We start from the raw sequence: 144,179 nt of genomic DNA, 5'->3' as shown, positions 1-144,179 counted from the left end.
AACAACGAGTAAATTCGGACTGAAGATTGTAATTAACGCTGGCCACTGTTGACTCGAGGCGTTGTTATCGTTCTCTGGCCATACAAATACTATCAACATCGACACCGAGTACGCACGCCAGTCAACGCGACTATTCGCCGTCCCATTCAAAAAACACCTGTTCACTTCGTATTTTTTCCGACGGCACTGCCAACTTGACGGAGTTGCACGAGAGGAATGTTATATTTTATTTACTCGTTTTGACAAATATCCTGGTTTATTAGTGAGTAAAATACTAGTTCGCACTGTCGAGTAATAGCTGAATCTAGTTCTATAGTTGAAAGGTGAATATTTTGCGAATGTTTCACAGCAACCGTCTACTTTCATTAATTTGACAAGGACTGAAGTTTGGTTTTGTTAAGTTTGTTGCCGCTAGTGACGTCCCGCGCCCCGCGTGGCAGTGGTGGTGGCAGATCGCGGACTCATAAAAAGGATGTTGGGGTTATGCATGGGGCGTGGGAAAAAGCGGTGTGGGAAAGAGTGGGTGGCCTCGGTGTTTCTGAACCATTTGATACGACAGCGCTGCGTTAACACCGCGTTGTAGAGGCGCGCAGTAGTTAGATAAATATGTACCGATGTACTCTAATATTCATAAAGCGAGACGATTCGATTTGAGTCTGACGTGTTGGGGAGATTTTCGTGGGAAAAAGAGAGCTCGGTATGCGGTAGCGCCTGGGAAGGTCGCTAACAATAATAAGAATTAATTTGATGCGATTTCAGATTTGATCGAGAGCAGATATGGGAGTCACTGGCCTGTGGCGACTCTTGGAGCCGGCGGGGAAACCTGTCCCGTTGGAGACTCTCGAGAATAAGGTCTTAGCCGTCGGTACGAATCTAATTACTGATTATATTACATTATTCTATCATATAGATAATATTTTTTATTCGAAATTGGTCACGCGTCATAATCCCAATTCTTGAACTATACTAAAGCTTTATTAGATATTTTAAGTAATAGTATGTTTGGTAGATAAGTAACGTAATAAATTATATTATGTAATATCTACACAGTTCACATTATTATTAGGTATCTACATACAGTTTCATTATTATTTACATTTACTCATTCCACCCTAATTTTTACCTCTTCATTGAGTCACTGATCTCAACTAAAAGTTTCTTTTTTGGTCAATAATTATTGTGTTGTAAGACACTCATAACAAAATATAATTTATGTACTTTATTTAAACAATATCTAACTTGAGAAAATATATTTTCATTTTATAAATTAAAAAAAGTTAAGTAACCAGGAAACAAAATAGACACATGTTATTAGATGTTTTACATTAAAAATGGAATGTCAATTACACTAAAGTGAGCATTTTTGACACCCCTTCTGTTTGCGTTCAATCGAGGGAATAAATAAAAAAAAACAGACCCAGTTAACAACCAATTGCTCTGTAGGTACCTAATAAAAAAGATTATCACAAAGGTTAAAACAAAACGTTGTTTTTACATACAAATTTGAAATGTACAGATCTTTGCATTTACGAAAACGATTTATATGAAAGTATAGGTAACTTTATTTTTAAAAATTCTTTGTTTGTCTACCAACATTTAGACACTCAAAATATTATTTCTATATGTTTACAATTAGAAATGAATAAAAACGCATTTTTTCAAACTTCTTAAAGATTTTTGTGTTATTAATAAGACCTATTTTTCATTCTTCGCTCATCTTACTTAGTTGTATTTTTTCCTTGACTGGGCGCATGAAGAATTAAAGTAGAGTTTAGACATGGTTGATATGAAATATTTATTTAAAATAGTGTTTTCACACTAGAATATTTCATAGTCCCTGGACTGGTAGCTGAAGCGTACGACTGATCATCTTACCTTCATGCAACAAAAATGATCAAGATATGCCGTGATTGGTTACCAATGCAGTGCCCTATGCACCATTAGGTGCGGAAAGGGAATGATAATGATGATGTTTTCTTATGTGCTGTAAAAATGAGATATTTAATTGTATGGCAAAGTTTCTCGGAAATGTATGAAAAAATTAATAAAAATGAACTATGTCACAAGTTCTTCCAAATAAATCAATGATAGTTTTGCGATAGATTTCCAGTTTCCGGGAAGTCAATTTACCGATCAGCAAAACTCTTTGATGAGATCTTGCGACGTCACATGTGGAGTAATTTCAAAATTACAAAACTTTTTTATCTTCATAGCGCTTATAATATGATACATAATTTATTTATTTTTTTAATTTTTGGCTTAGTTTGATAGTTTTTTGACAAATAAAAACATCCACTGAGCTTCCTCATCTTACTTTATTTCAGTTTTTACTTAATGCATGTGGATTTTATAATGTGCATTAAACCTTATTAACTAAGAATCTAAGGGCGTGAGTTGCACTTTGTTTTGTAATAAATGGGTGGCATTGTTTTCACGAGCCATTGTTTATGTCAATATTAGCCAGACGCTCAACGGAATCAGTTCCGCGGAGTGTAAACTTATTGTATTTCGGTAGTTTTAAAATGTGTTCGAATTTGTAATGTGATTAAGTTATATTTTTACTAACAAAAAATAATTTTATCAATATAAATAATTAAAAAATGTTCAGACAGTTATAAACTTCAAACCTCGGTTGAGGGCCAAAAGTATTATGGAATATTTTTTTTAATAATTATTACATTCAATGTGATCCAAAATGCAACTTTTTAGACCCCTTTCACTTTGGTGTCTAAAAAAATCAAAAACTTTACATCTCATCGGCACACTCTAATGTGGATCTCGCTTAAGAAATTTGAATGGTTGAAAATTGTTTAAATTATTCCCCTTTTTTTTACTTTTTTCCACTGGGTATGTCTTTAATGTTAATGATTGTTTTTATTATTGGTTTCAGATATTTCAATATGGCTGCATCAGATGGTGAAGGGATATCACGATCCTCGTGGTGGAGCTGTGACAAATGCACACTTGATGGGTTTATTCCAAAGATTGTGTAAATTAATGTATTATCGAATCAAACCTGTATTTGTTTTTGATGGGGGAGTTCCAACTCTAAAGAAAATGACAATCGTTAGTAGATTTATCTATTTTTACACAATATAATAATATTTGTTGAGATCTGTGCATTATGTAAGGCTGAGACAAGCATTGTCAACAAAATCAAGAAAGAAACGCTGCATTGGTCTGTACATGTAGAGCGAATGGACAGCAAAAAAACTATTAAAAGGATTTACCATGCGAATGTTGATAGACGCAGAAAATGAGGAAGACATGACATGTCAAAAGTCAGAATAATCATCGTGAAAAGGTGTATGAATGTGGAGGAAGTGAGATATGTATGCAAAGACATAGTGATGTGTTCTATTCTCTCTGCCTATCCCCACCGGGAAATGGTGTGACGGTTTGTTTGTTTATAATTGTTTATAACTATTGCCACTTAAAAAAATAATCTTGACGTTTTTACTTTTCAAGTTTTCTCTTAAATTAATGCCAGAACCTACTATTATAATATTCGGCTTACTATGTCCCCTAAATCCCATCACTATAGTTGCGAGCAGTTAGAAGGAATAAACCTTATACATAAAGGCAATAAATTAGCAACTCCCACTAGTAAAATAATAACTACCACTTCTTGGTTAATTTATTGCATGAAAAATTTACATATTTATTTTTATATTCATTTAGATAAAACGTCAAAACAAAAAGTCTCAGATGCACAACACAGTTGACCAAATGAGAAAGCAGCTACTTGGAATAGTTACAAAACAAATGGCTGTCAATAAAGTCTTGTCCGAGAAAGCTAAGTCCCCCAATAAGAAGTCTCCGGTTAAAGCGGTGATTGCTACAGGAGAAGAAGAGAATCTCTTTAAACTACCTCCAATAGCTGAAGAAATAGCTGCCGCTGATACGGAAGAAGACTCAGAGTATGTCAACCCAATTATATCTATTGTTTGGACCAACTCTCAACTAAAGCTATATATACCTACCCGTCCTTCCTATTTCCTAGCGCACTCCACGCAACAATAATTCTACGTGTGAGTGCTGGAAAAAATGTTATACTAGCAGTACTAATCGAATGTCAACCAAGTGAAGCGCTTAACAAATATTTCATCAAGCGAGCTGTGCCAGCGTCCATTTAGACCGCCAGCTCCATATGAGCTGTGCCAGTGTTTCACGACCAACAGCTTCACCAGACAGGTTCCAGCACACATCACGCCTCATCATCAGCAGGTTAATGGAGTTGCGCAACCTTCCTTCCCCTACAGTACAGCCCACTCTAAATCCTCCTCCTTGGACGAGGTATTCTTCACACCCCGTCCACTCCTCAACATCTATATCTACAGATTTCAAAACGTTTATTACACATATATCGTGTCGAGATTAGAGTCCGCCTATGAAACAAATTTCAATAAATAAAAAAATACCAAAATGTTAAAACTTAAACTTTTTATTTCTTCGAGAAAGAGGATAAGAATAAGGATTTATTTCTATATTTTAGTTCTGAAGAATCTTCTGTTGGTGATTCTCATAGTCACATTGATCTTCACTCACTCGATGTCAACTCTTCGTACTTCAAGAACCTTACTCCGAGAGAAAAGCACGATCTTCTGACTGAGCTTAAAGAGACTCGGAAGCAGAGTTCTTGGGGTCGTATCCACGAATTACCTTCTCAGAGTGACAATTTTTCCAATTATCAGGTAACTGTACTGGAATTTTTATTTAGATAATCCACAAAATCTTGGCACATTTTTATGTTGCAGTATAAATTAAAAATTATCTGAAGCATAAATTATTAAAAAAACCTTTTTTTAACTTTTGACTTTTTGGTAGTCTCACACGCTTTCCAGCGCATTTCACCAAGCTACTTTTTCAATTTATATGCAGTTAATAAGGTATTTAAAAGTATATATATGTTTAAAGAAGCAAAAAATCAAAACGGTAACGGTATTATAATTTTTTCCTTGCGATGTCAGGTAAATTTTCTAAAAAGCATAAGCAAACGGCACGTATTATGTTACCATGCAATGTTTGTTAAAAACACGCCCTGCGGGAATGACGTCTGATGTCAAAATGAAGTAACGCCAATTGCGAGCCATTTTGTATGTACTCATTTTTAAACCCTAAAATCATAAATGAAAACTGTTTTTTTTATATGTCAATAGTTACATCATTAGAATTGCAAAATTCACTCTAAATATTAAATACATTATTTCCGATTTGTGAAAATATCATATTTTTTGTACACCTACTACATTATTCTTCGTAGTATAGTACGCAGAGCAGTTTCCATGTCTTACGGGTAATAGTATTAAAATTATATCTCAAATAAGAAGTTGTTGGTAAATAAATGTCTTGTAGATTCTAATAATAATAAACTTAAATAATTTTACCATTTTAAAATGTCACTCAAATGTCATAAATATTGGGTAAATGAAATTTTACTTGGCAACCCAAAAAGAACGTTGATTAATATTACTTATGTGGTTATGTATAGAACATTTTTTTATAAACAAATTTAAAACCGAATTTCTAATTTCTAGATGCAGAGGCTTCTAAAAAGACGTCAAGTTCAAGTTTCTTTAGAAGAAACTGAAAAGGAGATGGGTGGACATTACCTTTCTCTTAATGAGTTAGAAGTTCTTTTGAATGAAGAAGGTATTGATACTAAGATTGAAAACATTCCTTCAAGACGAATAGCATCAACAGAACATTCTAATTTTGTATTAATTAAAGATGTCAAAGAAGCCTTGGATACAGCAACCAAAATACAGTTGGCATTAGAAACTGCTAAAAAAGAAAGCGAGGGTTCTACCTGCTCTGACAATTCTTTGCAAATTAAATTAGGTGAAGAATTTGATGAGGATTTAGAAGCTGCTATAAAATTATCACTACAGTGCTCAGATGATAATAAAGCATCTACCAGTACAAATGTTGAATCTAATAATGTTGTTGATTTAACATTTCTTAGTCCAGATTTTGTAGACAATGACAGCGAATGGTCAACAGATGAAGATTCTGAAAATGAATTTGTAAATGTGGGAAATAAAGATCTTGCTCTGGCCAAAGCATATATGTTGCAAAATAGTGGTCTATCTGAATATGAAATACTCAGAATTATAAATAGTAATGTGGATGGTAAATCTAAGCGTAAATTGAAAACAAAGAAATCAAAACCGTCTGTATTGAATATGGATACTAATTTTAATACACCTGTCCCGATAAAAGAAAACAGTGAAATTATTGTTATAGAAAATAAAACAGAAGTTGTAGATAACACTGAAATAGGTAATCCAGATAAACATGAAGTAAATCTCTTAAATTCCCATTGCAATATTCCAACTGAAAATTATGCTAATTTTAGTATACTAAAAAAAGATGAAGTCCAAAATTTTTCCAGCTCCGACACAGATGAAAGCTTCGAAGATGTGCCTGATATTACTCAACCTGCTATAGAATTAGAAATAAAAACGGAAAATGCTGTAATTGGAGATGACATTTTTTCAGACATCTTCGAAAAAAAAATTATTAATAAACAGAAAAAAGAAAACAGCACTGTTAATGATACTTTAAAATCCAATGAACTCGACAATAAAGTGAGTCCAGATGTCCATGATGTAGAGAACTATTTAAAAAATAGTGAAAATAGTCATAATCCATCATCAATGCATGTTAATACAGATGTTTTTACGAGGAAAATAAGTATGATAGAAAAAGATGTTTTATGTGCAGAAGATAATATTAAAAACACAATCTGCCCCGATGAGTTTTCTGCTCATACTTTACTACCTGCTGTTAATGAGCCTAACAATGAAATATTAGAAACTACAGTTTCTGAACAAATCTCTCCACTCTTAAAAACACCTTTGTCTTCTGAATCAGAAACACAACCATTCCAAAATTCACCCTTAATTTCTGAATTATCACCACAAAAAGAAATTATTGAATTTCTGACTCCCAAAACTTCACCGCAAAAAGGGATGACCTTAAATGAAATTAGGCATATAATTTCCCAAGATACCGCAAGTGAAAATCCATCTGTTGAAAACAATTTTATTGCAAAACAAATGATCTCAACTGAAGATTTATCAATACTTGCCGACGATTTGGAAGTTGAAAGAGATAAAATTGAAAAACAGCAAAATAAACTTGACAGAATGGGCCGTAACATTTCAGAGGAAATGACGAGAGATGCTCAAGACCTCCTGCAAATGTTCGGGGTACCTTACATTATTGCCCCTATGGAAGCTGAAGCCCAATGTGCATTCTTAGAGTCCATTAAGTTGACAGATGGGACCATCACAGATGATAGTGACATTTGGCTTTTTGGTGGAAAAAGTGTATACAAGAATTTTTTCAATCAACAAAAATATGTATTGCAGTTTCTCTCAGAAAATATTCAGAGTTGCTTTAGTGAGTGCCTTTTAAAATAGTATGTTCTTTAACCCTTACGCTGCTACGCAGTTTTTCAAGAATCTAATCAGAAATCTTATTATTAATACATTTTAAAAATATTTTATCGAATACGTTGTTTTCCAAACACACTACTGTTTTAAAAATTAATAGCAATTCCAAGAAAAATCTTCCATTTCATAAATATCTAATTCAAGCCCAGTGGAGTGAGCAAGATAGACAACTCGTGCCGCCCGCAACACATTCTCGTACAGCGGTTGTAAACCCTTTTTTAATCGAAAATAAAAACAAATAAAAATGATCTCGCACAGCAATCTCAAGGCGCATTGTTTTAATAGTTATTATTGAAACGACAGTATTATGATGGTTTTTTTGTTGATTGTGGGGCAAAGTGCCCTTATTATCAAACCTACCACTTCCATCAATGCATGCTTAACAAAATTTGAGTAAAATATATCTTGGATGATTCATATGAACAAGTGACGTCGTTCAAAGTAGTTCGTTTTTATTAAAATATTTTATATTTTTTTTTATTAATTTTCAAGAAACTTTGCTGTACAATTTAATGTTCTAATTTTTACCGCGCGTAAGAAAACATTTTTTGTATTAAATTTTCCGTTAGGCTGAAATAGGTACGAAACTGAATAATAACTCGTCGAATAAGTAATTTTCATGTTTAGAAAATGTTTTATACCACTGACGGTTAAGTGCAACAAGCAGTTCCCGAATTCATTTACCCTTTTGGAGATTATGACGTCAGCATCAGTCTAGTTAGAACTTTATGATAGGGATTAACAACAACGATATATCGTTGTTTAGCAGTCTAAGGGTTAAGTATATTGATAATCTACACACTTGTCTACAGAATGATAATTAATATATTTTTAAGAGACTACACCCTACTTCATTTTACGAACTCAAAATTTTAGAGTTTATTTTAAATATTGGTTTATTTCAAAGTATATTTGTAGAGCACTAAACATTTATCTTTTTCAGAACTCTCAAGAGAACAGCTCATTCTCTTAGCTATGTTAGTTGGAAGCGATTACACTACCGGCGTAAATGGAATAGGCCCAGTGACTGCATTAGAAATATTAGCAGCTTTTCCGGCATTGAATACAGATGCAGATCCTCCCTATGTAACACTTCTTCAAGGATTAAGGAAGTTTCGAACTTGGTGGAGCAACAAACGGTCATTTGGGCATACAAATCTACGCAACAAGCTAAAAAATATTTCACTCAGTCAGGAGTTTCCAAATCACAGGGTAGATATAATTTAGTAATTCTAATAGGGACTTGAATAAATTCTCGATGTTTCTCGACAGATGGTGTTACCTTTGCTTTTTTACATCTGGCAATACTGCAGCCAACTTCATCGTGAAGTTCCAGCATTACTTTATTTTTATATTTGCAGCTGAAGCACATAGAATTCTTATGGAGACTTATACCCGTATGCAGAGACAAAACTTAAGGTAAGGAAAGTACATTCTAATTTAAAATGCAAAGAATAACCCAAGGGTGAAGACAATAGAATGTACTTTCCTCACCTTAAGGTTTGTCTCTGCATACGGGTATTACAGTGATCATGCTCTTTCGGAACATCACCAAATATGTGCGAAGGTTTTCACGGTCACTGTTATCAATATTATGTATCTTTTTTGGGTGATACCGTGTATGTTGGATTTGATCCGACGTTTCGGCTACCATTGCAGATTTCCCTGAAGATGGCTCCTGCAATGGTAGCCGAAACGTCGGATCAAATCCAACATACACGGTATCGCCCAAAAAAGATACATAATATTGATCACCAAATATCATTATCATCATCTCTGCTCTGCATCAGCTGGGTATAGTGTATTATGAGCTCCTATAACCCAATGAAACCATCACGTGAGATTGCTATCGACTACAATTGATGTGTTTGAGCCAAGCATTGAAGGGAAAACGGCCACAATACGAGGAGAGATACGACAAAATAATTTTGCAGCATGACAACGCTCGGCCGCATGTTGCAAGGCCAGTCAAAACATACTTAGAAACTCTCAAATGGGATGTCTGGCTGAGCACAACTTCCGTCCTTATGAAGATGCCAAAAAATGACTCAATTTGTGGATAACCTCAAAAGATGAGTCGTTCTTCCGAGATGGTATTCGTGTGCTGCCAGAAAGTTGGGTGAAAGTAGTCGCTAGCGATGGACAATACTTTCAATGACATGTTCTTTACTAATTCAAAAAAATAAAGCATTAATTTTCATGAAAAAAACAGCGAGAACTTATTCAAGCCCCTTATAGTAAAGCACTTATTTTTGCATTGCAAACTACAATTGATTGGTCATTAAGAGTTCATTAGTGTAAATAAACTATTTATTAAAAACATTTGTCTGTGTGCTATAATTTTTAGAAAAATTTGAAATTTTTTTATTTTTTTGCAGGTAGTAGAAGCATATTTATCTCCCGAAGTAAATAAAGATAAAGAAACTTTTAGTTGGGGCAAGCCTGATACAACTGCTCTGAGAGAATTCACCAGAGTTAAATTTGGCTGGTCCCAAGCTAAAACTGATGAAATATTAAATCCCGTTTTGAAACGTCTGGATGAAAAAATTTCTCAACAATCTATAAGATCATTTTTCAGAACCGAAGTAAACAAAACCACAGCTGAAGAAAACATGAGTAAAAGGGTGAAAATGGCGGTAGGAAAAATGGGAAATGATAATGAACAAAATGAAGAAGAGCTGGGACTATCAAAGCCTAAAAAGGCAAGAAAAACAAAAGATTCTTTAAAATCGAAAATTACCAAAAAAGACACGAAAACCAAAACTGATTCTTCACTGGAAATTACTAACACAGAAAAGCCTGTTATCAGCATACCATCAACGAGTGAACCTAAAAATATAACTTCAACAAAATGTGCTGTACAAACACCATTTATTCCAGAACGTTATCAAGAAGTAATACCTCAAAGGGAATTTGAAAAATCAAATTTAATGAAAAATAAAATGAAAGCAATAGAATTGTTTAGAACATCGCAAAAAGGTCCTGGGTTTACCAAGAAACGGAAAAAGCAAATCAGAAAACCTAAAGCTGACGCTGAATTGTCTGAAAGTAGTAGTGATTAAATTTTTTAGTATCATTAAGAATTCTTATTAATAATTTATTTTTAAAACCAGAAATGCCTCAAATTTACTTTTTATATATGTAATTTTAAATTTCTTTTTTACTGTTCCATTTTTCTATGTATAAAAATAAACCTGTTTTCTAAGCATTCATTTTTTATTTTAATCTTAAAATGGTTTTTAAAAATATTTTTTCTTACAGTGAGTCGGGTTGTATCTCTATAATATGTTCCTGAAATACCTAACCGTTTCTTAAAATGTGTCTTACCTAATAAACCGTTATTGTTGATAGATGTTTCTACAAAGATAGAAAACATTTTTGGTTAGGGAATATTGTATGGAAGTTAAAACATTTTCAGGAATATTGACATGCCGCTGTCTGGTTTGTGTGATTAATTTACGCACTGTGTAACATTATCATTTAACATCTTACATAAAAGACAGGTCATTTACTGAAATATAACAACAAACCATCACACCGTTCCCCCTTAGGGGTAGGCCGAGAGGAGAAAACGCCATATCACTGTCTTTGCATTTATTTCACATAAAACATTACATTTTTTCTTTTCTATATAAACACCTCACTGGGCACGACCCGTGTCGAGTCATTCGTTTACATTGTTTTTATTTTATGTTCTAGTACAAGATAAATATAATATAATAAATAACACTGTATTGATATAAACATAAAACATAAATAGCAGACACGCTACAATAATTCCGAGTTCAAATAGACTACTGTTTTGGTGGGGTTAACATCCCAAGGCAGTTTTCAGGACCCAAATCCAGAAGCCATTTTTTAACAAATAAATTAAGTTTCTGTTTATTTTTATTCAATTTAAAATCAAGAGGTAGAGTGTTGTAAATTTTGGGAGCAAGGTACATGTGACTCCTCTGACCAAACAATGTTGTAATTTTAGATAGCATAAATAGTTTTCTCTTTTTTTATCTTGTTTCATAGATTGTATTATATTTACTGCCACCATTTTTATGTGTGTGAACGAGAAGTGCCCTCGCGTACAGTTGCCTGACGTTCAGAACACCTACTCGTTCAAACACCTCTGTTGTGGGTGTTTTGATAGAGACCCCAAGCAGAGCCTTGAGTACATACTTTTGTGCTATTTCCAAAGTATGCATAGCACTTTTGCTGGCTCCACCCCATGCAATTATTCCGTAATCTATAATGGTTTGACACATTGGGTAATATACTTGATTTAAAGTTTTTTGTCAATAATGTTTCTTACGGTATTAAATACATAAACAAATACGTACAGACCTATTTGAACTGATCTATTGGGTGTTAATATAAGTTGTACCGTTTTTTTTCAAAATGAACAAAAGGACACAATAAAAAAGATTATAAGTTGGTCAATAATGTATTATCTTTTATTATTTTACAATAATTTGGAGAATCTTCACCGCGCAGAAAACACAATGTCTCGTAAAGCCATTGATATTATATGTAAACACTAAATGCGGCAACAAGCCGACTTGTCTTCCATTCAACATAGGTTCCGGAGCTCATCTTGTATTTGGTGGGAAATAGTGTTTTACCTTGAACGCTAAGCAAATGTGAAGCAGTCTGCGAAAGGGCGCGGCAAACAGCTTTGAATTTACAGTAAGCAGCATAAACAGTTAGTCCTTTTTACTCTGCTACGCGTTTTACATGGCAACGTCGTTCGATAATTTTTAGTACATGATTTCTAATTCGCGTTATACGAAGTGTCTTCTCTTTTTCATTATAGCTCAGTGTGTAGAACAGATTTTTTCAGAAAAAAATGGACACAACTATCGTTAACACCTAATATTTTTTTTAAATATGATCGACACATTTTGACGCCTTCCTACCTAGATTTTAAAATGTATTTATACACGACACCTCGCCGTCCATACAGTTGAACTGTAGATAGGAGTGATTCTGCAGCTGCTATTTGACCGGCTATCTCGGGTGAGGTAGCTTTCTTCAGGTGGGGTCTGCGGCGATATTCTTCAAAGGGGCAGGCGGCGACATCGAAGGCGGAGAGGGCGTAGATTAAATAAAACACGCAGAGTCTTGATTAATACACACTTTTATTTACAAAAAACACAGGGGTTTTATTAACAAATTTGTACTGTGTTGCGGTTGGGCACGGTACAACCGAAGAGCATGTATGACAAGATGTATGAATGTAGATGAAGCTAGAAATGTATTTTAAGATAGGCGAGTGTGGCGTGTTATCATTTCTGACTACCCCTCAAAAGAAATGACATGATGGTAGAGTAGTAGGTGAAAAAATTATACCTAATTACCATATAATATGTAAGCCTATATCTAAGCTCATTTACGTTAAATAGTTAATTTATTGTATTTCATATTTTTATAATTAAAAATATATATGTATGCTTATTTGCAGTTTATAATAATTTAATTTTGAGGTCCTTTTTAACGAGTTGTTAATAACTCACTATTAGAAAATAGGAATCATAGCGTAGAGTGGGGTTCAAACCTTGGACCTCTGATCTCCGAGTCCACAATAAATTGTTATAAAGTAAATTTATTATAAATTAAATTTGTAAATCAAATAAAAAGCATAACAATCTACCTCGTTTTACTGTTAAGTAAGTACCTTATCTCGTTTGTACGCTAGTACTACGAATAATACGCATATTTTTGTTAATGCACTAAAAAATCTCAACTCAAGTGATGTGTTAGCTGACGTTTATGGTTGTCACTGTTTTTTCTGAAATTATTTTCGAAGGAAAATAGTGAAATGAATCAGAATTAAGGACCGTAGATAGTAATACAAATGTGCACAAATATAAGTAGAATGACATTAATACTAGGATTGTGGGGTTTCGCCCTTTTATGTGCAGTTCAGCCTGTTAATAGTTTCTATTTGCCGGGCCTTGCGCCCGTAAATTATTGCAAAAAAGGAGAGGGTCCTTCATCATGTCAGGTATTATGATACATTTTAATATAAAATGTTATTTATGCCACCATTCTGTTAATATAAACTACTTGTGCTGTTCGTATAATTTATTCCTGCGGCATTTTTATTGTTTATGTTTCAAGACAAATCATGTATCGATATTATAGGCAAATAAATCTTTATTTATAGAAATATACTTTGGTATTTGTTACTAATAGTATAAATATTTCATATATGTCACTAATATGCCCTAAACGTTATATTTTATTGATTGAGAGAAGGTTCTAGCAAGTTACCCAAGACATGTTATTTTGTTGTCAGTCAAATCCAAAAGATATCTTGACTATGGATGAATAATTTGTTTGAACCATTAGAAATAGAAAAATACCAAGGTTATAAATATTTTACATTATCAAATAAATACATACGATGTATAATTGCAATAAAAATAACATTTGTTTTAGTCCTAATTACCAATCTACAATTTATTTCAACTTTATGTATTATAACAAGATGCAGTTTAAACATTAAATAACTATCTTAAATTATTATTATTAAAACATAACTTCTGCTGCTTCAATGAATCTATCCCTAAATACAATCGATAACGAACAAATACTTACGTTTATTGTTATCTTTTAAAAAAAACACTCTTTTATTTCACAAAATTGAAAAACATTTAAGGTTCAAATCGTGGTACGTTGAATGCGGTTTTTAGCATTGTTATAACGCCAACCTGTTTTTTGATGACTGGTATTAATTCCCTAAAGTTCTCAATAACAAGGAAAATAAGGCAAATACCACTAGAATATTTTGAAGTGCATATCTCAGAACTGGCACTCAACGGGTACTGAAATTGACAGCTGAGATCTCCACTCACATTCAAGAGGTTAAAAATGTACAATGACGTCTGAGACGTTTGTCCGGCCGGACTGAAGAATTCATTACTAGAATCCTAGACAAGTGTTTTCGATTTGAAGGCTACTCTTGGGTAAAAATCCAGAGATAGGAAATTGAGTAGAAAGTAACCCGTATCATGGTTATCAATTAGTGCATTTGACTTCCGTGCCTGAGGATCCAGGTTTGCTCCCTGACAAGGTCAACATGAAATATTAACTTAATAGGTGACTTTTCTGTGCAAATTTCATAATGATTGGATTAGTGCCTGATTCGTTAGTCTGGTCATCTTGCCTTCAAAAAGTGCCCTATGCACTGTTCAGGGTGGATAAAAGGGTGATGATGAAAATAATTTGTTCCTCAAAAATATTTGTGGCTTTTTAAAAAAATTGCATCCTCGCACAATTAATTTTCCTGGGTTATTCTGCCGTGTGTTGTTCGCACTCTTTTCTGACGTGTCAGAACGCATTACACAGTCATCCGGGTTGATGTTGGTGTAGTTCGTTACGGCAGAATAACCCGGAAAAACTCATAGTGCATCTGAATCGCCGTGAAAATCTAAATTTTATCCTTATTAGTTTTGAGATTCATCCTTGTTGTATTATATTTGTTCTATAAGTAACCAGCTTTTACCAGCGGCTTCGCTCACCCGGTATTAGGGAAAAATGAATAGAAGTTTTCGGATAGAAATATTTTTTTTTTTGGGATAAAAAGTAGTCTGTATCAATTGTCAGTCCTCTGACTAACGCTTTGCGAAAAAATGTCTATCCTTATTTTAAAACATCACGTTTATCGGTTGCTCCGTTGCAATGTAAAGGAAACAAATAAACCAACACACTTCGCATTTATAATATTAATATAGATGTAATACTGAATCTGGCTGTGGTCCAGTGGCGAGTGTTGCGGCCTCATGGATCATATAGGTCCGAGGTTCAAACCCCACTACTCCAACTTGATTTCTATTTTCTGATAGTGAATATACAACTTGTTGAAAATGGGCCCAAAAATTTTAATATTGGGGTAAATCCCATGAATACAATTTTAAAATTTTTTTTTTTATTTTAAATTCTCTAAATACGGTCTGATTATGTAAAAAATTACAGTTGAAATTTAACCGGTACCTGCTAAGATTGCAACATAAAGCCCTCGTTACATGGAGTTGTATTTATTAACACATTACGACATTACATATCAACCTGTTTTTAGAATTAACAAATTGTTGTATAATAAAAGTTATGCTTTGTTATTTAAATAATACGAAATATATTATTCTTTCACCTTGGTTTCAGTACTGCAAACAAAGAACTACGCAATCAATATTTTGTATTGTAGAAATATTTTGAATATGCAAATTATTAATTACCCACCAGATGGTATTCTACTATGTTCATTAGATTTTTGTCAACTTTTTAATACTCGTAACAAAACCTGACAACTGCATTATGGTACAAATCCAAGTCCGACCCTACCATGGGGCGAACGGAGCGGCCGCTCCAGGCGCCAGGTTCCAAGTACTAGGCGGCGCCTCAGTGGTAAAGAAAAATAGGAAAAAAAATTTTTTTTTCGCTTTTTGATATTTTGATTCCAATTATTGGGGGTATTTGATCCAGTCATCATGACAGAGTATTTGCGACAGATAATGCACAAGGAAACCAATCACTACCATTTCAGTAAAAATATACAAAATTAAGTAAAACATTTATCAGGAAACGAAGTCAGAGGGCATCATCATACCCTTTCCGCACCTAATGGTGCATAGGGCACTGCATTGGTACATCAATCGCAGCATATCTTGATCATTTTTGTTACATGAAGGTAAGATGAGTCTTACGCTTCAGGTACCAGTCCAGGGACTATCAAATATTCTAGTGTAAAAACACCCTTTAAAATAAATATTGCATATCAACCATGTCGGTAATCGAACCCGAGACCTTTTGCATGCTAGGAAAACGCGCTGACACCATGAGGCCGATGTCAGAAGGCAGATTTTCAATCAGAGAAAAATTTAAAAATTTAATATTTCTTTATTATTTTAGGATAAATGTTACACTGAACAAATAAGCCTCACGATTAGGTTTTTTGATGTTGATGAATTTTGTGTGTGTGAATGCTTTTATCTTATACACCAGCGGAGACGAGCTACCAGGCATATTTTTTCACTTGCAGTGCGTAGATCCATTTAATTTAAGTGAAAACATGCCTTAAATTATACTGCATTCAATATTAAGAGATACCCCATGAATTGGTTTAAAAAATGTATTTATAATTTAATTTAGTCACATATTTTTAATTTCATGCCATTAATTAACAGTCCAAGATGCTTTTGTTTGAAAAAATAATAAATGAGTTGGGGCAGAGTATTAATCAGTTTTAGGAAGATTTTATGCTTTATTATGATATATTTATAAATGATGTATTAGATTATTTTATCATTATTATTACCACCATTAGTGTAGTAATTTAAAAACTACGAAAATGTGTTTTTTTATCTTCTGATTAAGTTGATAAAATTGTACAATGTTGACTAATTTACTTTTACTTCATTTAGAAGATACCTTATTTGATGATTATATTAGTGATGTAATAACTTACATTTATATATAGACATCAGACTGTCTGAAGATGCCCATTAGAGGGTGAAAGCGCTAATTGGTCAAAATAAATAAGTGGAAGTGTACCAAGTATTTTTTAAATTAATAACTTATATGTAAATATAAGTTATTACATCATTACAATGGAATTCCATCAAGAATTGTCAATAAATAATTTTAATAAAAAATGGATTATATTAGTATTACTTTTATTTTTAAATGCCTAAGGCACTGCTCCGGTACATTGATGTTTAATTGAGTGAGAATATTATGTTTGTTAATAAGTCAACTCAACCTTTTACACAAAATTTTCTCAATATTATAATGGGTAAGTAATGGACGAAGGTAACTTAAAAATTCCTCCAGTGCAGAAAGTTCCAGTAAATACCGTATTTTTCGGACCATAAGACACGTTTTTTTTACTCTGAAAATTCAACCAAAAATTGGGGTGGATCTTATGGTCCGATGCGTCTTATCATCCAAAACATTTTTTTTTCTAAAAATCATAGATAAATTTTGGAATATGTCTTATGGTCCGATGCGTCTTACTGTCCACAAAATATGGTACATACATATATCGCGGGGTAATTGACGAGGTAACTTGAAAATCAGCATTTGTAAATTAACCAATAAAAACTAAATTTTTTTATCCTTCTCCATGAATCCCACAAATAGATAAGTCATGCTTTCAAATCATTGTAACATGATTGTAATGAATCACTACTTACCTATTTGTAGCACTCGTAGAAGAAGATATAAATAGTATGTGTTTCAAGTGGGTAACTCAAAAATGCTGATTTTGAAACTACCTACTTGTATATTGACAATCATCATTAAATCTCCCTTTGTCTATTTGTATTTATAAAATACATTGTTAATTAGCAATTTTTTCTGTTTAATGAAAATTTTACAGATGTTAAAAATCATTAGGAAATACAAATGCATTGATCACACATCGAAGGCCAACCGATAATGGTTCTGCCATTTGTGTAATTATTAATTATTTTTTGAAATCATCAAATTCAATAAAACGAACATCAACTGTCATTAGCATCTATTAAAGTTCTGTTCAAAGATAATAACTATTGTTATTTAGATTTGAGAATGTTTTCTATGGTATCTAGAATCTTTTTGGCTTTATTAAAATTTCGTTGTATTCTGAGTTATGCTACCTTATTGTTGAAAATAGAACAGACACATATTAACATACTTATTTGTTATGCGTGTGCTAACTTAATTAAGGCAGGCCTCCCTTTTTTATGGGTCTCTCGATTTTGAATTGAAGATCTCTATGTTGTAAAGGTGAATTAAAGTCCAAAATCGAGAGAATTGTCTCTCGAACTGATGGCATTGATGAATTCAATATGAAATCATTCATAATATGTTGCCAAGTATGCTTGTTAACATTATTTTATTTAATATAATAAACAAACTTTAACAATTATTTCAGAAATTATAAAGGAATCGCAAACGATCGGGAATTTACAAAATTCAATCTAAAAATATAAAAAAATATTACTTGCAATCAATTCACTTAACAATTAACAGTTTTGCCCTTAAAACCTTCTTCTTATTCCTCTCGGTCTAGGTCGTATGAACTGTTTGTGACCGTGGGCTGTCCTGGAATGATGATATCTAGCTGTCCTTCCATTGGTGGCCTTCCTGGTAGTCTTCTGCTGCAGGGGTTTTCAGACTTCATGATTTTCGCAAGTCTCATATCTTTCATACGGTTCACAAAAAAAAAAAAAGTCTCTCCAAAAGCGCCTTCTGCTTTTTCGCCCCCTCACTATGTCTTCAACACCATAGACATACCTTATTGTTTCATTTCTCATCCAATCTCTAAGAGTTCTGCCTGCAATGGACGGGAGGGTTCTCATTTCTGCTTCTCTGAGAAGGCTATTAGTCCTGTTGGTGTCGGCTCTCACTTCCATCCCGTAGGTCATGATGGATCGGACGCATGTCTTGTATATCCTGACGTTACTTTCAGTTAGCATGTGTTTGTTTCACCATATAGTGTCTCGCAAGCAGCCAGCTATAGCTGTGACTTTATTAATCTGTGCTCATACTTCAGTATACAGGTCACTGTTGCTGGAGATCTTTACACCGTGGTATGTGAACCGCATGACTTGCTCAATAGGTACATTCCCAGAAAATCAATCTATTGATCTTTTTATTTACATTGGGAAATAAGCTAGATTATAATTTTCATTTGAAAATTATTTTTTCATTCTTATATTCTCTGGAAGAATAAATCACAATCATATTTAGAATAAGTCGTCATGATCATAAAACAATGACGCATGTGATTTTCTTCAACTTTACAAGAGAGCGCTATTTTTACACTTTACGTCACAACTCGAAAGTACAAAAGTATATCCTTTGATACTTGAGTTAGTTATATATATTTAATGTTTTTTGAAATATAAAGCCTGGAATATAAAGCCTTTATAAAACCTTTTAAAGATCAAATATAAAAGAAAGCCAATGTTGCATTTTTCACACATCCATTGTGGTTCCACGATCGCGACAAAGTATGTAGCATAATGTTAACTGGGTTTTTTTTTTAAATGATTGTTTCTAATTGGATGGTGTCAGGCAAAAATGTGTCAAGCCTCAAAAAAAAGAGTATATCATAATCGTGATTCAAAAGATATATTCTTACTTTGAAAAAATAGTTTGATGAGTTTAAACTTACAAATTCTGTGTAATACCTCGATGTGTAAACCAAAAACCATCCAACTGGACTAAAAACAATGTAACACTGCTTTAAGATGCTTAATGTATTGTTGCGAATTAAGATCAAAATGTGGCTAACATGATAACAATATTGCAAAAAAAAACAAAATTGCCGACAAGTTTTGTTTATTACAAACGGCCACTAACTTTTTGTAATTTGAGGATTCACATTAGAAGTAAACCCCAAGTTATATTTAACGCCTGGTTTAGAACATGAAGCTTTGATTTCAATTTTATTTATTTTTTACTCAAAATTTTTCACCACAATAAAATCAATGCTAATGCTAATTTTACATTTAAAAGAAAATAAAAATTATAGATTTATATTTTATTTTTTGGAAGAAATATTGTGTTAAACATTTTTTCGTTATTGCTATTACAAGGGTATAGTTTTTGAAGTGTTCTGTAAAAAAATGTGTTCTACCACTTTTGTTAATTTTTTTAATATTATTTTTTTTTATTTTTTAAAATTACTTTGTTCTTTTAACTACTTTTTATACACAGGGTTTCAGGGCCAGACCGCGGAACTTTAGAGGAACATTCCTCATGGTAAACTTTAAAAAAACATGACAACATTTTGAATATCATAAACTTTTCTGCTCACACAAATTTAAAATACACATTTGGTCATGATATTCAGGGAATCTACATGTGTCTAAGTTTCGCTCAACAAAGTTCGGCAGTAGGTCTTTGGAAAATATTGGCCATTCCGAATATAATAAACTGCCCGATGAGATAAAACACGAAAAATCTAATAAAAAATCCAGAAGTGTCGCAATTAAAAAATATTACTTAAATCATTTTGATAGTGATAGTTATTAATGTAATTTATATAGATGGTGTAAAGTACTGTGTTTTATGTTTCTTATACAATAATGTTTTCTTACTATTTTTAATGTATTAACTATGTATGATATTATGTATTGTCACCATTTTTTTTTATGTACGGTTCCAAACGAGTTTCTTTAATACCTCCAGGGAGTATTATTTGTACTTTTTGTATTATATATTTTATTAATAATATAAAACAATAAATTATAATAATAATTAAATAATAATTTTTTCCAAAAACTAATTTTTTTAATGTTTTTTTTTGTAATTTGAAAATAGAGTAAATTTTTCATTTATCCGACTAGAATCCCTTCCGCAAACCCCTTCATCCCCCCTACAAAGAAAAATTGAGATTAAAATCGTATTTGACCAACCAAGCGATACGCACCGGACGTGGACAAGGGAGGTGGCCGGGTAGGAGAGGGGTCCTCTGAAGTTTCGCGGTCTGGCCCCGGAACACGGAGTATATTAACTTAGCTAAATAATTAATCATGTTTTTAATAAATGAAATGGATTTAAAATAATCAATTGTATTTTCAAAATCAATATGGATATTGTGGAAAAATGTTTTCATACATAAAGTTAAGAAAGATTTATTTTTTAAATACGTCAATAGAAGAACGCGACATGTTTGGCCTTGATAGTTGTGACGTCAAGATTCGTGACAATGTTCTAAACAAATATTTTTGGTCAGGAACAAATAAACATGAATCGTTACGTATTAGGGGCGTGGCCAATGGAATGTCTGTTTTTGCGGGAATTTCAAAATTACAAATTTAAAAATATTTTTTACGCTACTATTAAGTAGGTAACAAAAAAAAAATTTTTTTGTGCAGTAAAAATAATTTATTTGAATTATTTTTCATAGACCTTTATTATTTTGAAAATGTAAAAAAAAAACGCGATATTTCTCTGTTATCTCTGTTTGAGGTTGGTGTGGCTCAACGCATTTTTGCATAACACCATCCAATTAAGTATTTATTTTTATCTATGAATAGTAGCAAATTATAATGTACATCTGTTCAGTGGGTTACTTATTATTCAAAATATATAAGTGGTGAGTCAGGAAATAAAAATTATCATAATTCAGGCTACGCTAATTTGTGCTTCTTGTGATAAGGAATGCAATAGACTCCCTGTTAACACTGTCTTTTTTATTCCGTTTGTTGATAAAATACTCATTCAAATGTTTATTACTCCGCACATTGTGTATATTGTGAATAGTTAAAAAGAATACTTGGATATTTTTTATTTGCCCTGGCCTAGATTAAAATAATGATAAGCAAACACTTTTTCTTGTAATCATATGTCTTTACGGAGATATAATTATTTACTTTTTCATGCTTATTTCACATTTATTCCTTTACATTAAGAAGAAAAAAAAACATAGGACGGGTGCTATAGTAATTAGACATGCTACAGTAATTGGACATTCTAAATCTAATAGTTAAATCAATATAATGCGTTAATTTTAAGAAAAACCACAAAAAAGTGTTTATTTTATGGTATAGGTAAATTCTTCCATTTACTTATCTTTGACCATTAGATCGAGAGTGTCTGAGAATGTTTACGTTACTGTCCACAATATTCAAAAAGAGAAATATACGAAGATAAATTAAGTACATGTTATGTATATTTATAAAATATACATATTTATCAAATTTAAACATCGTTTAATACTAACAAAAGAACCTTTTTTATAATAAAAACATAGAAATACAAACAAATTTATTTATTAAAGAATTAAGGACAGCAAAACTAAACACATTATAAAGAGAGAAAAATATATTTAGTTTTCGAACGTTTTCCTTACATAAATATTTTACCGCTTTCCATTTTTTTTTATTTCTTTGGGTAGATAGTTTCAAACCCTTGTATAATGAGCGCTTTATGTTTTGTTTTAATTTTCCTTTATATTTAAATATCATACTCTTCATCATACTTTATGGTAATTGGTGGTGGTACTTAACTGTTATGCGCTGATGTGCTTAATCAATTGATAAGACACAAAAATGCTGTGATATATTAATTTATTATTGAAAAGTATTACAAACAAGCGATACTACTATTTTTGAAGCTACCACATTTATTTAAACTAAGTATAATGTTATACCGACGTAGTAACAATGTCAGATTATATTTCTAATTGCCTCCGAGGACCCGCATATAGAATTATGTAATATAGTCCTGTGGAAGGGATAGGTTAAAAATATTTGATTTTGTTCTTATGCATCTTTTGCGATGCATGCGATATTTTGAGTGACTGCCATTAGTGGCTTTTTTGGAAAAGCAGCTGCTGATAATAAAATTTAAAATATGCATTTTTTTACTAATTTTTTTATCATAGATAAGATCGCCCCATTGGGAGAAGTGTTATTTTACCAGATGGCCAAGTGCCATATGCATCTTGTGCTAGATACATTACATTTCCACCAATCCTCATTTTTATATTTGATTAATGATATAAAGAAATATATACAATTAACCTTTTTTAAAATCTCTAATACTTTTTTTTCAGTCCGAAGTGAAAATGTACGTAAATCGACTAAATACAGAGGAATCTGTGATTCCTTACGAATACCACCATTTTGACTTTTGTTCCGTGGACGAGTCCAACTCTCCGGTGGAGAACTTGGGCCAGGTTGTATTCGGGGAGCGCATCAGGCCTAGTCCGTATAAGATCGAGTTCTTGGAGAATGTCAAGTGCAAACTCGTGTGTACCAAGACCTACAAAGGTATCAACATCGAGGACAACAAGAAGCTCGCGCTGCTGAAGAAGGGCATGAGTCTCAACTACCAACACCACTGGATTGTGGACAATATGCCGGTCACTTGGTGCTATTTACTGGAAGATGGCCGCCAGTACTGCAGCACTGGTTTCCCCATGGGATGTCACGTCAGGAACTCACAGGTAATTGTATTGTATTTTTTGTACCACGACAGGCCCAGTTACAGTTAGGGTACAATACACCCAAGCTTGATGGAAATCAGATTTTAACCTCATTTTAGCCATTACACCACGGATGCCGCCATGTTTACTGTGTTTATATTATCCTTACATTATTCCATTTCTAGGTCGTACTGCTATCAACAGTGTAATACAAAAGCACATTTAAATATACCGCCGAAATAATTTTATTATTATTATTAACAATATTTTGAGTTTGTCCAAATTTTTGTAGACAAGGACTGAATTCAACTCCCGGGGAGCTGTTAATATTAACATATTACAACAGAAATTAAGAACATTTTAGAGAATGCACTTAAACCAGCCAATGACAGGTCAAAAGCCCTGTAGATGCCTAGACTTCTTTATTACCTTCTCTAAAATGTTCTTTATCACTGTTGTAATATTTTAACAAGAAGTATAGAAATTGAAAAAATAATATTTTCAGGTGTTGCTTAGTATGTAGGTGAAATAATTCAATTAGATGAATCTCACCCACATAAATAAAGGTTTCAGCTCTTTAACTTCACAAACATCAACAGATGAAAGAATTGAAGGAATATAGATGTTCAAATATGGGCAGAATGGTGAATGGTACACAGTGTGTAAAGTGGCCACTTAAACCAGCCATTGACAGGTCATAAGCCCTGTAGATGCCTAGACTTCTATATTACCTTCTCTTAAATGTTTTCATCTCTCTTGTAATATGTTTATTATTATTATTATTATATTAATTTTAAGCGAGCAGCTTAAAGCTGATATGCCTAAATCTATTTAAACAAAAGTTAGTTGTTGGCATACTTTAACTTTTCTGAATCAAATCTAGTCCATTTTTGAACCTATTGAGTCTACACATTGAGATAAGCTCTTGTGGCAGCTTATTCCAACCATCAACAACCCTATTGCTCAGGAAATACTTCCTTGAATTTAGATTGAATCTCGTTTTCTCCAGCCTGAGACTGTGGCCTCGAAGACGAGCATCTTTTTTAAGCTTGAACATGGGATCCAAATTTGGGCAGCTATAGTGACTGTTGAGTATCTTGTATGTCTCTATCAGGTCACCCCTTTTTCCCCGTTCCTGCAGCGTTGTGAGACAGAGAGATTCCAGTCTCTCCACATATGGAAGCCGTTTTAGGGTCGGCGACAACTTTGTAGCTTGAGTATGCATTTTAATTATTTCTGTTTCCTTAAGAAAATTGACCAATATCTGTGTATAGAAACTCTGTTGTCTCCAACATAGGTATGTCATAATGAGGAAGTTCAGTGGTTTTAAAAAAAATTATGCATCGTATTATCAGTGCTAAGATTTTTTAAAGTTTTTTATTTCTGAAACTTGTGACATTTCAAGTTCTCTTCCGCTTCTTCTTGATTAGTGTTACCGATCGGTCCGTTGACGGTAAGTACACCGGAAATCTTCCACAACTCGCTTATCATTGGTTGATTCATATGAACTAGTGACGTCATTCAAATTAGTTTTTATTTTAATATTTTTTTCGTACATTTTCATGAAACTTTGTGGCATAATTTAATGCTCTAATTTTTATCGCGCATAAGTAAACAATTTTTGTATCCAATTTCGCATAGGGCTGAAGTTCCTCATTTCAGAAATCATTTGCTGCCAGCTCATTGCATAATTATTTACAACAGTTAATCAAACAACACCATATAAAAAATATTCTGCAGTTTTATCAGATTCCGTTACTATTAAATTCAATAAAATATGTTATTATTATCGCATTTTAAATAATCACCAAAACTACTTTGACCCACTTAATATTGAGTGGACTTAACCTTGTCTATTTCGAGTTTCTATGATTACAAAACTCCAAAGCCACTTAATCATCAAACTGAATTCCTCTATAGTCTTATTTACTTTTAAAGCATTAACTTTGTAGTCAAACATTTTAATTAATGTTTGTAAATATTAGTATTTAACCGCTCATAGAATTTTTATGTCTACCTGTTTCGAGATGTACCCGTCTCTTCGTTAGGACACTCACTACACCTACATGGAAATACTAAAATACTGTGTATTTAATACATCAATATACTGTATTTTAGTATTTGCATGTTGGTGCAGTGAGTGTCCTGACGAAGAAATGGGTACGTCTCGAAACCGTCGATAAGTGGTTAAATACTAATATTTACTAACATTAATTCTCTACAATCATCCATTCAATAACATATATTGATGAAAGCTGAAAATTCAGTAATAAATAATACAAATTATTTTAATTTTAGTATACATATTATTTTTGAATTAAAACTCTAGATAGAGTGTTCATTTAACCCTTCCGAGCCTAAGGGGGGTATTTGTTTAATAACTTTTTTTGTCATCGTCATAATTATTTCATTTTTTGCATAAATCCCACCCCATAATGTTAAGAATGTATCAAAATCGTGAAAATATTTTTCTGCCCAATTCTTTGACAAATAATGCACATTTGTCTTTGCTTTCCCCCCGCGCAAACAGCAAACATTACAATTCATCACTCTACAGTTTAATATTCTATTGTATGTTGGTTAATTTGCATGTGTGCTTTTTGCTATTTGTTCGCTTTTAAAAAAAAAACTGGTTTTTGTGCATTCCTCTCCCAACTCCTCTGCTGTACCGGCCCGCTAACGGGTGGCAGGACATCAGATCAGTGCTGTTCAACGTGTCGCAGAAAGAGCAGCGCAATGTCATACAGCATCCTCTGGCTACAGTATTTTATGAAAAAATGCATGAATTTTGCAGAAAACTTTAACTCTTATGAAACAGTTTTATAAACACACGAACTCGCAGATTTTTTTTACGTTCAGGCTTTGAAAGGTTATTTTGTTCACTTCTGATCCCTATTTTCTTTTAATTTTTTTACTTCATTTGGCAATAATTTAAGTATTAATGGTCATTAAATTCTCCTTTCAATGTTTTTCAAAATCTCAAAGCATTTTTTGTTCTCATGAATATAATATGCATTTTATCTATCTTTATTTTTCCTTTATTATTTTAATAATATTAACAATGTTCTTTTAGCTCGAGCTTCAAATAACAATGAATTTGTTTCATGTCATAACTGATTTTGTATTCTCTCGCATTTATTGTGAATGTTTTTTTCCAGTCCGATTCTTGTGGCATTAGCCCCAATTACAATAAACAAGGCTTCTATTACCCCTTCAACCACGTGGACCTCACTATCACATATCACAGCGGCGGTCAGGGAGAAATGGGAAGCAGATTTGGTGATAATGGAGGCAGAATCATTTCTGCAAAGGTGAGATACAACATACATACAATACATCTTGATTTTATTCTAATTGACCCAAACGTAAACATTTCACTGATTTAAAATTGACTCTAAGATCACTTATTTTATTGATTTTGAAATAATGCAGTGCATTGGAATCACTTTCAGAACTTATCTAAACCTTTTTTTATTATTACATCTTCTTTATTTTTTATTTCCTGATAATGATCTGTAAATTGATCTGGACTAGAGTTTGGATAAACGGAGTTCTACTGTATACAAATGTAAAACGGCCTCCGTGGTGTAGTGGTCAAGACACTTGACTCGCGCACGGAAGGTTCCGGGTTCGATTCCCGGTGAGAACACAAAAAATTAAAATGTGATATTTCTCAAGCCTGGTTGTTCTGTAATGTAATTCTCCACTGTAATTGGGCCTCCTGGCCTGTTGTGCAAAAAAAAAAAAATGACATGAAAAATTAAATGAAAAAAATAAATCATTTTACTTTGTATGATTGCGTAAATTGTACATTGTATGTACATGAAAAATATTTTTAGACTTTATATATTAAATAAAATGCAACTGGCCGGCAAATAATGAAATATTTTGTAGGTTATACCTTCGAGTATCAAGCACACCAACCCTGCCAATCTGGACTGTGTCAATCAGGAGCCGCTGGACATCCCCAGCGTCAGTCTCCTGACGTCGCAGACCCTCAACATCACCTACACCTACTCCCTGCGGTTCGTGGCCAACAACACCATCAAATGGTCCTCACGCTGGGACTACATCCTGGACTCTATGCCTCACACCAACATCCAGTGGTTCTCCATCCTCAACTCCCTGGTCATTGTTCTCTTCCTCAGTGGGATGGTGGCTATGATCCTTCTCAGAACGCTCCACAAGGACATTGCGAGATACAATCAGATGGAATGCGGAGAAGATGCGCAGGTATTGAATTATTTTGATGTAACAATAATAACTTCATGGTTTAGTTCCACTTATTTCTTGACTTATCATCTTCATTTATTCATTTAGAATATAAAGAAGCCTTAATAAAAATGTATTATTAAGTCTTCTTTATATTCCAGGGCTCGTATGCAATGGAAAGTTAACATTTATCTTCAATTTTATCCACAAAGTAAAATGAAGTTTTCTGTATGAAAAATATTTATTTAACACTTTGAATACAACAGTTGGAATACTAAATTTGAATACAAAAGTTTGAGTATTTTGTCAGTTTGTTCACTACACCTACAACAGGCTCGTATTATGCTTATACTAAATATATTTTACAATTAAAAACAGTCTCGTGACGTTCATGAAGTGTCACTTGCAGATATAAAGGTTAGGTCTTAAACAATTTTTCTGTTTAAGGAAACAGTAGCAAACAAGTTAAATATTAAGTTGTCCTCGATTTATGTCTTTTGTAAATGAAATGAAAATTGTTTCGCAGGAGGAGTTTGGATGGAAGTTAGTACACGGGGACGTGTTCCGCCCTCCCCGCAAGGGAATGTTGCTGTCCGTGATGCTCGGATCCGGAGTCCAGGTGTTCGGCATGACGGTGGTGACACTGGCCTTCGCCTGCCTCGGTTTCCTGTCTCCCGCCAACCGCGGCGCGCTCATGACCTGCTCCATGGTGGTGTGGGTGCTGCTGGGGACTCCCGCCGGATTTGTCTCGGCCAGGATTTACAAGAGCTTTGGAGGAGAAAAGTGGAAATCCAATATCCTTTTGACTTCCATGTTGTGCCCAGCGTATGTATCCCTTTATTTTATCAAACATGTTTTGTTATCTATTTAAGTATTTCCTCTTACCAAAAAGCTACCGTACATGGCGATCCAGATTCAATTCTTGGTTAGGTAAATTTATCAACTCTTAAAAGACTGTGCTAAAAATCCCCCTGGAAACAGTGCTGTAAAGTCGTGTTACATTAAGAAAGGGACTACATATTTAAATATAGGTATAGTCAAATTTGGTTATTACGAGGAAGATGGGACTGACTGAATTTGCTCGTTATAAGCATTACTCGTTTTACCGGAGGGAGGTTTTAAAATCCAATAAATATTGTCACTAAGTAAACACATATACACGTAGTTCATACAGATAATTTAAAAATAAAACTTTTAAATTAAAAAAAAAAAGAATTAGGTTATGGGCCTGAGGTTTGTGTTGTGGACTCACGGATGAGAGGTCCGTGTTTTGAACCCCACTTTACCCCAACTTGAGTTCCATTTTCTAATAATGAATTATTTACAACTCGTTAAAAATGGCTACCAAAATTTAGTAATTTATAAGAATGCTCATATTTATTTTTTCAAAAATATAAATTTAATAAATGCTTGCAAACATGCCACTTTCAGAATTTCAAATGCAGATAAATAAACGTTCTTGTTTTTTTACAATGTTGACTGTGGATAAGGATAGAGAAAACTTTTAACACACAACATTTTTTGGGCCACATTCTATTAATTTACACACAAATAATTGCCACTTTTTTACGAATTGAGAGACACTTCCTCGTGTTAGTAGACATGTTTAAAATTCAAGGATTGGTGTTTTAACTGATCTGCTCTAGAACTAATCTGACATCACCCACTTGTAATGTCTATTATGCATTGACCATAGAAAAAAAAAAAACTGAAGAACATTGTAAAAAACCCCGAAACAGGGATGTCATTCATAAACTACAAAAGAAGTTGTAAATTGTAATGTGGTACCGAGCCGGTAGTTACTGGGTTCATAAAACTTTTTTTTACTCATAATTTTAACCATGTGAGCTTTTTATACTTTTTCAATGCTATCGGCGAAAACACCAATTAAGTACTTTGACACTTCATAGCGTCATAAATGTAATCCGACCCCTATGCTCCGCAGCAACTCGCTAAGGAAACCTATTCTAAGGAGGACTGACTGTACAGTGCTCAAAATTTAATTTGCAATTTTCATGTGCCACTCAATTTTCAATTTTGTCAATCTTCAATTCCTTCTATGTTTATTTGCTTCAGTTAGATTTTATCTATTTTTTGAAAATATTTTTTGTTATCTGTTAACTTAATTTTATGGAAAATATTTGTCGGAGAAATACTCCTCGCACCTTTGACCAAATGTTATGTTGTGTTGTAAGGAGGAATAATGACAATGATATTATTTTTTACCCTTGTTATATATTCGTGTCCCTGAGCAGGGACATGACAATGTCCATCTCCAAATCTGTTTAGCAAAATAATTTTAGCATATCTCGGGCGCATCAAAGGCTTTTAAAATTTCTATAGATGGTGTTCTTAAGAATAACTTAAGAAGATGGGTTTGATTATACCCATTGTAAATAATCGATTTAGTGAAAAGTATTTTTTATACATCATTTTCCTTAACCAAATTGTAATGAAAGGATAAAATTATAAAATAAGGATAATGTAAAACCCGCAAAAATGCCTAAAACGCGACATTTAAAACTTGGTCTATTTTGACCTAATTGACCACATATTTTTTCGACCCTGCGGACTAAGAGTTAATAATGCCCTTTTTTACTTTTATTATTCGTTGAAGATATACAACTACGGCGGATCTCAACCGTATTAGTCCATATTCTAAATGTGATCAGCAAACTGGATAGTAAAAAATTATTGTATATGTAGGTAGTTATTTATATAATCAATTATTAACATATCATATAGTAGGTAGCTTCAAAATCGGCATTTTTGAGTTACCCACCAATAACACACATTTGTTTCTTCCTCCGAGATTGCTATAAATAAGCAAGTCGTGATTCGGGTTTTGGTCCCGTGGTTAGTGTCTCGGACTCGCAGACCAAAGGTCTGCGGTTCGAATCCCACTCTACCCCAACTTGATTCCATTTTCTAATAGTGAGTTATTTACAACTCGTTGGAAATGGGCCTTTACAATGAAATATTTGGGTAAATCATAAGAACGCAAATATTTCTTTTAAAAAAAAAATATATAAAATTCAAATCATATAATGATGATTTGAATGCATGACTTATCTGTTTGTGTAGTATTCACAGAGAAGGATAAAAAAAATGTGTTTCAAGTGAGCAGCTCACAAATGCTGATTTTGAAGTTCCCTGTTGTAGTAATTACCCTGCGATATTTCTCTTTCTCTTTAAACTATTACTTGAAGCTCAAAAATGAAACTAACTTTATAATATAATGAAATTTCCAGTTTCATTAGTTAGGAAAGAGATATTCTCATTGTATTGTTACTTATGTAGGTCTTTTTGTTTTCCTCAGTGTCGTATTCACCCTATTCTTCATAATGAACCTGGTCCTGTGGGGCAAGGGAAGTTCAGCAGCGGTGCCATTTTCCACTCTGGTCGCCCTGTTGGCGCTGTGGTTTGGTGTATCTGTCCCTCTCACTTTCATCGGATCCTTCTTTGGCTTCAGGAAGAGGGTGAGTTTGGAACATCTAGAAAATTTAAATAATTCACCTTGTTTTAAATTTGTGTTTTGAAACAAAACATTCTGAGATATTTTTATTTTATTTTATTTAGAAACATAAAAAGAATTAAAAACAACAATTTTTTTACATAAAAAGACCAATTAAGTTTTCATAAATTATGCAAAAGATATAAACATTAAATGTGACAAGAAAAATGAAATAAATAACAAGTTCAAGTGAGAAAAGAATAATGGTTAATAGTTGCGTTTTCCATGGAGGTTATCGTTGGTAATAAATTAGAATAAATAAAAATACTGAATGCACACTCCGAGCCATGACCACACATATAAAACATACACAAACATATACATTACATGCTGCACATATACATACCATAAACCACTCAAGATGCACATTCAGCAACTATCCCAAATACCAATACATGGAGAAATTGTATTATGTATTAATTTTTATTTAGTTATTTTCAGCAATAGGATATTTTCACAAGTCGGGAATAATGTTAAAAATATAACGTATATTTAATGTGAATTTTTATGATTTTTTACAATTCTAATGGTATAACTCTCAATGTATTCAAAACACAAAATGCGTCGCGGTTGGTGACACGACATTTGACATTGTGTTGATACGTCATTTATATGGTATCACTTTTTTTAGTATGGCACCACATTATGCCAACTGTCATTTACATCGCGGCAAAACTCTTTAGCACTTTTATGATAACTGTTTAAATTATGTTTATAACTTCAAATAATATTTCTGTTGCCAAATTTTGAAACTTTCTGCATCGTAATTTATTGATGTAAAGACTTTATTCTTCCTAAACATGCGTCAACCGCATGACACAATTTAGTAAAATGTCAAAATTATACACTTAAACAAAATGGTCAATTACACTGAACCTACTTGGAATTTAGTTTGAGACAAAAATTTACACATTTTTTATTTACCTTCATTTTATTCACCATTTTGGGCAAGAGCGGCGGCGCGCGGCTCGGCGTCTTTCGACAGATCGAATGAGTTTTGCAAAATTTTCAACGTGAAACTGGGGTTATGAAAAACGTTCATTGGGATATTTGAATGAGAATATTTGAAAAAAATGGCACCTTAACATTTCGGTGTAAAAAGCGGGAAAACGTAAAATTGAGGAACGTAAAAACGAGGTTTTACCGTAATTCAAATATTAAGTTTCAAAAGCAAAAGCTATGCATAAATAACACACGCCGATTGTTACATTTTTTTCAGTGCCTGGAGCATCCAGTTCGCACCAACCAAATCCCTCGCCAGATCCCCGACCAATCTGTTTACACTCAGGCTGTCCCCGGCATCATCATGGGAGGAGTTTTGCCTTTCGGCTGCATCTTCATTCAGTTATTCTTCATTCTTAACTCCCTGTGGTCCAGCCAGGTACGTACCATTGAATTTAAACAATACATATTTCCAAACAAATGGAAAAAATCTGCATATTTGTATCAATTGTTTTGTTAAATCCAATTTGGAGATCTGAAGTGACGGTTCAGGAAAGTGGCCAATACATGAGTTTCTGTCTAATCACCTATAATTTTAGACTTAGAATCCGCTTTTTTGTTTTCTGAATTCCAAATTCTATTAAAGTAAAACCACCATTTTATGTTTTTAAAAGGAGCCACAAAAAAAGTGAAAAAGTGAGGAAATAAAAAATGTATGGAAAAAATGGATTTACTATCACAGTGAAGTTAATGTACTAGACTATAGTGTAAATATTCTGCCAGAAAAATTGTAAAACTGTCATTATTGGGGATCAATAATATTTTCAATGATTTCATCAAAAACATTTTGAATTTTTTTAATCAATATTATAATGTGTTTTTTTAATTGAATTAAAATTAGAAATCATTTATATAATTTTATGTACTTAAATATGAAAACACAAAAAAAAAATTTTTTATATATATAAAATACATACAACAATGTTTTGAGTTTGTCAAAATTTTCGTAGACATGAAGTGGATTCAACTCAATTCAGGGTCTCGATTACAATGGGAAGTTAACATTTAATTATAACACTTAAACATTTGACTTTTTGTGCGTTAGTTTTTTTTATTTATTTGATCCTCGTATTCATGATTTAGATGTACTACATGTTTGGATTCCTGTTCCTGGTATTTATCATCTTGGTAATCACCTGTTCCGAGACCACCGTCCTACTCTGCTACTTCCACCTGTGCGCCGAGGACTACCACTGGTGGTGGCGCGCCTTCCTGAGCTCCGCCAGCACATCCGGCTACCTCTTCGTGTACTGCTGCCACTACTTCGCCACCAAGTTGTCCATCGAAGACGCCGCCTCCACTTTCCTCTACTTCGGCTACACCATCATTATGGTTTTCCTATTTTTCTTACTCACCGGCACCATCGGATTCTTCGCCTGTTTCTGGTTTGTGCGCAAGATTTACAGCGTCGTCAAAGTGGACTAAGCGCGCTTCACGTCCCAAAGTATGTCTTCATTCCCAACTGTGTCGATGTTAATAAAAGAATAACTTTCACCGTAATGACACACCGATAGGTATTATCGTAAAATTTGTGTTTGGAGTATGGCTGACATCGTCTGATATCATATTGTGTGAGATTCCTTTTGTTATTATTTGTTGTAATTTGCTAAACGCAACAGATACTTTGATTATACAATTTCTGAACTTAATTATCCTAAAATTTTGGCATTTTATGTCTAATTCTCCGCTTCTCTGATATGACAAACACCCCGTCATCACTTATTTTGGGAATCTATTCGGATTGTCCCGGTAAATGATGTAATCCTAACTTCTGTTTGAGCTAAATGTCCATTCATACTGAGCACAAGTGGTAGTGATTGATAAGTTTGGTGTGGTTTTTTTATTTAAGTTAATTATCTCACTGTTGCGATAGCAAATTAAAAAATGCTGAAGATGACACTGATTTCCGAGAAGACAATTTTCTCCGAAACTTATATAGTAAATATGTGTTTTATTCTAGTATTAGAGAAATGGATGACTGGTCAGTTGTGGAGTGTCTCTCGCGACACACCCAGCGATGCTTTATATCGTACTGTAACCCGTGATAGTGCGAAGATAAAACATACAATATATATTTTTAAACTTTAATCTTAGAGAAGCATAGCGGGTGACAAGTCTGCAAGATAAGTTCTTTGGAATAGATTTGCGAAGCATGTTCACTGTAAATATAAATCTTACAAAACTCAAGATAGAACTGCAGTAATACAATTATGCAAATTCATACTTTGAATCATTGTTATAACTGTTCGATTTGCTTTTTGTGTTAACTAAATATATATTTTCAATGTTTTAATATTATCTCTCCAATAATATAATGATTATTCACTTTTGTATTATATTTAAATTATGTATGCGTAGACTTACTTTTTAATTTAAGTCTAAGAATATTTTCAGATGTTTTTCACTTTTCTTATTTGGATGTTTTCTTGTGTGATATCAATATCAATAAAATATTATGACTCGAGTCTAAAACTGGAAAATACAAATGACCGCACAATAGTATGGAAAAGAAAAATAGGTGAAAAATAGAACAATCCAATTAATCAATGCTTTATTAAACGTAGAATGAAACCAAAATAAAATGTTACGTTAATTTAATATTTTTTCAAAAACAACCAATTTAAAAAACAGTATATATTATCAAATTAAGATGTGATGTATATGTGTATATTTATATCATAAATTGATTGGAAGCATTTTGTAATGACATTTTTATAGTGTATTGTATAAATATTTGATTTAAAAATCGGTTTTTTAACATTTTCCATAATTAATCAATTGAAAAGTATTTTGAAAACCGGAGAGCTTAAAATGTACCTTTATTGGAATTCAAATTATATTTGAAATTAATTTTTGTAGCACTTACTTTGTGGTTTCCATGTATTAATAATATAACTGCTTATTTAGTTTGTATAAAATCACTAAAATAAATTTAATATGTTGACTCGTTTCAGAAAATTACTTCCTTTGTTGAGGCTAAGAAATTGACTAACTTTTCCGAATTCGCTAATCATCCTAATGAAAATAAGTACATTTTTAATAATAATGGAATAAATATCTTACATACTTTTAGTAATAAAGTTTTAAAAAATAAAGTTAGATAATTATGATAAATCAGAAAGTTGAAATGCTGTCAATAATAAATCTTCCTATAATTAACAACCAAATTAAATATTTACTATTAAAGTCCCATACTAAAATAGTTGGATAATTTAAAATATCTTTACTCTACACCTTATTTATTTTCTGAGAATTTGTAGTCAGGATCAAAACATTTAATACATGTTAGCAGATTATGTATTTTAGATATCTACGTGTTATTTGGTGAGATTTAAAATATTTAGTGTTATTTGTTACTAGTGCCTTGACAAAAGAACAGTTATCTTCTGAAATATGTCGGCTTATTAAATTTATCAAATTAAATATTAAAGACAAAGTCCATAAATATAATAAATCTGGGATATACCAATTAAATTGTAATGATTGTGATTCAATCTACATTGGAAAAACTAAAAGAAACTTTAATATTAGAGTAAAAGAACACTTTTGCTTAAATAATAATAATTTTTCTAAATTTGCAAACCATCTGATAGAAAATAATCATAACTTCAATAAAGACGCTGGATTGAAAGTACTTTATGTCGAAAATAAAATATTAAAATTAGACAACTTAAAAATCTTAGAAATTAATAATCAATAACCAAATAAACAATATTTCTTTTAGTCCTCTTCTGTCTAGCTTTGAAAATATTGATATCAAATTACCACCCTTGTAAGGAAAAAAAGACTTGATTTATTGGCTCCATGTGTATTATTTAGTTAACACAATAAAAATAAAATAGGAAAGAATTCATTAATTACGTAACGTTTACGAAGAAACTTGTTTGCTTTGAAACCGGTCGGTGGAGAGAAAAAAAATAAAAAAATTAGTGGTTAAAAACAAAGTTGTTTTATTTATTTTATTATAATGAATAACCACAAAGTTAGTGCTTCAAATATAAAATTTATAAATATTTGTATTTATGTTATATTAAATTGTTGTATTTATTGTCCATAATCAACACCTTAATCGGGTATTCTGAAAAGTTAATGTTGAAGACATACTGTACAATATGTGGTTGTCATCAATGTAGAGACTTCATTCTCACAATAATTTGGAATCCTTCAAGGTAATATTATAATCGTTTGTAAGACTAAAACACGGTCTTTCAATAAGCAGTTTTAAAAGCACCGATTGCCAAAGAATCAGTAAATACACTTTCTTCCCAGTTTCTTGCTGATTGAGGACTATTTCAGACTTCAGACATTCCCTCCGAGTTCTCTTGTCGGCAGGCACAAACCCGATGTATAATACACCACCTCTGCTAGTCCTACCTATGTTTTGCTTTGCGAGGTAATATTTGTAGGGGGCTAAATTTAAATGTGAATGTGTAAAAATGAACTATTATGTCTTAAAAAATTCTTTATTTGTAAAAGTAACAATATCATCTTTATTAAATTGGTATATTTATATCAAATGATTTAATAACTGCCGTTTCTGTGGCGTTAAAAGATACTTAAAGTATATAAATATGTATTAGAGGGTGTATTATTATTATTTGAAAAATAATTAGTTTAACAATACCGAAGATTCGTTTTTATTTGCAAGCAAATACCACACTTTATATTTTTGATTCTTAACAGCGTAAATTTAATGTGCTTAACCCTTTCATGCTTAAAATAATTCCTGTGGTTATAAAACAAAAACATGTGTAGGTACTAAAGGAATTATTTGTTGTTTTTTTAGAAACTTGCGCTTTAGAAATTATCAAACATTCATTTTTCATGACTCAAACAATATTTTCTTACAATATATGTTTATTCAAGTCAGCACCACGCGAAAGAACAAATAAAGGGGTATATTACAACAGAGAACATTTTAGAGAAGGTAATATAGAATTCTAGACATCTACAGGGCTTATGACCTGTCATTGGCTGGTCTAAGTGGCCACTTTACACACTGTAACATTCCTTCAAGTCTTCCATCTGTTGATTTTTTTGAAGGAATTTATAGATGTTCAAATATGGGCAGAATGGTGAATGTTAAACAGGTCATAAGCCCTGTAGATGTCTAGAATTCCATGTTACCTTCTCTAAAATGTTCTTCATCTCTGTTGTAATATGTTAATATTAACAGCTCGCCAGGGAGTTGAATCCAGTCCTTGTCAACAAAAATTTGGACAAACTCAAAATATTGTAAATAAAGGGGTGTTTGCAAAGATTTGCTTTCGACTTAATAAAGCTCTGCTGAAATCAAATGAGGGTTTTCACTAGTGCCGTCACAGAACCTTTCTGAGGCTTCTTATTGTAGGTTTTGCAGTGCAGATGAGGAAACACATATGTGAATGTGATGCTTTACACCTACCTTATACCCTGATACTTTATGAATCTGGGCTTGGAGGGGGGACATTTAGCAAAATGAGAACTCTCACCCTCTATGCAGTAGCCAGGCTCTTTAAAGACCTGGTCTTGGAGGGCTAGAACTAATTCATGGAGACCCGTCGTAATAGATCTTCACGGGCCGCAGTGACGCCAGGAGCGTATATAGCACTGATCCCCTTTCAAAGATTAAGAAGTTTATTAAATCAAAGTGTAATTTTAGTGAAATATATTTAATACATGCCTTGGGCGACACGAATTTGCTTCAAAACAAACAAAACATCAAACTAAAAAATAACTTTTCTGTATAATGCTGACTATCGACATAAGCAGAAAAAAATAGTCATACTCAAGGTCATTCTGCACTAGAGTGGCGCTGCTGGCACGTCACGGCAACACGAAATATATTTTGACTGTTTTGAATCGACATTTCTTTTTGGAGTGTTACCTTGTAGTGCGGTTTGACCTTTAGGGATACAAGTAATAATACAATTAACTCTGCATTTAATTTTAGTACAGAGCAAATAAATCTGAAATATTTTGTTTTAGCACCAGGGATGAAAGGGTTAAGATAATTATTATCGGCACATATATTTTAATGTTTTAGGTTTAGTACATAAAATCGATTGCGTTTATTTTGATTATTATTATGTTAATTTAATGCTTTATATAACTTGGTCTTTATTCTATGTAAAAAAAAACAGTATATTGTTGTCAAACTAAATTATCTAATAAATTTACCATGTAAACAATTGCTTTTAATTATTTTCCCCTCCAAAAATATGCTTTAACCTTAGAGTATATATATCTTAGAGTCCGTACTATTTCAAAGTTTGTAAGAATTTTTGAAAAGGGGGCGTGGTCGTTTGTTTAGTGAAGACATTTTTCGTTTCCAGATGTTTATAAAACAGGGTTGTCACAAATGCACGACTTAGGCGTTTTTTTACAGAGATTGGTAGGGAGTAGGGAGTACAATAAAAACGTTTATTTTAATTTAGTAACAAGTTTACTAAAAACATTTTTAATACATTAAAGTAAGCAATAATAAACATTATAAATGACATTGTTGGGTACATAAATTAATTTTATAAACAAATATGCATTTACATATAATAAACAAGTAAAACTGCAATAAAGTAAATTTATTGATTTTGAAAATTAACCAATTTGTTAAAATATTGGCTTACTCTGACGGCAGGTTGTAACTTACATCTTTAAAAACTGGTTAAACGGGGTCTCCAATTCCAAAATATTTTCCGAATTCGTTGTTTGATTTTCAAACTGAAAACAGTAATCTCTATTAGTTTTTTTTATTTAAACTTGTATCTTTGTAAAGAGTGAAGATACCACTTCCAATTTGGTAATTTGGAGAAATCATGCCGTTTCACTGAAGAGGTAGGCAGAGAGGATAGAACACCATATCACTGTCTTTGCATGTAGATCTCGCTTCCTCTACATTTATACATCTTCTCATGCACGTACACTGATTTTTCCGACTTTATGGTATACAAATATGAAATAAATGTATAATTACCCATAGCGAGTTAGGTTTTTGAAAACATGGGGGGGGGGGGTATTACACGTACCAAATAATTTGTTTTTGTCCAAATTAATGGATAGAAAGTGGTTGGAACACACCCAATTGTTATTTTCAGGGGACAATTGTTCCGCCCTGTCTTATGGATCCATTTATTTCGCCTTATTTCATCTATCGGGAATCCAAAAAAATAAAACTTAAATTACTATATTATGCTTATAAATTTAATGATAAAAAGATTACACTAATAAATAACATTTAAGTGAATACGTAATATTTTAAGGTATTACCTTGCATCATTCGTGCATTAGCACAGCCCTGGCATTCTTAATTATAAGAGCCGCCCAAAAAGTGGTCATAAAAATACCATTTAAAATTGGCGCAGATGTATTGTCATCTCTTTTAGTTACATTCAATAAACGACAATTTCATATTCTTTCAGTGATATAAAATGAGAAAGAATTATTTCTAGATGTCGGTTGACTCGGTAAAAGGTCGCCGAGTTTGCATGTTTTAAACATTTTAAGATATATTTGGATTGAAACGTTTGAAAAAAATGATTTAAATCACATAAATCCAATGTATAAGGTATTTGAGTTACACAGAAACAAATGTTATAATAATTGCTCAAATGATAGTACAAACATAGTGGTGCATTTATGTTGAAAACTACCAAAAAACGTATTAATTTGAAAATGTATAATATTTGATAAATACCTGTGATAACTGAAGCGTTTTCTCCCTTTTCCAGTTCTATTTGAACATCCTTTCATGGCACAAGTCGGCATAATGAATGTTGATTTAATTAGACCTAAATACGTTAAACAATAATCAAAATACCGACAGAGCGTTTAACACTTCGAAACAATACTGGCCGCGTACTTAAAAAAAGAGCATCGTAAAATTCTAAAATCGACTACAAAACAAAAAATTAGGACCGTACCCACAGATTTTTTTTTTCTCCCTTTCTCTCATTTAAAACATATTGTAAAAAATGAGTCCGCTATAACCAGCAACATGCATTGGATTGGTAAAATGTTTTGTTATCCCTCTATATATGTTTATATTCTAAGGCTTTAACTAATCCCTTTCGGTAAGGGCTGGTCTGAAAGTCACGAAAAAGTCAATAAGATATTGTTTTAAATTGAATATTACAACCAGAATTATCTTCTTTTTTCAAAAAAAGAGAATACAATTCTATAAAAAAAGGTTTCAACTAAAGTATTTCAATAATTATTTTTTTAAGGTATTACCGAAGGCATAATTTTAAGTAGAAATAAAGGAAAATGTCACAAAAATGTACGTGATTTAAAATGCTTGTAAGTATTTTTTTCAAAAAGAAAAAATTAAAATTAGGCCGCGGCCACTTTTATGTTCAATTTATTATCTTAAAATTATTACAACAAATTTTAGTTCAATACTTCGTCTTTATTGAGATCCCTGATACCTAAGTTTAGTCTGAATTTGAAATGGCGTAATCTGCCGGTCTAAAAGTAATTATGTTTTAGTCACATAAAACTTTTAAGTATATTTTTTAACAGAAATACCTTTAAAAAATATTTTTTTTATCTAATTTATGTTTTTTTATTATTTTTATTATTGCGCGTTTAAAAAAACATTCGTTTTAAAATGGCAAAATCGTATGATTTCCTCATTTTGCGTTCGTTTTACCAGACTACAGCCTTAACACCACGAAGCGGAAAAGTATCACTATCTCTAAACTGCTAATAAAAAAAAAAAAAATGTAAACGTTCAATCTTACACATAATAATTACAACATGAATAAGCGCACATTAAAATACAATTTATATAAGTAACTAACCTCAGAAATTTAAACTTAGCTAGGTACCTACCGATGATAATATGATAATATGAATGTTGTGTGACGTGTTGATTTAATCGTACAGACATAAAATAATTAAGAATCGTACAGATAAAATCAATACGAAAGTGCCTTAGTCCTCGGCACATTATTGTTATTATCAATCATTGTTTATAATGGAAAAAAAATATAAATAAATAAATAATATATATTATAATGACATTTATTGAATCGGATTCACTTCGTAACACTTCATTATAAATTATTATGAAAATAAAACTTTGTTAAAAGTGTTAACAATTTTTATTATTTTACAAGAACACTACTACAGTTTCGGGAGAGCACTCCACCCGTCGATAGAGTTCTCTCCCGAAACGTCCCAACTCAACGCAAGACTTTTGGACTTATTGTCTCAAAGAACGTGTAATAAACTATTCATAAGTATTATTAATATTTAAAGCATTAACTTTGTGGTCAAACATTTTACTGAATGTTATTAAATATTTTAATATAACCACTTAACGACTTTTCTGTGTCTACTGGTTTCGAGACGTAACCGTCTCTTCATCAGGACACTTATTATTTTATGGGACAGATCGCTTATTACAACGCCAGTCGTGTTGGTATTATATTGTTGTACAACGAGGTGTATAGTGGGTTTTGCATGTTGGTTTAATTGGTGTCCTTACGTTCAAATAATCAAAGATGATAATCCTATCATATTTGATTATTTGATTATTCGATTGGGAACAACAAACTAATTTCTGTTTCTGAAGTGCGAGATCTAGGTGTCATTTTTGATCAAAAGTTGTCTTTTATCAGGCACATAAACTGCATAGCTAATAAATCCTTTAAAATGTTAGGATTTATTTTGTGAATGACAAAGGACTTTAAAAATATTAATACTTTGAAATTGATGTATACAGTTTTAGTAAGGAGCCAATTGGAATACAACTCAACTATATGGACTCCGTATTATAGTTCACCCCAAATACTCTTGAAAGAGTTCAAAATAAATTTTTAAGATAAGTTAATTTTACACTCGGAATAAGATGTGAATTTAATAACTATGATTTCCTATTAAATACTCTGAACTTGTTGAAACTAACTGAGAGAAGAAAAATTATAGATTTATTGAATTTATTTAAGATTGTCAACTTTACATGGGACTGTCCAAATCTATAAGCGCTCATTATCTTCAAGGTACCTGGACGAATGACTCGTCAAGTACCTCCGTTTAATTGCAACAATTCACGTACCGTTTACTCGTATAGTGCTATTCTGAATCGACTCCATGTTCTCGGCAATAACTATTCCGACGTTGCTGATATTTTTTATTTAAAGTATAGCTATTTAATCATTTCAAAGATGATGAACAGTAATTTACATTTTTTAGATTATGGTGCTTTCTATGTTTACTTTTGTATGGGTACTATTGTGTACCATATTTACGTGTTTACTTATTTTTAAAATTATTTTAATTGTCATTATTATTATTATTATTTTTTTTTTTTTTTTTAATACAAAATGATTTTACTGTATTTAATATACTTATATTTTGTACCATTTAAGAAAAATATATATGAATTATTTTCCTTTTAAAATTTTATTTGCACACATTATTAATTATTTTTATATGTAATTATGTTTTTTTATACAAAACTGATGTGTTATATATTTAGTATTTATGTAAAATAATACTTTTATTTTTAATTTTTAAGTTTTTCACATTATATTGAAATGTTTATATTACTATTTTTTTATATTATTTTAAGTTAAAAGGCACTGCGTGCCGTGTATGTTAATAAATAAATAAATATTTATGAAATTCCAATAACGAGCACTCGCTGATTCCCTTTAAAATTAATAATGCCAAAAACGGCCACATCGAACGCCACATGTAGGTACAATGTGATGCGTAAAATGTCAACGGTATCCTATCAAAGAAAAATACTCCTTCGGAAAAATGATCGAAATACTAGTTTCCAAATAGAAAATCATCAAATAATATTTGTAATCTGCAAGCTTGTTTTAGTATTAAAATACCGCGACTGGATAAAAGATGTAAAATATAGTGTACTTTTTTGTATGTAGGTAATTGGCTAGTTTCATGGTTCACTGAAAATGGGCTGGGCTCCGGGCGCACATTAAAGATATTTTTTTTAGAAAAATATAAACGTTGGTGGTGATTTATAATAAAAATCAATTATTTTATTTATTTTCTCAGGCACCGTGGCGCAGTTAGTTAGATGGCCAACTGTGAAACTGCCGTTGCGGGTTCGATTCCCGTTAGTTACAAGAAAGAATCCAAAAAATAATTTTTCCTCAATTGGTCTGGGTGTTGTGGTGTATTTTTCATTATTTTCTTCCATACCCCCTCTACCCCACCTGCTGAAAAGCCTCAAAATAGAGACTTAGCGGGTTATTCCTTTTAAAAAAAGTCAAATAATGGTAAGCTGTGCATAATCGTTTATTTAGACGATTCGCCCCCGGTGTATACAGTATTTGTTAAATATATCCACGTAAATTTTACAAATTACACCCAGGATCAGGAAATTCCCGCTGCGTTTAATCAAAACTGGAAAGTCGTGTAATGCTAACGGTTCTTTAAACTCTATTTGTAAAACCAGATAGAATATAGAAATATAACGAAACTCCTTGCAATAAAATGTCTTAGTGCTTCCTTAACTATCACGTGGAGCCAACGTATTTCAAACAAAACTACTTGAAATAATAAAACTACAAAAATGAGCATTAAAATGGTGATCAAATTGTTAGTTCTGTTACTGTTTACGTCGTTTGTAGTATGGTAAGAAAGTAAAATGACAATTTATATTTTAAATGCTATGATTTATTATTTAATTAAAATAATTCCCCTATCACCTAGTGGCACATACGTACACTACAATCAGGGTATGTATTAGTGTACGTTGCAATCAACGTACCTTGATGATTTGTTACATGATAATGTAAATGAATTAATATGAACCCTTGGCTAGGGTCGCGGACTAACGGATCAGAGGTCCTAGCTTCGAACTCTGCTTTACCACAACTTGATTACAATTTTCTCGTAGGGACTTATTTTAAACTCGTTGAAAATGGCCCCAAAAACTGAAATATTTGGATAAATCAGAAGAACGCTTATATTTATTTCAAAAAAAATATAAATATATATAACAGGCCATCTCGCATCTTTACAATGAAGAAGTTCCGCGGTTTATTGTATTTTTTATTTGTTAATTTATCAAACTTAGCCCAACATAAAAATATTGTGAATCAATGTATCGTATTCTCATCGCTATTTTTTTTAAACTTTTCTAAGCTTGAAATTACCCCCCCTCCCCCCCCAGTGACGTCACTAGTAAAAGTAGAACCCCGCAGCTGTCAAAATACACTAAACGTTGAAAAAAATTACTTTCCGGAAACCGTAAATCTATCACAACACATGTAAACGCATTGATTGACGAGAACTTCTGACGTCGCGTCGTTCAAAGTAGTCCATTTGTATTATAAAACAATTTTTTCAGACATTTTCGAAAAACTTCGCTGTACAATTAAATACTAAAATTCTTACCTCGTGTAAGATAACATTTTTTATATCCATTTTCCCGTGGCGTTGAACTTCCTAATTTACAGGAAATTTTATACTAACAAAAAATGTCTGTTTATTTACCTAAGTAATGAAAAAATAATATAATAATTATTAGTGTTTTAAACAAATGTCGGCCTAGTAGTGTAATGGTCAGCGCTTTTGATTTTCAATACTAAATTTCGTGACTCCAAAAATTTTTTTTTTGAAACACTAAAATGAAACATTTGGAACAACGACGCATGTGATTTTCTTCTACTTTACGTGAGAGCGGTTTAATTTTTTTTGACGGTTTATGTCGCCACTTAATTAGATGTTCGTAAAAAATACTTACACGTTAAAGCTTTTAACTCTATTCCATTTTGCATAGAATATGCGAAAAAGTACAATTGTATTTTTAAATAACCTAGCTATTTTTTTTCTTATTCCAAATTAACGATATTTTATTTTATTTTATTTTATTTTATTTTATTTTATTTTATTTTATTTTATTTTATTTTATTTTATTTTATTTTATTTTATTTTATTTTATTTTATTTTATTTTATTTTATTTTATTTTATTTTATTTTATTTTATTTTATTTTATTTTATTTGATTTGATTTGATTTGATTTGATTTTACTTTATTTTATTTTATTTCATTTTATTTTTATTTTGTTTTATTTTATTTTATTTTGTTTTATTTTATTTTATTTTATTTTATTTTATTTTATTTTATTTTATTTTATTTTATTTTATTTTATTTTATTTTATTTTATTTTATTTTATTTTATTTTATTTTATTTTATTTTATTTTATTTTATTTTATTTTATTTTATTTTATTTTATTTTATTTTATTTTATTTTATTTTATTTTATTTTATTTTATTTTATTTTATTTTATTTTATTTTATTTTATTTTATTTTATTTTATTTTATTTTATTTTATTTTATGTTATTCAGAAAACATACATAATAAGTATTAAAAACAACAATTTTTCAACATAAAAAGACCAATTAAGTTTTCATAAATTATGCAAAAGATAAAAACATTAAATGTGACAAAAAAATAAAATAAATAAAAATTCAAGTGAGACAAGAATAATTGTTAACATTTGCGTTTTCCATGAAGGTTATCGTTGGTAATAAATTTGAATAAATAAAAATACCGAATGCACACTCCTAGCCATTCACGCGCACACATGAACGCACATATAAAACATACACAAACATATACATTACACGCGGCATATATACATAGCATAAACCACTCAAGTTGCACATTCAGAAACTATCCCAAATAATCGACCCCATGAAGAAATTTTCTGTATAAATGCAACGTGCAGTTAAAAATGTCTACATCAATACTGAGTCCATTGTCATTTCTACAGGTACGTCTAATGAATGAATTTGAGGTATAATTGTTTTTACAAGTTGGTATATAAAAAAGGATATTAAACTTGAAATCCTTCAAATAACTTGAGAATCCTTAAATTTACAAGAAATATGAAAACCTTGAAGCCCACGATCCCAGGCAAGATTTTTCGCACACACCAGTTGAGGCTGACCATTTTCTCTGTAGGATTTTTTTTTTCAGTATTGAATGCAATACCACCCCTGAAATTCCCGAAGACTTGTTGAAAGTATGGGAGGGCGCTCTCAACCGTCGGTACTCCGTGTTGCCAGCAGCCCCCAACCGAGCCGACCCTGGCCAGCCGCTCTTCCTGTCCCCCTACCTCCAGGACGGGCGCTCAGCTGACGCCAGGAACCTGTCTGTCGTGGAACAAGAACACCTGATGCCGGGGGTCCACAGCCACGCCGGCTACGTGACGGTGGACGAGCGCCACAACTCCCACCTCTGGTTCTGGTACTTCCCCGTGCAGACGGGAGAGGAGGAGAAGACCCCCCTGGTCATCTGGCTGCAGGGGGGCCCAGGGGCGTCATCGCTCTTTGGACTGTTTGAAGAACTGGGACCCTTCAGCGTGGACAAATCTGGAGAAAATTTAGTTGGTTAGAACTTTTATTAATACTCATTAAAATCAACGATATTTTAAGTCCGAATGTTTGTAAATGGGTACTGAAAGTTACCAACTAGACTTAGGGCAGCGATGGGTGACCTATCACACTCATTGTTTACTAAAAATCTAGCGATGGCTTTACTCGCAATATTTCCCTCAACGTACTTTTGTGAGACCCTTTTCTCGGCTTTCTTGAATAATATAAAACGAATTAAAATAGATGCTGCAGATATTCTATCTCAAATTAACATCGATGTTACAAATCGCGCCATTCGAACTAACACATTTTTTCTGTTGGAAAATACAGGCCTAACACTGGCTCCTCTTCACCAATACCAAGAATGCTTTGGCTTTACAATGAAGTATCCAAAGACAGCTCGGTCAATGTATTTCTAGAGCAAAGACATACAAAGGGACATATTTTGTTGTTAATACTTTGTATATCTTCAAATAATTACTGTTTATATACCAATCTATAAGGTTTTATTTAATAACCTGTCGTTCGGTTTGAATAAAAATGTTTTTTTTTTATAAAATCGATCAACTGATGAAGTTTGGAACGCTTGCTTGTGTTAAAATTGTTTGAAATTTCAGTTGGAGATTTTACATATTAAATTCAGCAACAAGAAACTCACAAGTTGTTTAATTTTCAGAATAATGAACAAAAAGTTAGAAAAACTTTTTTCCCATAAACTTTTTCGTTTACTAGGTCAGCAAAAAATATTACTATCCCTTGATGTGACACGGCATTTGGGTCATACCAGGGCTGGTATTGCGAATGATTAATTTACGAATTTTTATTTTTTGCATGCGTTTACATTTTGTTTCATATCTGGCTGCGCTGATGATTAAACGTCAAATAAATAAGAACACGTGAAATCAAAGATGATGCTTTTCATTAAGAACATTATTACGACCCAAAACACTTTAAACCAAACCGCATTAGTTTCACTGTCGGCTGTTTAACCAACTGCGCCACGACCCCTGTCCTAAAGATAAATGTTAACTCCCATTATAATACGGGCCCTGGGCTCCGATTACAATGGGAAGTTAACACAGTTATCTTCGACTGTCTTTAAGGAAAAACCGATATTTGTGTACGAAAATGAGTATATTTGCATGAACATTCAAAGTATCTTCGTCGGTAATCTATAATTGAACATGTTTAGAAGAAAAAAGTGTATGCATATTCTGGTTTTCATACAGAAAACTTAATTTTACTTTGTAGATAAAATTGAAGATAAATGTTAACTTCCCATTGTAATCAGGGCCCTGGGGAGCAATTAAAATCGGAGCTTAACAGAGTTATCTTCGACTATAAAGTAAAATAGATATTAACGTACCAAAATGTGTATATTTGAATGAAAATCTTCGTCGGTAGCCTGTAATTGAACGTGTTTAGAAAAAGTCCAGATTTTTTCTGAATGACACGCCGAGTTTGACATAGGTATTTCAATAGACATAACGATTTAAAAGAAATATGGAAGAAAAACTAACAAATGAAAGAATAGAAGAAATGTGCATGCTTATAGGCAGAATTGAGGGTACTACTTGCAAACCTGGCAAAATCCATCTTTCTTTATTTTGAGCAAATCACAAAAACTGATAAAATACTTCAACTTTTTTAAAAACTTATTTTTTGTATTTAAATCAGTAAATATTTTATACATTAGCAGTGACGACATGAGCATGATTATGTAAAAAAACAGTAGTGAAATAAAATAAAAATTGATACATTACCAACTTTGCAATACTCAAGTAGAGATTGCCATGTTTGCAACAAAGCCGATGATTTAAAAGTCAAGTCTTAGAAATTAAGCCGTATTTTGAACTAAAAATGTTAAAACTATAGTAAAAAAATATTCTGAATAATTTTTTATTAATATCTCACTTTTTTTTAATTTTGGATTTTGGATTTGGCATGAAGTACCCTTAATTGTGGGTGAGTGTTTTGTCTTAAAGGTATTCTTTAAATAAAAATTTTTCTAAGCAATTTCAAATTAAATGAAACTAAAGGAATTAATTTTTGCTCTAATCGCTTTGTTTTAATTGAAATATTATTAATTCAGATTTGGACGTATAATTTTATTATGTGGTTTCAGAAATTTCCTATTAAAATACCTGTGATAGTTGAATCGATAGGACGATTTCCGTAAACCGGATTATTGCACTCGACAACCTCCGGGTTTCGAGTCAATGTCCCTTTAATGCTAATATTATTAATCTTATAATAATAAAAAAATAATTGAATCCATTCTTAAATATACACCTTTATCGTCAGACGATTGAATATACATAAAATTGCGATTCAACAATAAGTTACTAAAGATGTAGCCAAAATCTTAATGCTAATTTTAATAATAACATTATAATATGGAGTTCTACAAGATAAACGCCAACTCAATACATAAATACATAGGTTTATGATACAAAACAAGAAAATATACATGAGTAAATACAAAAATTCTACCATTGCTTACTAGCCGAACATTTTAAATAGATATTTAATATATCTGTTTAGTTTATGTAGTTTTAAAAGCATTATTTTGAGTTGCAGATTTATTTTTATTACATTTAGATTGCTCAGAATACCAAAAAAAAAATGTGAGGCCCATTCTTGGTGTCCGAGAAGCTAACCAACCGAGGCTCAATAGGCCAGTCAACTAAAACCCGTAGGGCCGAACGAGCCGAAACGAGCCCTGGGCCCCGATTACAATGGGAAGTTACATTTATCATCAATTTTATCTACAAAGTAAAATTAAAGTTTTCTGTGTGAAAAACAGAATATGCATACAACTTTTCTTCTGAACATATTCAATTATAGGTAACCGATGAAGATACTTTAAATGTTCATGCAATTATACTCATTTTCGTACACAAATGCAAATTTTTCTTTATAGACAGTCGAAGATAACTCTGTTAACATACCATTGTAATCTGCCCTGGAGTGCCGATTACATGAGCCAGAATTTTGTACTATGTAACAGTCGGCGACATCCAGCTTTTTCCTGCTAGTAAAAGTTATTGAAATAGTAGCTACTCCCTTATTTTTTCTACCTATGCATACATGATATACTCCAGGCTACGCAATGAATACAGAATAAAATGTGTTTTTTATATTTCGTCGATGCTTAGTGTAATTCTTCTTTTGTGCGCTTTTATTATTGTTGTGTTCCAATGCAAACCAATAAATTCACAATTCGTTAGCCTTAGAACAGATTATTGTCTAGTTGGACGACAAATAGTGAATTGCAAATGTAAAAAAAAAAAAAACATGTACCTATTTGTTAATTGTTAACGGTTTTTTTTCTTTTTCTTGTTTCTCTTCTCTTTAATATATATAAATATGTATTAATCTATTATTATTAATATCAATCAATAAATACATCAATATTAAGTCTAAGGTCTATTGGAATTAAATTAAAAACATAAGGTCGAGTACCATATAATTTAAAGTTCTAATACAATATTATTTAATAAATGTACAAAAATTAATACTTAGAGTTATGCTTCGATGTCCACTAACTTTCCCATTTGAGATATTGTTTCAATCTATGAAGGTACAGGACATTAGACCTCTTTTGTAAAAATAGTGTTTGACACATTTTTGGTCATGTGATTACAAGAGCTGATCCCAGCAGAATACTCATACGAGGTTTTCCTGTAATTTTATTCCAAAAACACGAACGACTTATACTCAGAGAAATTTCTCTTAAAACATATTACGTTCTCCAAAACGAAAGCCATTTCCGAGAGAAGTTTACATGTTTTGATTTTGTTTAAGGGAAGCGACTATTGCAGTAGACTTCTGCGAGACATTGCATGTATTATTGTATTTATATAATATTAAACGTGTTGTCCAGATGTTTATTAACATTTATGTTTTTGAAATTATTTTTATTTTTAGTTTTCTTTAATAATATGCATGCTTCCACATTCCATTATGTTGTATCCCGACTCAACACAGAGTTCTTGGCCTCATAGAGATATGAATAGGCTTTTTTTTTAAATGTGTATATTAATTTTTTCATTTAAATTATTTATTGACAATTCTTGATGGAATTCCATTGTAATGATGTAATAACTTATATTTAATTTTAATATATATATATATTAAATATAAATAAATAAAATATATAAGAATTTTAGGACGCGTGAATTCGAATAAATGAAATGTGTGTATGTGAAAATATTTGAGTGGTTTCGTAATGTATAGGTACCTTATTTTTGTAAAATTTCGAAAAAAAAAATACTCCTTTCTATGCAATTTCATTAATTTTGTAAGTGATATTGCAACTGTATCTCTAGTGCAGTGGTCGGCAAACTTATTACTCAAAAGAGCCAAAGATCAAGTACAACCATTTCGATTTCTTATTTTTTCGCTTTTAACGTTTTCTCTTGAAAGCCAACGTACCTTAATAATAAAGAATAGAAGAAGAGCAGCAAAAAAAAGCGTGTTCGCTCTCTATTTCAACTATAAACTCTTTAAATTGGTGATGACGAAGAGGTTTAGCTACATTGACAATCTTGATCATCAAAAATAATATTCTGGAAATGTCTACGTACAAAGAATTTTTCGATTACTGATGTAATGGTAAACAAGTATCTTGTGATTATTTTTTGGCTTCGAAACAGGAATAAAAACCTTCTTTCACTTCTATCATACTTTTTGCCCCATCAGCATCTGTTACAATTGAAACAATTTGAACGAGGGAAATGTGATGTTTTTCTGTAATAATAATAACAATTATAATAATCATTACAACAACAACAATAACAACAATAACGAAAACAATAACAAGAATAACGAAAACAATAACAACAACAACAATAAAACTACAACAACAACCAAACTACAACAACAACAACAAAACTGCAATAACAACATCAAAACTACAACAACAACAACGACAACAAAAACAATTACAGCAGCAGCAACAACAACAACAGCAGCAACAACAACAAAAACAACAACAACAACAACAAAAACGACAACAACTCCAAAAATAAATTATATATAATAAAAAATATAAAAAGTATTAATAACAATAATCAAAATAATACATTTTATTCCAGTGAAATGGTTAAAATAGTGCCGAGCCAATTCCACCATATAAAACAAAAACATATTGAATTTTTATAATCCAATGTAGAGATAACTTACAAAATATGTCTAACATATTAATGAAAAATTTTTAAGCCAAAAACATCCTTAAAAATTTAAAAGAAAGTACATTAATAAGTACAAATTAATAAAATCAACTTGCTTACAAAAATAAAAAAAATCGAATAAAAATAAAATAATGCAGTTCCTAGGCAGTCCAAGTAATTGCCTGTATGTATTGTTATAGGTGCATTTAATGACGGCATTTGCAATGTCCTCGCCACGTGTTGGACGTTTTAGGGGCAAAAATCCTGAAAGTTCTTCTTCAGGACTCGTAGACGAAATAAATCGAATAAAAGGTTAAGCTTACGCTCCGTGAGCCGCGCTCAAGTGGTTAAAGAGCCGCACGTGGCTCGCGAGCCGCGGTTTGCCGACCACTCTTCCAGTGTATTTTGGCGTATTTACTATACTTCGGTCTCTCTCGCTATGTTTGCTCTCGCGAAATGTATTTTCAAGGTAAATAACATTGTGTATATCTTAGTAAATTGTTTCCAGAAAACCCTCACTCGTGGCACCAGAAATATAACCTGCTTTTCATCGATAATCCCGTGGGAACGGGATTTAGTTTCACGGATGACGAGGGATACACTAAAAATCAGACACAGGTAAACATCATTCCCGAAACCGATTAGCGATCGGGTACCCGCCGGTTCAGATTATTATATTGACACAGTACACTACATGATATTAATATATTGACCCAGTACACAGTGTTTCGGAGTTCTATTTTGGATAAAATCGTGAAATTTTAGAGGAGCATTTCTCATGAGATTTTTCCAATACCCTTTTTTCGTTTTTTGCTCAATAAATTAATAGTCTTAATATCCTTTTAGTTAGATTAGAGATAAGTTAAAAATATCATGAAGATATTTAAATTCGTAAGCCCATAAAAAGTTTTGTTTTTAACTATGAGAGAAATTTGAGTACCGTGGTGTTTTTACTATTTTTTTAGACATCGGGCCGGATGTCCGGCTTAGAGGCTCACCGGATATCCGGTATCCGGTATCCGACCTAACCACTACCAGTTTCATCGTTACTTTATGCATCATCACATCAAACTGGATCATGGAAATTGTAATGTAGTCCGAAACAACAAAAAAAAATGCGGGTTTGACTCCCAGTAAAATCATAACCAAGACGTGATTCCATCGAGCCTAGTGTTCTGACAATACGGCGTTGAATGTTTAAATATGTTATGAATTTTATGTAGAAGCTACATAACTGAGATGTTTTTACAGATTGGGAAACACCTCTACATATTCATGGAGCAATTCCTGCGCATATTTCCTGAGCTGCAGGAAGTTCCTCTCTTCATATCCGGAGAGTCGTATGCGGGGAAGCACATCCCCTCCCTGGCCTACCAGATCTACAAAAACAACCCGACAGCCGAGATGAAGATCAACTTACAGGTCTGTCATTTCAAATAAATAACATACAAGTATTAATGAACGTAGTTATGCAGAAAGAAGCCAGTCCACAATTTTGAAAAAAAAAATATATTGGTGTTATCGGGTGCAGTAAGGTCAATTATATGTTCTGCTAAAAACAGTCAGACCGCTTTCATACAAAAAACTGTAATAATCACCTTCTGAAAATAGTGTCGATCACAAAAATGGCACTTCTCAATTTGCAATAAAAATCACCCACAGCACAAGAAAAATCTTACGGTACTTTAAAAATCATTAAAACTGGTATTTTCTTGTTTGTTATATTAAAAAAAACGAATGTATTCATTGTTAATCAATTTTTAAAGTCGAAAACATTACAACTGTTGTGTAGATTTGATTATTCACTCTATTCACAAAAGGGATATTCTCTCAGTTTCACTTTTCTATGGCTGGCGCTGCTTTCTGCAAATCTACGTTCAAATAACATAATTTATACTAACGAAAATGTATCTTATTACTTAATTCGTTGCCGTTTTAAGTCGTTTACAATATTGAAATTGCCGTTTACAACTGCATTTTTTTTCAACTAAAAATAGTTTATTTTCGATTCAAGAGCAAGTTTCTAATAATAATTATGTTAAAATTGTTCTCACATAAAAAAAATTAAAGTATAGGAAAAGTTAACATATTACAACAGAAATAAATAACATTTTAGAGAAAGTCGTCTAGGCATCTACTGTGAAACATTCACCATTCCGCCCATACTTGAACATCTATATTCCTTCAATTCTTTCATCTGTTGATGTTTGTGAAGTTAAAAAGCTGAAACCGTAATTTATGCGGGTTAGATTCATATAATTGAATTATTTCACCTACATACTAGACAACGCCTGAATTTATTTTTTAAATTTCTATACTTCTTATGGACCAAGTGGATTTATTAACAATGTGAACTAAACCCGCATAAATGAAGATTTCAGCTCTTTAACTTCACAAACATCAACAGATAAAAGAATTGAAAGCATTTAGATGCTGAAATATGGGCGGAATGGTAAATGTTACACAGTGTGTTCAGTGGCCACTTAAATCAGCCGATGACAAGTCATAAACCCTGTAGATACCTAGACTTCTATATTACTTTTTCTTAAATTTTCTTCATTTATGTTGTAATATGTTAATATTAACAGCTCCCCAGGGAGTTGAATTCTGTCCTTGTCTACAAAAATTTGGACAAACTCAAAACATTATAGGAAAAGCATTTGTATTACTTTTTTACCGAAAACTGTGCTCAATGAAAAACTTTATAAAAGTGGAATCAAACGCACGTTATAAAAAATACATTTTTATTATTAATGACAGGATGATACTTAACAATATTATTACTATGTAGGTATTCCTACCAAGAAATTTGGCTAACTAATTTCAACAAAAAGTTGTATTTTTTAAATGTAATAATTGTTCATTCATGTTTTCCTTTGTTTAATTTTAAAAGAATAGGTAATACAGTGTTTATATTTTTTACTTGGGCATTTTTTATTATGAACTTTAAAAAAAACATTGATATAAGATAATATTTGAGTTTTCTTTTTTTCTCCATTCATAGTGAAAACAACTGTGATTTAGAAAACGGAGAACCTTAGAACTAAGATTTGGAAACTGCGACACCACCTCGAGACAGAAACTGATTAAAACAAATTATGCCTCCACATTCAGGGTCTGGCGATCGGAAACGGTTTCATAGACCCAGAAACCATGATGGACTACAGCAGCTTTGTGTATCAAGTTGGGCTGGCGGACCAGAGGTTGGCTGCAGAGATGAAGGTCTTCGAGCTGGCTGCTGAAGCCGCCATGGCCGCGCGGGACTACAACACCGCCTTTCGGGTTACTATTGGCAATTTATTTTTAATTTAGCTTAGAAATTCGAAAATATTTAGCTTTTTCGATGTTTCATTATAAAATATATGGTCAAGATTATTGTCTTTCAAACCTATAAAAGTATATATGTTTTCCACATTCTTAACACGTTTTCAAAAGGTAATTTTTTTATAATTTTACAATCGTTAAATAATGTGTACAAGCTTACTTAAGAAGGAAAAAACAGCAACTGGGTTTTAAGAATTTAAATACAGTACACGTATTTGTATGTAGAAATTTTTTCGATCACTGAGAACAGACTGGGCGCTGGGCGCCGATATTTATATTTATTTTCGGAGGGTGTAAACGGTGACGGTAATTTATAATAAATTACATTTATTTTTCCATAAATTTAACTACTAAAAAATCCTGTGGTCTTGTCCCTTTCACTTCTCGCTACTATCCGTGGCCCTGTTATAGGTCCTGTCGGATATACAGATCTGGTGGCTTCTAAAAATAATTTCAAGGCTTTTAAAAAGTTTTGTAATCATTTCGGCGAATTGATCATGTCCAATCAATTTAATCCCAGTCAGTAAAGAATTCACTTCCCTGTTTTCTCAGTCCAATGAGGTACATATTATGTACTTCTGGATTAATTTCTTTCAACGCAAAGATGCTAAGGCTACCAGATAACAGAGAGCTCCTTCGAGCAGCTTTTCTCGTTCGGCAACGAGCAAATTTTACGTGTATGTGGCCACCGCCAAGGAGACTTATGTCCTCAGATGCCGTTTGCGGTATGTGGTGGGCAAGCTATTCTATAAAATATTACTATTGACAGTCAAATATAATGTTGAGCTGCGGATAATCGCTTATATGAACGATTCGCCCCCGTTGCCTACATAATTAAATATAAAAATAAAAATAAAATAAAATTTTCAGTAAAAACATAATTCTTCAATCTGTTATTTTTTTGTGAAATAAAAGAGCTACGTAGGTAACGCCTAAAAATACACGTTAATTTTTACACTTCTCGGACCAGTTGAAACATGTTTGTAGACAACGGGAAATTATCCCCTAAAGAGTTTATCAATCTAAATTACGTTGTCAGTTTTTCGGAGCCGCTCTGGGGACGTTCATGGAGCGGTCGGAGACGGAGTCCATCTACAACTACGTATACGAGGAGGACTCGCTGAGCCTGTACGGGCCATTCACGAAGTTCATCCAGCGGCCCGAGGTGCGTAGGGCACTGCACGTGGGCGCCACTAAGTTCTCCTCCATCGGCAAGGTGTACACCTCCCTCGTCGGGGACTTCATGACCAGCGCCAAGCCCTGGTTGGAGGAGCTGCTCGAGCACTACAGGGTCATGTCCTACAGGTGACCGATTAAAAAAATTATAGTTCTTCTTTATTAATCAAGACGAATTTTCTAGCGAGTCAGGGCAACTTCACAGGCATTGTTTGTATCACTATGTTTGTAATATGTTGTTGTAAAATAAAAAATAACCTATTATTCAAACACACTTAAAAATTATGCTTAAAGAAATCTTATCCACTTAAGGTGATTTTATACGACAATATTAAACTAATTATTCACAGATGGAGCTTTTACATTTTTTTAATTGAAAAATGCCATTTTTAAATTTATTTTTAATGTAAATTGTACAAAACTTGGTTTGCCCAAACTTTACACCATATTGATTGTAACAAATACCATAACAATATTAAATACGTCCTTTTCACAAAATGGTGTACAAACAAAAAATATCTTATTTATCTTATTTTTCGTTTTGTACACCATTTTGTGAAAAGGGCTTAAATTATATTGTTATGGAGTTTGTTACAATAAATAAAGTGTAGAGTTTCCGCAAACCAAACTTTGTAAAATTTACATTGAAATTAATCGTAAAAATGGCATTTTTCAATATAAAATTATAAAAGCGCCATCTACTCGGATGAATAATTAGTTTTATATTTTTGATTAGAATCACCTCAATGGATTTTATTTGAATACACTACAGTATAGGCATAATACACCATTCTCATCATTTTCTTTCCATCTTAATGGTTCATTGTGCTCTGTTTCGGCACACCATACCAACCGTAGCGTATATTAATAAATTTTTGTTACATGAAGGTAAGTAGATGATCAATCTCACAATTTATGCATTTGGCAGTTCAGGAAACATGAAATATTCTAATGTAAAACCACTTTTTAAAAATAAATATTTTTTGTCACCTATTTAGGGAATCGCACCCAAGGCCTCTTGTACGGTAGGCAATCGCACTGATCGTTTGACCACGAGGCGGATACCACCTAAAAGCAAATCTTTCACTTCAGGTGCCAGCCCAGGAATTATAAATATAATGTATTTTTCGGACCATAAGACGCATTTTTTTACATTGAAAATTCAACCGAAAATTGGTGTGCCCTTTTTGAACCAATGCGTCTTATCATTCTAAACATTTTTATTTTCTAAATACGTATATATTTAAATTAGGAGTCTTATCGTCCGCAAAATACATGCAAGTATATAAGCATACATATCATAAAATCAAATAAAAAACATATCTATGACAGATTATAATCTCTCAAATAAATGTTTTATATAATTCAAAAATATTTTTAAATTAGAAAAGTTCATGGTCGTTCCAGAGGAAATGCGGTGATGTACATAGTTTTTCTGTCACTCTCTCGCAGAAACCTCCCCGATATTGTGCGAAAAAACTGCACGTCGGACTGATTATACCTAGCTAAAATCGACAAAATCCAGGATTCTTTTTCCTGTTTTCAGCACCTCAAAACTGAACGGATTTTTTTAGAAAGAGTATCAGAATAACATTTTCTGCGTCAGTACCTTTTACGTTTTTTCTAAATTATTTAATATATTTGTATACCGTACGCCAGAAGATGGCAGATAAAAGGCTTTTATGAGTTTTTAGATCAAACCTTCAACTTCAAACCTTTTATCAAAAAAGTAAAACTAGAAAAACACACCAATGGTAAATGTCTATTGTGTGTAAAAAAAATACTGCTCTAGTGCCTAACTCCAGGGGAAAAATACGGTAAAACGTCGTCGCTTCAGTTCGTTTTTATCCAAAAGACCAAAATTTAAATCTGCAAAAATAGTGCTTTAAAGTTTTTTGTACGAAATAGACATAAATAATGACTTAAGACATAACTCGTTAAAAAACACCCTAAAATTAAAAAAAAAAATCTTTTTCATTTGAATCTAATTAATAAAGGCTTTCTCAGAACTCTATTTCTTTAAAAATCTTTCTGTTGGATAAAACCGAACTGAAATGACGACGGGTGTATGAAGAATTGTTGCGTTTTCGTCAAAAATTCTTAAAATAAAACCTTTTTTTTTGTTGGTAAAACTAGCTTTAAATCGGCTTCTTGACTTTTCCCTCAGATTCAAAACTTACATTTTATCGTAAAACTAGCTTTAAATCGGCTCCTTGACTTTCCCCCCAAATTCAAAGTTCGTGAACTTTTTTGGTAGTTTTTGTGTTGACTGATTCCTTGAGCTTTCAGTACATTTCAGATTATGTCTCGGTATTTTATAAAAGTTTTTTCTAAGACTGCATGACGAACTATATTATCGACTAAGACGTTTCATTCCAGCGGACAGATGGACATTATCTGCGCCTACCCACTCTCCGAGAGGACCTTCCGCAGCATGAACTGGAGCGGCGCTCCTGACTTCCTGGAGGCTCCCCGGAAGCCCTGGTACATCGGGACAACTCTCTCAGGGTAATTCACTAACCGATTTTATAGCAGTGGCTTATTAATACACCTTAATATAATATTTTAAGACCCAGTTATTTGAAAATGAGTTAATAGTTAAAATATAATTTATTAATACTTACATTTTTTTACGCATAATCTTTTAGGTAGAAAAGGGGAATTTTTAAAAACTTTTAACTATTTTTGTTTATCACACTACTCGGCCTAAGCATTTTTATAAAATATATTTTACTTTTTAAATGTAAAAAATGACATTTTTAATTATTTATTTGAATACGCAAATATAAAGTATTATTGTAGCATTATTTTTATTTTTTATTTTTACCTAGTTAAATTCTAGCTACTTTATTTTTATGTTAAATTATTCTTAACTTTACTTAGATATATTTATATTTAGAAAAGAAGATTTCCTCAATTTAATTGTTATCTTTTATTTGTCATTTTGGATATGTTATGTTTCTTTTTTACTATTGAGTTGTTTAGTTTTAATTATCCTAATTTATTTCATATTATATATTACATCATTAATTGTTCACTGCTGGTTTTATTTCTGTAAAAGGTTCTTTGAACCGTTGATATGTAAATAAATATTAACAATAAAAAAACTGTTGGAGTTCTTGCGACTGACCTAAATATTCCAATTTTAAGGGCCATTTTCAACCAGCCGTAAATGTCCATTTCAGTCATGAAACTAGTTTCATGGTTGATAGTGATCTCTTTCTGAAAGTGATATCTACGAGCGACTGAAAAATAAGTTTTTAAACTGTCGATAACGAAATTCGTCTGTTTCAGGTACGTGAAGACGGCGGGCAACTTCCAGGAGGTGATGGTGAAGAATGCCGGTCATATGGTTCCCACGGACCAGCCCTCCAGGTCCCTCCAGCTCCTCAACTCCTTCATTTACAACCTCCCCCTCAAGGACTCCAACAAGGGTGACCAGTGAACTGAAAAACCTATCATGCTTACACTTACTGACGATGTATGTACCTAACATGGCTGTCACGCGCCTTATAAGAATATTTATTTATTATAATAAACTTTTATATACTCGAATAATATTGACGTAGTAATTAAGATATGGCTGATTTTCCGACAGGAATAAAGATTATGAAAATTTATATATCCGTATTTTTTTATTCGGTTTGCTGAGCTATCTCTTTACTATAAATCTTTCATTTTGCCTACCTGTTATAAAAGTCCATTAATTAATCTATATTAGAAATAATAAAAAATACTAGCGATGCTCACACATCACACAATGAAAAAAAATATTACTATAATAAAACTGGTCTACGTGATTTCTGTCTCAAGAGTAACAATATTAAAAAGTAGTTAATGCAGTCGTGGGTTTAAATACATATGTACAGCTCGTAAATAGGTCGTAAGTCGATTTGTTCGTATGTCGGAACATGCAATAATTTCCTTACAACTAGTGGACCCAACTGACGTTGTCCTGCCCAAACGTTGGCTTGCCTGCTATTAACTTGTAAAAAGACTTTTGATTGATAAGTAGGTACCTAGGTACTTGTTTATGATTGAATTCCAAAACTAAAAATTATTGATATTAAAATATTGAATTTAAGAAGGTACCTAGGTACTTGTTTATGGTTAAATTTCAAAACTTAAACTCAGCTCTTCTCACCAACAGGGGTGCACTTTATTCATGAATGCGATTTTTAAAAATGTATTAAATGTCAGTTAATGTTATTTTTGTATTACCAAAAATCCGGCAAAAATAAATAAATGGGAAGAAATGATAAAGAATGTAAGGAAGGAATCTGATTGGGATTCATAAAAAGCGAATGTTGTTTCTAAACATTATAAAACAAACTTTTTTCAAACACAAAAAAAACAATATCCTTCCATTTTTTGTATATGCATGAGAATGCAACCCTGGTAGATCGATGAAAAAAACGGTTTAAAAATGTCAGAAGAACGTCAAAAAATGACTAAGTATATTAATTTTTAAAAATTAGTACTTGAGGAGGTACGTGGAAGGTGAAATTTAGTTTTTAGTTCCTCTTTTTCCTCGGATATTTTTTTCCTACAATATGTAAATGTTAAATATATATTTTTATTATTTGTTTTAATTTCTTCGTATTATATACTTAACTTGCTATGTTTTTTCAGTTGTATGTACATATGATTCTTTTTACTAGATTGCCATATTATTACCATACCTCTATGTAAATATTTTTTCTGTCCCAAAATGAGTTTGTTGTTACTCCTGGGAGTACAGATAAAAAAAGGATTGGTATGATTAAACAAAAATAAACAAAAAACAAATACATTCAAAATATTACTCGCATCTAAGACAATAATAATTGCAAAAATTGTCCTCTTGGAGATGCTTAACGAGTTTCCGAAGATAAGATTTCAATGTCGTTGCTCTCTGTTTCTCTCTCGTTCTATCTCTTCATATTTATAAAATTATGATTTCCAGTTATTTCAGAAATATTAATTGAAATGTTATCTAAAAAAACAAACTAGTAAAACATATTATTGGTATTCAAAACATTAACTTTGTGGTCAAACATTTTACTAAATGTTCTTCTAACTTCTTTTATATTCATACATGTCCGTTAGCTGTGTCAGCTTTTGACAAAACCATCGAGTATGTCACAACCACAATACAGAAAACTCAAAAAATCTTCACGCTTCTAAATTTCGCTCAACGAAGTCCGGAAAGAAATCTCTTGAAAATATTTACCGTTTCCAATTTGATAAACTGCCGTAGAACTAAAAAACTAAACATTAACTTTGTGGTCAAACTTTTTACTTAATGTTATTAAATATCTGTATGTAGTTATATGTAAGTAGTTACTTACCGACTTTTTTTGTAAATTGGGTTTTGTTGTTTTCGTGTACAGTAGATTTTGCTTGTTAGTTTAGTTGGTGTTCTGACGAAGAGACGGGTACGTCTCGAAATCGGCAGACATAAAAAAGTCGGTAAGTGGTAACATACAAATATTTAAGGACATTTAGTAAAATATAATTACAAACGGATAAACGCATTAGAAAACGATTAGTACATAAATGTGTTTCCATTTCAATAAACTGGTGTTACAAAGAGTACTGATAGAAAAAAAAAGTTATTTAACAAAAAATAAACACGGTGAATCGAGAAGGGTTATATTTCTTCTGAGGCGGTCGTGTCGTGTAAAGAGATGTAACAGATGGCTCAAAAGGTAAATGGATTTCAACCATATGGTTTAAACGTGTCTTGTAGGATTCGTAAGAAAAATACTTTTGGAAATATTTCGAGGAAAAAAAATATTTCATTAAGAATAAAGAATTATTTTCTTCACAATATTTACATTGTTGTGAAAGTACTTCCTCTACATACCCGAAACCAAAGACCCGAGACCCGGGGTCTTTCTCTCGGTTTTACCGAGTTATCGTTTCAAAAAAAATAATTTCATAAATAGCGATTTTACTTAAATTCAACTCTTCTACTTTCACCCCTTCCACTGTGAGCTTTGCAAATTATATGGAGGGCCTTTATTGGATATTGTCATTCATCTTCACGACCACATTGCAAATACGAATGGTTGCAAAAACGCATTTAAATGTATCACAATAGCCTATATCCATTACAGTTATTTTATAAATTGAACACCATCAGAATAGATTATTACAATCAATATTTTTTTTAATGTATCCCTGACGCCCTTCGTGTAAGTCACCAAAAGATAAATCCCATAATTATGCATGTTATTAACGACATTAGTTTATCAAGTCACAGCGAAAGGATTGTTAGTAGGTAGGTACTACGTTTGATCATATTATCTATTGTAAATCTTGAACATTATACACAATTTTTAATATAGGTACATGGAACTTATCAGTAAATATTTTATATTGCTTTTCCTAAAGCGGACGGGATAAATGTTTTATACTTTAAAAAAAAATCCTGATAATCAAACAGCCGGTAGGAAATTGAATTCGTAAGACGGAAAATCATTTTTTATTGATGAAGTATTGCATGCAACAAGAGCGACGCCGACGCCGACGCCGATGCTCGGAATTTTCCGATTCGAACGGCGTAATTACAAACACAAACACATTACACAATAATAGTAAGGGAAGGATTTGTCCAGTGCGCAAGTGCAAATAATGCACCGGCCAAGTTGGGTGAATGCATTTTCCTCGGAATGACAGCAGCCAGGAAAAGCCAGGCCGGGCGCCGCGCATGCGCTAGTTCCGGGCAATCAATTCCACAACAGGTTTACGGTGCAAGGAACGGGGCCTAATACAGACGCGAGGGGGTACGGGGTACACGGTGCACAGTACCACAGTACCACGGTACCACAGTGCCACAGTACACAGGCCACGGGGCTCGTATGCCTCCAATTGTCATTTGGTCAAATTTTCACTTGTAAACATTCTTCCTCCGCCGTCGGCCGTTACGATCCACCGCGAGAGCGATCTCCACCCTTGGACGGGACGCCATTTGCGCCGACCGCTTTCGCCGTCTGACAGCGAGCGCTTTTGTTTACGTATGTCTTGTATTATGTAAATTTCGGTAACTTCAACAGACAAAGACACGGTAATTACATGTTTGTGTTGTAAAACTCGTTCTTTGACTGATTCTGTCGATAGAAGAAAGACGTCATGGAGAGAATCAATTTGTTGAGAAAGGTAAGTGTAATAACATAAGCATGCAATTAATCGATTCACCATTTTGATAATTTACGATAAGGGCAGGTAAGTACGAATTACAACTCGTTTCTGCTCTCAATCGTGATAATCCATTTTCTTATCTTATCTTGTGGAATGAAAAATAACTACCATCTTTTAAACTAAAAACAAACTTTGATGCTTTTATTTTTATAAATGCAGTTAAAGCTGTTTTCTCCAAATTTAATTAAATGATCAAAATGCCAAAGTTTAATGAATAATTTTAATGTTGTACATTAAATGTTTAATTATTTAACGTTTTATTTACTCAGATTACAGTTATTTTCTTTAACAGATTGTGTGAACTTTTCAATCGTTACATGTACATATTATGCTTTTACATTTCGACGCATACAAAGCAAACATCCCTGACCGGCGCGGCGCGGCGCGGCCGGGTACAGCCTCGTGTCTTGTGTAAGGCATTAGGGGATGGGAACATATCCCTCCCAGTGCCACTCCGATACCTGACAATAATAAAATGACAATGAAACACACATAAAATAAGAATGATAACAAGGTTTATTTGGAACTGTTATTGTGGTAGTTAATGGTCAAAAGATTGTAAAATGAATGTCGTCGTCTTGTTACAGAAATGGACTAAGCCACAATGTCAGTTAAGAGAAACATGGTTGTTAAGTTTACAAATAGATATTTCAGCTAGGTTTATGAAAATTTAATAAAATATTATTTGCAAAATAAGCTACAAATTTTAATGTAAGCGTTGCGAAAATTATTGTTACAAAAAATAGATAATGAGTCCTTTTCCCCTGAGTCTTCAACAATACGACGACGATACAAGGGATACTATTTTCCTTTCTTAGATTAAGAATTTTGTCGTTTTTTCTACTAACCTAAAAATGATGTATTCATATAAACCCATTATAAGACACCCAGAACAAAGTGGTACATAAATATATATTATCAGAATGATTGAGGTATTTAGTTTCTAATGTTTCGTGTTAATAAAAAAACCTTATGCCACGAGAGTATCGCAACATATACCTGTAGATTCATCTTTAACTCAGCTTTTTTTAATTTAGAATGTTTATTATTTCAAAAAAATACATATTTTATTAGGGTTGCAAGACGTAAATCAACACACAATATGTGTTGATTGATTTGGTGTTTATTTTGTAGAACTCCATATTTAAAATTATAATATAAGAAATCAAACATTGATATGGGTCTACTGAACACTTTATTTTATTTTTACAAATATAAAAACAAAAATTTCGTGACAATTGTTTCGCCTGATTAAAGCATTTTCAAACGAATGTGAATATTAAATGGATTGAATGTCCTAAGTGTTCAGTAGACCCAAATCAGTGTTTGATTTCTTACATTATAAGTATAAACAAAACATGTGTCCTATAAAGGGTTAATTTTTTATTCGTAAGTTTTTGTTTTTAAATTGTTAAATTAGAAATTTTCTCAAAAGGGAATATTTGCGTTTTCATGAATAAAAATATTTTTTTATTTTGGGGCTAATTTCCGTTGGTGGTTTTATATTTCTGAAGCTATTCCTCCTGTGACGCCTCAAGTTCTCTTCCACTTCTTCTCGGTCAGTTCTGCCAATTAGTCCGTTGACAGTTAACCTAAAATCTTCCAAAACTCTCTTATCATTTGTTGATTCATATGAACTAGTGACGTCGTTCAAAGTAGTTCGTTTTTATTAAAGTGTTTTTTGATCATTTTCTGCAATACGTTTTTTCTTGCGCGCGGTAAAAATTGGATCATTAAATTGTATGGCGAAATTTTTTAAAATTTAGGAAAAAAATTATAAAAAATATTTTAATACAAACGAACTACTTTGAACGAAGTCACTGGTTTATATGAATCAACCAATGATAAAAGTGTTATTGAAGATTTCTGGTTTGCTGACCGTCAACGGATTAATGAGGAGAACTGATCGAGAATAAGCGGAAAAGAACCTCTGTCATTACATACGGATTTATTTCAGAAATACGAAATTTTTAAAAAGCTGATAATACTATATTTAAAAATTTAATTTAATATTTTTGGCTTCGTTAAATAGTCTTTTAACAAATACATATTTATTTTTAAAAAAACACTAGACTTCCTCATTTTAAAGAAAAAAACAATTATTTGACTTCAAACTTTTTAAAATTTAACTTTTAAAAAAGTACCAGAATAATGCTTATTTTTTTTTTTAAATATATATTTATTTTTACTGTTCATCCGATATGCCAAGGCTGGTGTCATGAAAGCATTTATTGCGCAGTATAGTGTATTTCTAGTACGTAAATACGCGCTATACCTGGCTATAAATGCGTCCATAATACCAGCCCTGATATAGTGCTTGTAATGGTAGAACCAGCGGCTAGCGCATTTTGATACAACTGCAAGTCCTGTGTTCCAGAAATCCTGCGTTCGATTCCCGGCTAAATCAATATAAAATACAAATTTTAATGAGTATTATATGGTGGCCTTGTAGTGCAGTGATCAAGCGCTTGACGGAAGGTTCCGGGTTCGCAAACAAACATTTAATGTGAGTTTTCGCAAGCCTGGGTATTCTGTATTGTTATTCACCACTGTAATTAGGGCTCCTGGCCTGTTGTGGTCCAAAAAAATAATATTGGTGGCTAAAACATCGACCGCTGTTAACTGGTCGATCACGTATCCATTGCTAGTCGCCTGTCGCTTTTTTTGATCCAGATTCATCTGCAAATCTACATTTTCTAAACAAAACATCACTCCCGTTTGACAGATAACTATTTGGCAGCATGTTTACGAACAGCTATAAGTATCTATGAAAGAAATTATGATAAACTTTATGAAAATATGTAATGTCGTGTTTCCAGCGTGCCCCCAGATAATATAATACATAAATAGTGTATACTATTTAGGAATTGTAAAGCTAATATTAGTATCGTCAATAAAACTAAAATAAATTAAAAACGTCTTGTTTTATTGAAATACTATTTTTGTGTTAAAAAAAATTGCTATCGATATTATCTTATAATTATTTTCTTGGTGGCGGGGGTCAGTGCTACGCAAGCTCTTGACGTCACTGCGACCTGTGAAGATTTATTGTGACGGGCTCCCGCGAATAGTTCTCACCCTTTAAGCCCAGGTATATAAAGATCCTGGCTACTGTGTGGATGGAGAGAATTTACATTTTGCTAAACCTCCCCCTCCCATTTCAGATCTGTAAAGGATCGGGCTATTAGGTAGCGGGCAAGCTCTTTAACATCCTCAGGTTTAACCAGTGGATGAGGCTCCTTTTATGATGTAAAGCATCACATTCACATATATTGTGTATAGGCGTTTCCTCATCTGCACTACAGAACCTGCATCTAGAAGATTTGGAAAGGTACATTCAAGCAAGATGTTTGTTCAATCTGCAGTGCCCTACCTACATTTTATTTCAAATCTCGTATTTTAATGTTGATAGGATGAAAAAGGCCAAACATTAAAACCTCAATTTCGTTTAAGTCATTGGTATTATCTGCGTTTATTTATTGATTTAAGCTCGTTTTCTGTTTCCAATTATTACTTTCAGTGTTTTCTGGCCATTCTCACGTAAGAATAGACACAAGTAAAGGGGTACACCCGTCTCGGGGGGTGGTGGTTGGCTGTTAGCCTCCCGCGCTTGAGCTCCCGGGTTCCTGGTTAGGTAAACAAATGTTGGTTAAGGTGGTTTAACATTTTTTATTGTTCTTGGAATGGCACCTCATTCATCACCTTTCCTTTATTTAACAGATGATCGAGATACGCTAAATTTGGCATACCAATGTGGTGCCCATCGGGTGCGGAAAATGGTATGATGATAAAAACGGCAGAGCTGGGGAAATATTAGTGTCTAATGTAATTGAATTTTTCTACAAACATTTCTTGGTGGAACTGCATTTTAATTATAATAATAAAAATACTTTATAGTTTTATTCCACTTTTATTTATAATTTTTTATAATTTATTTTTTTTACCAGTGACCGGGTTTCGTCGTGACCGACATCGTCAGACTGGTGGGAGACTAAACAAATTTCTATGTTATATACAAGTGCAAGCAGGGGTTGTAAATCATGATTTTATATAATTATGTAAATAAAAGAATTAAAATTAAAATCATTAATTCTTATCATTTATTATTTTAGCATTTAATAATTTATTTATTTTATTTTATGATTTATCATTTATCTCTTATCATTTAATCATTTATTCTTATAATTGTTATTACCTAATACTTTAATGATTTAAATTTAAATTCTTTTATTTACATAATTATATAAAATCATGATTTACAACCCCTGCTTGCACTTGTATATAACATAGAAATTTGTTTAGTCTTCCACCAGTCTGACGATGTCGGTCACGACGAAACCCGGTCACTGGTAAAAAAATTGTAAAAAATTATAAATAAAAATGGAATAAAACTATAAAGTATTTTTATTATTATAATCTAATGTAATTACTTAAGCGGCAGGTCATAAATTCTGTTAGTGCCTAGACTTATTTATTTTCGAGAAGGTTTTCTTTACAGAGATGAATGTTCATTTGTTCCAGTGCTAATTGTCAATTTAATGTGATTCGTTCAAATAAATATTTAAATTACGACAAGTAAATATCTCACCTATATCAATAAAAATTTCAGCCCTAACCTCACAAAAATCAATAGATTTAAGGCAAAATCGTGAATGTTACAATATTAAATACACAATGTGTAAAGTGGACCACTTAAACAAGCCGGTTGTGAATCCGTGTAAATAGAATTCACCTTGCGTTTTAAAAATGAATTAATGATAGCAGATAGGAAAAATTATTCTCCAAAATGACTATATGAGCTAGTTGATGCAGCGAACAATATATTAAAGATGTACTCAGACCAGAGAAAATCACCATGTAATAACACTGACTATCTGACCTGGTGTAGAGTCTTCCTTCTTGTCGGCAATCTCACGCAATCAGGGAAATTTGTGATCCGGAACACTGCAGGCACACAATTTTCGTCTGGAGGCGGCGGATGATGATGAACGGCGATGGATGATGAAATGTTTGCAGCGTTGTGCGATTATAGGCGAAGTTATAATCACTTTCACAACGAATAGCGAAAATACTTTTCAACAATTCGAAATGCGTGCGGACTCGTCAAAAAAGCAAAGAGAAGAGCGAGGGGACAAGCAGTGTAGCCAAACAAAAAATGTCCCTTCAGGCGTGGCAACCTCACATAACCAAAATTAGCCAGTACCTACTTACCTATGATTATTCTGGCTAAATACTTCGAAACAAATAATCGGCTCAACCACAGGTCATAAGCCCTATAAATGCCTAGACATCCATATTTCCTTTTGAAATGTTCTCCGTCTCTGTTGTAATATATTGAATAAATACATACTTTAAGATAAGTGCAACTAATTGGCTAGTCAAAGTTTTGATGTGAAATGTAATCAAAATATCCGGGAAAGCAATTTCAATTCCTTTTATGCGGGGAACTTCAAACTTCAATGGAAAATCCTCGGTAATTGAGTTTACTCTATACTTAAATATATCTACATACACGAAGTCTGCGGATTAACTTCACCGAGTTTTTCTCCTACAGAGATACCTTTTCAAATAAAAATTGTAAAAAAAGTAATCAAAAGTAAATACATCAAAGTATAATATACTTCTATCTTATTTCCAATAATACTATTTTTAGTACTTAAGTGTATAGGCGGTGCACCGAATGTGAGAGTGCTATTTGTAAACCTACCAAAATCCATCTTTCTTTATTTTGGGCAAACCTCAAAAATCTGATAAAATAAGAGCTCATTTTTTTTTGGATGTAAAATTTTTACTTTACCAAGTTGATATTTTATATGTATATATCTAGGTAGTAATAAAATAATCATGATTATGTCTAGAACAGAAGTGAAATAATAAAATTAATTTCAGAGATTGCCAAACAGAGGTTACAAGTTTGCCAGGATACGGGACAGAGACACAATTTGTAGTGACACAACCAAGAACGACCCATTCCATTGACAATGTTATTCTAATATACTCCTGGTTTAATTAAGGGAAGTTGGTTTCTCTCCTAAGCTAGTGATGATTTTTATTAGCTACTTAGAGAATAGAACACAGTTTACTTCATACGGAATATTTCAATCAGAACCGTTCTCAGTTATTCCGGAGTACTGCAAGGGTCGAACCTTGGCCCACTCCTCTTTACCATATTCATAAATGATATCGAAAAGATCATCAACTTATCGCAATTTCTTTTCTTTGCCGATGACTTGAAATTATTTCTTGAGATAGAAAACCCAGTCGACTGCTTGCGCCTACGGTCCGATAAAAACAATATCCTAGACTATCGACAAAGTTAATTTCAATATTTCAAACTGCGTAATTGTATCGCTAGAGCATTGCGTACTGTATGTCACAGATGCACAATAGATGACCGCTAACTCATGCGTGTTTTGACAATTAAGGATCTTGGAGTTATCTATGAAAGCCGATTGACTTTTCATGTTCACATCCAGAGACCATGTGATCTTGCAATAAATATGCTGGGTTTTATTCTCCAAATCGGCAGGTTTTTTAAATGATTCCCGAACTCGTTGGTTTGGACCAGGCTTGAGAGTGCCTCGGTGATATGGAGTTTGCACGAGACGAGATATTCCCTCATGTTGGAGAGGGTTCAGAAAAAAATTCTGAGGTTCTCACACGAAGGAATATTGTAGTTATCCGTGGCTCTATACCACTGGATTTCTGTTGGGCATGCTTGGGACCAACCGTTTGCAGCTTTGAAGGGATGGGTTCACACTGACGCATTTTTTCAGACTAATTAGAGGTTTTATCGAGAACTCAGCCATTTTAGAGAGCATTAATTTTTATGATCTTGATGATTATCTTCAACAGCGTCAGCACATACTGTTTTACCTCCCGGCTACCAGAACCAACCTGCTTCTGGTTTTGCCGATCGGAAGAGCAGTCAGGGAGCTTAACATTATCACTTTGGAGATCGAGATCTTTAACATCAGCATAACTATATATAAGAAGCAAATACTATTTCTATTGGAGAGTATTATACCTTAATAATTTCGAACCATCGCTCGAGGGTTCCTGGTTTGATATTTTTTCCCAATATATCATCATCGTCATCCTTCCCTTTTCGCACCTAATGATGCATAGGGTTCTGCATTGGTGCACCAATCGCAGCGTATCTTGATCATTTTTGTTGCATGAAGGTAAGATGATCGCTTTAGGTGCCAGTCTAGAGGAAGAATAATTTAGTTTTAAAACACCTTTTTAAATAAATATTTCATATCAACCATATCGGGAATCGAACCTGAGACTTCTTTCGTGGTAGGCAAATGCACTGACCACTACACCACGAGGCCAACTGTCCCAATATAACGCCTTAAATATTTTGTTATTTGTAATGATATTTTGGAAAAATATATTGATTTCAAATTCAATTTAAATGCCTGTAAACTTGCTCTGACTCGCTAGACAATCCATGTTGAGTCGGAGCACTTGCAACGCATTCATGAACATACATACACACTTTAATTTATACATGCATTCACCGTTCACCATATATTTCACATTCTATCACAATCATTCGTTCCCGTTCGAGCAAACCAATTACTCAAACCAGATTTAAATATTGAAAAGTATTCAGTCTCCTTTGTCACCTGATCCAGTAATGTAAAGGTCCTTGCACCTACCACAGAGGAATACCCTTTTGTCAAAGTTGTTTTACTTTGTGGAACGTAACAATTCACGCTAGAGAAATATCTGGTTATAATTTCTTGTTGAGTTCTTTGTTTACTAGTGGTCCTAAAGTAGATCAGACATTGTTATGTCTATGTGAGATTTCTAGAGAAGATGTTGGTCAATACTCCTAAATATTTTATGTTTTCTGTCTGCTTGATTGTTAACAATTGTATTCTGAATAATAATGTTTATTAAGTATTACAAACTGAAATAATTGGGCATATGTCTTTCATCTTTCAAAAAGGCGTATTTCTTTTTTGTCGAAATTGAGTAATGAACATTTTAATAGGAATTAAAATATATTTGTGGAATCATACTGTCTTAAAATAATTTTTTAAAAACCTAGCAACAGGAAGATTTTTTAAAAATTATTTTTAAAGGCAAAAATTTTCCAAAAAATTCTTAAAAAGTCGTCTCAAATATTAACAAATTTGAGATAATATATAATTTAATAATGGATACTTATTAACACTTTGAGCACCGGCCGAATACACATAGAATTTACCCTGTGCCCGGCCCATTTTTGTGAAATTTCATGCTTTGTGAAGAGTTTATTAAACGTGTCATAATTATAAAAATGCTAGGTTAAATCATTTGTAACTTCGCACATTTATTTGAAACAATTTAATGAGTCATTTTTGTATGATAGACTGGCCAACATTGGCCTTTATGGAGAGCCACGTTGTAATTTTGTGCTTTGTATCCCGGAGCCGTGTAAACACGTGATTATAATAACCACGCGTTGTGTCCCTGTTCCGTGTTTTCACGTAGTTTACCAGCAGCGAAAAAGTACTAATAAAAGTCACTAGATGTCGCGTGGTTATATAATCACGTGTTTACACTGCTCCGGGATACAAAGTGTAAGTAAGGTACAGAAAAAGCATCAAATATCAGAAATCGGAGATAAATCATCAATACAGCCAATGCAATGTGTCGCAAGTCACGGCGTATGTAAGTAAAATAGTACCGCATTTACGATTGTCTCACACATTATTTACGCCTCACTCTCGATGCTAGACGCGAGTGAGAGAGATAATTTTACGCATCAATTTCACGTAATAAAAATTCATGCATTTCGAAATATTGTATTTTAACATAAGTTGTCTACATTTTTTCCAAATGAAGAGAACAAGAGGTAACAACAACAAAAAGTCATAACACATTATTAAAAAACGTATTCTCCTTTATTATTTTTCAACCAATTAGTCACTAATTCATAGCATCTTCGCTGTAGACTGCGCAAATATCGCAAGCTTTGTCAGCTTAATTCCTCGATTGAGCGCGAACATAAGGAGGTGACAAAAATGCTCACTTTTATTTATTTGACATTTCATTTTTAAGGCTTGTAATCAAATAAAACAATACATTTAAAAACAAATACAAGGAACTCAGTCCTACGGGAAATTGGATACAATAAATGTTTTCTTGCGAGCGGTAAAAATTGGAACATTAAATTGTACCGTAAAGTTTCCTGAAAATGTACGAAAAAAAAAAGATAAAAATGACTTGCTTTGAACGACGTCACTTGTTCATATGAATCAACCAATTATGAGAGAGTTGTGAAAGATTTCCGGTTTGCTTGCCGTGAATGGACTAATTGGTAGAACCTCTGATGTCACACGCGGAGTTATTTCAGAAATTCAAAACTTTAAAAAATCGTATCGCTGATAATACGATTCATAAAAATTGAAAAAATATTTTTTGGCCTACTTTACAATAAAAAAAAATTAAAAACCACTGAATTTCCTCACCGAAAGACGTTATACCTTTTGTATTACATTTTCGAAAAAACAGACATCCCTTGTGTTAACATTTAATGTGAAACAGATAAGTAATAAATAGAAACAGATAAATAAACGGTCGTATAGATGTGTTTGTTCTTTACAATCATTATTAAATCCCCATATACGAGTATACAGTAATATCAGCATTAAGTTACTGTATTTTGGGGACGATAAGACGCATCGGACCATAAAAAGCACACCAAAATGTATTTTATTTTATTTCATTTGGGAAATCAACATTTTTACATACATATTTATACTTAACAAGCATATATATATATACTCAGACCTAATAATAGATTTCCCCAAAGTATACAAAGTTAGTAAAGAAAATATATTACATATTAAATAAATACATATAAGTTTATACATATAAAAATGTTATTTTCATGTATTCGTAAATATTTTTCAATAATCAAAGATTTTTTATATTTTTATAACAGTAAGTTTTGTAAATTGGGCGGGATTAGAACAAGGATGCTCGAGAGGATAAGGAGAGGAAAGGAGATGTACATATTTATTATTATAATGTCTACCAAGTTACATAATGCATTTTTAGTGTAAATTTTAAATCTGACTGAGTGATGTTTGTGTAATCTATATCTTTAAATTTTGTATCTATCACTATAAAAAAAAATGTTTTGGACGTTAAGACGCATCGGACTATAAGACGCACCCCAATTTTTGGTTAAATTTCAGAGAAAAAAGTACGTCTTATGGTCCGATAAATGCAGTGGTTAGAAATGACAATAATATCATGCATAAATACGTAAAAAATATGCCATTACAAAAAAATCCCCAAATCTGTAATTACACTATAATATAATTTCGCAGTAAGCAAGAACCTCTAGTTGACTAAAGCATCTAATAACTTTGTGTAGGGTAATGGGTACCTAATGTGAATAGTGTCATTACCGAGGGAACTATCCACTTTAATAGTCAGAGCGAACTCACTTGAATACATCATTTCGTTACCATAAGTAGTCATGACACGAACATTGCTGACTACAATTTTATTCCAACTACTATAAAAATACACTGCTCATTTCTCAACGTTCATTAAAATGTACCAAATGTGTAGCTGTTGAGGCAGTTTTTCAATTTTGTTTTAACTTTACTAGATTATTCTTTTTAATTATACGTTATTTGAAAGAAATGGACGCGATATTTTTTATCGTAAATGCTTCAAAGCAAATGTAAAAGCTTAATTTGAATGCTTCGTGGTGATGATTTGCGGATCTAGGAAATATTAAAATAAAATAAAATCACTTTGTTTTTATGTACCACTTATATTTTTATACTTTGACAACTAACTAGTTTCGGCAAAACTATGCCTTCTTCAGGGTTAATTACAAACTAACATAACATACATAATTTAAATTTATTTCAACAGAGAGGGAAAACGTTTTTGACGAGGGAATATGAAATTCTAGACGTGATAAAAGTTTCAGCTCTTTTACTTCACAAAAGTCAACAGATATAAGAGCCGAAGGAATGTAGATGTTCAAATATAGGCAGAATGGTAAATGTTAAACAGTATGTAAAGTGGCCACTTAAACCAGCCAATGACAGGTTATAAGGCCTGTGGATGCCTAGACTTCTATATTCTATTCTGTAAAATGTTCTTCATGTCTGTTGTAATACGTTTATATTAACAGCTCCCTACAGGGTTGAATACAGTCCTTGTCTACAAAAATTTGGACCAACGCAAAACATTGTGGGAGGGATTTGAGTGGGATACTCCTTGATGATTTTCCGAATGTTTGAGTTTACTGTTTACCGTATTGATGTGCCATATATACGTTTTTTAAAATTATTTTTTGGGTTTCTGATCTTATATTTGTGGTGATATATATATATATTTCCATTGTTGGATAATTTATATAGCGCCGTTTTTGTGAAAATCCCCTTGGCGCTGTACAAAAAAGAAGTATCCCTGCACGTTTTGCAACTACAGAGCGCATGGACGATTGGGATTCTAGTTCCTCCTTTCCAATTGATATATTTCAATTTGAACATAAAAGAGCTAGGTAACAGTACGTCTTGCAGCTACAGAGCGCATGGACGGTAAGCAATCTAGCCCCCAGTAACATTTTGTTTTAATTTGACAATAAAGTAAAGTGGTTGAATGATATTAAAATAAAAACATGTGAAAACTCATTTAAAAAAATAGCAGTTAGATAATAACAATTCTTGCAGCTACTGAGCGCATGGACTGTTGAAATTCTAGACCCCATTTACAAAATTTATGCTTAATAATATTTACATATTGAAGCAAGATTACCAATCGTCCTGCAGCTACAAAGCGCATGGACGAGTGGAATTCTAGCAACTTAAAAGCATACCAATAAATTTACAAAAAGTTACATTAAGAATATATATAGTCATATGTCTATGTCAACTAATTGCTCGTCCCATCTCAGCATAGGATTTTTAGTCCCATGGAGTTGGGACTTGTGTCTCAAATAATTTGCAATAAACTAATGGATGTAAATAAATAAATAAAATTATTGAAAACATGTTAAATTTAAAGTCTTTACACACAAAGAACTTTCAGTATCAGAATTATTTTATCCATTTCGTCGTGATCGTAGAACAATAGCCGATGTGCAATAAATTCAAGATTGAGTTATTTTTACATTTGATCTTGAAAAGGTTTAACAAAGGCATTGTAATGTAGGTTTGAAAAAAATATATGTAACTAACCCGAGTATCAAAGGTACAAAAAACTTTTGTACTATCGAGTTTTAACATAAAGTGTCAAAAACAAAATTTAACCACTCGAATGTAAAGTTTATGAAAATCACAAACGTCGCTGTTCTATTCAATTTATTTTGAGGGATCTTTACAAAACTATTTTTTAAAAACCAATCCTGTTGTAAGGCAGGTATTTTCAATAATACCCTAGATACGTATTGTGATATATATTTACTATTTGATAAGTTTCCATAATCATTTTATCTGATTGAGAGTACCGAGGGGGAGGTTTTATCTCTATTAGTTGATTTTAAGCGGTATTATTAGACATTTTTAAAAGGGAAGAATAAAAAATATTCAGTAAAATGACATACAGTATGTTATACACATTATATTCAACGGCGATTCTCTCCAAATTCATCAAAATTTTAGTTTCAAGTTCTTAATTAAGTTCCCAAAGTTAATTAAAACAACTTCTCAAAATATTTGCAAAATATAAATAAAAAGTTGAATGTTGATCCGCAAATTGACTGTACGATTTATGTACAAAATGTCTAACCTGGTCTGACCTAACCAATAAGGAAGTTCAATGGTTTTTTTATTGATTTGTTAATAGACTATTAAACTAAGCCAAAAAACATCAAGTCATTTTATGTATCGCATTATCAGCTCTATGATTTTTTAAAGTTTCGTATTTCTGAAATTACTCCGCGTGTGAAGTCTCTAGTTCTCTTCCGCTTCTTCTCAATAGTTCTGCTGATCAGTCCGTTGACCGGAAGTAAACCGGAAATATTCCTCAACTTTTTTATAATTGTTTGATTGGTATGAACAAGTGACGTCGTTAAAAATAGTTCGTTTTTCTTAAAATATTTTTTAATATTTTTTTCGTGTTTTTAAGTTACTTAGCCGCATAATTTAATGTTCTAATTTTTACAGCCCGTAAGAAAACATTTTTTGTATTCAAATTCTCATGGGCTGAAGTTCCTTGTTTGACCATGACACTACGAGAGCATTTTTAAAAAATATTTAAAGTAAAATATGTATATAGATTTTTTTTATGTTTCAATACGTGCCTTTTAAATTGAATGCATATTTTTACATATATATGGGCAATTGACGTTTCTACCCCTCTACTTGAGCAAGATTTTAGTATTTAGGGGGATGTTTAATTAACATTTTTATTACAAGTTTTTTTTAAATTATTGATTTATTTATTTACAAACATAAGGTTATTGTACATTTTTTGAGACAATAAGTCCTAACTCCATGGGACTAAAAGTCCTGTGTTGAAATGGGACGAGCAATTATATGACACAGACACATGAGTATATCACTACAAATATAGAATTAGAAACATAAAAAATAATTTAAAAAAAATATTTTTAAAAACATATATTTGGCACATCAATATGGTTAACAGTAAACTCAAGTATTTGGAAAATTATCAAAGAGTTTCCCACTCAAATCCCTCCCGCTAAGGAAAATCTAGTTCTTAACTCCTTTCTTGAAAATATTTTTTGTCCTTGCGAGCTTAATTGTAAATAATAAAATTATTCAAAATATTTTTTTTTTGTGAAATCAATAGAGGATGTAAATTTGATTAATTATTTGAGATAAGTTTTCCAATCCTTTTACCATTGCAGCAATTTGTGATTACCATATCACATTGTCTTACTTCCATAATGACATTAAAGTAGATACTGAAAATAATGAATCCAAACGATACTAGACACAGTAAAATCTTAAAATTTATTTATTGAATGTTCTTTAAATTTAAAATATTCACGAATGGGGAAGTTCAATACTACGGGAAATCAAATCCTCAATTTTTATCTTACGCTCCGTAAAAATTAGCACGTTTAATTGTAATGCGAAGTTTCTCTAAAACGTAGGAAAAATTAATAAAAATTATTTAAATGAAAATTAACTACATCACAAGTTCTTAAGAATCAACCAACGATAGAGTTGTGTTAGATTTCTAGTTTCCGGGAAGCCAACTCACCATCAGCAGAACTTTCGACTAGAATTTTTGACTTTAGTAATTTCAAAATTACAAAACTCAAAAAAATAGTATTTTTGACGACACGATATATAAAAATAATTATTAAAAAATAGCTTAATTTGATAATAGATTAAAAAAAACGAAAATGATAACAACTGCATTTATATTTTATATAAAGGCAAATTTAAAAAAAATTCCATCATTTCCCCTTTCGGTGGTTCCGAATGGTGCATAGAGCATTACATTGGCACATTAATCGCAGCTTATCTTGAAATTTTTAATTTTTGCCATGGAGGTAAAATGATCAGTCTTACACTTCAGGAGCTAGTCCAGGGACTGTATTTTTTTTATAAGAAATAATCCGCTAAGCCCCTATTCCGAGAATTATCAGCAGGTGTGATAGAGGGGATATGGAAGGAGGTAATGAAAAATACACCACAACACCCAGACTAATTGAGAAAAAATCTTTCTTGAATTTTTTTCTTGCAATTGACGGGAATCGAACTCGTGACGCCAGTTTCACAGTTGGCCGTCTAACCAACTGCTCCACGGCGCCGGTCTGTAAAAACAGCTTTTTAAATCAATATTTCATGTCAACCATGCCGGAAATAGAGCCCGAGACTTCTTGCATGGTAGGCAAAAGCACTGACCGCTACACCACGAGGCCGACAAAAAAAAAACTATGCGAAAAATACAGATTTTTTTTTAGTAAGTCCAAATGTTTGTAAGCAAGACTGAATTTCACTCCATTGGTAATTATTCAGATATGCTTTTATTTCAACAGAGAGGGAAAACATATTTGAGAAGGATGTAAGAAATTTATGCATTTATAAATTGGTGTGTTGTGCTCTGTATAAGCAATGTTAATGACTAGATTTTTTACACTTCTTTCTTTATAATGTTTTTGATTGTCTTTTTCAATAAATTCAAACCACGAAAAATAAAGTGTTTGCATGTAATAGTATATCCTCTCCATTTTATAATAATTGAATACTAAACTGCCTCAAATGTTGACAACTAATGAATGATTTAATTAGAAATCAGACGCATGCGCCTGAATGCCAATGTTCTTCTGTCGGTCGAGACTTGGACATCTTCGTGATTCGCATCATCAGTACAATTGGTAGCTAGCCCGGGGGTATGTCGTTGCTTGATGGACAGTAAAATTATCATTATAATATTATAAACATTACATAATGTACTCCGCATTAATCTATTTATAAAGTGACTTATAACATGTGAACGAAATTCGTATTTTTTTTGTGATATAAAAGTTTTGAATTGTTACTCAGACGCCCTTGAGGTAACATGGCGCTTTAAGTATTATGTTTTTAATAAAAATAATAATTTTATTCCAATAAAATAGCTAAATAATGCAGAGCCAATTCTACCATATAAATCAAAATCATTATTAATTAATTACCATTTTACCTTTGCCTAGGCAGATGAAGAATACATTTCTGTGTAGCGGCCTCCGTGGTGTAGTAGTCAAGATGCTTAAGGTTCCGGGTTCGATTCCCAGTGAGAACACAAAAATTAAAATGTCATTTTTCTCGAGCCTGGGTGTTCTATGATGTAATTCAACGCTGTAATTTGGCCTCCTGGCCTGTTGTGGTGCAAAAATAAATAAATAAAATAAAATAGAATGAGAACCCTGGACGAGTATTTTCGACTCAATGTAAAGATAAGTCTGTCTGGTTTTGTACGAGGTAGAGCGTTCGCTCACCATTCTTGAGGTCCTGGGTTCGATTCCTGGAAGGATGAACGTAAAATATTTATTTCTAGGTTTGTTTAAACTACAATATTTCATTGTTCTGGACTGACACCTGAAGTGTAAGCCTGGTCTTATGTTAATGCAACAGATGATCGATGGTCATCTCATACCATATATTTGTGCTATAAACTTTTTATTAATTAAAAAAGGAATGGCCCACGCTGACGTCACGAATAACGCTGTAGTTTTTGTGGGCATTTTTTCCAATTCATGTTATAGCTTAATTTAAAAATGTATTTTTCTAAAGCGTATTTTTGTAAAAAAAATAAAAAATACACTGCATTTAGTTTCCATAAACCAGAATTTTCTTATCATATATATATATACGCAATTTATAGTTATTTAAATGACAATGTATTTTTGTGAACATCCACATTTCCTCAACTCTTCCATCTGTTGACTTTTGTGAAGTAAAATAGCTGAAACCTTTATCACGGGGGTGAGATTCGAAGAAATGTGGATGTTTAAACATGGGCAGAATGGTGAATGTTACACAGTGTGTAAAGTGGCCACTTAAACCAGCCAATGACAGGTCAAAGGCCTGTAAATGCCTAGACTTCCATATTCCCTTCTCAAAAATGTTATCCCTCTCTGTTGAAATAAATTTAAATATTAATATTATTTACCTTGCGATGTAGTTTTAAATTTTTTTTAGTTTCTTTTCTTCCTAACTTAATACGCCGCTGGGTTATTTTTATTTTTGTTTTTTATTTTATTTTAAGTGTCTTATGTTTGCATTATTTGTTGGTTAGAATCTGGTGTATCCTGAGCGGCTGGAGTTGGCGGCGCTCATGCGTGGCCCGCGGGCGGCGGGGGGCGAAGGCGCGTGGCGCGCCGCCCCCGGCCAGGACGGTTGGGGGCGCCCGCCGCGCCCCGCCTGGGACCGCGACCCCGACACCAAGCGGACCTCCTGGTAAATGTCGCTTCTGGTAGAATGTCATATTTATGCAAGGGCTAGATATTTATTTTTTTGCTTTCCTTATTTTATTAACCTAAATTTTGAAACAGTGCTTGTTTACTAAATTTTTTATTATTTTCTTCTTAACATAAACACTTTACAAATTATCTACTCTGTTCAATGTTTTTTTAAAAAATATATTGATATAATTTTAAGTTGCTAGAATTCCTCTCGTCCATGCCCTTTGTAGCTGCAAGACGATTGGTAATCTTGCTTCAATATGTAAATATTATGACCCATAAAATAATTTAATTTTGTTTAAGGGGTCTAGAATTTCAACAGTCCATGCACTCAGTAGCTGCAAGACTTGTTAAAATCTAACTCCTATTTTCAAAAATGATTTTAAAATAATATTTATATAATTTTTACACTCTTATTATCAAATTAAAACATTATGTAAATAGGGGCTAGATTACTTACCATCCATGCGCTCTGTAGCTGTAAGACGTGCTAAGATATTGATGTATTGCAAAACGTCTTTGAGGAGATTTTCACAAAAATGCGCTTTATAAATTATCTACTATAATACAAGCCACCACATATAGGTTACCTTGGGGCATATCGATAACCATAAAAAGGCAATATTGTGATTTTAAAAAATAATTTTGGTATTCAATTACAACAGGTTTTCGAGCTTAAAACGGAGAAAACTGACAAGTTTAATCAAATACATTTAATTTATCAATCCGACTTAAAGTAGTTCAAATGCATTTTTTATAAAATAATAATTAAGAATTGTGTCGGTTTGCCGCGTCCGACGGGGAAGACCGTTATATATTTTTTTAAACATTATTTTCTCATTGATTCCACCTAAACTGTGGATCCCCCTCATTAGGACCAGACTCCTTGTAGTACCACTTCAAGCATTCAGTGCACTAGACCCACTCTTCATCGAAGATATAGCTTTGATTGCAGGATTTACAAAGTGCAGGATAAGATCTTCTTCTGTATTTCTTTGAATATTGAAGGTAGTAGCAGCAGTCTTAAGAAACATTTTATTTATTTTGATTGTTTCTACTGCTCGCGTCTTAAGCATATTTCATACCAAGAGCATCATCGAGAAACCCTTGACCAATTACGCACCATGGCTCTAAAAAAAATTGGTTTAGCATATATTACACAAATAAAAATATAATATAATAAATTTTGTTTATTGGTGTCCGTTTGCTCCGTGAGGTTATAAGAAACAAAGATGTTACCAGCTGTATCATTTTAATTACCATGCCGAGTTACTCAGACGTGCTATTGATCCGATTATAACATAACCTCACAACATGCAAAACTTGGTGATACAATATTGTCAATTAAAGTTTAAAAAATATCGCTACAGCTCAGTCAAGAAGACAGTCTTAAATAATACCCAAAAAATATATTAAAACACCTGATGTTTGCCAAATGCGCCCGCAAGCATATTTTGTATTATTTGAAATTGCAAAATGGCTGACTATCGGCAAGATTTAGGAAAGCGGATCCAAATCTTAGCCATGTATCGGTATCCTCTGTCGGTTTGCCCAGTTAGGTGCAGTGCACTGAATCCTCGAAGTGGTAGAGCGATTCTAATGATATAGCTATCAATGTTTTCAAAACAAGTTTTCATTTATAATTTTCGGGTTTAAAAATGAGCACATACAAAACGGCTCGCAGTTGGTATCACGTCATTTTGACGTCACGCGTTATGACCACCGACTGCGCTTCTAATAAACATTGCGTTCTAGTTCGGCACCAAAACGTCAAATGTGTCGTTTGTCCCACAAGGCGCGAAACATCTCGTTTTCGGGTAATTCGAATGAAACTATTGTCAAAAATTTACACGACGTCGCACGAAAAACATATTGATACCGTTACTTTTATATTTTTTTGCTTATTTAAAAATCAAAATAATAAAATAACGCCAAATTACCCTATTGGGATAATCCACAGCTCGGTGGAATCGGTGTGAAAATAATATTTAGAATTATATTTCGGTTTGCCCCGTCGAACGCGACAAACCATATTACTGCTCTCAATTATTTTATAAAAATTATATTAGAATTACTTTTAATTGGATTGATTGATTAAATGTATTAAATTGAACCTGACATATTTTTTTTCGTTTTAATCACCAAAATCTGTTATATTAACCTGAAATCTTAAAAATATCTACACAATGGCCTTATGGTGCCGGGGTTAAGTAAATTATATAAATATTATATTCAAGTGAATACATGCATCGCACATTTTTTTTTTTATGAAAAAATAAATATTTGCGTTCTTATGATTTACCCAAATATTTAATTTTGAGGGCCATTTTCAACGAGTTGTAAAAAACTCACTATTAGAAAATGGAATTGAGTTGGGGTAGAGTGGGTTTCGAACCACGGACCTTTGGTCCGTGAGTCCGAGACACTAGCCACAGGACCACAACCCGATTATAATATTACATAATATTACATGCACTATAAGAATTGCATTTTAAAGAGTATGGAAAACATAGTAGGTACTACATACGCTTTTCTTCTTGCCTTCTAGAAAAAAACATAATAATCTATAATATAATATATGTATTTAAAGAATCACTTCGAAGTTCAGCTGTTTACTTTACTATAAGATGCTCGATGTATTTTGTTACTACGCGCTGATTAAGCAAAGTTGCATTATTGTAGGATGCAGATGGCGGCAGATTTCCGTAAGAGCAACGAGTCCGAATTGAACTCCCTCCGCCAGGCTGGTACTCCCACGCCGCCTATAGCTCCTCCTCAGCTTCCCGAAAATGGCCGGGAGCCTGGACAAGAGACGCAACTGTAAGTTAGCTTAACAAGGGATGTGTTTGTATCAATTTAGACCATCAAACCTCCCATAAAATCAAAATCACTAATACCCCCCGAAACCTTTCATTACTTTTTCAAAATTAGCGTCTTAGATATTAGATACCCACCCAATAATTTCATCTTTTTACGCACTCGTGTAAAACACGGTTTTCAAGAGAAAAAATATTTATCCTTCCCGCGGTTTTGACAAAAAAGGCCTTATCACCCATTTTTAATGTTTCATTAGCGCTGTTATTTTTATGGGTTTTTGTGTGTTCTAAGAAAGCGAAATTGCGTAGATTTGTGTTAAAAATAATTTAGTAATATTCATTACTTTTTGCGATAAAGTATTAATAAAATGTTGCTTTAGATATGGGCGCATTTTATTTTGATACTGAAAGTCTCGAAAAGTTTTACAGTTTTGTATTTAATTGGCTTATTTTTGTAAAATGTCTGAAAATTATATTATTAACAGTAACTCGAGAGATTTCAAGTTACCACTGCTGTTATTATTTATTATAGAGGTTAAATGGAACACGGCTTTAGATATTTATTATAAAAATTTATATAAATACCACAAACTTTAACTTGTTGTGCCATGTTTGAAATATTTGTTAGGGTGGATCGTTTTGAGAATATAATTTTCTCTTGTTATGGAAAATAAAGCAGTATCTACGGCATTTCAGGTTTCTTGACATTAGTATGGATTGCACCTGCTCCGTAACCCAAGGTTTACCTGTTTTGAAGATTTACAGGTAAAATAATGCCTTCCTAGTGCCGTTATAACTATCTGATTCTCTCCCTTAGTCTGTTTCATTAGTCGATGTTTTCATTTTAATGCTGTGTTGTCTGTTTCAGTATTTAGCCGTTTTCGGATATGGTTTGCGGATTGTTTGGTGTACTCGATATATATCTTCCCTATAATATTATAATATCGTATACTATCTTCTTCTATGGTTTTGTTGCATTTTTAGATTTCGCAGTATTTTTTTATTTCTATCTAGAGTTATCGAGTGAAATCGTATATTTTGTGCCTGTTTGATCATGTCTCTAATATAATGTGGTTAGCGACCAGCACGGTGTTAGACTAGCTTGTCTGAAATATATTCATTTTTAAATATTAAAATATATTATAATACAACCAAGTTTATAAGTTTATTATATTTTAATTGACTGATATTTCCGAAAAGGAAACATATGCATTGTATGTATGTTGTATTGGCTGGCTATATTTGATCGAACACAAAGCTTACGTAAAGCGAGTCGAGGTCGCGGCTCGCCCTCGGGCGAGGGTCGGAGATGGAATGTATTGTACTCGTATGTATCGTAATAAGAACCTGCAGATCGGGTAAGTGCATGCGCCACAGATTCTACTCGAGTGCATGCCGGGACTTCCCGGGGGGTAAGTAATGAACAGCATATATCATGCGGGAGTTGATTTTTCAACTCCAAGCATCCATTGGAACTCGAATTGGGATTTGTTTGGAAAATGCGACGGTATTTCGAATACCGAGCGTTGCGAAATTTATTATTAAGGGATCAAAGTACTCCTGTGTCAAATACCAATCTAAATTTTAGGGTTAAGGGAAAACTTAAGTCACCGGGCCGCATCTAAAAATGCTAATTTTGACTTTCAGCGAGGGCCCAGTCAGGGACCGCATGAGCGAGCTATTGCGCCGGTTCGCCGAGAGGGCAGCGCGTTCTCGCTCCAGAGTAGAACTACCACTTACTCCGTCTACCGAGAGTAGCCCCTCCCCAGCAATGATGAGACGGTAAACTTTGATTATTTACGAATGTTTTTAGATACACGGAAATGGTTTCGGATATCTGTAGCTATGTTTTTATTTCAGTATCGTATCCGCGGAAACCATCAAGCCGGATGCTTCTCAGGTGGAGGCGATACCCGAACGTCGCAGGAAGCCCTGTCTGAAGTTTTGGGATTATGAGAAGTGCACTATTGTGATCGATCCTCACGGTGAGTATTATTGTAAACACCGAGCATACCTTTAATTTTTAGGGGCGTGATATAGAATTTGAGAAATAAATAAATCAATATTTCTTTTCGACTAATTGTCTTATAATTCCAGGGATCTTCTACTTATTGTGGCTTCTGGTTGTGACGTTTTGCTATTGCTACAACAGCTGGGTGATTCCATTCCGCTGGTCTTTCCCTTACCAGACTCCCGAGAACACCCCCTATTGGCTGACTGTCGACTCCCTGTGCGACGTCATCTACCTGATCGATGTGGCTATTATTAAACCTCGCGTGTCCTACCTGTCCGAGGGATTTTGGGTACAAGATCCGATGGAGACGCGTAGGAATTATAAGAAGAAAATTCAGTTCAAGGTATGGTTTATAAAAATAATTAGATGAAAATCGTAAACAAAAACATTTTTTATTTAAATAATTGCTTTTTTTCTTCAGATGGATCTCGTTGCACTAGTGCCTCTCGAAGTTCTGTACTCCTTTTTCGGAACGTCGACTGTTCTACTCCGCATGCCCAGATTCTTCAAAATCCAAACATTTTCTGATTTTTACATCTCGCTGGATAGAGTTCTCGCATCTCCTTTCATTGTGAGTGTTAAAAATTAATAAAAAGTTAGAGAAAGGTGATAATCTTCAGTAACCACTCGAGAAAATAATTCTTCCTTATTGATTTTTTCAGGTTCGTGTCGGTCGCACTCTGATATATATATTTTACCTCATTCACTTGAATGCCTGCACCTACTACAAGGTCAGTACGTGGGAAGGAATCGGATCAAACGGTTGGGTTTTCAGTGGAATTGGAAACGCGTACATCAGGTGCTTTTACTTTGCAACCAAGACAGCTACATCTATCGGCAAGAACCCGAAACCGGAGAACGAATTGGAATACATATTTATGACTTTCGCTTGGCTGATGGGGGTGTTTGTCTTCGCTTTGCTTATCGGACAAATAAGGGATATCATTGCGACAGCTACCAGATCCCAGGTATAAATACTCGCATTACATGTTAACATTTGACATTTTAATTGACCAGTTATTAAGTAATCACATACATTCAATCGTATTTTTAGACCGAGTACAGGAAACTTGTCGATGAAACCATGGAATACATGCGCCGTCAAAATCTGCCGAGTGATCTCCAACGTCGAGTTACTTCCTGGTTCAATTTTACTTGGGAGCAACAACATACTTTGGGTTAGTCGACTGCATTTTATTTATCGTAAACATTACTCGAACTGTATAACTGTTATAAAATAACGGAAATTTCATCTCAACAGACGAGTCCCACATCATCAACGCTCTTCCCATCAACCTGAAGACAGACGTGGCCATCAATGTGCACATCCAGACGTTGAGTAAAGTTCAGCTATTTACCGATTGCGACGAAGCTCTCTTGAGAGATTTGGTTCTCAAACTTCGACCCGTAATATTTTTACCCGGAGATATGATTTGCCGCAAAGGAGAGGTCGGTAAAGAGATGTACATCGTCAAGATGGGGGAAGTCCAGGTAAATATTAATATTCCTAAATTCCACACTAGTCATGGTCAAAATAGCTTTGTCTTTAAAGGTGTAAAATTATAATATTCTTCCCAATGAAATAAATAAATTTAAAGTAAATCTAAAGAATTTTTTTCAACACGTGTAAAAACTACATTAAATTTTAATTAGTATGACTGTAATATTGTTTTATGATTTTTCTTTATATATCCCATATATATTTTTTTCATGTACTCGTATTTAAAGTAAAATAAACTCTTATAAATAACCAACTACAACAGTGTAAGTCACTCTCCAAGCACAAGAGTTGGTCTCTTTTACAGTGATAACATTTTATAGATGTGTAAAAGTAGACATGTATGGAATTTTTCAATTAAAAAAATTAAATAAATAAAATAGAAACAGCAATGTAGATTATTTAATAAAAATACATCGCTCGATCAAATCTTATTAGATTGCGATTATTTTAAGGTCATGGGAGGAGAAAACGACAGCGAAGTCCTGGCAACTTTATCCGAAGGTTCCGTGTTTGGCGAAATAAGTTTACTGGCTATAAATGGCGCTAATCGCCGAACCGCTGATGTCAGGTATGTATTTATAAGTATTATAATCCAATCCAAAACTGCACCCCTCGTTGTTTTTTGTATCCTTATTTTATTTTATCCGTAGGTCCAAAGGCTTTTCGAATTTATTCGTTCTGAACAAGATGGATTTGAATGCGGCGCTGGTTTACCACCCCGGAGCCCAAGAGATCCTGAGGAAGAAAGCGAAAATATTGATGAGGAAGAACGCGGCTCGGAAGAAGGAGCTCGAACCAGATATTATTATCGCCAATCCTGAAACCCCAGAGAAGGAACCTAAACTTCTTCAAGCTGTCATGGAGGTCCGTTGTCAAACCATGCACAAATTTATCGAGAATACGATGTTTTCTTTATTTCTACGAAACTCCTACGCGGCGATAGAATAATGTCTAATTATTTGTGTACTGTTATTCAGGTGTTGCCAGAAGAGTCCGGCGCCGGTCAACTGTTGAGGTTGGGATCCAAGGGTTGTTCAAAGAAAAAAGAGAAGAAAAGGCAGAGTCTGACCAAGACCCTCCCCGGAACGGTCGGTGGCTGCTCGTGTGATAACTACCGCCGCAAGTCCCTCCCGAAGAGCCTCCGAGGAAAGAAGAAAAGCAAGAGCTCTGACCTAATGTCCTCTGCGAATCTCTACCAGATGAGAAACTGCGCTTCGGAGCCTTGTCTGAAGAAGAATAACTGCTCCGCCGGAACCAGATGCTGCGGGGAAACTTCTAACGCTGAAAAATAAGGTTTTGAAATTTCGTAACGTTGTTTACACATTTTATTTATTTAAATGTCAATGTTTATGTGTATTCAGTAGTACTAAACATACACATCAAATTTACTTATAAATCTTAAAATACTAAGCTTCGCTCAACTGGATTCAGAATACAGGTGTCATTCTCATTCCCTTTCAATTGAAATTTGAGACTAATGCATACTTTTATTATAAATCTGTACGTTTATTTACCTCAAATTAAAATAATTGCTCTGCTTTTATTTAAAAAAAAAATATCTTTAACTTGTATTTGACTTTTGTAATCAGTATTTTGTTACCAATAAAAACCGAATAACTTTAACTCATAATTTAAGAAAAATAATATATCTTCGAAGTATACTGCTGGGTAAATCGAAAACTTACTATGTGTAACTCCTATTGATTGCCATTTTTCAGTATTACTATTGCTTAACAAATGTTGTAAGTATTATACACAGATAATCCGCATTATAATAGTATTTATCTATGCATGTTTAACATTGGTGTTCAAATAATATATTATATTTAGTGTAGTCAAACCATTTAACATTAGTACGTACTCAAACATAATAGTACTTAAAGGTCGTACCTACTTTTGAAAAAATTGACAAAGTTTTATGCGTTTACACGTCCAGAGTTTATTGTTTACGTGCGCGTATTTTGACAATAGTGTAAATTAAAGTACTTAGGTACATTTTAAGTATACTAATCATACTGAAATTTTCAGTAATACGTATTAGATTTTACTGGGTGTATGTTTGTAAAAAAATAAGGCTCATTTTGTAAGATGATGTTTCTGCATATCAGTAATGAACGTATTTCAAGTTTGGTAATAACACACATAATAATATTACAGTGACAAGATTCTTATTTTCCGCACTTAAGAAACAAAAATTCGCTGTCAATAATTTACTATCGGTTTACATGTGCACATGCACAAAGAATCTGTTAAGTTGCATTTTAATAAAATATATCATAATATTCTAGTTACAGCCTGGGCGAGTGCATTTATATACGAATGTTTTGGAGGCTAAAAAAAAATTGAATAAAATATTCATTAAACCTCATTTCAAATAGTTGAAATAAAGACAATTTGAATTTTTATCTATCGTTTGTTTAGTGGCTTCAACCTGCCCATTCATTGACGTTCTTATTTATTTTGTATTAATAACGGAATTTATATCTAAACCATTGGGAATTCCAAATAAAAATAAATAAATGCTCTCGATTACGTTGCACTAAGCAAAAACGAAAGAGTCCTGGCTTTTTTAATGTGCTTTTTTTGCGTGTGTTTTTCCATGTATTTTACGCAATATTACTGGATAGTTAAATACGTTTTTGATCGCATTTACATGCATAATAATTAAAGTACTTGTAAAGTTAAATTATTGTAGTAAAAGTTGTGCCAATGCACCTATTATATTCAAAAGTACTCTTAAAGATTTCGTTTCTGTGAGGAAATACCAACTGAGCGTAAAGTATAAAAATGTGGAACATTTTTCAAAGCTTTCCAGGACCAAAATTTAATAATTTGAATAATGAAAGTTGAAAATAGAGTGTAAGGTTTGAAAATGTTAAAGATCAATAAGTATGTAACGCATTATCCATATCGAAAACCGTATACTGTTTCTTATTGAAATGTTTGTATCTTAGAGTAATTAGTTTAGTATTATTAAAAAATATTTATTGTGTGGTAAAAATAAGGCCTTTTTTCATTCCGATTGAGCATCTTTCGGAAATAGAATTTCCTTTGAGGAATAATAATTCTCAATAACAGCATCTATTTTTTTATTTGTTAACAATATTTATTGGCTGTGTGACAAATAAGTTGGCCTGCACGCAAAATGTACTTAACAATTGTTAGAACGACAAATAAATGGTTGTGATATCTATCGGCACAAGCTTGACCGAATACAATATCTTAAATTGTTTACTGTATCGACATTTAAAAAAATCGAAAATTGATTTGGAGATAACCTGAAGAAATCTGACATCCGTTTGAAAAATGTTGCCAAGTAATTTACCACTGCTTCGATATAACGCTTTTCATTTATCGATTATTTTAAGTAGTTACTTCCTAAAAACGAATATTATTTTGAATGAGTTTTAAAAAAACATGTAAAGACTTTCTTTATATAATTTTCTTAGAATGTCAATAGGGTAACCAGGGTTCACACAGGTATTAAAGGTAAAAGTAGAAAGATTGGATGGGTTGTCTTAAGAAAGGTATAATTCTTACGCGAAGAGATTATAAATCTGTAATTATATTTTAATACTATTTTGTACTATCCTAATTAGTATTTTATTAGAATACTCGTCTAAAACCTTACATTCAAGAAATGTATTGTTTTTCAGATCAGTATTCACATTATCTTCAATTTGTAAACTTACCAAACATTCAATCGAGTGATAAAAAACAAAAATGCATAGAATTAAGAATACTCCAGAAACCGCATCAAATAGAAGGCGAATAAACTACTCTTAAATGTATAGTTTTACGTTTTGACCCATTAGTTTCTTTGCAGACGTCGCTCAGTACGCAACTCCCGATTTGAATTTAATTATGCCGTGCTGTGTCGTTTTTAAGTGTAGAAATGCTACTGGGATCAACAAGAAACAGGATAGAATCACATTTCATGTGTAAGTAGCCAATGCATGTGTAAGTAGCAAATGCATTACACCAAAATTTTATTATTTTTCCACCTGTCAGATTGTCAAAGAAAACAAATGGACATTTTGTTAGTGTTGCCAGGGTAGTCAATTTTTTTACGCTACTTTTTATTAATAAGAGCATAAAACATTATTTCAAATAACATTAAAATATCCGTTTTATATAAAATAAAATTTGTTTTATATTTAAAGTTTAATTGTTCATTAATTCAATTAATCTTATCAAATTACCCTTTACTTATGTATTTTGTTGTGTCAAACAACGTTTTCGCGTGTACAATAAAATTTTAGAGAAATAAACTAATCGCTTTTTTAAAAATAAAACTATCAAAGATTTTTTTGTGTTTTGGTTATATTTTTTGCGATCTGGCAACATTACGTGGCGACTTCATGCATGAGCGCGGGAAAAGTGGTGGAATTTTCGGACACAGTCCGATGTATTCAAATATGATTCTACGCTCCTTCTGGACTATTCTTACTTCTATGCATAAATGTTAAATTAACCCGGTTTTATTCGACTGTCGTGCGTTTCATTGAAAGGTGTCAAAAAACAGGCTTACGATAATGAATTAAGGAAAATATATTGATAACATCGTTTAATAAACTTGAGTTAATGCTCAAATAGTCATTTGTAGGTTAGTCATATGTTTATTTTAATAAAAAGAAGGTATTTGATATATTTTTAAAAAACAGGTAAAAAAAACTATGCTGGGTGATAAAAATTTTAAAATTTCTACACATTCTGCGCTAACAGCGTCATTTTGTTTTTTTTTTTTATTGAATTAAGAAAACAATTGTTTTTAATGTTTTTATTAAAGAGATTATTTTAAGGTGCTTTTATCAGTTGCTAAATAACGATATGAATTTTGATTTGTGAAAAATTACATTTTCAAATAATTGCATCACGAAAAATATTTATGTTTTTTTTGATAAAGCTTTCTAACGAAATGTAGAGATTTACACTGATTAACAAATACGCTTTTCTCTCGGAATGCGCGACACGTTTGGAAGCGTTGCAATGTTTTCTGCGAGGCTTCTCAAATTGGAAAATAAATTTCTCCCGAAGAAAACAAAAAAGTTTGATATATCGCGTTAAGTTTAAGTTCGAATCGAATGTTGCAAGGGAAAGACTGGAATAGGTATAGAACTATATTAAGCCGAGTTGTGAAGTAGAAATTCAACGTGTAAACTGTGATGAATGTATCTTATAATATTAAAAAAAGTATTTTTTGTAAAAGTATTTGGGATTTATTAACGATTGACTTGAGTTTTTCTTACATTAATTATTTTATGTGTAGATTTCTGTATACTCCTAATATATTTAAAATATGTGTCATTATAAATGTACTGAAATTAAACTTATGTATTTTACTAGGAATATCTGTGTACCATTATCTTATTATACCCTTTTTGAATGTTTAAAATAAATATTAAAAAAGAGTGTCTTTTTTAATTCCCGCTTATTATTTAAATAATGAATATTATTTTATTGATATTATTTGAACGTAGTTATTCAAAAGCAGCCAATCCACAATTTTGAAAAAATGTCATGTTGATGTTATCGGGTTCTATGTTCTGATAAAAACAGCCAGACCGCTTTCATATAAAAAACCGTATTAATTACGTTCATATAAGGTGACCAGCAAGGCTGAGACAAGCATTATCGACAAAATCAAGAAAGGGGCTCTGCGCTGGTTTGGACGTGTAGAACGAATGGACAGCGAAAGAACGGCTAAGAATATTTACAGTGCGAATGTTGACGGATGCAGAAATAGAGGAAGACCGAGAAAGACATGGCATGACCAAATCCAACAAATACTTATAGATGGACAAAGTCGGAATAATCGGATAGATAGAGTGTTGTGGCGTTCTATCCTCTCTGCCTACCCTTACGGGGAAATGGCGTGATGGTTTGTTGTTGTTGTTAAAAAAGGTGGCGTGGCCAATGGAATGACTGTTTTCGCGGCAATTCAAAATTACAAATTAAAAAAAAATAATTATGCTACTGAAAAGAAAACATTTTTTTTTATCGGACAGTATTTCATAGGCCTAAATTACTTTAAAAATGAAATTAAAAAAAACTGATATTTGCCTATCAGCGTTATTAAGCGCGGATTCTTGGGTCATATGAAGAAGAAAACGCATTTAAAAAATAGATTATAGTATATTTGTAAAAAATAAAAATGCATTATGATATTATACAATATGGGAGCTGGTCACTTTAGATGATACTTCCTTCTTCTTATAGTCATCGACTGTGACGGTGTATTCGGATCCTAAAGATGACTTTACAACAGCTTTTCCTTTAACATCCACCACTGGACCATCTCCAATGGGTTCTTGTTCTTCCCTGTGGACAAACAGTAAATAATATTCTTATTTGTTACTAACGTTAAATGGCTATTAAAATTAATGTGTGGAATTTACACATATAAAATTTCTGGAGCACTCTTGAAAATGTGCTAATCTTCTATTTACGTATTATCAATAAAATACTCTCGTATTTTTTATTATATATATTTTATTTTATTTTATTTTATTTTATTTTATTTTATTTTATTTTATTTTATTTTATTTTATTTTATTTTATTTTATTTTATTTTATTTTATTTTATTTTATTTTATTTTATTTTATTTTATTTTATTTTATTTTATTTTATTTTATTTTATTTTATTTTATTTTGTTTTCTTTTATTTTATTTTATTTTATTTTATTTTATTTTATTTTATTTTATTTTATTTTATTTTATTTTATTTTATTTTATTTTATTTTATTTTATTTTATTTTATTTTATTTTATTTTATTTTATTTTATTTTATTTTATTTTGTTTTGTTTTATTTTATTTTATTTTATTTTATTTTATTTTATTTTATTTTATTTTATTTTATTTTATTTTATTTTATTTTATTTTATTTTATTTTATTTTATTTTATTTTATTTTATTTGATTTTATTTTATTTTATTTTATTTTATTTTATTTTATTTTATTTTATTTTATTTTATTTTATTTTATTTTATTTTATTTTATTTTATTTTATTTTATTTTATTTTATTTTATTTTATTTTATTTTATTTTATTTTATTTTATTTTATTTTATTTTATTTTATTTTATTTTATTTTATTTTATTTTATTTTATTTTATTTTATTTTATTTTGTGATTTTTACAGCAACTACATAAAAAAATAAGTACAAATATATTAACAATATTAGAGCCAATTCAAAAAATCCACTGTCAATCTAATAATACATAATATATAAGAAAAGAGTTTACGTAATTGTATGTGTGTGACGTTTTTATTCATGTGTGTGTATGTGAATGTGTGTATGCGTGAATGAATGAGGGAGAGGGTGCATGTGCGTGTGGGGATGCATGAGGCAGAGGGTGCGTGTGTGATGGTACAAAAAAGTATAAAAAAATAATAATTCATAACTTGGTAATATATTGAAAAGGTACAGGAAAGAGCTTGGTAAGAAGTATGATTATTATTTTTTAAAAATATATATACTTACTTTCGAAACCTTTTTGTTAAAATTTAAGTCAAGAAATGTTATTAATTGTATTTTTTAAAAGTAAAGTAAATTTCAAAACCTTATTCTGAAAAAAAGGGCATTTTATTAAAAAAAATAATTGGTACACACTGAATGAATACTGTGCAACGAGTCCCATACAATACGGTAGGTAACCACAAAATGCAGTAATTTTTTACAGTGACGTATCTTCCTTGATGAGGAATGGAGCTAATGTTGGCCGGCATGACGGACGTTACCAGACCGGTCTGAAGTTCAGACTTACATCGTATAAATGGGAAGCTCTCTCTAAGAGTACCTATTCCTGTACTCCATAAATGGTGACCGATGCTTTCGGAGCTCTTGTCTATTATGGATTGTGGATGGTAAATTATATTTTGATAAAGGGGCTCGATGTTTCTTGGTAACTAAAATATTTATGAGCTGTTCCTTTTCACCAAAGAAATGTTTTATTTTATTTCAATGAATATTTTTATACAGGGTGTTTTTTAAACCCTGTCACATCCAAAACCACGATGATCAGTATGAGCAAGAAGACATGTTGGCAGATCAAAATTAAATTTTTAGAACGACTAAAATCTTAAAATATAAAAGATAAATAAAAAATAAATGGTTGCTTACTCCTGCAGGGGAGAAACGGGGAGGGGGGAAGGGGAGCCTGATACACTGTCAACCGCACGGCCACGCCCCCTCGCTTTTCCCTTGCAGAAGTAAGCTACCATTTGTTTTTTTATTTTATAAGATTTTAGTCGTTCTAAAAATTTATTTTAATGGGCCAATATGTCTTCTTGCTCATACTGATCATATTGGTGTCGGATATGGCAGGGATTAAAGAACACCCTGTATATGTTTATACACATTACAAAAATATTTCAAGTCGTACAAAACACGAAAAAATAAATAGTAAATTTTAAATAAACAAAGATGGTAAAATAAAAAATACTCAGCGGTTAGAGAAAAAGAATGCTATGTGGTGCATAAAATATGGGCTAGATCACATCGAAAAGCACGGTCAGCTCTACTCACTTGACGATCCTGAATCCTTTTTCATCAGCAAGGTAGTGGACAGTCCTCCTGAAGAAGCCGTCGCTGTAGGAGTAGGACCCCTCGACCGAGAGTCCATCTCGCTTCTCCATCCTGTAGTGGGCGTGGTCCATGATACCATCATCCACCAAACTCTCGAACTCGTAGTGAGCGTTCTCTGCCTGCTTCTTGAATAAAGCAGCTTCCTCTATCTAGAACAAATCACTTTGAAATTTCAAACCCACTTGTTTATTCTTCTTCTTCTTCTTCTTCTTCGTTTTTTCATGGCATTTTCACATCTCTACTCGGGTGTTCTGGCTAGTGTCGAGTATTTTAATTTTGTTTTTTTTTTTTACATATTTACACATGTGTTAGTAATGTATACAAGTAAGTATGTTAGTATTCAATATAATATATACATATAATAATATGACATATTTACAGCTTTACACCATTTATAACTTGATATTTATATAGGATAAATACACGTTTATTGGGTGGGGACAGGAGCCATAATTGACTTCAACTAATACTTTAAAAAACTAACATGTTACTAGCTTGTTTCAAATTAAGTATAAACGTACATAAGTATACATTTAAAATTTTCTAATCGGGTTTTGGTCCCGTAGCTATTGTCTTATTCGAATCCCAATCTACCCCATCTTGATTCCCATTTTCTTATGGTGAGTTATTTACAACTCGTTGAAAATGGCCCTCAAAATGAAATATTTGGGTAAATCGTAAGAACGTCAAATGTATTTTTCCATGTTTTTTTTAAATTTTAAAATAACACAGTAAAAAGGCATAGATAACAAGAAATAATATAAAACCGTAAAAACGAAAAAGAGGAATTAAAATAAAGGTTAACAAAAAAATAATAAAATAATGGTAGACAAAATGAATTAAAGTTTTCATATCCGAATTAACTCTTGTGTGGCTGTGATGTCACACTAGTCGACATAGGACACAAGACTTGATATATCTCTCTTATTTTTTTAAATTATGAATTCGTATTTTTTGTAATTTTCAAATGGACATTTTCACACCGGATTTGGAAAGTGAATTTTTTACAACTATGCTGGATGTTAATACAAAAAAATATTTATCCTCGCTACGCGAAAAAAGAGTGTCCGGTAATTCAGCAACACATCTGTATAAGAAAGAGCACGAAGATAGAACTCATCACAAGGAAGACAGAAACGCTGTTCTATGGCAGGTGTTAGTGTGAAAGAAACAAAAACAAAAGTAAGTAAAGTGTAAAATAGATTCAGATTTCAGCCGGTTGATAACAGTGATGGGAAACGCACGCGCGTAATCTGAGCGGCGAATTTATGATTATTAATTTATTTTACTATAACAGGGCTAAATTATATGTTTATTTGCACAAATAATGGAAAAGGGATTATTAAACAGGATGTCTCCATGTTTTTTTTTTTTCAACTTTTGAACTTTGAATTATTCCGTCTTTTACTAGTGGTAACACGATGTTACATCACCGCGCGCAAAGGGATTATTTATCACAGTCTTTTAAGAGTTAATAAAACAATATATACGGAGAAGGGAGTTATAACATAAACCAAAAAATAAATCATGATACGAAAAATTCAACATTGAATGTACATTCAATTCAAGAGTCCTTCTTTGTATCAATAAATGTTGACTTTCTTAATACCATCAATTATCGTGACGATAGATGCATAATAATTGTAAACTGTTGTAAATTGTTTAGTCGGGTTGTGGTCCCGTGGCTAGTGTCTCGGACTCACAGACCAAAGGTCCGTGGTTCGAATCCCACTCTACCCCAACTTGATTCCATTTTCTAATAGTGAGTTATTTACAACTCGTTGAGAATGGCCCTCAAAATTAAATATTTGGGTAAATTATAAGAACGCAAATATTTCTTTTTAAAAAACCAAACCAAAACCTGTCGTTTAATACATTTTTTATTAATTTTTATAGTTACATTTGTAATCATTAAAAAAAAACAATTGAAGGGGTCGCTCGAATAAGGGTCATATGCAAAATAAAATTTTTACAGGAGAGGTAAGAAATGATTCATAAAATATTTTTTTGATATATTTTTATACATACACTTTGTTATTTACAACAATATATCTGTGTTTACAACACATTTATTATCATAAACCAACATTTACATGATAAAAAATACCCAGATTCTATATAGAGTAAAACGAGTCTATAGGCCTTGCCATGGGGCCTCTCCACGATTTATTTTATGTTTTCATACATAAACTTGCCAATTGAGAACATCGATCTTCCATTTTCCCTGTTTATTCACAATTTTAAGAGAAGATTTTAATAGCACAATGGTCGTGTCGTACGCTATTTTGGAATGACAATCTAAAGGATTTGGCCATATTTATGAACCCTTATTTCTGTAACCAATTGTTCTGAGCAAATTATGGATCGAGTTTTGTTACTATCAAAAAAATATTTAAATGGAAATGAACGCTATGATATAGACCCATTTAAAACAATTAAACCATTTTGTTTGCCACGTATGTATTATATAGACACCAATTGAAGGGAAATCTTCAATTACCTGTTTTTATATACAGATTTGTTACTGTGACTTATTTTTTTTAGGTGCAGTGATTTATTAATGTATTCAAAAAATTAAATGTTTCTAAATTAATTTGTTTTTTGCAATCTAGATGGTGTTTTTTTTTAAATAGTACAAATAAATATATTAAAATGTAATTCAGCACAAGCCCGTTACTGATCTAAAGATAAAATTTAATATTTAATTTAAATTTAATGATTTTGATAAAAATGTGAATAAAATGACCAGTCCTGAAGATTCCAACTTTGGTGAAAGCGCTCGTTATTCCAATAAAACAAAATAGACCTAAGGAATTTTAATCACGTTTTTATCAAAATCATTAACTATGGATTTTTATTAAGAAATATCTACTAAAAACCATCAATTTTATTAAATGTTAATTTTTCATATAGCAGACCTCAAAAAATTACAAATGCATGGTGTTATGCGAGAATGTGTTAAGCCACACAAACCTCAATCTGAGATAATTGATGTTTAACATCAAGCGCATTTTTTAAAAAGATGATTAAATTATTTAGCTTAGCTGTTAAGTTTTCAAAAAGATGATTAAATTATTTAGCTTAGCTGTTAAGTTAAATGTATAAAAGTAAAAAGGTGATGAAATTTTTACTTTTATTCTTTTTTAATATAAAAATTAAACGAAAAATTAGGATAGCACATTTTTACAAAACACCTTAAAAACTATTTCCTTTGTTATAACAGTAACGCAAAAATGTTTGAAACAATGTTATTTCCCAAAAAAACCCAAATATATATTTTTTTTAAAATATAAAATTACCAATATAATTCATTTTACTGTAGTGGAAAATTTTAAGTACAAAAATTAATAATTTTTTTTAAAAACTTCATGTTCTAAACGAGACGTTAAAAATACCTTGGGATTTACTTCTAATACGAATCTTCAAATTACAAAAAAAAGCTGCCGTTTGAAATGAACAAAACTTTTCAATTCGGCAATTCTGGCAAAGAAATCGTTTATTGCGAGGTTAACACTTTTTTGCAATATTATTATCATTTAAGCTACATATTAATCTTAATTCGCAACGCGAATTCATGCGGATGCATGTACTTGCGAACCAATATGCTAACAACATCGATGTCTTTAACGTGAGTCTTGTAAATTTTAAATATCAATGTATATGTTCCATATCAAATAGAACTTAATATTCTGTTCATATTGTATTTTATAACATTATGTACCTAGCTGCTTTAAACATTTAACTGCAATCCTTTGAGCTTTTTTTAAAAACCAACTAAACTTCTAAACACACGTCTATATTTTATATCTTTATACTGTATTTTTTAAAATTTATATTATTTATACACTCATCTTTTTATTTTTATTTTTACACCAAAACACTGATCCTATCTTTAATTTCTTAATATTGTATTTTTTTTAAATTTATGTTGTTTATCTACTCATCTTCTTTTTTTATACCATCTTAACTTCTAAACACTGTTCTATCTTTTATTGCTTTATATTGTATTTTTTAATTTTATGTTGTTTATTTACTTTTTTTTCTACACTAAAATATTTCATAGTCCCTGGACTGGTACCCGAAGCGTAAGACTAATCATCTTACCTTCATGTAACAAAAATGATCAAGATACGCTGCGATTGGTGTACCAATGCAGTGCCCTATGCACCAGTAGGTGAGGAAAGGGAGCGATGATGATGATATACTTATGTTTTATTTATGTAAAAGCCTTATGGGCGTGAAAAATTAATATATATATATTTTTTTTTTTAAATACGTTAAGCATTTTAAAGCAGTGTTATATTGTTTTAAGTCCAGTTGCGTGGTTTTTGGTATTACAGAGAATTTGTAAGTTTAAACTCATCAAATTATTTTTTCAAAGTAAGAATGTCACACCAACTAATTTTTTTCGATATTGTGGCTTGACATATTTTTGCATCCAAATATAAAGAAAAAGGGTAAACATAATTAAGAAACATAAAATAAGACTCTTTGCAGACGATGCCTTAATATATATATCGGGAGAAAATTATAAAACAATTATGGACAGACTAAATCATGATCTTAATAGTGTATCACTGTGGCTAAAAATTAATAAATTAAAATAAAATGTTAACAAAACTAAATATATGAATATGGGAAACAAAAGAATAGAAATTACACCATCAATTGTAATAGAAAATGAAAAACTTAATGAAGTCACTGAAATTAAATATTTAGGTGTAATGTTGGATTCAAAACTTACATTTCACCAAAACGCTAAGATGGTAATAAATAAGATTGCAAAAAAAATATCAATTTTGGGAAGGATCAGAAGATTTATTGATAAGGGCTCCTGCAAAACTATTTACAAAGCAATTATTGAACCACACGTTAACTACTGTAGTAGCATTTTATTTTTATCAAACAAAGAAAACATAGATAAACTAACTGTATTACAAAATAAAGCCTTTAGAATCATTTTGAAAAAAAAACAGATTTACGAGGGTAAAGTCGATGGTAAATGAAATGAAATTATTAACATATAAACAAAGAATATTTTATAATACAATGATATTTGTTCATAAAATTATAAACTCTAATAAAAAAACAGAATTTTGGAAAAAAAATGATCGGAACCAGCATGAACACGATCACAATACTAGAGAAAAGAACAAAATTAGACTTCCATTTAGGAAAAAGGCAAAGTCACAAAATTCAATTTTATTTAAAGCAATTTAAAATTATTACGAAATGGAAAAAAATATTTATGAAGAAAAAAACATATCAAAATTTAAAATAATAGTCAAGACATATGTGATAAACAATTTATAAATTAAATCTATTTGCAATGTTATTATTAGAACACACATAACAATATGTATGATATGTGTGCCCTACTTTAAGATTTAAATAATAATAATAATTCACTTATGTTTTCTCACCTCAGACTTTTCCTTGTCGAGTTGGTCGTCATTATCTACCGGAATATGGTGAAGGGAAGAACCGTCTCCATGGACCACCCTCAATCCTGCTGAACTTTTCTGCTTCAACCCCTCCAGCGACCTATACTTACCTTCCGGAGCCGCGCTGGTCCAGGCCACGCAAACCAATAAAAACACCGACACCCTCATTTCTGTACTTTCAACTTATTCCACTTCACTGATGAAGGTTTTGACATCAATCACTTTATATAGCAGTTGCAAAATTGACTCAGTTTTGGAATAACGTGTTCTGATGACGCGAGGCGTGTTTGCGTATTGTGATATTCATTAAATATAGACATAATTAGCGGATTGTCTTAGTTTGGTAAGAGCTCGAAGCGTTATATCTCGATTATTGCTAAATAATTTGATACCTACCGGATTTGTTGAAAAAGCTTGCATGTACATATATTATATTGAATATAACATTTTGTGGCCACTAGCAATGTAGCAACCTCCAGGGCCGCGATTATGAACGGCTATGAAAATTCACAGTATCTTCGTCGGTAACCGGTAATTGAACATGTTAAGAAAAAAAATTAATATGGAAAACTTAATTTAACTTAACATATTACAACAGATATAAAGAACATTTAAGAGAAGGTAATATAGAAGTCTAGGCATCTACAGGGCTTATGACCTGTCAATGGCTGGTTTAAGTGGCCACTTTACACACTGTGTAACATTCACCATTCTGCCCATATTTGATCATCTATATTCCTTCAATTCTTTCATATGTTGATGTTTGTAAAGTTAAAGAGCTGAAACCTTTATTTATGCGGCTGAGATTCATCTAATTGAATTATTTCACCTACATACTAGGCAACGCCTGAAAATGTTATTTTTAAAAATTTTATACTTCTCATGGATCAGGTGGATTTATCAATTATTAATTTATATTACAACAGAGATGAAGAGCATCATTGGCTAATTAATGTTTAGTCGTTCAAAAGAGTTCGTTTTTTTTTTTTTAATATTTTTTTTCGTAACTTTGCCGTACAATTTAATTATCTAATTTTTACGGCGCGCTTTAAAATATTTTTTGTATTCAATTTCCCGTATGGCTTAAGCTCCTCATTCAGCTGCAGTTTACACGCTGCGAAAATGAATACACGACGGCATTTGTTACCAGCGAATTCACGTAATATGTTACACGTAGATGTTACGTAGATGTTACTACATTATCTCTGTTTAAATCACGTCTGAAGAAACATCTCCTTTCTCTTCCTTAATCTCTCCTCCTTTCCTTTTTCCTCTTTCCTCTCTCCTCTTTTTTCCTTTTTCCCATTGAGTAATAGTTTCAATTTAAGGTAATTTATAAACAAATACGTTTATTTCTATTTTTATACATCTTTAAATTTTTAATCTTTTTTTTCTATTGAATATGTTCTGTAAATTGAATTATAAAAATAAAACTTTTATTTTATTGGTTGGTTGGAAGAAATTGCCATTTGGCAATAAGCCCGCCAATGTACAAATAACATTATGTACAAAAAGTTTAATAAATAAAATAAAAACATATATTTTTAATTTAATACTATTGTTAAATGATGAACTAAATAAAAAAAACTATTATTTTCTATTATGTTAAATATTTCTAGTCTACAAAAACATAGAACTAATATCAATTCCATATGTATGTTCGGCATACTAAATAGTATAATCGATGTTCCATCATTACTGGGACAAGTTAAATGCAATATTCCGACTCGTAGGTTGAGAAACAATGAAGCACTGTTCATCGATCAGCATAGAACAAACTATGGCCTTAGTTCTCCTATGACTCGTTTTTGTCATATTGTTAACTCAAGATAAGATCTGGACTTTTTTGGTTTAAATTTACGGCGATTTGAACAAGCACTAAATAAATAGTCCAGATCTTGTCTCGATGTCCCTTGTCAATGCTTCTTTTCTTTTTTTAAATGTTTTTCACTATTTTTTATTGTAATATTTAAACCCTATAAATTGCAAAAATGGACAATGTCCGTAATAAGTAAATAATCTCGAGAGGGATTATATTTTGGGAGCGTAACTAGGATAATGCTGCCGCGCGCGGTGGTACGGGTAATCATTGTTCCGCGGAGATAGCCTGCCCGTCTATCTCGGTGGCGATGTCTTGAAACATTTTTTTGTCCTAGGATAATTGCTGTTTACACATGGATAATGATCGAGTCCTGGGACAAAACCGTATTGTATTGCCTACGTGTAAACGGCCTTTTAGATAAGAGTTTACCGTATTTTTAAAAAATATTTTAACTATTTTTGCTTTGTTTATAGATGATAGATTTTTTTATTCTTATCATACTTGTATTTATCGTATTCAACAGATATTATTATTTTTAATTGGTGTTTACTGGCCATGTAATATGATTTAGTGAAATCTTTGCTATGATTATGATCAAAACTAACTTTATACAATCCATACTTTATATTTTACAGCTCTTTTTATTTCTACGATTATTATTTTGAAAAATTATATTTTCACATGGAATTCACAAATCACCTGTTTATTTTAGATTTATACATGAAATAACACCTTTTTTATTTGTATTTCAAAGTCACAATATTTTATTCACTCTTTGTCCAGACGGACAAAAAATATAGTTCTGTTTGTGAAATTGAACCAGAACCCTTGACAAGTGTTTTCGACTCGATGGCTGAACAAGTCAATCGAGTGGAGATAAGTCCGTCTCGATTTGTAGTGGTTGTCGCGTTCGCTTACTATTTTAGAGGTCCTGGGTTGAATTCCTTGTGCGTGCGTACGAAAAATATTTATTTCAAAAGTTTTTTAAACTGCAATATTTTACTGTACCTCGACTGGCACTTGAAGCGTAAGACTAATCAACTTACCTTCGTGTAACAGATGATCTAACTATGCTGGATTTGGTTGAGCAATGCAGTGCCTTATGCACCACTGGGAGTGGAAAGGGGGATGATGACATTTCATTACATTTTCGAGATGAATCTTATTCAAATAAATCGGATAAAAGGCTGTTCAGAAAAAAACTCATAATAATTACATAATTATTTATTTTTGGTGATTAATTTAAATTCAGAGGCTAAGGCGTAGTTTATTGTCTCAGTTGGAATATATTAGGATTGAGTTGAGCTTCTGGCCTCAGTGGTCCCCGATTCAGGGAAGTCCCCCGGTCTTGCTCCAGGGTCTGTTCGTCCAGCAGCTGCTGCAGTAGTCTCCTACGCCGGGTGCTGTCGTCCCCCACTACGGAGTAGTGGAGCTCGTTCCCGTGGGCCATCGTGTGGATGGACGCCTTGCCTTCAGGGTTCACGTGAGGACCACTTAATGGCTGAACCTCTTCTCTAAAACAAAAATACTTATATATAAAAAATCTATTTACAGAAATAAAAAAAACGGTTATTGAGGTAGTTCCAATATAAACACATACATGCATTTTTTTAACTATGACCTTACATATATTTCTTACTATGTACTATGTTTTTATTTCGCATTTTTTACACATTTTTACTATGTTTTCACTACATTTATTTACTTTGTTTTACTATGTTTTTGCTTTGTTTTTTCTACTATATTTTTACTATGTTTTTACTACATTTTTTATCATGTTTTTACTTAATGTTTTTCTCTTTGTCCTCTATATTTATAACTGTTTCTATATTTTATAACTGTTTTTTTTACTGTCTTAGAACGGGGTAAATAACCCTAGTTAGGCAGTCAAAGCAAATTTGTATAATTTATAATTTTGTGTATGTAATATAATATGATAATAAATAAATAAAGAAACCAAGTTCTATTCTAAAAATATTCCCGTTAGGATTCGTATTTTTTGTTTTTTTTTTGTTTTTCTCATAAAAACAACACATTATAGAATTTATAGAATGGTTTCAATATGTCGGTAGAAATATACATATTTATATATATAATGGGTTTCAATTACATTATGAGGATAACTTTTATTTTAACATAATATTTATCCTAAGTACTTATTTAAGTGATTCATTGTTATTATTGTACACGTTAGAGTGGGTGAGTATATACATTTGTATATTATGTGAGGGTGTGTGTTAAATGTGTATGGGTGTGTAAGTATTGTGTGTATGAGACAATGTGTAGTGAATATAAGTGGACTTTTGAACAATTGTAATTGAAACTTATTTAGAATACAATTTTTTACAATGATCTAAACATTTTCAGTTAAAAATACGGCTTAATTTGCAAGACTTGACTTCTAAACTATCGGCTTTGTTGCAAACATGGCAACCTCTACTTAAGTATTGCAAAGTTGAAAATGAATAAAATTAAATTGATTATTTCTCTGCCGTTTTTTGATATAATCATTATTATGTCATCACTGCTACATGTAAATATTTACTGATTATAATAAATAAAAAATAAGTTGAAGTTGAGTATTGTATCAGTTTTTTGTGATTTGTTCAAAATAAAGAAAGATGGATTTTGCCAGGTTTGCAAGTAGTACCCATGTGTGTTAATCATTTTCGGGGGGTCTGAAATTTTTTTATTCTCAATGTAAGCAGTGGGAAAAATAAGAGAACTTGTACATTAAATTCTTGAATTTACATGTACTATATTTTTAACAGTTTAAAGTAATAAATATTTTGTCGATGCAAAGAAACACGTGTTTGGAAAGAGGTAATGATATTATTCAAAATTAAATAGAAAGACTGCGTCTTGTTGAAAGAGTCGATAATTTTAACTACACAGTGATTTGTAAAAATAAATATGGTAGTGTTGATTGTTCTCCTTGAGGTCAATTGTCAGTGTGTTTGCCTGCCATGCGTGAGATCTCGGGTTCGATTTCTGGGCCTCGATTATGATGGGAAGATAAAAACGTTATACCCTCACTTTGACGGTTAAGTTGATCATAAATTCTCTCTTGCGATTACGAAGATACACTACCGACCCCCCACCTTCAAGTTTTGGGTAGGTAAATCGATATGAAACAAGAGCACCCTTTCGTCAAAGTACACATATCAACGCACTAAAATGACATAGCTTCAGTATGACGGTCAGAATTGAAGATAAAAGTCTCCCAACCGACTCCTAAGATACACTACTGATCCCCACCATCATGTTTTGATATAAATACATCGGTTTATACCGACGGGTCTAGAACCCCTCGATACGTTTATCTACGCATTAAAAGTGTCAAAATTTTTGTTCCACCGAGCTATTTTTCACAGTCTCTGGACTGGCTCCGAAAGCATCTTAACTTCTCAAAAATGATCAAGATATGCTACAGTTGATGTACCAATACAGTGCCCTATGTACCATGAGGTGCGGAAGGGGATCAATGATGATAAAAGTACTGATAAATGAAGTATTTTAAATATATGTTTAATTACCGAACAATCCTATAACCCTTCTCATCCGCTTCGTAAGACACCTTCCTCTTGAAGTGACCATCACTGTAGGAGTAGAACCCTTTGACGTTCAGTCCATCTCTCACTTCCTCCCTCATCTGCGTCAGGTCACTGATGCCATCCTGGACGCTGGAGGTGAAGTGATACTGTGCCGCGGCAGCTGCCTGCTGGTCCCGAAGCAGCTGGTCCTCCTTTAACTTCTCCGCATTCTGGGACTCAGACTCCTTGTCCAGTGGAATACTAGATACGAGGGACAGGGATATGACCGCAAAAAGCACCTATAAAGACAAGGAAAGTTTATTGAGATGTTTGATTGAATAATCAAAATTTTAGTTTCTAATAATTTTTAAAATAACTTTGCTATTTATCAGGTCAGATACTGTATATGCTACCTTAGGGGTAGTATTCTGAATTTTCTCTGCCCACTAGAGAGTGATTAATTTAGGGATTTTTATTTATTTAATGCGACGACACATTGCTTTATATAATGGCCACACAGACCATTAAACGTCAAATGATGTATCTGTGATGTAACTGTTTAAAAAACGGAAAAAAAACTAATGTGGTTTGGTCCATTCAACCTAATAATTGAGTAGGAAACTCCTTGATGATTTTCCAAATGCTTGAGTTTACTGTTTACCATATTGATGTGCCATATATATGTTTTTTAAATATTTTTTGTAATTATTTTTTATGTTTCTAATCCTATATTTGTGGTGATATACTCATGAGTCTGTGTCATATAATTGCTCGTCCCATCTCAACACAGGACTTTTAGTCCCATGGAGTTGGGACTTATTGTCTCAAATAATGTACAATAACCTTATGTATGTAAATAAATTAATTAATTAAGTGTTTTGGGTAATGTTTAAAGTCGCAATAATGTTCTTAATGACATGTTTAGTTTCTCGTGTTCGTATTTATTTGACGTTCAATCATCAGTGTGGCCGTAAATGAAGCAAAGTTTAGGTGCTTGCAAAAAATAAAAATCCCTTAATTAACCACTCTATAGGGGATAAGGATTCAGAATACCACCACAGGGCTTGGTATTTTCACATCGGTCGAACAAATCTACACGACGCGCTCGAGGAAGTTCAGTGGTTAAAAAAAAATTGTTAATAGACTTTAAAACTAAGCCTATTATTATTTTTTTAGAGCATTAAAATGCTCGAAAAAAATAATAACGCACTACTATGAATGACGTCAATGGTTCATATGAACTATCCGATGATAATATAAGAGCTTTGAAGGATATCCGGTTTGGTCACCGTAAACGAACCAATATAAATATGATACAGTCATGGAACAAAATTATTAATAAGTCGGGGAATATACAACACACACCCTTTGAAAGGAATAAATAATCCATGCCAGTAAGATTCGCACCGGTGACATTGACCACAATAACATATTTTTTATTTTACTGCCCGGAGTTAAACATAATATGTTTTTTCTTATTTCATTAAATATTAAACAATGAACTAAAACTATTGACATTGATTATATTTTCATTCAGTAAATTTAATATTTTATAGCAGAAAAACGTTACTACTGATTTTTTAATGGATCTTTTTTTAGGGAATAATATAAATCTACTCACTATTTTATTCATGGTGCTGACTGACTTGTGAGGCGATGCATCTCCCAATTTTACTTTTATACGAAGAAAAGAGTACCCAAGAAAAACAGGTTACTTAACATCTACTGGAGGAGGAGGTGGAGTCGCCAACTATCTGGTTTACAGCTTTAAAACATTTAAAACAAATCCCTGCGAATCGTGATACTTACAGAGTGTAAAGCTCGGGTTTCCTAGGACAGCGGTGCCCGTATTTTAACGGCCGTAGTGAACATTGATGCGGTTGACAGCCGTCGTAACGGTGACTAGAGAGAGTGGTTTCCTATAAAAATGGTGTTGATAACACCGTTAAAAAATAAAAGCACTCTCTAGTCACCACTACGACGGCTGTCCACCGCATCACCGTTCACTACGGCCGTTAAGATACGGGCACCGCTGTCCTAGGAAACCCTAGCTTAACCCTGGATGTTCTGAAACGCTTTTACCCCTTTTGTAGCCAATTTTGGTCTGATTTAGGGATAATAAAGTTTTATTTCACTAAAGCTTTCTATAGATAAAGTACATTAACTGTTCACAGGGCTTACAGTTCGTCGTTCGTTCGTTCGTGTATGTATTATGTATATATATATATATATATACATAATAGGGTTCCAACCTCGATACTCTGATCCGTCAGTCCACGGAATTAAACGTGACTCATATGTTAATTAAATAACTAAAATGCACTACAGTAGGGCCAATTTCATAGGTCACATTTGACACTTCATCGAAATTCAACAACATAACCTTGTAAGGGCGGTAATAAAATATTATATACTTTTTCGAATTTAGAGCTGCACAATTGCTTAACCTTTTTCAATTACGATTACATATTTATTGTAATAATGACAAAAAAGGTAATTTTACGATTTACTTCCACTAATAAACCATTCTCCCAGAAAAATCAAATGTTGATAATTTTGTAAAATTATGTCCTTATCTTATTTTGTTCCTTAAATTTACGATATAAAATAACAATGGGATAAAGATTAGACTTATGATTTTTAAAATAAAATTACAGTACCTATAAGTACTTTTTCATAGTAACCGAATTCAATTCACATATATTATGTTTAAAGTCCGAATCGATTCATTCACTTTAATCGATGTTTTTAAGCACGTCACTGAGGTGAGCTGTGATAATGAGCTATGAAGCTAAAACCGACAAATGTCAAATGTGACTTATTAAATTGGCCCTACTATAGGTAATAGAACTTTCTTTTTCATACAATTTTGTCTTAGTTTTTGATGTGTATTATTGTTATTTTATCTCTTTCTGAAATTAATTTATCAAATATTTTTGTCTACCATATTTTATATTATTATCTTGTATATTTACTGTAAACTAGCTTTTATTATTTTAACATTAATTTTTAATATTAATTTGTTACTACCATTCTTTTTGCTTAAATTTTTTACAAGTTATTTACAATTTGCTTTTCAATTCTAACATTTATCTTATATCTATATTTATTATTTTTCTTTTTTACTATGCAAAGTTTCACTTTTTATTTTGCATTGCAGCATGCTTTTTTGTTTATACACGTATACCAAAAAAAAGTGTTGTTTATTTTTAAAATTATTACTTCCTAAGTTTGTACTAACCTGTATAATTTTTGTAAATGCCTCTTGGGCGTATTGTAAAATTAAATATATAAAAAAAATTAAAGTAATAATTTGAGAAAAAACAAAGAAGACCAACTTAATAAACAGAGATAATTAACAAAATGTGCAGACAGTTTTATATACTATGTATTTATGTTTATAATTTATTTATTTTTATCTATATTATATCATTAGTAGAAATATTTGACAGCAAAGTTCATTAGTAGAAATGTTTGACAAATATGTATATCATTAGTAGACATGTTTGAAAACAGTAATCTTTCATCCTAAGAGGAAACGCCGTCTGACTTTTCTTCATACGAACGTATTCCCATGGTTTTCCCCGAATTATGGCATTAGATAAGTAGTTTTTTACCCACTATAAATATTTATCATTAGCATGTCTCTATGGTTTTGTTTTTTTGATAAATTGTTGCTTATGGGAGCTAGGACCATCCAAAAACCCAAAAAGGGGTAAATTTTATTATGACATAGGGTGTACAAATATGATTAATAATTTTGAAAAACGGAAAAGCTAACGACACAAAAAATTACATCCCGACCGTAGAGTAATAACCTAATAGAGTCGCCCATACAGAAAAAAAACTATTCTATGATTATCGACTTATTGAAAGCGGGACAGCGAAACGTCGATTTTGTCGATTTTAGCAAAATCAGTCCGACGTGCAATTTACTTTTTAGCATTCTCATTTATGACAAAAAAAACAACCTTCAAATACCTGTCCGTCAAAATTCTCAGAATTTAAGTACACAAGAATATCAATATTTCGTGAGATATTTTAGAATGCGTTTTATTTTCGGGAAAAAATGCATATGGGTTTTCTTAGTGTTGCGCCAAAGATTTGTCATGTCTACTGTCTACTGTCTAGTGCATAGTACCCCCGGGCAAGCTCGCGAAGCCTTGAAAAGTATGGAGTATGTTGGATTCACACCCCGTCTTCCTTGAGAGTTCACGTTCAAGCGTAACTTGTTGATCACAATAATATTATAGGTCTACATACGAGTGTACTCCGCTTTGTGCATAGCCGTAGGTATTAAAACTGTGGTTCGTAACTGCCAATTTTAAATATAACTATTTAACTTACGTCCAAGGGACGAAAGTATTGAGTGTTAACATAAGGGTGGTTTGACTTTGTAAGGAATGAAATAATAAGAGAACGGAGCAACCTCCGGTGACAACTGGATAAGGCGTATACTTTTAATCGGGTTTATCTTATGAATCTCCAAGCCATTCTCATCACCTGATAACTCAATCTTCTCTACTATACTTATGTACGTAGTCAACTTGAATTCGCTTCATTAGTATGGTCCCTTCAATAAAATGAATATATTAATCGAATCGAAAATATTCAAACAAAATTTATAAAGAGCCTTTAATATCGTTTTGGTAAAATTGAAAATGATTACGGCGAATCTTTGATTAAATCTAAAGTTGAATCATTTCAAAAAAGGCGTTTTACATGTGATTTAATTTTTATTTTCAAAATTCTAAATAATATGGTTGATTCGCCGTACCTTTTACAAAATATTGGTTGCCGTTGTCTTCTACCAGATTGAATTTCCTTTTTTATGTACCAAATTGTAAAAACAATTATACCTCGAATTCATTTATCAGACGTGCCTTTAAAAATTATAGCGGACTCAGTATTAATGTAGATTTAACTGCACGTTGCATTTGTAAAGAAAATTTCTTTATGGAGTTGATTATTTGGGATAGTTGCTGAGTGTACATCTTGAGTGGTTTATGCTATGTATATGTATCGTATATAATATATGTGTTTGTGTATATTTTATATGTAGATGTGCGTATGCACGAGTGTATTATGTATGCGTTCATATTTGCGTGCATGGATGGTTCGAAGTGTGCATTTGGTATTTTCATTTGTTACCAATATGTTAATTTTAAAATCATTATTTTATCGCATAGGTTTTTTTTTCACATTTAATGTTTGAATCATTTACATACTTAATGAACACTTAATTGGTCTTTTTATGTTTGAAAATCTTTGTTTTCAATACTTATTATGTGTGACGTTATGTTTTCTGAATAAAACAAAAGAAAAAATAAAACTGTCGTCAAACGGAGGTGATACGGTTGGTGAAACCGTATACTGCGGATGCCTCCTGAGAGCCTTAACCACGCTTGCCTACTTTACAAGGCATCAGGTTCTTGACGTCCCGGACGTCTACTGCTGACTTTATCGGCAATTTATGTCAGAACTTTGACACGAGAACCTGACTTGGGAGTACGCAAAGAGGTTGGCGGCCGATAGAGATGTATGAAGACTCTATGTGGATACCATATGCTCCAACTAGGAAGTGGACATGGAACGATGATGGTGATATAACATAAGTTTTGTCCGTTTTTTTCCAAACGAAGAGGACTAAACGACACAGATAATACAACTAATTCGTCAATAATATATTATCCTTTATTATTTTACAATGAATGAATCAATAATTCATAGCGTCACCCTGCAGAAATATCGAGTTGGTAAGACATCTAAGACTAAATATAATATGTTAGCAAGAAAGTCACAAATAAACTATATACAGTAGGCAATTGACGTTGGGTCTCACCACATAGACAATGTCAACTCCTTTAAATATTTAGGTACTGAAATGACTAATGATAACAATTATAGCACCGAGATTAGAGCACGGCTATCGGCAGCAAACAGATGTTATTTTGGTTTTTTTGGCATCTAGGATCCAAATTGCTCACTAAAAAAACTAAGACCATTATTTACAAAACTCTTCTCAGACCGGTCATTACATATGGTGCCAAATGCTGGGTTATGATCAACAGAGATGAAAATATGGTATTAGTATTTGAAAGAAAAATATAAAGGAAGATATTTGGTGCTGTCAACCAAACGGAGTGTGGAGCAGACGGTTTAATCGTGAATTAGAGGCACTGTATGGCAAACTCAACATTGCACAATTCATCAAAATAAGAAGATTACAATTGTTGGGCCATGTGCACAGAATGAATGATAACCACACCCTAAAAAAGTGTCTGCATACCACTCCGAAAGGCAGACGAAGTAAAGGCTAGCCAAAATCAAGATGGCTGGATAATGTGGAAAGTGACATAAGAGCGACTGGCCTGACAAACTGGACAATAGCCGCAGGGTGCGGGAACGAATGGAGACAAATTCTGGAGGAGGCTAGGGCCCACAACGGGCTGTAGCGCCACTGATAATGAGGTTAGGCAGCTTCGTTCCCTCGATTGTACGCGAACAGAAAGAGGTGTCAAAAATGCTCACTTTCGTCTACTTGACATTCTATTTTGACGGCTTGTAATCAAATAAAATAATAAAATTAATGATAATGATAAAATTTATAAATAAACTTATCAATGAAACTTCTTGGTTTAGTTTTACTTTTTATTATTTTGACCAACGAGCGCTTTCGCCTAAGTAGGCATCTTCAAGACTGGTGATTTGTTTACAACGTTTACAGCTTTTATACTATTCTTAACATATTTTGGAGATAAGATAGAACAATATTATAACAGGGGACAGAAAACATAAATATTTACAACTAGTTTGCTATACAATTCATTTTTGGGAGTTTTTGGACCGAAAGGGATTAAGTTTTATTATTTAAAATGTGGGAAGAGAACACATGGCGAAATACAACAGTGTGGAGAATCTACATTTTAATTCATTATGAATGAATCTTAAAATGTTTCATTTATAGGTATGTAAACTTCCCTGTCAAAAAACCAAAGTATTTTCCAACTTTATCTGTTAAAATGTAGATTCCCCACACTGTTGTATTTCGCCATGTGTTCTCTTCCCACATCTTATCTCCAAAATATGTTAAGAATAGTATAAAAGCTGTAAACGTTGTAAACAAATCACCAGTCTTGAAGATGCCTACTTAGGCGAAAGCGCTCGTTGGTCAAAATAATAAAAAGTAAAACTAAACCAAGAAGTTTCATTGATAAGTTTATTTATAAATTTTATCATTATCATTAACTATGGAGTTTTATCAAGAAATATCAACAAAAAAACATCAATATTAATAAAATTAAGTTTAGTGAGAAATTTAAATACAAACAAATGGCAAAATACTAATTATTATTTAATGAATGTTTTTTTTTGCGAACGTTTAAGAACCACAAATAATGAGGCAGGTACAATGGCTGCATTACCTTGAAGATAAACGCATTAAAAATGTATGAACACACGCACCTTGCGAAGGGGAAAGCCTTATCATTTGTTACATCGTAGCTTGAGGGATTTGGATTTTTAAGGAAAACCCTGTACATAATGTTTTTTTATTTATTTTATGTCTTAACCTAGAATTTTAAGTTGGTTCCGATCAATCAAACATACAGGGTGTTTGGTAAAGAGTAGAACAAAATAATTGAAAGGTACCAAATAGATGCACAAGATTGCAGTCTACCTTTGTTGTAGCATCTGGTAGGCAGAAATATTTTGTAAATTCTCCAATTGCCAGACTACACCGGCTCGGAAACGAGTATGAAGAAATTGTTATAATTCGTTTTCTTTCATCAGTTCTTAAATTAAAAATTATTACAGCGGTAAAAAAAAAACTCAAAATTAGACAGCGGAGAGACTTTCACTTCCTCTCACTTCTGTTTATCACTTCATAGTCCTAACGCTCCTTTATACCTCTATTAAAAATTTCAACGCCCATCAGCTCACGGTTAACCTCTTCGTTCTAATTCTCAAAGCACCCTCTTAATACCCATCTACAATTCTTCTTTCTTCTTTCTTCTTTAACTCATAACGTCCATGCGGCTCGACTGTGGAATCATCGCCTATACACTATCAAAGATGTTACTACAGTATCTCTAATTAAATCACGTCTGAAGGAACATCTTAGTTCTCTTTTTTAATCTCTTCTTCTTTCTTCTTTCCTCTTTATTACTTTTTTTCGTTGAGTAATAGTATTGATTTAAGGTCATTTATGTACAAATACAATTATTTATATTTTTGAACATCTTTAGCTTTTTTATTTTTATTTTCTATTCAACATGTTTTGTGACTTGAATTACACATTTTTATTTTCTATTCAACATGTTTTGTGACTTGAATTACACATTTTTTTGTTGGTTAGAAGAAATTAAAGAACTTAAAAGATTAATAACAAGCCAGCCGATGCACAATCAACATTATGTACAAAAAATTAAATGAAAAATAAAAAATAAACAGTATAACTTACATTATTCGAATGCTGTAAAAATCACTTTTACTTTTTGTATTTTACTTACCTACTCTTACTACAAACTTAAGTTTTAATTTTTCAAAAACGTTTAAATATATACCTACCAACTTGTATTTCGTATTTTTTCTTTATTTATTAGTATATATCTATAAAGCATAATATGATTAGAAGCTTTATGTTTATTTTAAACATATTTATTTGACCTACATATTGTCTTGTTATACCATAAAACGATTGAATTTTAATTTTGTACCTGTTGTGTAAAAGCTTTTTGGGCGTATGTAATAAATACAAATATATTTTTTAATGCGTTAATGTCTCCGTGCTTCCCCTTTCAGTTTTTAGAGTTATTGTGAATGAACATTGTTATTTAATTTTCTAGAATAATTAATTCAATTTATAATAATAGTTATTATATTATTAAACTGTCAGAAGATTGTTAATTAATAAACTGATATTCCAAAATTGCAATATATTTATCAGTTGTCTGTAAATAATTGAATAACTGGAAAACCGTTTTCACAAAGCAGCATATCCACAAAAACTAAAATTTTCAAGAGAAGATTTTTTTATGTTAATAAAAAACTATTAAGACATTAACAAAAATAAAAATACAATTTTATAAATATTCTAAATCCTAATACACATACCCAAAATCAATAGTATCTCATATATACACAGGGAAATTGTTTATAAAAGAATCCAAACTTTTCGAATTAAAGAAAAAAAAATATCTACCGTCAAAAGAGGTTATTCTGTCTAGTTTTAGTACCAGCCATTTTATGTTTAGCAATGTATTTCATTACTTTTTGTATTGGTGGGTCTATTGCTGTATTTTATATTTATCCATCCTTTACTTAGCGCATTTTGCAGTTTTCTATTAGCGATTTAACTACGTACATTGAAAATGTTTTGAGTTTGTCCAATTTTTTACAGACAAGAACTGGATTCAACTCCTAAGGGAAAAGAAACCCAAGAAAAAGTATAAAAATGAAAAATATTTTCAGGCGTTGCCTAGTATGGCAGGTGAAATAATTAAATCAAATGAATCCACCCGCAACAATAAGGGTTTCAGCTCTTTAATTTCACAAACGTCAACAGATGGAAGAATCGAAGGAATATAGATGTTCAAATATAGGCAGAATGGTGAATGTAACACAGTGTGTAAAGTGGCCACTTAAACCAGCCAATGACAGGTCATAAGCCCTGTGGATGCCTAGACATCTTTATTCCCTTCTCTAAATTAAGTTTTAATCGCATTTTCAGTTTTCCTAATTTTTAAACATGTCAGATTTTTGTGATCTGGAGATTTTGTCATGATTTAACTATCATCTCAATACATTAAAGAACATTTTTGTAAAAAATATGGAAATCTAATCTACTGTCTAATCTTTTTTTTAAATGGCAAGCGAACACTCTAACCCGTCCACTTCGAGCCCGACTAATATCCACTCGATTCCCCTTTGCAGGTTTTTTTCCTGAGGGTAGTTACTCAGATATAATGTTTAACAATAAAAAATAATATTAACAATCAATCCACTATAACTTTACCGTGTCGTGTGGATTTGTACGATGCTGACGGCGTCCGGTGTGAAATCTGCCAAACTAAGTTCAGATGATATACGAGGAAATATGAAAGATATCCTATAATATTTATGGCTAAGTATTTCTAAATATGTATCATATTTTTCAGGTGATTCTTTGATTCGTTCCCACGTTTCGGATTCCATTGCAGGAGCCGCCATTATAAGGATAAACTGCTTAGTTTACATAGTTGACATCTTCAGGGTACACGTTTAGTTTACATAGTTGACAGTTGCTGGAACCATCTTCAGGATAAACTGATGTTTAGTTGACATAATCAACTATGTTATGTTAAATATTTAAAGAAACAATCAGGTGCAAAAGTCGTTATATTGACAAGTATTTATAAAGACACTTTTAACACATCCCGGAGCCGTGTAAACACGTGATTTTATAACCACGCGTTGTGTCCCGGTCCCGCGTTTTCACGTGGTTTACAAGCTGTCCAAAAAAGTGCATTTTATTGACATTGAGTGACTTTTATTAGTACTTTTTCGATGTTGGTAAACTACCTTAGGGTGATTTTCACAAAAATGGCGCTATATAAATTATCCAACCATAAGAATACGTGAAAACACGGGCCTGGGACACAACGCGTGGTTATTATAATCATTTGTTTACACAGCTCCGGGATACAAAGCACAAAAACGGAGTGAGACCCAGTAGGTATATGTGCAAACATTGCAATGTGGCTCTCCATAAAGACTAATGTTGGAAAAATTATCATACAAAAATGACTTATTAAATTGTTTTAAATAAATATGAGAAGTTTCAATTGATTTGACGCAGTATTTTCATAACTATGACACTTTTAAGAAACCCTTCACAAAGCATGAAATTTCACAAAAATGGGCCGGGCACAGGGTAAATTCTATATGTATTTGACCGGTGCTCAAAGTGCTAAAAGAAAAGAAAACATTCCACATACGCAAAGTACCAGCAGGCTTATTCTGTTACAATTTATTTTAATAAGTTCATTCGATCGTCATATATCTATTTCACTCTAACGCAATCAAAATCGTATTTCACTTTCGTTCCATCTCATACGATACAAATAAATTTACGAAACGAATAATCCTATCTATCGTGGATATGGGGTTTCGCCAGCAAAAATCAAATCTTGGAAATACAAGTTCTTAAGAACAGAGCTCTGAGAAACATTCTTGGACTGAAATGGAATTCCCATGTCAAGGATATCTGCCGACAGGATAAAATACTTCCTTTCAAGGTGATGCCACTGCATGACATAACCAATACTTTTTTGAATATCATAAACTTTTCTGCTCACACAAATTTAAAATACACATTTGGTCATGATATTCACAATTACAATACGCGTTACTCAGGGAATCTTCATGTGTCTAAGTTTCGCTCAACGAAGTTCGGTAGAAGGTCTCTGGAAAATATTGGCCATTCCGAATTTAATAAACTGCCACACGAGAAGTCCAGAAGTGTCGCAATAAAAAAACCTTACTTATATATTTTTGATAGTGATAGTGATAGTTATGTGTTTTATATTTCTTGCATAATGTTTTCAAACCATGTCGGATGTATTAACCATGTATGATATTATGTATATTCACAAAAAAGTTATCTTTTTATGTACGGTCCCAAATGAGTTTTTAAATAACTCCTGGGAGTTTAATATGTACTTTACGTATTATATGTTTTATTAATAATAAATAATAATAATAATAATAGTTACGGAATAAGATCTTAAACTGAAGGCAAAATAAATTTCCCACGAATAAAAACTTATTTTGCCTAATAAATGGCATTCAATTTTTATTGGCCCTTTGTGTATACAAAATGCTCCCATAAGAAATTTAATTGGAAATAAATTCAAAATTTGAGTGGTTAAAAATTGGAAAGAGCCATGCTGCTCTAAAGCAGCATATAAGAGTATGTGTGATGAAACATTTTTTGTCAATGTTTCGTATTTTAACTTAATTTTTTTTATAAAATTTCATGTATATTTTTTTTTAATAGATTTTATTATTTTCATTAGTTTACACCTTTTTGGATTATTTTCTGTATATTTTTATCAGTTCAATACATTTTGATTGTTTTGATTTTTTTTAGTTCCATCATTTTTGTAAGAATTTATAATATAAGAAATCAAACGCCGATTGAAGTCAACTAAACACTTCATTTTATTTTAGAATAATAAAAACAAAAATTTCGTGACCATTGTTTCGCCGTGTTAGGATATTTTCAAACTAATCATTAGTTTGAGAACGCCCTAACAAGGTGAAACAATTGTCACGAAATTTTAGTTTTTATATTTGTTAAAATAAAATAAAGTATTCAGTAGACTCAAATCAGTGATTAATTCCTTATATTATAAGTTTAAATATGGAGTTCTACAAAATCAATAAATTTTGGTAATATTTGAATATTTTTAGATGTTTAAATTTACTGTAACAGAGAGGGAAAACATCTCTGAAAAGGGAATATGGGATTCTATGCATTTACAGGGCTTATGACCTGTCATTGGCTGGTTTGAGTGGCCACTTTACACAATGTTGATGAAATGTGGATGTTCAAACATAGGTAGAATGGTGAATGTTACACAGTGTGTAAAGTGACCACTCATAGACAGGTCATAAGCCCTGTAAATGCCTAGACTACCATATTCCCTTCTGAAAAATGTTTTCCCTCTCTGTTACAATAAATTTAAATTTGAACAACTCCCTAGGGATAAAATCCAGCCAGTCTGCAAGCATTTGGACATACTCAAAACATTGTTTTAAAATGTTGTTTAATTTTTTTTATCAGATTCCTATTATCTAAATCATAATAAAAAAAAAACTATATTATCTTTAGATATTACTACGATAAATATTAAAATTCTAGATTAGTTCCATTCCGAATTTTCGGTTTGTTTTTTGGTTTAACAACAAACGTGCAACGGACGGTTTGCGCTTGCAATTCTTGACCTAAATACATAAGGTCCGTTGTATTGCTGTAAACTGTAGCTAACTTCGAAGTTGACAATCACAGAATAGTTTTTATCCATATGGGGGACTCTATTAGCCTGTGGCGTATTATTACGCTATTATTTGAACCGGTAAATTATTAAATACATTCGTTTTTAGAAGAACGAACTAAAAACTTCGTATCGCAAGGTGAATAAATGCTTAATACAAAACCTTAACACGAATACATTTAACAAAAACATATTAAAAGTTATTCCTTCAGTTGGTATTTACACCATAAATAAACGTAACTATTAAGCTCCGCATCCAGTTTAGTTTGTGGGAGCCAATTTTCAATAAATTAAAAGGGTAAATAGCGATTTAAATAATAAAATGAGAATATCGGGGTTGAGGGGTGGAATGGGTTATAGGGAGTGGGGAGACATCGCGTGACTTCATATTATAAAGCTGAGTTTGGTTTTTTTTATTTTATACATTGATCATCATATTATTACTACTACACGAGTCAATACAACTAGGAGAATAGTAAAGATTCAGAGCTCATACGTTTTGACCTGTATTAATTCTTCGTTCTTTTTTACTTACTCTATGTTAGAATGACAGTTGTCAGAAAAAGTGATGACATAACTTTGTAGTAACGTCAAAGGAGGTATTCATATTGACACACAAAACATCATTTGTATCCGGCGTGTTAATTTATTGTTTAATTACAATGCTTGAAACATAAATCAACATTAATATATAAAATCAGCTTTAAAACTAAAATAAACCTAATTATTAAAGACGTTCTTACAAGGTTACATCATTTTGCAAAAACGTTAGAGATGGGACAAATTGATTAATGTAAATTGATCGAAAAAAAAAAATATTCGTTTGATGTTGTTCATGAAAAAAGTATAATTGTCTCATTTTTTGGTGAACAATTATGTTAAACACACTATAATAGGCATGTTTTTTCGTTTTTTATATCAATTTTCGGAAACAGAGTTTCGTGATTGCATGAAATAACTGATAAAATAGATTTGATCAGTGATCAGCAATTTCCCATCACTAATGAAGTTAGTTTGACAGCTGCCATTCTAATCAAGTTATATTTTAAGGACTATAATAACGGTTTTCCCAAAACCAAAGTTTGAGAATCAGCCAACTTTGGCGTTATTTCCGTTATTTTTAAATACGTATTTACGTAAATCATAACTTATATTAGAATATAAGTTAAAGCGTGAAAACGCTAATTGGTCAAATAATAAATTTTTATTCTGTATTGGTCGGGGGGAGTCAGATAAATTCTCAGAGTAACAAGTCTCTAGAGAAGCCCTTAAGCTCTATTGCATAGAACAAAAGCGTTCCAAATTTCTGTTTTTTTTTTAGTTTAACAATAAACGTGTAATGGACGGTTTCAGTTTGCGCTCGCAATTTTCAACGCAAGTACCTACTTAAGCTAGGGTTTCCTAGGAGAGCGGCGCCCGTATCTTAACGGCCGTAGTGAAAGAAGATGAGGTGGACAGCCGTCGTAACGGTGACTAGAGAGTGGTTTCCTAGGAAAACGATGTTGATAACACCGTTAAAAAATAAAACCACTCTCTAGTCACCACTACGACGGCTGTCCACCGCATCACCGTTCACTACGGCCGTTAAGATACGGGCACCGCTGTCCTAGGAAACCCTAGCTTTACGGGCTGTTGTACTGCTGTAAAATGTAGCTAAGTTCGTGGTCAATAATCATAGAACATGGGCCACTCTATTAGTTATTACTCTAAGGATAATTTTTATGTTTATTCATTTACATATGTTTTATTTTTCTTATTAATACTAGTATTTACACGTATCTTTAATTTTCTAATTATAAATGGTGTATTCTTTAATTTATTTTTGTTCTTTAATTTTTAATTATTAACGATATATTTTCAAATTTATATTTATGCTTCAATTTTTATTATTATCAGTATGTTTTCCAATTTATATTTTTATTTAATTACTTTATTACTAATGTTATATTTTATAATGTGTATTTATGCACCAATTTTTATTATTATCGGTATGTTTTCTAATTTATTTTTATGATTCAATTTTTATTATTATTACCTGCATGTTTTCTAATTTCTATTCATATTGATTTTTTGTAATGTTATTATTATTCTTTGAATTTATTAAGTATCATTTAATGAAATAAAATAAAAACACATGTAAAAAAATAAGGTCCTTCCTAAACACAGGAATTTCCTAGCTAGTCGGACCTGAAACAAAGAAACTCTGTACATTTCAAAACTGTGAAATACAATTAAAAAAAAAAAAAAAAATGTTTTCCGTTGTAGGAGGACATAAAACGATTTAAGGTTTTACTGGTAATCAGTGGCTGATTTGCAGTCTCGACCGCCTTAGGACGTGTAGTACCAGCCGCCCCTTTCGAGAGTAGTGATTCTGAGGTTTCCCCGACCATTCTTTTGCTGCGTCTCTTTACCTGCATTAGTTTCACCAGGAAGTAGCTTACGCTTCCGATTGCGTCGAGAATATCTTTTATATTCCCGCGAATAAGTCAATTTTTTGGCTTTATTTTTAAAATCATCGGAGTTATCTCGTGTTTCGCCAATAAAATGTATTATTACATCATGCAGTTCTATGACAATGGTAATGTCGATTACCACACTGAAGTTTTTTACTTGTCAAGTTGATGAGATTCAGTAAAAATCCCAAAAAAACAGTCATGAAAGCCGTTTTAAGACGTTCCAGTTTCAAACAAATACCTCTTGCTCCACCTATTACGGATCTCTTCTGTTGTGTGTCATTTTCGATTGAGACTAACGCTCCATGGATTTCATTCCACGATTCGCGTAAACTTTGGCATGCATCTGCACGAGCTGACCAACGAGTCGTTGATAGACTTTTGACAGTAAAATGGGCTTGAAGATGTTCCAAATGCTGAATTGACGCTGAAAAAAATGTATTAGTCTTTCGTATATGTAAAACGCCTCCTCGCGTACGCACGTATTTAAAAAAAAATTTACCACGTTTGGCCGCCCTAATCCTGGGCCCATTGGGCCTTAGAGAAAATCCGTCATTGCTGGTAATGACTTGGGATTAAGGTGTTAATTGTGTATTTATTATTTTTTATTTTTAAACCTGAAAATAGGGCACACATAATATATTCTTGTGTGTTTGAACATAAATCTCTTTTGTAAATAGTTTAACACACGTGTTTTAACTTTTAGTCTGAATTTTGATCAATATAAATGAACCTTTGTCTAATTTATTACTACACAATTTTCTCAAATATATAACGGCTTATGTACATATTTTTTTTTATTTTACATGTAAATTTAATTTCCTTTAAAATATTAATTACAAAAATTAGAAAACTAACAAGTGAGATAAAAAAAAACTGACGTGGATAATATTTATGATAAAAAAAAAAAAAAACTATAAAAATATATTTACTGTCTTAGAACGGGAAAACTATCCATAGTTAGGCAGTTTAAATGACTCACCAGGGTACGTTTTCTGATGGGAAGCTAAATTTTATCTTCATTTTGATCTACTTAGTAAAATTGAGTTTTCTGTATAAAAAAATAATAGTTTGCATTTTTTTTCTAAACATGTTTAATTACCGGATACCGACGAAGATACTTTGAATTTGCATACAAATACACACACTTTCATACATAAATATCGATATTAGTTTTTACCGTCTCAGTATATACCGATCAAGATAGCCGTTCATAATCGCGGCTCAGGAAAAAAACTAAAGTATGTATGTGTACTTTTGATGCTCATTAATAGATAAATTGCTGTAAGAAATATGTAAATATGTAACCAAAAACAACAAAAAACAAGGTGTGTGAGGGTGTGAGTATTAGGATGCGTAAGTAAAAAAAATGTATATTCACTGTGTTTCAGGGCTAGCCCTCGAGACTTAAGATGAACATTCCTCGTGGTACACTTTTAAAAAAACTATTTTTTTTAATGAATGAAAAAAATAATAATCAAGAATTCGAGACAATCCCTTATGTCACGGACTAGCATTCCTTCCACAAACTCCTACCCCACCCTTACTCAGCCCCTTGCCTAGTCCGCATCGGGTGTCTATCGCTTTGTTGTTCAAATATTTTAATTATTATTTTAACGCACGCACTATCCTGGATTCACAAAAATATATTAACTCTTTTTTTATAATATATTTTGTTGCCCTTTAATATGGAATATTTTTGTGTTTTTTTTGTATTTTTTATATCCTTTTTTAATTACTACAAAATAAAAAACTACCTTATAATCTTTTACAGAATATTTTCTTTTCTCTTTCTTATATTATTCAAAAATATTATACCTGTCTGGAGCAAAAAATCATTAACATTTCTTGTATACCCACGAATAGTCCATGGCCTTTGTGGGATTTTTTTATTAACTATTTTTTACTGTTTATTGTAAAAAACAACAAAATTTAAATAAAAAAATTAAGTAAAGTTATTAATCTAAAAAAAGATTTTCCAAAATTTAAAATAAACTAAGTAGTGATGCTTGTTAATTTGTAAATAAGTATTTTAACTATTGGCAATCGAAACATACAATTAGTCAACAGTGTTTTCCCTCTCTGTTGCAAAAAATTATTTATTAATCTATCTTTATTCAATTATATATTTTACCATATACTATAAATGTGTAAGTTTTATTATCTTCTTATTTTTATTTTTACTTTCAAAATCAATACTAAATTGAATTATAAAATGGTTAAAGAAATAAATTGAATTTTTAGATTCGTAACTTATATGTATTATATTTCTTGACGTGTATTTTTTTACTGTGTATTTTGTATATTATAATAATGATATGTTATTTGGACAGGAATTGAATATCAGGGGGGTTCTGGAGGCACCTGATGGTGTCATGGTTAAATAATTTTGTCAGAATTATTCATTCTCCACCCTTTGTTAAAGCAGCTGCGTTTTATCGATATTTATGGGTAATGTCTAACTTTACTATTGCACATGTTTTAATATGAAATGTTGAAGTGTACATTTAAAAATCTTGTCGACCTTGTTGAAAATCAAACTCGGAACCTCATGCAAACGTGTTAGACGTAGGATGGTCGCAATTCGACTGTTGTGACACATAAAGTGCAAATGCCACTTGTGGTTTCGGTAATGAGGACGGAAAGTAGTTTGTTTTTTTTTGTAAATAGACTATTAAACTAAGCAGAGAAAAGAAATATGTATATATACAAATACAAGAGTTACTAGATACTCCACCCTGATGCTGCAAAAATATAAAAAAATAAATACAACCTTCGGTCAAAGAGGATTGACCTACTACTCGGTTAAAGTGTACAATCTACTTCCATTATCCATAAGGACAATCAGTAAGTTCTCACAATATAAAATTGCTATTAAGAAATGGATAGTGGAGGTGGGTTGCGCACGGATCGATGAGTTGATCAAGCCAAATAGGTAAAATGTATGCACTGTTTATGAAAAAAAATTAATTGGTCAATATAAATTGGTTATATTTTTTATGATTTTTTATATTTTTTATTGTTTATTATGTAAATTATAATTAGGTTAATTGGATTAATAACGTTTTCTTTATTGTTATTATAATGTTAACTTTGTTAAATAGCTAATCTTAGGCATGTTTCACATTTTGCAAACTGTTTCCCTCGGCACGGGACACCCCAGTGAGGGAACATTGTTCTGTATAAAAAAAAAATACAAACAATGTAAAAGTATAAAAAAATAAATAAAAATCCGTATCCTTGGAATGATTTTTTTTAAAGTTTTTTAATTTTGAACATCTCCACCGAAATGCCATAATAGGGAAATATCACATACTATGAATACCGATTTTAATATATAAAATAGATTTAGAATAATTAATTGTATTTTCAAAATCAATACGGATATTGTGGAAAAATGTTTTTATACATAATTGTAAAAAATAAATTCAATAATAATACGTTTGTAGAAAAACGCGACGTGTTTGGCCTTGGTTGTTATTACGTCAAGATCGTGATAATGTTCTAAACAAAGTTCAATGGACAGGAACAAATAAACATGAATCGTGACGTATTAGGGGCGTGACCGAAGGAATGACCGTTTTTGCGGGAATTCAAAATTGCAAATTTAAAAATACCTTTTATGCTCCTAATAATTAGCAAAAAAAATTTTTTATACTGGACAGTATTTTAAACACTTTTATTACTTTAAAAATGAAAAAAAAGTGGTATTTCCCTATTACACTTTATAGGCATTTACAGGGCTTTTGACCTGTCAATGGCTGGTTTAAGTGGCCACTTTGCACACTGTGTAACATTCACCATTTTTCATACGCTTGAACATCCATATTTCTTCGATTCTTCCATTTGTTGATTTTAGTGAAGTTAAAGAGCCGAAACCTTTGTTGTTGTGAATATATTCATTTGATCGAATTATTTCACATACTTACTAGGCAACGACTTTTAACTTCTTCTTGGACCAGTTGGTTTTATTCATAAGCCCTCTAAAATGTTCTCCATCTCTTTTGTAATTTGTTAATCTTAATGACTCCCTAGGGGGTGAAATCCAGTCTTTCGTCTACAAACATTTGGACGATCTCAAAATATTGTGAAAAATTATTTGTTTTCAATATTGTTGATCCCCTTCGTGCTGCTGCGGATATCCAAATCAGTCTTCTAAACACATCCTGTGGTGTTGTTCCTTTCCCCCTCTCTATGATGAAGCTTCTCGCTACTGTCCGTGGCCCTATTATAGGTCTTATCAGATATACAGATCTGGTGGCTTCCAAAAAGAATTTCAGTTAATTGATCATGTCCAACCAATTAAATCCCAGTCAGTTAAGAATTCACTTCCTTCTTTTCACAATCCAATGAAGTGAATATTGTATACTTCTAGATTACCTTCTTTCAGCACAAAGATGCTAAGGCTACCAGATTACAAAGTGCTCTTTCAGGCAGCTTTTCTCTTTCGGCAACGAGCAACTTTTCTGTGTATGTGGGCACCGCCAAGGAGACTAATGTTCTCAGATGTGGTGTGCGGTATGTGGTGGGCAGGCTGTTACTATACCATCATAATATTGACAAATTACAACAGGGATGGAGAATACCTTAGAAAGGGAATATGGAAGTCTGGGCATTTACAGGGCTTGTGACCTGTCATTTGCTAGTTTAAGTGGCCACTTTACACAGTGTGTAACATTCACCATTTTGCCTATGTTTGAACATCCATATTTCTTAAATTCTTCCATTTGTTGATGTTATTATTTATTATATAATATATATTTAATCTTTGTTACAATATGGTATTGTGGGATGGGGTGGTGCATATGCCAATACATTAAAACCTCTTAAAATAGTACAAAGATTAATTATTTAAGTAATTTTAAAGAATCCCTCAACATTCAATACGGAAAGTGTATATAAAATATTTAAGGTTCATGCTGTAGACACTCTTTATAAAATAAATTATATTTTACAAATTTATAAGGAAGAAAAAATAAAATAATTTGATGTGAATAAGTCACCCAGATACCAACATAATATTTAAATTCCTAAATTCAGTCATGGTCAAAATAGCTTTGTCTTCAAAGGTGTAAAAAATTATAATAATCTTCCCAATGAAATAAAAACTATTAAAAATAATAAATAATTAAGAAATTTTTTGAACACGTGTAAAAACAACATTTAATTTTAATTAGTATGAATGCATTATTGTTTGATGTTTTTTCTTAATATATTCTATGTTTTTATTTTTCTTTCTCATGTACTCGTACTTAAAATTAAATAAACTCTTATAATAAACAACTAAAACAGTGTAAGTCGCTCTCCAAGCACAAGAGTTAGTCTCTTTTTTTAGAGAACATTTACTAGATGTGTAAAAGTATATATGCTTAGAATTTTACAAAAACATGGAACTTTTTATGAAATTTATTATTAAAATATGTATATACATATATTAATATGCCCATAACGTCTATTGCAATGCGTAATAACTGTTCATTAGGTACTTACATTACTAAATTATTTCATTGTGGTATGTCAAGTATTATTCAAGGTACATTGTACAAGGTACTAAAATTACTTGAAATATGAAACTATTGATTCTACAATACCTTAGCGTGCAATGAAACTTTAAAGATAATATTGTAAGCTAATGATAAAATAAGACTGCATCGGCATACGTATTATTACTTAACATTTCCAAACATCCAACCGCATAAGTACCTACCTGTCTTGCAAAGCTGCTCTAATTAATAAAATACATGTAATCACTTCATTTTTCAATAATAATTTTATACTGTATTGTTAAATATCACCAATTATTTGAAAGAAGGAGCATTATGCACAAAATTTACACCAAGAAATACCAATTTTCAGAGGCAAAATTATCTTAATTTTCCAAAAAACCTTGTTCATGAATTACGAGCTAGCGTTCGTAGTCATTTTATGTGTGCGTAATAAAAATTATAGAAAATGTAAATATAAATCATTTAAATGTGCACAAGCAAAGTTCTATGTTAGCTTGGTTTACCGACAAGGACTTGCACATAAGCATACGCAATATCACAAAATCATTTTTACAACGAACCCTCGAAAAACAAGCCTATTTATATCGACCAATCATGTATGTTTATCATCTTTTTCTTTGAAGGGTTCCTTGGCTTTACTTTTCCCTTCCGTGTTTTGTTGCTTTTATATCACTTTATTGCATCTAGATGATTTCACAACCCTATTGAAATTAGTATTTCTAATGTCTAATCGTTAAAGGGAAAATAATTCAAGTAAAAGAAGGGCGGCACTGCAGTAAACAGTTCACCGATGTTTGTAGAAAATTCTAGTTCAAAAGCGAGTTGATTTCTTTGTAGTTAGTGCCACGTTGCTTGTTTGTGTGTTTGATTTCATCGGAGTTGGATATTACCTGTCTAAAAGCAGCTTAATTTGGGGACAAAGTTGTCCTAGCGACGCGGCCATGGAGAAAAAATATTTAGTTTTCCCAACATGTTCAGAGCGTGAGTATCCGTTTTCATTCGTTTTATTTAAGAATTAAGAAAATCGTGGAGTTTTGAATTCAACTTGCCCCGGAAATTGAAGGAAATATGTAAATAACCATTTGGGTGTTTGAGTGAACATTATTACAAGTGGAATGCAAAGTGTGATACTTTTATTTACCTAAGAGTTAACAACACGAAAGGTAAACATAACCTTATTCTCAAATACTTACTTAAACTTTTTATATAAATATTAAGTGCGTTCAACCTTATTTAAGTGAAGCAATTAACATAATGAAATATGTAAATTTCTAATTTGTTTTGAGTATTCTAAAAAAGGTTAATTGATAAGCGATTACGTAAAACACAAGTATCTTAAAAGAAATACGAAAAATATAATGAGAATGTTCAGTTCTACGGAAAATTGGATGTAAAAAATGATTAATTACACGTGGTAAAAATTAGAGCATTCAATTCTTCGGCGATGTATCACGAAAATGTATGTAATATTGTATTGTTAACTATGATTTTTAAAGTTCTGTAATTTTGAAATTATTCCGTCTGCGACGTCACAAGTTCTGCTGAGTGGCAAGTTGGCTTCCCGGAAATCGGAAGTTTATCACAACACCCTTTTATTGGTCAATTTGGAGGAACTTGTGACGTAGTTCAATGTAGTTAGAAATTTCGTCGTACTATTAAATGATTTAATTTTTACCGGGCGTCAGAAAATTATTTTTGTATCCAATTTCCTCGTTTTAATCAATTGAATTAAAATAAAAATTTCAAACAAAAAATTATCATAAATAAAAATAACAATAAACATTAATTTATAAATATTGTACCTTTGGTACTAGGCAAGGTTTCATGTGACTCGGTTTTATGTGCCAGTCCAGGATGTAAATTACTGAAGTGTAACTGTTTTCTAAAATAAAATATTATCAATGTTTGAGTGTGTCCAAATGCTTGCTGACTGGCTGGATTTTCTCCCTAGGGAGTTATTCATATTTAAATGTATCTTGCAGACAGTCTACAAGTATTTGGACATATTCAAACATTGTTGAATTAACTACCTGGTAAAAGAAGAAGTAAAAAAAAAATAAAAATTGTTTTCAAGCGTTGCCTAGTAGGTGATTTCGTTCAGCCGGATGAATCTCACCCACGTGATAAAGGTTTCAGCTCTTTTACTTCACAAAAGTCAACAGATGGAAGAGTTGGGGAAATGTGGATGTTCAAACATGGGAAGAATGGTGAATGTTACTGATTTCTCGAGAGTTGTAGATCTTCTTTAGAATGCACAAAAAAGTGTTTACGCCTTTCTTCTGCAGGTTTTCAATGCCAAAATGATGTATAACAGGATTCCTAGCCTAGTCTCTTGTAATGAAGTACCTCGTCATCATCATTCCCCTTCCGCACCTGATGGTGCATAGGGCATTACAATGGTACACCAATCGCAGCTTCTCTTGATCATTTTTGTTACATGAAGGTTAGATGATCAGTCTTACACTTCAGGTACCAATCCAGGGACTGTGAAATATTCCGGTATGAAAACACCTTTTTAAAAAAAAATTCATATCATCCATGTCGGGAATCGAACCCGAGACCTCTCGCATGGTAGGCAAACGCGCTGACCATTACACCACGAGGCCGATGAAGTACCTACATACAGTTTAATAAAAGGTTTAAAAAGACATAGTTGTTAATTCTACTCCGTATGAAATTGATTCTTACACCGGTCATAATACCTGAAATTATCTCGACTGACATATTCTTTTATCAATCGATCTTTCTCGAAATACTTAATAACTGTGATTTTTTTGCTTGCACAGAATAATTATGTGTCTACATATTTTCAAATAGTAAAAATATTGATTTATTTAACTTTTTGTACATAATGTTATTTGTACATTGGCGGGCTTATTGCCAAATGGCAATTTCTTCCAACTAACCAATAAAATAAAAGTTTTATTTTTATAATTCAATTAACAGAACATATTCAATAGAAAAAAAAGATTAAAAAGTTAAAAATATATATAAAAATAGAAATAAACGAATTTGTTTATAAATTGCCTTAAATCAAAACTATTACTCAATGGGAAAAAGGAAAAAAGAGGAAAGAGGAAAAAGGAAAGGAGGAGAGATTAAGGAAGAGAAAGGAGATGTTTCTTCAGACGTGATTTAAATAGAGATAATGTAGTAACATCTTTGATGGTGGATGGGAGATGATTCCACAGTCGAGCCGCATGGACACTATATGAGTTGGAGAAGAAAGAGGAATTGTTTATGGGTATTAAGAGAGTGCCTTGAGAATGAGAACGAAGAGGTAAACCATGAGCTGATAAGCGTTGAACTTTTTCACGCAGGTATATAGGAGCGTTAGGACTATGAAGTACATTGAACAGAAGTGAGAGGAAGTGATAGTCTCTCCGCTGTCTAATTTTGAGCCATTTCAGTCGCCTACGATAATCAGAAATGTGGTCATATTTCCTATGACCAAAAATGTACCTTGTGCATGTATTCTGAAGTCGTTCAAGTTTATCGAGTTGCTCACAGCTTAAATCAGTCATGGAAACATCAGCGTACTCTAGAATGGGTAGTAGTAATGCTTGTACAAGAGTGCATTTAGTACTATTGGGTAAGAATTTTTGCAACCTTCTAAGTGAGTGTAGACTGAAAAATATTTTGCGGCTTAATTTATTAGTATGAGCTCGCCAGCAGAGATGTTCATCCATTTGTACTCCTAGATTTTTTTACGGATTTCCTGTATTGAATATTGGTACCATTGACAATAAGAGGATTAAGTGAAGGTATGTCTATCTTACTAAGCAATCTTTGACTACCTGTAAACATAATTTGTGTTTTAGATGGGTTTATTAGTAAACCATACTCTTTTGTCCATGTTGACACGCAATTTAGTGTATTAGACATCGATTCTATTGCTTCGCTGGTGTTTTCAGGTCTGCAATGAAGATATAATTGTAAATCATCTGCATAGAGATGATATGAACAATTGAGACAATCTGCAATCGGATTAATAAACAGGGAAAATAGTAATGGTGATAAAATATTGCATTGTTATTGTTTACAAACATTAAAACAAACTTATTAACGCGATAAAACATAAATTTATCGCAAGACAGGTACTTTCAAAACATGTCTGTAGCGTTTAAAATAACGTTTTTAAAAGTCAAATAACGCACATACTTTTGTTTACGGTTTTTACTGTCAGCAATAAAACGTTTTATGCCAAAAACAAAAGAAAGCTTCAAATATATATGAAACTGTTTTGGTTTTCAAATAAATGCGGTCGAATCGCAAACACCGAGGGTTAACACTAAAAAAAGTATAAACAATCTTCATCTTTTTTAATATTGAATTATATCATGACATTATTATTTTCTTAATGAAACAATCATAGTACCTGACAAAAACAAATTCTCACTATAATAATGTATTCGTTATTTTATTCAATTTGATATGATTAAACCATAGAATTAAGGATAGTCCAGAAGGACCGAAGAATCATATTCGAAAAGATCAGACTGTGTCCAAAAATCCCCCCACTAAGCCCCACTTTCGCCACGCGCATTCGTGATGTCGCCGCGTAATGTTGCACGATGGGAAAAAATATAATCATAACACAAATGTAAGGTAAAAAAAAAAAAAAAGGAATCTGTTAATTTCTCTAAAATTTTATTGTGCATGCGGAAATATTGATTGACACAACAGAGTAGATAAGTAAAGGGTTATTTAATAAGAGTAATTGAATTAACGAACTTTGAACTTAAAATATAAAACAAATTTTATTTTACATAAAACAGATATTTTTATATCATGTAAAATAATATTTTATGTTTTAAAGATAATGTCGGTCAAATGTCCATCACAGAATCCGAGGTCCAATTTTCATTAGTTCTCTCATTAGATGAGCAAAGTAGGGTAAAGAAAATTGCTACCCTGACAACACTAACGAAATTTCTATTTTGTTTCTTCGGCAATCTGACAGATGGAAAAATAATTAAATTTGTAAGTAATACATTTGCTACTTACACATTCATTTGCTAATTACACATGGAACGTGATCCCGTCCTGTTTCTTTAAGATCGTAGCAGTATTTCTAAACTTTAATAGGACACAACACGGCATAGTTGAATTCAAATCAGGAGTTGCGTACTGAGCGATGTCAACAAAGAAACGAATGGGTCAAACGTAAACCTACTCGTTTATGAGTAGTTTAGTCGCCTTCTGTTTGATGCTCGTATGCGGTTTCTGGACTATTCTTAATTCTATGGATTAAACTTTTGATGTAATTTAACACGAAAAAAAATCTACTAAGAATAGAAAAGACTGTCATCTTTCAGCGGCTATTTTGAGTATTTTTTATTTTTTAAAATACTATAAAACTACGCCAATTCAAAAAAAATTGTGTCGTATTTTTCGCTTCGATTTTTTCAAAGTTTTGTTATTTTGGAATTACTCCGCTCGTGACGTCACAAGTTCTCTTCGGTGAGTTCTGCTGACATTTGTGAGTAGAGCCTCGTAGCGTAAAAAGTACATTATCGTTGGAAAAAATGGTTGCCGGAATCTGGGAATATATCAGAGCACATGACAACGCTGTAATCGATCAATTGATTAAAAAAAAATGTGACGTAGTTCAAAGTGTAATAGTTTGTTTACTATTTTCATTTTTTTTTTCATACATATTCGAGAAGTTTCGCTGTACGCCTTGCCGTAAGTGATGTTCGATTTCTTGTGCTATACGACATTTCTTAGGCATCCAGATGTTTACTTACTGAGATGGATATGTTCTCATCATCACTATGGCTGCATCATCTGCATCATCTGCATCATCTGCATGGCATGTGATGTTAATGACCTTATCTCCCTTAGTAGATTCACTACTTTTTTTTATTCTTAAAAGCGTCTTTTTATCTATATTTATTCTGCTTGCGTAAGAAAGGGTTTTAGGCGTATATATTGTTGTGCTGTATCTAGTTACAAAGGTGCTAAACTTGCTTTGTTTCTTGTTGCTCTCAATATGTGTTATTTTCTAAATGTTAATATTACTTATGTCCCGAATTCAGTTGTTGTGACTCCTGGGAATGTAATTCAACGTATTATACTTGTATAATACTTTGTGTTATATGATTTATAAATAAAAAAAAAAGAAAATAAAAAAACGCCTGGAAGAAAACATTTTTCATGTCCAATCTCCCGTAGCACTGAACTTCCTCATTAGTGTATTTCATACCAAGAATAAAAATCGTATAAGACGTATCATAAAGATAATTCATAAAAAAATGAAATTTATCTGACTCCGAATATAAGTTTCTTAATCGTTTTCTTTGTATTATTAGCGATTTTGCAAACAGTCTATAAATGATATTAATGAGCAAATTATGTCCCATGATGACAAATATTTTACTATTATTAGTCACGGCACTAATTTCAGGAGTTTTTAATGGCATTATTTGGAATATACGCTATTAAGGGTATGACATTCGAGTAAGAAAATATTTTAATTCAATTAAAAATGCCAATAAAGGTTAATTTTCATATGTGATTATATTAACATTAATTATTACAATATAAATTATCCTAGTAAGTGTGTAACAACTCTATAGTGCTCAGAATTAATTTAATTAATTAAAAAGTACTGAGAAGACGTAACGTCGTACAATGCGGATTCGGAGGTCTAAATTGATATGTATTGAATATTAAAAGTTTTTATCACACGAAAAAACCTGAAAAGAATAAGCAACTATGTAAATAAAAATTCCTCTTAACAACGACGTGTTGCAACAAAAGATTACACAATTATGTAAAAAGTAATGCCAATATTCATATCTTTAACGATACATTAAATAATTATAAGAGAACTGTGACCCAATTTATAAAATCAAATAGTCCCTTATGTAAGTTAGGTAAAATAATTTGTAATAACCTGTTAGTATAATTTATTGTTATAACATTTGTAATATTAGTAGAATTTAATTGAGCTAGCCAATTAAAATATATATAAATAAATCTTGTGCATGTTGTGTTTACATATTATATAGAAATATCACTAATAAAGGTTTATAAAATACTGTCCAGTAAAAAAAAATCTAATTATTAGAAGTATAAAAAACATTTTTATATTCGTAATTTTGAATTCCCGCAAAAACGGTCATTCCATTGTACACGCCCCTAATACGTCAGAATTCATGTTTATTTGTTCCTGGCCATAAAACTTTGTTTATAACATTATCACGAATCTTGACGTCACAACAACCAAGGCCAAACCCGTCGCGCAACTTAATTTGTATAACAATGTCGTAAATGTTGTTTATTGTTTGTGAACCAAAATAAATAAATAAAAATCCTTATATATTTCTTGCCTCGGTGAATAGAAATTACATAAAATCACACATTCTTTAACATGTTCAAAATTTATTTTTAAAGCCCATTAAGCATAATGTCTTTATTTTTAGCGTAGAACGAGAAATTTTCAAAACTATTTAATTCAATACCCACAAAACTTGTGTTGAAAGAAGTTTTGCTTAGAAAACTAGGGTAATAAAACGTGTAATCTTCTAGTTTCTTCTATTTTAATGCTTTCGAAGCGTGGTTTGCTTCAACCGTTGACTTGTATTATAAATGTCATTCCGCGTCCACGTGTGTTTCCAACTAATATTGCTTTAAATATATCATAAAACAGAATGTAGAAATGCGACGTAAAACGTTGGATAAAAACGCAACTTTCGGTTAAATGAATATTATGGGTTTTATTAATATGAGAATATCAATATTGTCGCGTGACTTGTCAACTTTCTGTTATCATATTCATAAGGTCGGCATTTGAATGTAATAAATTTATATAATTATTTCGATACCATTCCTAAACTGATGTGGTTATCGGAAATGTTACAAATCGAATTGTGATCAACATTGAATGCGATTGTTGTGATAAGGCAATCTGTCATCATATCAAGCCTAAACAAAAAAAAAACTTTTTGTAACTATTTTTTGTTACCAAAAAATGTGTATTTATCGTTGAGTGATCCAAATTCCGAAGAGAGTCTCGATTAAGATGGGAAGGTAAAGACGTCATACCTTCACCTTGACTGTATAGTTGAAGATAAGTTTTCTCTAGCGATTACGAAGATACACTACCGACCCCCCACCTCAAGTTTTGGTACACATATCCACGCACTAAAATGACGTTGCTTCAGTATGACGTTATAGTTGAAGATAAAATTCTCCCGACCGATTACTAAGATACGCTACCAATCATCGATCGATCAGCTACCATCAAGTTTTAATGTAAGTACATCGGTTTGTATCGACGGGTCTGTAACCCCTCGATACGTTTATCTACTCATTAAAAGAGTCAAAAATTTGGTTCCATCAAGCAATTTTCCTTTAATTACGATTTACTTAAATATTCGATCGTTTGAGGCTGGCACTTTTTTTCTTAAAAGCCTAATAAAAATATGAGAGAGAAGTAAGGAAATTTTTAAGTCGAATTAAATTCTGACATTACAATCCACTATTTCCAAAACGAGTGGCTAGATGCAAAAAATAATGTCACTAAATTCTGTCCTATTAACATATAAGAGTATCTAGGCGTAAGAAAGTTGAAACTACAAAAAAATAGTTAGTTATTATATTTTTTCCGTCTGTTATACTATCTTCCAGAGTATATGTATCGAGAAATTAAAGGAACTGGCTTTGAAATCGCTTGGTAGATAAATACATATTCAAGCGAGCATTTTTACTTGAATTGGGACTCATTGAAGTTTACAATCGCTTTGAAGTGAGAACTTTTTATCACAGAAGCCTATTTAAAATATAAATGAGAACTATTTCAAATGTTAATGACGTAAGGAACGCGGACTAAATTGTTACGATCATCCATTGGTTTTTTTCGATCATATGATGTCGATATGACAAGTAGATAGAACATACCGAGGTAGATACAGATAGTACAGAAGTTAAGTTTACCGTCTCGATATATAAAAATGAAGATAGCGTTCATAATTGAGGCCCTGAGGCGGTGTCTTATTATGTACATAAGTGCAGTGCACTGCATTCATAATTGAGAATAAAAATATGTAATACAAAGAAACAGGGATTCACTGCAACATTATACTTGTACAACATTATATTATTCAATACTAGCGTCAAAAGATCTAACGAGATCGACTCTAACGAAAGATTTTCTTATTTTGTCTACGCACGAGCAATTGTCACCGTGCATATTCTGTTTTTCACAATCTTCTACCATAAATTTGTTTAAAAAAATACCAGATCTGCTAAAACCGTGATTTGAGTGAGATAAACTACTCTTCATACTCTTTGAACATACGTATTTTGACAAAATGTTAGGACAAATTTATTTTATTCAGTTAATTATAATATGCGTATAAAGTTAGTGCGTATTAAAACCAAAACAATGGCGGATTCTGTGTTCCTGGTTCCGATGCGCGGGTTGTCTTATTATAATTTATTTTATTTATTAAATGAAAACCACAGCCATGGTAATAAAAAAAAACATTATTTACAAATAAACCAATGTTATAGGCTAATTATAGTTTTCGATAGTATGTAAATACAATGCAAAAAAGTGTACACGTGAAAAGCCACTCCGGATAATTACACTTGTAAAAAATAATATTTAACAATTATAATGAAAAAGGACATTAATTTTTAAAAATATAAATAAAATGATATCATCGCTCGTTTACCATGTCAGACTAATCATATTGTGGTATATTTTTAACTTTAAGACAATCTGACAAAAGATATGGAAATTCATAAAATTGAATTGAAATTGGAACACAAAACGCAGCGTACCTTGATTATCTGTTACATAATTGTTGATTAGATACTTGGGAGTTGTTCTTGATAGTAGATTGCTGTTTGGGTCTCACATAAATTCTATGCTATATTTCTGCAGTATACGGTGAAGATGCTATGAATTATTGACTAATTTGTTGTAAACTAATGAAGGAGAATACAATATTGACTAATTTTTTGTAATTTTACATTGTCTAGTCCTCGTTCTATTTGTTCGATAAAACACCCAATGCACATTTTTATTTTATTTTATTTGGAAAATCAACAGTTCTACACACATATTTATAGTAATAAAACAAATATATTGTATAAACTCAGAACTAATAACATATTTCAAAACATAATGAACTAACTAACTAACTTCAGGCGGTTGTTATTTTTTTATTTATTTATGCTTTATTAAGTTAGTTCATAATATTTGATTATGTCCAAATGCTTGCAGACTGGCTGGATTTCCTCCCTAGGGAGTTGTTCGTATTTAAATTTATTTCAACAGAGAGGAAATCCAGCCAGTCTGCAAGCATTTGGACATAATCAAACATTGTTGAATTACTACCTGGTAAAAGAAGAAGTATAAAAATTGGAAAATTGTTTCCAGGCGTTGCCTAGTAGGTGATTTGGTTCAGCCGGATGAATCTCACCCACGTGATAAAGGTTTCAGCTCTTTTACTTCACAAAAGTCAACAGATGGAAGAGTTGAGGAAATGTGGATGTTCAAACATGGGCAGAATGGTGAATGTTACACAGTGTGTAAAGTGGCCACTTAAACCAGCCAATGACAGGTCATAAGCCCTGTAAATGCCTAGACTTCCATATTCCATTCTCGAAAACTTTTTCCCTCTCTGTTGAAATAAATTAAAAAAGTTCATAATATCTCAAGAACTAATATAAACTTTCAATAACATTACAATTTTTTTATCAAAATTTCTCAATGACATGTTTTCAAATTAATTTTAAATATATCGATCTTTTCTTTCTCCTTTATTTCTTCGGGTAACTCATTGTACAGCTTCAATCCCTTGTACAATGAGTTTTGGGATTCTGTTTTCCTCCTCATTGGTAATCATATCTTTTTTTCCATTGTTTCATATGTATGACATTGTTGGTTAAATTTTATCATATTTTTTATTTTATTCATCCCCTTAATTATTTTATGCAAAAAATTGCTACATTATATTAAATTTGCTGCTTTACTGTGAGCAAGGCAATTTTTTGTGCATTCTTTCTACATTAGAACATATATTTCTTTTGAATATAATCCTTATCGCCTTTTTTGAAGAATTTGGATTTTTTAAATTTCTCCTTCATTACATAAAGAAGGAATAGTAGAACAGTAATTTATGTATAGACATATGATTGTTTTACATATAAGAACTCTATTCTTTACATCTATTACATTTCGCAATCTTCCCATAAATGATTTTTTTTTAAATTTTTTTTGTTACATATTGAGAATGTGTTTTGAAATTCAAAAATCTCTCCAAGTAAACCCCGAGATATTTTATTTCGTGCACATAATTATTATTTTAATTATCAATATTAATATTATAACCCTGGGGTATATTTTTTCTCCCAATATTCATATATGTTGTTTTTGAGATATTTAATTTTAATTTATTCACTTTTTACCATTTTGATATATTTTCCAAATCGTAATGAAACTATATGGAACTGTTTCTTGTTTTGGATAGGCATCTTGAAGGCGGAGTATTATCATGTCAGGCTAACGTTACTTTCCCACGAGGTTTTCCTGTCTCCGATTGCAGGGGTTGCTCCATTTTATTTTTTCGCTTAATTTATCATGCAATAGCTTATTTTTCTTTAACCTTTTTTAGAACGCCTTGAATAAAGTAATTTATACATATGTATACCACTAGAATTGATGTAATTATTTTTTAATATTTCACTTATTTATTTTACAGAAACATACAGTCAACAATGATTAAATTACATAATAAAGAAAAGGTTTAAAGACAGACCAGCGAAGTTTCTAAATCTTACGTTAAGGGGTGTATTTGTATAAAGATGTGGGTGTGTGTATTTGTGTGAGAGAGGGTGTTCAGGTGTGTGAAAGCGTGAGCATCATCAAAAAGCAAGTGGGAGCGTATTACCGCCAGATAGAATGTGTCCAAATTTATTTTTAAATAAATCAAAGGGCATGTTAAATACATTAAAGATGATAAAAATAAATATAGTTTGAAAAATAACGATAGAGGAAAAAGTATTGTGCTGCAGACTGGCAGATGGAATAAATATTTATTTCTTGTCAAGTGAAAGGGGACATTTCAATTAATTTTGGAGACTAGGTTTAAAGAATCGACTTTATTATTGAATAATTTATATAAATAGCATAATTTAGATATATTGCGTCTATTTTCAAGGGTGAAAAAATCATATTTTTTTATTTTTATTATTTTTTATTCATAAAACATATAAGACATGAATATCATGATATTATATTCCCAGGAGTTGTACGAGAAAACTCATTTGGGACGGTACATAAAAAAAAATAGTACATTTCTAGTAACAATACATAGTATACATTTAAACAAAAAAATTTAAACAAATTTTAACAATCTATGAACTTAACATTAAAAAAGGAAAGAAAACATTTAAACAATCTGTGAACTTAATATTAAAGAAGAAAATAAAAACATTCAAACAATCTGTGAACTTAATATTGAAAAAGAAAAGAAAAACATTTAAACATTCTGTGAAATTAATATTAAAAAAGAAAATAAAAACATTTAAACATTCTGTGAACTTAATATTAAAAAAAGAAAAGAAAAACATTTAAACCTAAAACACAATATATAGACTATTCACAGAAACTGAGCTAAAAACTATCACTTTCAAAAAGATTCAAGAAATAGGTCTTCTTTTCTGGTCTTTGAGATTTACCACTCGACATTTCATTTTTAAGGTCATCAGGCAGTTTATTAAATTGTATACGACCAATGTATTCCAGAGACCTTTTGCCGAACTTCGTGGAACAAAATTTAGAAATGTGAAAATTTTTTGCATGTCGTGTATTATAGTTGTGAATTTCATGATTAAATGTAAGTTTTAAATTTGTACGAGCAGAAAAGTTTATGATGTTTGAAATAGTGTTAGTGATGTCATACAGTGCCATTACCTTGAAAGGAAGTATTTTTGTGTTACGATAAATATCCTTGACATGGGAATCCCATTTCAAACCAAGAATGCTTCTCAGAGCTCGGTTTTGAAGAACTTGAATCTCAGAGATCTGGTTTTTGTTAGCGAAACCCCAAATACAGCATAAATAGGATAGGTGAGAATGTATCATAGCGTAATAGACGGCAAACAAAACAGAGTGAGGAAGCAGACCACGAAGTCTATGCAAAACGCCAGTTACGGGTACTATTTTTGATTTAACATGTTCATATTGGTATTTCCATGAAAGTTGAGAGTCAACATATAGTCCTAAGTATTTAGTAACATTGGTCTTTTCAATATAGCCAGTTCCTAGAGAAATATTAATTTTCAAATCCTGTCCTATATTGTCTAGAAAATTGGCCGTAAATGAAGTCCAGCATTTTGTTAGCTTTTTCAACGATAGAATTTATATGAGATTTAATTATTATTTATTTCGTTTCAATCATAAGTCTTATGTCAAAAGAGTATCGTAATAATTTACACCGGTAGATCAGTCTTCAACTCATCTTTTTCAAATTGAATATTTATATATTATTTATAGTCTTTATTAGGTTTGCAAGGCGTAAATCAGCATTGCCGTGCAAAACGCGAAGTAGAGTAAAATAGAATCAATGTGTACTCCAGTTTACTGTAAAACAATTATTTATTCACTGAAATGCACAATACTACAATACTACTGGCAATTTCAATTTACATAAATTATATTATTAGGTTATTACAAAAACATGTTTATAAAAAAGTACAATAGATTATTAAGGTCCAACATAAAGTCCATAATAACAGTAGTAAACGAAGATAAATAAGTCATTTATACACATTATGATACAAAGTTACAGATGAAAAGTTTAAAACTGGTAATCCCAGCATGGAAAAGATCCACCTCTCTCGGTAAGCTGTTTAATAGACCAATCATTCTTCCCTCAGGTATAATCAACAGTAAATTTGTCCTGCATTTCTACCTTATACAAAATAAGCTCTGAAGCCTCAGTAGGGAACACAAGACGGGTGTTTAGTGCCGTATCTAGTATAAACATATATAGCTGGTGGGAAAACGAATTCCCACGTTGATGCGGGACGAGAAATAGCGGGAGGCGAAGCCCTAGGGCTTCTAAGATATCATTTAGTGGAGTGGACTGTACTTAATTTTAATAAAATAATTGAGTGAGTATCCTCGATATGCGGTATGCAGTGTCAATCGGTCACAACCCAAACAAATGAAATGGATTAGGAAAGGCCACTAACCTTATCTTCTTTCTTGATGGACATGCTGTAGTCCAACTGGTCACTTACGAGTAGCACCAACAATATGGCAGGCCCCCAATCTGGAGCTCAACACTGGTGGTTGGTGGAAACAAAGTCTACGATGCAACACGCGTTCAAAAAAAATAAACGCGCGATGAATGATACGAGGTCTTAATGTGGCGGATGATGAAAGGATACTGGTGGGGGAAGTAAACAATAGTTGTGGGTACAAAGGATGTAGAAGTTGTGACAATACTTAAACAATGCATACCCACATAATTTGTAACCAGTATCAATGGGGAAAAGCGTTTTTTGATGAAATAAAAATATTAAAACTTAAAATTAATGAAAAATTGCTCAGAAAAGGGTTATGCATTTACAATGTCCGTTGGTTCAGAATTTATTATATTTTGCAAGCTGATCTGTATTATAAATCTCGGGCTATACACTCCAAATAGGTTTCGTCAAACTTAAACCTTTTTCACGGAAAACTAAATCCAAATGATTGATTGATATCTGACATAAAAAGTTTTATGATAAAATAAAGAATTCAAAATAACGTAGTGTTTCGTAAAGTGGAGTGGAAATTTGGCACATGTTAGAATTTCCACCGGCTTGTCGCAAATCGGTCATTTCTATGATAAATACACATTGTTTCAATAAATCACGGAATTCTTGTGTCTCTCCAAAATGTCAGAAGCGATCTAAAACTTTTATCCTTGGTACCATTCAGTAGAATATCTGCTTTTTCCTCGTACGCACGAAGGCCACATTTTTTAGTAGACAGCACACACAAATGAAAATAAAATATTATTCACATTTAAAGTTTCAACTTTGTGGTCGAACATTTCCAAATTGTTAGTCAATATTTGTAGATAACCACTTGACTTTTCTTTGTCTACCGGTTTTGAGACGTACCCGTCTTTTCGCCAGGACACTAATTACTATTGACCGACCGAAGTTTCGGTTTCAGTTTCAGTCAGGGATTATTGGATTACGATCGGCTGTTCTCGGGTGTGTCTTATGATGTTTGTGCCTTTCAGCCGCGTGACCTGTGACCTAATACATTTATTTATACATTTATTTCGGCTTTTAAAATAAGATTCATATTTAAAATATAATAGAAATTACACCATCAATTGTAATAGAAAATGAAAAACTTAATGAAGTCACTGAAATTAAATATTTAGATGTAATGTTGGATTCAAAACTTACATTTCACCAAAACGCTAAGATGGTAATAAATAAGATTGCAAAAAAATATCAATTTTGGGAAGGATCAGAAGATTTATTGATAAGGACTCTTGCAAAACTATTTACAAAGCAATTATTGAACCACACGTTAACTACTGTAGTAGCATTTTATTTTTATCAAACAAAGAAAACATAGATAAACTAACTGTATTACAAAATAAAGCCTTTAGAATCATTTTGAAAAAAAGAGATACACGAGGGTAAAGTCGATGGTAAATGAAATGAAATTATTAACATATAAAAAAAGAATATTTTACAATCCAATGATATTTGTTCATAAAATTATAAACTCTAATAAAAAAACAGAATTTTGGAAAAAAATTGATCGGAACCAGCATGAACACGATCACAATACTAGAGAAAAGAACAAAATTAGAATTCCATTTAGGAAAAAGGCAAAGTCACAAAATTCAATTTTATTTAAAGCAATTAAAAAGTATTACGAAATGGAAAAAAAATATTTATGAAGAAAAAAAACATATCAAAATTTAAAATAATGGTCAAGACATATGTGATAAACAATTTATAAATTAAATGTATTTGCAATGTTATTATTAGAACACACATAACAATATGTATGATATGTGTGCCCTACTTTAAGATTTAAATTTTTTTTAAATATAAAAAAATATTAGCACAATTAGAGATATACGATTGTTGTCCGTTGAAATAATTAGTTATTGTATTGCCATTGCCTAACATCAAAGAAACAGTAAACATTGTTACTAGCTCTAATATATTAAATATTTGTATTTTTGTAATCCTTTAATCTATATTATAAATTCAAGAGTATGTTTGTTTGTTGGTATTTTCATCGTCTTACCACGAGGCCAACAATGTGCAATTATAGAAGAATTGATTAAAATGAAGTAAAGCTAACATGATCATTTTGTCTGTGTCCGGGCAGATAAAGGATACATATATGTATGACATAGAACCGGAGTTCGATGGCTGTTCTCAAGTAAAAATCCTTCTACTCGTATTGTAGTGGTTAGCACTTTCACCTATCACGTTTAAGATTCCAGGATCGATTCCTGGGAGCGTTGATGTGAAATATTTGTTTTTAATTGAGGTAAAGAAGGTTGGGAATAAAAAAGGGATTTATAATAAAAAGACAATATTGATTAACAAATTAAACAATATTTCTTTAAGTCTACTCCTGTCAAGTTTTAAAGATCGTATCCATCTCACTTCACACTTCTCATCTTCAAAAGAACATGACAAAAAGACTTGACTTATAAGTTCCATATGTACCGATGTAATATTAAGGAATCACTGTTTAAATAAATTTGGATAGAATTCGTTCACATTGATGAAGAAGCTTGTGTAGTTTTGAAACCGGTCGGTAGACTTTTATAAAAGTGGTTTAAAACAAAGTTGTTTTATATTTATTTCATTATAATGAATAACCATAAAGTTAGTGCTTCAAATACAAATTTTATATTTATGATAAATAATTTTGAAAAACGGAAAAGGTACCGACGCAGAAAATTTTGTTTTGATGTCTTTTTAAAAATTAACAAACAACAATATCGGTTAGGTGCGGACAACGAAACATCGATTTGGTCGATTTTAGTTAAGCATAATGCCTCCAATGTCCAGTTGTCTTTTTTTCACAGTATCGGGGAGAAATTTGCGAGAGAGCGAAAATAATGTTAAAATACATATTCATTAAAATTGTCTGGCATCGTATTCTTAAGTAACAGTTGTAAGTTTAAAAGATAGTTCAACTCGCCCCTGTCGACATTTACCAAAAGCTTTTCTTTCCCCAAGGCTTTAAGGGTAGGCACACAAATATTTT

At 31.9% G+C, this 144,179-nt stretch overlaps 7 protein-coding genes across 9 annotated transcripts in view; 4 read left to right on the top strand and 3 right to left on the bottom strand.

Annotated features, from left to right (window-relative positions):
* The window catches only part of Su(H) (recombining binding protein suppressor of hairless), a 13,658-nt gene extending 13,470 nt beyond the window's left edge, over positions 1 to 188 (bottom strand). Inside the window, exon 1 of the mRNA XM_088234141.1 lies at positions 1 to 188. This exon is cut by the window's left edge and continues 991 nt beyond it. The gene's annotated coding sequence lies outside the window, so the exon portion shown is untranslated.
* Positions 187 to 10,668, top strand: mus201 (rad2 superfamily protein mus201). The gene is made up of 8 exons (XM_088234140.1): positions 187 to 323; positions 760 to 865; positions 2,891 to 3,066; positions 3,682 to 3,920; positions 4,496 to 4,694; positions 5,538 to 7,407; positions 8,404 to 8,672; positions 9,839 to 10,668. Exons 2-8 carry the CDS (start codon positions 778 to 780, stop codon positions 10,520 to 10,522), a joined length of 3,525 nt encoding a protein of 1,174 aa, XP_088090266.1. The 5' UTR covers positions 187 to 323; positions 760 to 777; the 3' UTR covers positions 10,523 to 10,668.
* Positions 10,669 to 13,189: 2,521 nt separating this feature from the next.
* On the top strand, positions 13,190 to 34,541 carry TM9SF2 (transmembrane 9 superfamily protein member 2). The gene is made up of 8 exons (XM_088234135.1): positions 13,190 to 13,455; positions 23,002 to 23,394; positions 26,532 to 26,684; positions 27,268 to 27,606; positions 28,112 to 28,410; positions 30,905 to 31,064; positions 32,319 to 32,480; positions 33,185 to 34,541. Exons 1-8 carry the CDS (start codon positions 13,306 to 13,308, stop codon positions 33,524 to 33,526), a joined length of 1,998 nt encoding a protein of 665 aa, XP_088090261.1. The 5' UTR covers positions 13,190 to 13,305; the 3' UTR covers positions 33,527 to 34,541.
* Positions 34,542 to 43,482: 8,941 nt separating this feature from the next.
* On the top strand, positions 43,483 to 59,735 carry LOC148276521 (venom serine carboxypeptidase-like). The gene is made up of 8 exons (XM_088234149.1): positions 43,483 to 43,687; positions 46,044 to 46,456; positions 52,124 to 52,233; positions 52,867 to 53,037; positions 54,730 to 54,897; positions 55,979 to 56,244; positions 58,495 to 58,623; positions 59,410 to 59,735. Exons 1-8 carry the CDS (start codon positions 43,626 to 43,628, stop codon positions 59,558 to 59,560), a joined length of 1,470 nt encoding a protein of 489 aa, XP_088090275.1. The 5' UTR covers positions 43,483 to 43,625; the 3' UTR covers positions 59,561 to 59,735.
* Positions 59,736 to 62,773: 3,038 nt separating this feature from the next.
* Positions 62,774 to 88,864, top strand: CngB (Cyclic nucleotide-gated ion channel subunit B). 3 transcript variants are annotated; one of them, XM_088234146.1, is made up of 14 exons: positions 62,774 to 63,258; positions 80,026 to 80,186; positions 82,874 to 83,011; positions 83,704 to 83,772; positions 84,655 to 84,789; positions 84,868 to 84,992; positions 85,105 to 85,364; positions 85,443 to 85,592; positions 85,684 to 85,989; positions 86,076 to 86,199; positions 86,283 to 86,512; positions 86,975 to 87,090; positions 87,173 to 87,386; positions 87,500 to 88,864. In XM_088234146.1, the coding sequence occupies exons 1-14, from the start codon at positions 63,232 to 63,234 to the stop codon at positions 87,812 to 87,814; spliced, it is 2,370 nt and encodes a 789-aa protein (XP_088090272.1). In that variant the 5' UTR covers positions 62,774 to 63,231; the 3' UTR covers positions 87,815 to 88,864. The 3 variants fall into 3 exon arrangements, with proteins under 3 accessions (XP_088090272.1, XP_088090273.1, XP_088090274.1); XM_088234147.1 differs by lacking the exon at positions 83,704 to 83,772 and having other exon boundaries at positions 62,872 to 63,258; XM_088234148.1 differs by lacking the exons at positions 62,774 to 63,258; positions 83,704 to 83,772 and adding an exon at positions 78,613 to 78,802.
* Positions 88,865 to 92,669: 3,805 nt separating this feature from the next.
* LOC148276519 (uncharacterized) lies at positions 92,670 to 100,739 on the bottom strand. Its single transcript, XM_088234153.1, has 3 exons — positions 100,535 to 100,739; positions 95,052 to 95,260; positions 92,670 to 92,843 (listed from the first exon to the last, which is right to left on the bottom strand). Exons 1-3 carry the CDS (start codon positions 100,721 to 100,723, stop codon positions 92,690 to 92,692), a joined length of 552 nt encoding a protein of 183 aa, XP_088090279.1. The 5' UTR covers positions 100,724 to 100,739; the 3' UTR covers positions 92,670 to 92,689.
* A 2,846-nt stretch (positions 100,740 to 103,585) lies between these two features.
* On the bottom strand, positions 103,586 to 107,684 carry LOC148276518 (uncharacterized). Its single transcript, XM_088234151.1, has 3 exons — positions 107,532 to 107,684; positions 105,914 to 106,209; positions 103,586 to 103,891 (listed from the first exon to the last, which is right to left on the bottom strand). Exons 1-3 carry the CDS (start codon positions 107,541 to 107,543, stop codon positions 103,645 to 103,647), a joined length of 555 nt encoding a protein of 184 aa, XP_088090277.1. The 5' UTR covers positions 107,544 to 107,684; the 3' UTR covers positions 103,586 to 103,644.
* Positions 107,685 to 144,179: the final 36,495 nt, after the last annotated feature.

This window comes from Micrasema longulum, unplaced genomic scaffold (assembly GCF_059751315.1).
Source record: "Micrasema longulum isolate JH-2025_06_02 unplaced genomic scaffold, ASM5975131v1 h1tg001207l, whole genome shotgun sequence".
NCBI classification, from domain to species: Eukaryota; Metazoa; Arthropoda; class Insecta; order Trichoptera; family Brachycentridae; genus Micrasema; species Micrasema longulum.
This window is presented reverse-complemented; position numbering and strand designations above follow the sequence as displayed.

What these genes read in the sequence shown, in the direction of transcription:
- CngB (XM_088234146.1), top strand. Translation starts at nt 63,232, where the DNA reads ATGGAGAGAATCAATTTGTTGAGAAAG. An exon ending in TCAAGATGGGGGAAGTCCAG is followed by an intron (nt 86,513 to 86,974) that starts GTAAATATTAAT and finishes GATTATTTTAAG; the next exon opens with GTCATGGGAGGAGAAAACGA. An exon ending in CGCCGAACCGCTGATGTCAG is followed by an intron (nt 87,091 to 87,172) that starts GTATGTATTTAT and finishes TTTTATCCGTAG; the next exon opens with GTCCAAAGGCTTTTCGAATT.
- LOC148276519 (XM_088234153.1), bottom strand. Translation starts at nt 100,723, where the DNA reads ATGAGGGTGTCGGTGTTTTTATTGGTTTGCGTGGCCTGGACCAGCGCG. An exon ending in TCGACAAGGAAAAGTCTGAG is followed by an intron (nt 95,261 to 100,534) that starts GTGAGAAAACAT and finishes GATTTGTTCTAG; the next exon opens with ATAGAGGAAGCTGCTTTATT. An exon ending in AAAGGATTCAGGATCGTCAA is followed by an intron (nt 92,844 to 95,051) that starts GTGAGTAGAGCT and finishes GTTTGTCCACAG; the next exon opens with GGAAGAACAAGAACCCATTG.
- TM9SF2 (XM_088234135.1), top strand. Translation starts at nt 13,306, where the DNA reads ATGTGCACAAATATAAGTAGAATGACATTAATACTAGGATTGTGGGGT. An exon ending in AATGCGGAGAAGATGCGCAG is followed by an intron (nt 27,607 to 28,111) that starts GTATTGAATTAT and finishes ATTGTTTCGCAG; the next exon opens with GAGGAGTTTGGATGGAAGTT. An exon ending in ACTTCCATGTTGTGCCCAGC is followed by an intron (nt 28,411 to 30,904) that starts GTATGTATCCCT and finishes TGTTTTCCTCAG; the next exon opens with TGTCGTATTCACCCTATTCT.
- mus201 (XM_088234140.1), top strand. Translation starts at nt 778, where the DNA reads ATGGGAGTCACTGGCCTGTGGCGACTCTTGGAGCCGGCGGGGAAACCT. An exon ending in GATACGGAAGAAGACTCAGA is followed by an intron (nt 3,921 to 4,495) that starts GTATGTCAACCC and finishes TCTATATTTTAG; the next exon opens with TTCTGAAGAATCTTCTGTTG. An exon ending in AAATATTCAGAGTTGCTTTA is followed by an intron (nt 7,408 to 8,403) that starts GTGAGTGCCTTT and finishes TATCTTTTTCAG; the next exon opens with AACTCTCAAGAGAACAGCTC.
- LOC148276518 (XM_088234151.1), bottom strand. An exon ending in AAGGGTTATAGGATTGTTCG is followed by an intron (nt 103,892 to 105,913) that starts GTAATTAAACAT and finishes TTTTTGTTTTAG; the next exon opens with AGAAGAGGTTCAGCCATTAA.
- LOC148276521 (XM_088234149.1), top strand. Translation starts at nt 43,626, where the DNA reads ATGAGCATTAAAATGGTGATCAAATTGTTAGTTCTGTTACTGTTTACG. An exon ending in AGATGAAGATCAACTTACAG is followed by an intron (nt 53,038 to 54,729) that starts GTCTGTCATTTC and finishes CTCCACATTCAG; the next exon opens with GGTCTGGCGATCGGAAACGG. An exon ending in TACAGGGTCATGTCCTACAG is followed by an intron (nt 56,245 to 58,494) that starts GTGACCGATTAA and finishes GTTTCATTCCAG; the next exon opens with CGGACAGATGGACATTATCT.